At 39.7% G+C, this 137,004-nt stretch overlaps 2 protein-coding genes, 1 long non-coding RNA gene, 1 other non-coding gene and 1 pseudogene across 9 annotated transcripts in view; 4 read left to right on the forward strand and 1 right to left on the reverse strand.

The window, feature by feature from the left end:
- The window catches only part of ZNF286A (zinc finger protein 286A), an 18,471-nt gene extending 16,244 nt beyond the window's left edge, over positions 1 to 2,227 (forward strand). For both annotated transcript variants that reach the window (XM_070563518.1, XM_070563519.1), the window contains one exon: positions 1 to 2,227. This exon is cut by the window's left edge. The gene's annotated coding sequence lies outside the window, so the exon portion shown is untranslated.
- A 10,854-nt stretch (positions 2,228 to 13,081) lies between these two features.
- On the forward strand, positions 13,082 to 36,116 carry LOC103565477 (zinc finger protein 624-like; annotated as a pseudogene).
- Positions 36,117 to 38,621: 2,505 nt separating this feature from the next.
- On the reverse strand, positions 38,622 to 47,064 carry LOC139074165 (uncharacterized). Its single transcript, XR_011523687.1, has 3 exons — positions 46,956 to 47,064; positions 40,162 to 40,258; positions 38,622 to 38,800 (listed from the first exon to the last, which is right to left on the reverse strand). It is a non-coding gene; the product is annotated as an uncharacterized lncRNA (long non-coding RNA).
- Positions 47,011 to 83,505, forward strand: ZNF624 (zinc finger protein 624). Of its 5 annotated transcripts, XM_070563506.1 has the most exons (8): positions 47,011 to 47,113; positions 47,643 to 47,757; positions 61,171 to 61,259; positions 61,740 to 61,827; positions 63,216 to 63,281; positions 72,697 to 72,823; positions 73,569 to 73,664; positions 80,428 to 83,505. In XM_070563506.1, the coding sequence occupies exons 6-8, from the start codon at positions 72,754 to 72,756 to the stop codon at positions 82,641 to 82,643; spliced, it is 2,382 nt and encodes a 793-aa protein (XP_070419607.1). In that variant the 5' UTR covers positions 47,011 to 47,113; positions 47,643 to 47,757; positions 61,171 to 61,259; positions 61,740 to 61,827; positions 63,216 to 63,281; positions 72,697 to 72,753; the 3' UTR covers positions 82,644 to 83,505. The 5 variants fall into 5 exon arrangements, with proteins under 5 accessions (XP_070419607.1, XP_070419608.1, XP_008539743.1 ...); XM_070563507.1 differs by lacking the exon at positions 47,643 to 47,757; XM_070563505.1 differs by lacking the exon at positions 61,740 to 61,827 and having other exon boundaries at positions 47,029 to 47,113.
- A 10,130-nt stretch (positions 83,506 to 93,635) lies between these two features.
- TRNAW-CCA (transfer RNA tryptophan (anticodon CCA)) lies at positions 93,636 to 93,707 on the forward strand. The gene has a single exon. It is a non-coding gene; the product is annotated as a tRNA-Trp (tRNA).
- Positions 93,708 to 137,004: the final 43,297 nt, after the last annotated feature.

The following is a 137,004-nucleotide window of genomic DNA, read 5'->3' on the forward strand; positions in this document are numbered from 1 at the left end:
TCAGAGCCCTAAGAAGGTAGAAAAGGCACAAAACCACAGTGATATATTGACATAAGTTACATGGGTGACCAAAGACCAGTAGTGGGATAGGAAACACAAAAGCAAAAGTTCAAATAAATATTTAGCAAAACACTACACAAATGTCAGTTATTATTGTTATTCTATTATATTATGTGAAAAGAAGATTATAGAAAAGATAGAGGAAAAAAAGTAGTTACAGATTTCTTCTTTCTCCTCTCCTAGACCCTGTCCTTTAGGAACATTCAGCAACCAGTCCATGCTCTTTCCCCCTCCACATTATCCCTGTTGCTTCTTGTAATTCCCTCTCTGTAGACCTTAGTTCTATTACTGCAGAAAAGTAGAGGAATAGAGTTTGAAGAAGTGGTGGTAGTGGAAAGCAAGGTCATTAAGGATGAATCAAGTATAAATTCAGCAGTGGCAGAAATCAACATGAGATGGAAAAGATTGGGAAGAAACTTTGGAAAGAACAAAAAAAACACATTGAAGGGGATCAGGGTGGGTGGGAAGGCTCAAGGTCTGAGGTCAGGGTAGGAGAATGGCTGACACAGGAACAAGATAAAGGAAAAGGAGCTCAACCCTTTTTGCCACCTTAATATTCAATACTCATGGTCTAAAGCAGAAATCGGCAAACTATTGCCTGGACTTGCAGACCAAGTCCATCCTGCTGCCTATTTTTGTAAATAGTGTTTAATTGGAACTTGACCATATTCATTCATTTACATGTTGTATTTGGCTGTTTTTGTGCTACAGTGGCAGAGTCAAGTAGTTGCAGGAGAGGTTACGTGTCCCGAGAAGCCTAAAATACTTGCTGTTTCTCAATACGTCATGTGTTGCTTAATGATGGGGATACATTCTGAGAAATGTGTCACTAGGTGATTTTGTCACTGTGCAAAAATCGTAGAGTGAACTTACACAAACCTAGATGGTATAGCTTACTACACACCTAGGCTATATGGTACTAATCTTATAAGACCACTGTCGTATACGTGGTTTGTTGCTGACTGAAATGTTGTTATGCAGCACGTGACTGTATGCCAAATGCTCATGTGAAAAGAAATTCATCATTTGGGGGCCAATATTTGACTAACAAAATAAGATAAACAAGGGTTTTCCAAAGCTGGGTTTGAATTCTGCCATCTCCACTTAGCAGTTATGTGGCCTTGAAAAGCTACTTACTCTTTCTGGCCTCAGTTTCTTTATCTGTAAAGTGGGAATAAATCACCCCTCTCTGATAAGGTTGTTGTGAGGATTAACTAAGACAAAGCATGTAAAAGACCTAGCACACAATAAATTATATAGAGAGCCTCTCTCTCTCTCTATATATACACGTATATGTGTGTATATATATGTGTTAATGAACTGGTGTCTTAGTCCATTTGGCTGCTATAACAAAATACCATAGACTAAGTGGCTTATTTATAAAGCAGCAGTCTCAATTCTGGAGACTGGGAAGTCCAAGATTAACACCCTGGCAGATTCCGTGTCTTTTGAGAGCCTGTTTCCTGGTTCATAGACAGCCATCTTTTCACAGTGTCCTCACATGGTGTATGGACAAGGGAGCACCTTCTGGGTCCTCTTTTATAAGGGCACTAATCCCCTTCATGAGGGTTCTGCCCTCATGACATAATCACCTCCCAAAGGCCCTACCTCCTCATACCACCACATTGGAGGTTAAGTTTCAGCATGAATTTTGGGGGGACACAAACATTCAGTCTATAGCAAGTGGCTAGACATCAATTAGAAATTACTTAAGAATGAGTGTATCTGCCACACTTTTTGTTTACTGATTTAGAACTGTGACCATCCTGCTCTGGCTCAAAGAAGGGGCCTCACTTCTTTCTGCTCTTTCTTCCATCTGGTGCTGCTCCCTACACAGCCTCCTGGAGACCTCATGGAATCTGCTTTTTTTTCCTTCTGAGTATCACTTAACCAGGAGCCATCTGATGGTTCCAGAGACTCAAGTTTGTAATCCGACTGCAGTTTAAATAGTGTTAAGGGACTTGCTCTAAGCTAGTTTTACTGAGAACTCTGGCCCTTTGCATTTCAGTATTTGTTCTTTTTATGCTTGGTGTTCAATCTGACTACGTATTTGTACTTGACATGACTCTTGGAAGTTTTAGTGTTCTTTTCAAATGTTTTTGGTTACCTATAAACCAAATTTGAGTGTTCTTACTGGCCCACTCTCAATAAAGATGTTGTTTATCTATTTTTTGTCAAAAACTTTAAATTGCTTTTTAAATTCTCATTGAAGCATATTTTAAGAGGTAAGGAAAGACCAATCATAAAGTATCTCCATATCATCCAGGAAATGGACATTTCTAATTTTCATCTGGCTTCACAGTTTCTGGAGACATGAGCTGGGGACTGCCCTCAGCAGCCCATGCATCTGCGAGAAGGTCAAAAAGTAGAAGAAGGTCATTTCTACCAAATGGTGCCAAGAGGCCTCAGGCCAAGTACAGGCACCACCCAGCAGGGGTAATGGGGAAAAAAGGGAAGGAAGAACTTCATGTAAAAAGTACAGTTAAAACTGGGCAAAATATAGGAAAAACTGATTTAGTGTAAATTTTTAATTACATTTAGCTTCTGGGAGGACAATGTGACATCACCCAAAAGTATAAAAATGATAGTGTAAGAATACCAAACGTTATTCAAATTAGTTGGCAATTAATTAGTTCAATTATCTATTAAAAGTCTTATAATTTTTTATTTTATTAGAATTCTTACTTTTTTTTTTACTATTACAACAGGACTCAAGTTGGAAGCTCTTTATCCCTGCTTTCTCCCTTTCATTACCTAATTCTTTTCTAGGTCCCAAGTGGGCAGTCTTGGGATCCACAGCCACATGAGCTGTCCCTCACTATAGGTTTTATTGGCAAGGAGGATGGGTATTCCCCAGTGGTAATACATAAAATGTGGCGTCTATGGATTACCTTGTAGTTCCAATTAATGCCCTCAATAAATTAGATGTTTTCCCCTGAATTGTTGTTCTTTACATTTTTCACAGTGTAACCTCTTAATTTTTAATCTTTGTCCATAAACCAGATAATCTGCCCTTAGATTGAGTTGACTATATATAAAATGTGTATACCTCATCCTCCTCTCCACTCCCACCAATTCACATATAAACACATTGTCATGATGTCAGAAAAGTTCACATATCTGGGTGGAACCAGAGACTCATGCATTGCTAGATCAAGAACTGTTGACCTCCATCTCTGCTGTGCTTTCCTCTCTGTTGGATATATTTTCATCAGTCTCCTCCAGTGATGACAAATACATCTGCTGGCAATTCCAAGGTAGTATGGTTCTTAGCATTTACAATCCCAAGGAGAATACCTCTTTCTAAATATTAGCTCCAGCAAAACCCCCAAGGCTACTTCTCAGCTTTGCTTGAGTTATGCTGATCACTGAGCCATTTACCGCCTCAGAATTGGAGTCCTCTCATTGACCAGGCCTGAGTCCATGTAAAACCCTGGAGCAGGGGAGGGTGAAGTCTGCCCACTTCAAACAGCTTACACTGGTGTGAGGAAGGACTGCTTCCCTAAAAGAAATCCAAGGATGCTGGACAGATAAAACAAACATGTCTGCTGCAGTTGAATAGTAAACTTCAGCATAAATAAGTTTATCTCCTCCTCCCCATCTATCCTCCCAAAAGGAGCTATTTTCCAAAAGTCAGCGACACACCGATAGAAGGCCAAAACCTAAGAAAATATTCACAACATTGACTTCAGAGAGTTTCTGTGGGGATTACATGAGATTACATATGTGAGAATGCTTTGTAAGCTCAAGCATGTTGCAGAGTTGTATTATTATGACTGTGATTAGTTTTCCATTCTCTGATGCCAGGCTCTAGTATACAAAAAGCATATACCCCTCACCAAAGTGCCAATTCTTAAGGTTAACTTGTGCTACCTGTTCATTGTGGGTTGGAAGGGAGTCTTTGCTGATCGATAGTTATGTTCCCAAGGTGACGCAGAGCAGCTACCGTCTTAAATGTTACTTTTGCCTTACCAAACATTTGATTATTTTATGTATAGTTGACTCAATTCCCAGTCTTAGGACCCATGCATCTCATGTTGTGGTGACTTAAAATTACTGGGTTATTCAGGACTCTGTGAAAACCCATTTCAGGCAAGTTTAAGCAAAAGGGCTGCCATGATTAGAGTTTAAGGGTTAGATCTGGCTTGACGCATGACTGCATTCAGGTGTTGTGAAGATGTCATCAGATCATTCTCTTGCTACCTTAGGTCTTTTCCTCTGGACTAGTTTCATTCCTAGGCAGGCAGAATGGCAGAGATGGTCATTGGCAGCTCTTGACTTGAGTTATTCTGACAGCCATGTATTCCAGAGAAAAGAGAGTATTTCATTGTCTGTAGTGCTATCAAGAGTTGCAGGGTGGATTCTGACTGAATGGCTTGGATCACACACCCATCCTTGAACCAATCACTATGGCCAAAGGAATTGGGTGCTCTGACATGGCGCAGGGCGGGGTGGAATTTATCTTTACCCACACTATGTAAAATGGGTTTCCTACAAGGATTCTGTTACCAGAAGCAGGAAAAAATTGACTATCCCAGGATCTATGCCTACCCAGTCAAGACAGAGACTTCGCTTACTAAGAGGGTACGGATTGAAGGCATTCTGCCTTCTGTTGACCTGGAAGGCAGCAGAATGAGAAAGCAAGTGGTGTGAACCTGAATTACTCTGCTTGTTTGTCCCTCTTCAGTAGTTGTAGTTTCCCTCAGAATTATGGCAACCCAAAAGGGTTGAAGAACTTGGCGTTTTATTTCCAGGTGTCTTATTTCAGAGGACTTCATGAGCACATGAACATAAACACTGGAACAAAGATGTTTCATGCCCTCCACAGAAAAGGACAGACTCGAGTGGGTTCTAGCCCATCTTAGGTTCTAAGTCCTTAGTTCCATCTCCTTTTACATTTAGAGCCATGTATGTGTAGCAACTCAGTGTGAGTCCCTTTCTGTCATCTTTGAAAGACAAGTGAAAGTGGGAGAGGGAAGTCTTCTGAGGTTTGCCTGATGGTGGGGGAGTTTGGCCATGTCTACTCCCAGGTATCCTAAAGTTGTAGGAGTCCTAAGAAGGGATAAATATGTGAGAGAAATGAGGTGGTTTGTGATATTTTTCCCCTACAATGAGATCAGATAAAGATCTCAGATTTTCCCCATCCCGTAACTAGATTGTGAAGTCAGCAAACCACTGCAATGTAATTGTCTTGTCTTGGCCTTCTCACTAGAATGCCAATTCTTGAAGCTTGTTTGTGTGACCTGTTCATTGTGGGCTGGCAGCAAAGGTCTCCTCATCATAGTCACTCAGGGACCTATGCTGATGAAGCAGCCACCATCTCAGATACTGCTTTTGCCATGCTAGAAGGGAAGGAGGGATCTAGAGGGTCTGGCACTGCCATACTTCACTTCTACTCATGATTGTATTCCCCTAAACAAGTCACATGCCCCAATCCGACCTCAAGTGAGGACCAGGAAATACCATCTCTTTTGCAGCTCTGCAGGAGAGGAAGCTCACTCTCCCACTTTCCACATATTGTAGGATTAGTAGAACATGGCATAGCATCCTTGCCTTTTTTAAACCTTCCTTGTCAATCGTCATATCCAAACACCTTCCCTGAGGCTGATGCCTCTGACTCTCCCACTTCTCTTCCTTCTTACCATCACCTACTGACTGCTGCTCACTTCTCCATATTCACAAAGCTTTTTTTGCCTCCTATTTTTTGGCATTCCTCTTAACAGCATCCTGACTAAAGTCAGAGGCTATGTAGATAATGCCTCTAATATCCTTACAATTATTCGAATTCCTCAGTCTTAATGACCACTTCTTTTCATTCTAGCAACTTGCTCCTATGGTTATTCCTTATCTACATTCAGAATTGTTCACCAAGTACTTCTGAGCAACTATACTACACAGCAGGCACTATGTGCTGGATGCCAGGGATAAAATGATGACTCAGACAGAGACTCTGCTCTCAGTAAGAGATATAGCTAAGTAAACAGACAATTGAAATAAGGTACGATAAGTACTGTTACATAGGAATGCATAAGAGACTGCAGAAACACAAGGACACCCAACCCAGCCTTTCATGGTAAGAGAAGTTGGCATCTTAAAAAGCTGAGAAGATGCCATCACACCTGAATCCCCAGGAGAAGGAATTATACAGTGGAGACATTAGGTGAGAGGACATGATATTCTAGGCTGAGGGAACAATGTGTGAGTACAAGATAGTGTATTACAGGAACTATGTGTGGTTTAGCTCTTGATGCCTAGAACTTAGACAACAAGAGTAGCAGTGTTGAGAACTGAGGATATAGTGAGCATTAATGAGCAAATCTTGTAGGGCCTTGTAAGTTAATTTGGAGTTGATCTTGAAGAATATGGATATGGAAGAGAGGGGAGAAGCTTTGAATTGTTATTTTTACTAAGTGAGAGTAGCACGATCAAATTTTCATTTTTGAAAGATCACCATGACTGCAGTGTGAGAAGAGAAGGGGCTTCCTCATATACCTATCAGATAACATATCTTTTTGAATACCAGCAGTGTTCCAAATTGTGGAACAGTTGTTTGCCTCAGATGTGATGCCATGAGAAGGATACAACATAACTTATGTGATAGTAGGGAATGCATCACTGGAATCTAATCACAAAACATTCAACAAACCTCAAAGTAAGACTATTAAAAACAAGAGGGCTGCATTTTTCTAAATGTTAAGATCATAAAAGACAAAGAAAGGCTAAATAACCTATTCCAGATTGAAAGAGACTAAAGAGACGTGAGAACTAAATATAATATATGATCCTTGCCTGGATCCTATATGAGATGGAAAATTCTATAAAGGACATTATTGGTTCAATTTTTTAAAACTGGAATATAAGCAGTAGAGTGGATAAAAGTATTGCATCAATGTTAAAGTTACTGAAGTGGATAACCATACCATGGTTATGTAAAATAATATCTTTATTATTGGGAAATGCACATTGAAGTCTTTAGATGTAAAGAAGTATAATGTATACAATTTATTCTCAAATGATTCAGAAAAAATATGTGTATAGAGAGAGCGCAAATGATAAACAGGATAAAAATGTTAACAATCAGTGAATCTGACTAAAGGAACATGGATATCCTTTGTACTTCTAAGATGTCTTTTCTCTAATTGTCAGATTATTTCCAAATAAAGAAATTTTAAGCAAACAGATATATTAACATAACCCAAAGTTTGGCCTGTTGTATAATATAGAAAAATGAGACAAAAATATACATAATACAACTATGTTAAATGACCTTTTTTCTATCTTACTTAAAACCTATCTAAGTAGCCAAAGATTATCTAAAAATAAACTCTTTTTTTTAATGGGAGAAGAAATTTTCACATTTAACTGAAAAAAATCTCAATTTATGTCAATAATTTATTTTTTTAATTCCTCAAAATCATTTAGATTGATAGCACAGTAGAAAAAATTGTATATACCTGAGAAAAATAGTATATATACATTTTTAATAAACATGAAAATGTGCTCAAGCCTCTTAATAATTAAAAGATATAAATGAATAAAAATGAAATACTGGGGCTGGCCTGGTGGCACAGGGGTTAAGTGCACACGTTCCACTTCGGTGGCCTGGGGTTCACCAGTTCAGATCCCAGGTGCGGACCTATGCCCTGCTTGTTAAGCCATGCCATGGTGGGCATCTCACATAAAACAGAGGAAGATGGGCACAGATGTTAGCTCAGGGCCAGTCTTCCTCAGCAAAAAGAGGAGGATTGGCAGCAGATGTTAGCTCAGGGCTAATCTTCCTCAAATAAATAAATAAATAAAAATTTTAAAAACAAAGAAAAAAAATGAAGTACCACCACCCACTAACCAGAATAGTTACAGTGAGAAAGACTGACAAAATCAAATAATAGCCAGTATTGCATAAAGGGAATAGTTATGACTATTGGGGTTACCACTGTGGCTATCAAGACAACAGGAGAGAATATGTCATAGAACAGTGTTAAACTGGTGGTTGAATTGCATATTAGTCAAACATCTTTGGAAAACTTTTTAGTGACATGTATTAAATTTGAACATTTGCAATCACTATGACCAAGCTATTTTATTTGTAGGTCTATACTTAACTAAAATATCTATGCGTGTGTACCAAAAGAAACTAACAAGATTGTTCATAGTTGCCTTATTGCTAGTAGCCCCAAGCTGGAAACAAACCACATGTCCATCAACAGCAGAACTGACAAATGTGATATATTCATACAAAGAATACCACAGAGCAGTGAAAATGAATGAATTGCTCCATGAAACCACATGGATGAATGTCAAAAATATAATGCTGAGCAAAAGAAGCCAGACACAGAGTAATTCCTACTGTTTGATTCTAAATACACAAATTTATAACACAGGCAATACTAATCTGTAGTGTTAAAAACTAGATGATTGTTAGCTTTGGCAAGATAGAATGGGTAGTGGTTGAGGAGATCCAGAAGAGGGGTTTCTGAGTTGCTAGTTTTATTCCATTTTATTTTCTTGAACTGTGTTACAGTTACAAGGGTGTGTTCACTTTGTGATAAATCATTGAGTAGTAGAGTTATGATTTCTGAGCTTTTTAGTGTGTATGTTATACATTGAGTACATTTGAATACATTTTTGCTATTAGGGAAAATAATATAAATTATAATAAGACTTTGCAATCTTAGTGTTATTTCCATTTCAAGAAAAATGGTCAAAGTTTGGTGCTCTTTGCTTCGGCAGCCTGGGTTCATTTACCAGTTGCGGAACCACACCATCCATCTGTCAGTTGCCATGCTGTGGTGGCAGCTCACATAGAAGAACTAGAAGGACTTACAACTAGGATTTATAATCATGTACTGGGGCTTTGGGGAGGGGGGAAAAAAAAAAGAGGAAGATTGGCAACAGATGTCAGCTCAGGACAAAACTTTCCCTGAAAAAGAAAAAAAAGGTCACTGGAAAGACTTCAAGCTCGTCTTTCAACTATAAAGCTTATGTTTATAAATATATGTATTTTTCAAGACCCACAACTGTCTGATTTAATGTCATTTGAGTGTAGAAAGCACAATTATATTTACAGATGGCTGAATCCATAATCTTTTAGTTGAAAGTTGAGCTAGTTATCCACACCTCTCAATGAAACTGCTTTCACAGAAGAGGCCAATCCATGCCAATGGATAGGAATTCAGAAAAGTCATTTCTTCTTGATTATTTATGTAAAAAATCAGATTTCTTAGAAGAATAGGCCATCAAACTCTCATTTCAGGTTTTTCTTTCATTACTTTCTGTGATTTGTTATCGGAAAAGCTTTTTAAAATCTAGTATTACATAGAGGGCATAACTGTGCCTATCATGGCTACCACTGTGGCCATCGAGACAAGGCACATGGTTCCCAGGATCCCAGCAATGGTCTCTCCTGGAGGTAACAGGAACACTCTTCTGTCAGCCAAAAAGCCATGCATCCTCTCCTGGGGAGGCCTGTTTGCTGTCTGAAAAGAGACCTGCTCTGGGAATTGTGGGGGCTGAGTAAGCAGGCTCTGCAAAGCCATCTCTGTGTCTGATGCTTGAAATCCACAGGCAGTAAACAAGGGAAGATCACAAACAGGTTGGGATTCCATGGGCAGGAGCTGGAACCTCATAAGAACTGAATGAAACCTGTGTCTGTTCTTGTTCCCTCTGACCTCGGTGATGAGGGTGTCGTGCAGAAGTCAGGACCCTTCATCATGGAGCTAAACACACACCTGTAACCCAGGAGTCAGAAACTAAAGGAAAAATCCAGAGGAAGGCAGAGCAACTGAAGGTCCAGCTGCTGCTTTATGCCAGTGAGGTTAGTCAGCAGATCAGCAACTCTGTGTGTGTGTGTGTGCGCGCGCGCGCACACACACACACGCACGTGCTACAAAATCCACTTAATTTTATTATCACTTCTAGGTCTTCAAGTTAACTAAAGTCCTTTGGAAACTGTGTATAAGCTAACTACAGAGCAACCTAATTACTGTTTACATCAAAAAGTTTGTTATAAGTATAATCCAATGGAACTGAACACATAATTTAAAATTTTTCATAATCCTAAACATGTGGAAGTAATATAACTTAGTTGATAAGTAAAATCAGTATAAGAAGTTTAGATTAACTAAACCTTCTATGAGAAAATAAACCCAAGACTTACGAAGAGTAGAATGCATGCTTACAGTATATTCCATACTGATGAAACTCAGGAAGAAATGTATGGCTCTTTTCAAACAAAAATTATCAAACCAGTCTGACTTGTTCACAGATCCACTTTGATTATGGGCACTCGGATTCTTATATAAAAATCCCTCTAGGGGCCGGCCCAGTGGCACAGCAGTTAAGTGCGCACGTTCTGCTTTGGCAGCCCAGGGTTTGCCGGTTTGGATCCCGGGTGTGGACATGGCACCGCTTGTCAAGCCATGCTGTGGTAGGCGTCCCACATAGAAAGTAGAGGAAGATAGGCACAGATGTGAGCTCAGGGCCAATCTTCCTCAGCACAAAGAGGAGGATTGGTGGCACATGTTAGCTCAGGGCTAATCTTCCTCAAAAAAAAAAAAAATCCCTCTAAACTAGTGTTTCTATGAGAAGTTTTATTTTTGTTTTCCTTAAAAGACTAGCACATTCAGATTAGAAGTTTAGTCTCTTCTCTGGGAATTCTAGAGTTTCTTTATATTAGATTTATGAAAACCCTTATTCTCTATATTAATCAGAATTCCTTTACCTTAATAGTGTTTATAACCTAATTTATTAATCCCCTACAACTGTAGGAAAATATTTGAAACACACACAACGAGGTAAAGATAAATGTGTCTCTTTTACAGACACAGATAGCTTGCAGCTTAATTTCACCAACCTTAACCACATGTCAAAAGTATACAATTCAAAAGCTCACATGTACAGGTCTCATAGGACTACTCTCCCTTTTTGGTGGACATGAGACATTTTCTGGAGTTGTATTAAGTCAGATACAAACAAACCAGAGTGTCTGTCTTCTCCCACCCATCAGAGAGTAGGGTGATCCCCCATCATCTACCCATCAGAGAACAGACTATATTCCCCATCATCTACCCAACAGAGATCTAATCTAAGGAACTTTCTAAAGCAGGAAAAAAACCCAAGGGCCAAGACTGGGAAGACTTATAAACAATGTTATCAGTAATCCATTGAGAAAAATCCTGGAACTAGGAAGACTTTTAAAAAGGTAGCAAGACAATAAGGGGTATCATCTGTGTAGAACTGTATTTCTTACAAGAAACCTCAAACTGGAAAAGAGGCTTCAGATGTAAGTTTTTCTTTATTTTACTACAGAGCCTACAGGAAAGAATCCACCTATGGAATAAAGATCAAAAAGAATTCTGATCTAATCATTCACCTGAAAAATTGCCCTTGGGCTCTCCTAGTTCTCAGGCCTTCAGACTCAGGCTGGGTCTCTAGCTCGCCGACTGCAGATCTTGGGAGCGCTCAGCCTCCATAATTGTGTAAGCCAATTCCTTAAAATCAATGTGTGTGTGCGTGTGTATTCCTACTGGAACTGTTTTACCTCCTGTTGGTTCTGTTTCTCTGGAGAATCCTAATACAGAACCCTTATAGATGACATATAAGTCTTTCTATATATAATGTAAGAAAATACTTTATTTATAAGGAAGATAGAGAAAAAAATCTTTCCAAAGGTAATAAATATGAAAAACTTTTCTGTGACTCCAGAACCCTACCTACAAGCAATAATGTTTTAAGGTTATCATCTCAGCAGGCGGCATATTGTTCACAATCATCTAGTAGGTACATCCATGTAAAAACAAGTTTCCTCTGCCCCCATTTAACAATATCATTGACTGGAATAAATAAAATGGAGAAACATGTCTAGCAGACACTGAGTTCACTTTGGAACAGGTTCACTTTGAGGAGTTTGGAGAGGTCTTGAGCAGGTAAGTAACCTCTCTGTACCACCTAATCTGAAAAATGGAAGAATAATGCATACATACTTCATAGGTTGTGAGAATTCCATGAATTAATGTATGTAAAGTGCTTAGAACTGTGCCTGGCTCATAATAAGTTCTATACACGTTAATCATTATGTATCTAGAGCTCACGAGTTTAGTTTGAGTTCAAATAGCAGTTTGGGAGTCATCAGCATAAGGCTGTTGATGACACGGGAGTGGGTCATCGTGCAAGGAACAGACAGAGCAAAAGAGAGCACCAAAGAAATCTCCTTTAAGACATGAGATGGGGACCTAAACGAAGAGTCAGACACGAACTATCACCAAGGTGGGAGAACCTGTGGACCTCGGGCTGGCGTGGGATTAGATGAGAGGGAACATTCTCATGCTTAAGGGGAGCCAGCTTTAAAGTACTCAAAGGTTCTCAACTTGACCAACAAGACGGAAAATACTGTCTGGGCATTGAGAACAGAATTGGGGGAGCACACGGGATAATATTGGGCCGAACAGCCAAGGAAGGAAGTCCTGCTGCAGAGACACAGCATGAACGCAGGGTTGGACTTTCATTCTAGGATCTGAAGGAAACACGAGCAAAGGCATGGCCCCCCCGTCCCAACACGGCCCCCGGAACAGAGGGCTTTAGGTAAATTCCTGGAGGCCCACCTGTCCTCCCCGCAGACCACCCCCTCTACCTGTGCTTCTAAGTCACCTGCCCATATTTTCAGGCTTTCCTAGTCGCTCTTCACTAAGTCTGTGCCAGTTTCCTCTGCGTTCGCCACGCCCACGGAGCATCCAACACAACAGACGTCTGCGGAGCTCATAAAACCAGTCAGCGCCCTAAACGAAAAGTAAAGCGAAGCTGGCCGCCCAGGCGGGAGTGGGGCGCTCGGGCTGCGCACGCGCACTGGGCGTTCCCGCGGCCGGAGGCGCTCCCTCTGCGGACGCCCTCGGGGAAACGGGGCGGGCCGCCCGGTACTCGTGGCCGCGGCCACCGGCGTGGCTCGGGGCGGGGCCTCCCGCCCTCGGCAGACCCGCCCTTGAAACGAGAGCGGGGCTGAGGCGCTGGTCCGGCGGTGTGGCAGACCATGCTCCGGGGATCCGCGAGCCCGGCTGCTGCGTGTGTCCCGCGCCGAGCCAGCGGGCTGCAGCCGCTCCCCGGAGAGCCCGCCCCTGACTGTACGGACCCCCGCAGGTCGCCTCCAGACCCGAAGAAGAGGAGGAGGCCGAGGGGAGACTCTCGCCCCGGCTTCTGAGAAGTGCTGGGGGCGGTGGGTGCCTTGCGCAGTGGGTTTCTCGTCTGCAGACCTGAGCTGCCTACCAGGCCGGCGTGCTCCTCTCTGTAGCCTTAATCAAGTCACTGTTTTGTACGCTCTTTTTATGCAGAGGCCATTCAGATACTCATTTTAAATCTCTACTCTGTCCCCTGACATAATAGTAGGACTGCAGCGGTTGGGAATTGCTAGACCGGACTGTGGCCGTGAAGACCACAGCAAGGGCATGATCTCTTGTATTTTACAAAGCATTTCAGGTTTAGGAATCACAAGCGAAGTTTCTGCCTGATAAGATCCCCAAGCTGCTTATACTTCAGCGAATCTTGGTCATCTTGCTTGAAGAAACCAAAATTTGTAAAGTTACAACTCCCCTGAAATAATCCTGGGAAAGTATTTGACACGTGTCAGAAAGTAGCTCGGCGTTTACGGGATGGCAATGGAGTCTTCCTGTGTTCGAAGAGAAAAAAGAAACAAATTGAATGGTTTGCCTTATTTAAAATAAAGTTAGCCAAAGCCCCGAAACTTAGCCCAAATCACTTCCAGGCATTGGCAGAATCAAGACACGGAATAACCGAGTCAAACAGCATACGATTTTAAGTTTGTATTATATATAATACTGTCAAATTATCCCCACAGTGTTTATACCAATTTATGGGTTTTTTGTCTTTAACAGTTATACTCACCAGCAGTGTATGAGAATGCTTGTTTTTACCACATTCCTGCCACATTTGGTATTGTCAGACTTTTTATTAATTATTAATGAAATTCAGAGTTCATTTTCATTTCACTGATGATTGCTGGTACTGTCTTTTTATGTTTATTGGACATTGCTTTTCCCGTTGTCTATTTTTTGCCGTTTTCTTTCATTAATTATTAAATTTTATACAAGATACAAATAATGTATAAATCAGTTTTCAATTAAATAAAAACAAAACTCCCAAGCATTACGGATAAAGCTAAAGACTCCTTTGATCACTGCCCCTAATATCAATTCCTCATCCTTCCTCCGTGGTAACCACTGTTGTCACTGGAGTATGTAAGCAGAAATGAGCTTTGTGATCTGCAATAGGAAGCACATAGCAGCACCTATGAAGTATTCTCGTCTAAAAAATTGAACCTGAATCTAATCAAGCCTCTAGACCCAGTTACCAGTTTACAAGAAATGTTAGAGGACAAAGGAACAAATTAAACAATAGGAAAAAACAATATTACCCAGATCCCAAAGTGGGACATTCTACAGTACAGATGACATTTTCTCTCCAAGAAGTCAATGTCAAGGGAGAAAAAAGGAAGAAGGGATGATGACAGAATAAATGAGGTTTGAGAGACTAAAAAAACAAACTCAGTGTGTGAACCTTGTTTGGATTTGAGTAACCAACTGTAAAAAGATAGCTTTGAGACAATCAGGAAGAGATATTACGGTGTTACTAAGATGATTAAGAGAATGGTATTAGGAATTATTGGTTTTGTTAGATGTAGAGAATGGCATAGTGATTATATTTTAAAAATTTTAAATCCTTATAGTTAAAAGATTCATTCTCAGGTATTAAGTGAAATGACATAATGTCTTACAAAAATAATGGGGAAGGCATAGATAAAACAAAATTGGCAAAATGTTATTGTTGAAGCTGAATGCTGGGTACATGGAGGTTTATTAGATTATTCATTCAACTCTTAAATGTATACTTAAAATTTTCTATAATAAAAAGTTTTAAAAATACTTGTCCATATACTCACTGACTCTGAAAAACATGTAATGGTACATAAGGATATTTTTACAAAACTGTATTATACTGTGTCTAATTTGCAGCTTGTTTTTGTTTTCAGGGTACTTTTGTGATCTATCCATGTTGAGACATATAATTTTAGTTTATTTCTTTCAGGTACACTGTGGTATTTCACTGTGTGACTATATCACACTTTTATTTAGTCATTCTCCTATTGATATTTAGGCTGTTTCCATTTTCCCTCTAGTACAAACAAAGCTGCAGTGAACATAGGATAATGTTTCTCTACAGATAGCATGTCTCCAGAGGTAAGATTTCTCTGGAGGTAGAACTGCAAGTTCATGTTTGGTTTTAATAAATATTGCCAAATTTCCCTGAAAGTGACTCTAACCGGTTTACAGAATGTGTAGCTACCTACTGCCTTGCCAAATCTGATGTTACCAAACTTTATAATTTTTCCAGTTGATGATATCTTGTTTTGATTTGCATGTATTTGACTATTAATGATATTGAACATCTTTTCAGACATTTATTTGTTATTTTTATTTCCTGTTATGAATTAAATTGTTAAAGATAGGTCCTTTCCTTACTTCCCCTAAAACATAAAATGATAGCTACAGATATTCACTATCAGCCAAACAGGAAAAAAAAATTAGGAGTGGCAGTGGTAATATCAGATATTATAGAATTTAAAACAATATACTATATTAAAAGACCCCTACTAATAGAATATGTAATCAATAATTAAGATACTATACTCTTAGATGCACTGAATAGCTTCAAAATATATAAAGCAGAAGTTATCTGACATACAAAGAAAATAGCCATAGCTCCTGTGGGAGATAGTCTCTTCTATTAGTCTATGACATAAATTTGGTTTAAAAAATAAGGATGTAGAGAGCTTAAATACTATATTTAATAAGGCCAAAAATGTAAATATAAATAGGTATCTTGAATTTTTTGATACATGCAGAGAATACACCTTCTTTTTGAGCATTCATGAAACATACACAAAATTTATTACATATTTAGCGCAAAGAAAACCTTAGTAAATTACAAACACTAGAACTTGAAAGGATTACACATGGTTTTACAAGCCAGTTCAAACATTTAATTCAAGTTACAGATAAATATTATGTTATATTGTGTTATATATTCAAGAGAACAGAATAAGATGGAGCAGGTTTCCTACATGTGAAGCTAAAATTTTCTAAATATTTAATAAACCTTTTTTTCTGCTTTCTTTCCCCAAACACCCCGTACATAGTTGTATATCCTAGTTGCAGGTCCTTCTAGTTGTGGGACGTGCGACGCCGCCTCAGCGTGGCCTGACGAGCGGTGCCATGTCCGCGCCCAGGTATCCGAACCCTGGGCCGCTGCAGCGGAGCCCGCGAACTTAACCACTGGCCACGGAGCCGGCCCCAATATTTAATAAATTGATTCTTCATATGTTTCTCAAAAGGGAGGGAACTTATTTCTCCATTAAATGACAGGGGGGGAATGTGGTAAATATGTGATCATCTTCGTGTGGTGAGTTGTAGACAGAGGTGAACGGTGTAGTGGTGAAAGCATGGGTATTAGGTCTCGTTTCATATCCTGTCACCACAATTCATCAGCTGCATTACTAATCCCAGAGATTGGGGACATAATCCCTGTCAGCCTCAGTTTCCTTATCCTGAAAGAGTGCAAAATTATATCTTCTGTATGAGGTTGAAGTAAAAATTAAATGTGATGATAGTTGTAAATCTTAATATAGTTCCCTCAAACAAGGCTGGCACTCAGCACTTATTTCCTCTCTTTCTTGTGCCTGTGTTCTGATTTCCAGAGCATATCTCTGTTTTGTGGATGTCGCTGGCCTCTAGTAAAACAGTGAAAGTGTCGAGACTCCTGGCAGCAAGGACCAGGATGCCCCTCTCGGTGGTCTGTGAGGAAATGTGGCAGCTCTTGTGAGGTGGGGGGACCTGCTGATGTCACACTCATCCGAATTGATACGTCAGGATTTCCAGTGCAGAGTGTCTGGGATTTTCAAGGTAGACCTGATTTCGTGTTTGTTATCACCTTCAGGTAAATGTCTTCTCAGGACTCTGCCCTTCGAAGACGAGGTCCCAAAGGAAGACGTTATGGCTGCTCTGCATTTATCAATTTTTTCTGAGGTTGGTTGTGCCTTTTTCTGTTTCTAAACAGCGGTTTTGGTTTTCATTAAATAATGTAGACATTTATAAAGTAAAGAATGAAGTCTGCTCTCATTCCTTCAGTCAGGGCGGGACTGAAGAAACCATTGTCAGCAAGTTTGGCAATACGACCTTTGGTATTTTTATCCTGCTTGTGTGTGTGTGAATATGAATAGGTGCACCCTTGTTCTTTTAAACAGTTATGTACTGCATCATATGATTGTACCATAATTTACTCATCCATTCCTCTTTTAATGGATGACATACTTGCTTTTACACACGCTGCTACAGCAAGAATTCTTGCAAAAATATTTTACAAATTTGTGTTAATGTGGTACAGATCATAAGATTTTCATGTTAAAGATTTTGATAGATTCTTCAAAAATGCCCTTCAGGGGCCGGCCCCGTGGCCGAGCGGTTAAGTTCGTGCACTCAGCTTCGGTGGCCAGGGTTTCACTGGTTTGGATCCTGGGCGCGGACATGGCACCGCTCATCAGGCCATGCTGAGGCGGCGTCCCACATTGCCACAACTAGGCCCACAACTAAGAATGTACAACTATGTACCAGGGGTCTTTGAGGAGAAAAAGGAAAAATTTTAAAAAATCAAAAATCTTCAAAAATGCCCTTCAAAAGATAGTACAATTACATTCTCACCATTAGTGAATGGGAATGAGAGTACCCATTTCTACCACCTTAATGAGCATCTTTTTATATTTATTAGTTTTTATGCATAAAGAGGTCTCTGGGACAGTAAGGAAAAGATAAATGTGTGTATATCTTTGGGGAGATATCTATTTCCATATGTGTATCTGTATCTCCCAGTGGAAAAGTAATTTTCTGGATTTTGGGTCATTTTTAAAATTGAAATCATAGTAGTCTACAACATTGTGAAATTTCAGTTGTACATTATTATTTCTCAATCACCTTATAAGTGCACCCTGTCACCTCTTGTGCCCACCCCCAACCCTCTTCCCCTCTGGCAACCAACCACTAAACTGTTCTCTTTGTCCATGTGTTAGTTTATCTTCCATGTATGAGTGAAATCATATGGTGTTTGTTTTTCTCTATCTGGCTTGTTTCACTTAACATGATGCCCTCAAGGTCCATCCATGTTTTGCGAATGGGACAGTTTTGTCTTTTTTTATAGCTGAGTAGTATTCCATTGTGTGTATATACACCACATCTTCTTTATCCAATAATCAGTCGACGGGCACTTGGATTGTTTCCATGTCTTGGCTACTGTGAATAGTGCTGCAACAAACACAGGGGTGCATATGTTACTTTGAATTGTTGATTTCAAGTTCTTTGGATAAATACCCGGTAGTGGAATAGCTGGGTCATATGGCATTGCTATTTTTAATTTTTTGAGAAATCTCCATACAGTTTTCCATAGTGGCTGCACCAGTTTGCATTCCCACCAGCACTGTATGAGGGTTCCCTTTTCTTCACATCCTCTCCAACATTTGTTATTTTTTGTCTTGGTAATTACAGCCATTCTGACAGGTGTAAGGTGATATCTTAGTGTAGTTTTGATTTGCATTTCCCTGATGATTAGTGATGTCAGACATCTTCTCGTGTGCCTATTGGCCATCTGTGTATCTTCTTTGGAAAAATGTCTGTCCATATCCTCTGCCCATTTATTGATTGGGTTGTTTGTTTTTTTCTTGTTCAGTTGTGTGAGTTTGTTATGTATTTTGGAGATTAACCCCTTGTCGGATATATGATTTGCAAATAGTTTCTCCCAGTTGGTGGGTTGTTGTTTCATTTTGTTCCTGGTTTCCTTTGCCTTGCAGAAGCTCTGTAGTCTGATAAAGTCCCACTTGTTTATTTTTTCTTTTGTTTCCCTTGACCAAGTAGACAAAGTATTCGAAAAGATCCTTCTGACTCATGTCAAAGAGTGTACTGCCTATATTTTCTTCAAGGAGTTTTATGGTTTCAGGTCTTACATTCAGGTCTTTAGCCCATTTTGAGTTAATTTTTGTGTATGGCAAAAGATAATGGTCTACTTTCATTCTTTTGCGTGTGGCTTTCCAGTTTTCCCAGCACTATTTATTGAAGAGACTTTCCTTTCCCCATTGTATGTTCTTAGCTCCTTTGTCGAAGATTAGCTGTCCGTAGATGTGCAGTTTTATTTCTGGGCTTTCCATTCCATTCCATTGATCTGTGTGTCTGTTTTTGTTCCAGTACCATGCTGTTTTGATTACTATAGCTTTGTAGTGTATTTTGAAGTCAGGGATTGTGATGCCTTCAGGTTTGTTCCTTTTTCTCAGGATTGCTTTAGCTATTCAGGGTCTTTTGTTGCCCCATATGAATTGTAGGATTCTTTGTTTTATTTCCATGAAGAATGTTGTTGGGATTCTGATTGGGATTGCATTGAATCTGTAGATTGCTTTAGGTAGTGTGGACATTTTAACTATATTTATTCTTCCAATCCATGTGCATGGAATAGCTTTCCATTTCTTTATGTCATCATCAATTTCTTTCAATAATGTCTTATAGTTTTCATTGTATAGGTCTTTCATCTCCTTGGTTCAGTTCGTTCCTAGATATTTTATTCTTTTTGTTGTGATTGGGTCATTTTTACAAAGGACTTTCCTGCTCAAATTTATGAAGCAATTCCTCTGTTTTCATTTAGTATTTTTATGGATTCATTTGTACATTTGCCTGGAATATATTTTTAGGGATCATGAGGTAAAGATCTGTTTTTCCAATGAGTAGCCAAATGCCTCTGTAACATGTTTCAAATGATTCATGTTTTCCCCGGTTATTTGAAGTGCTGCCTTTATTATAAAACAAATTGATCAAAATAACTGGTACTATTTCTGTACTCTTTATTGTGCTTGACTGATTTATCTGTACATTTGTGCACCAGGATCACACTATTTTAATTAATAGAGATTTAAAGCACTTTGAGATATCTGGTACAGTATGTCGCCTGTATTTTCTTTTTCAGGAATTTCTTGACTGCTCTAACACATTGACTTCACCAGAAGAATTTTACAATCAACTTATCAGGTTCTACAAAGTATGCCATTATAATCGGAATTGGATTGGATTTATAGATCCATTTAGAGACAATTGATATACATTGTGTCTGCCCATCTAGGAGCATGGTATGGATTTCCATTGTTCAGGTTTTGAATGTCCTTTAAAAAAGTGTTATAGCCTATTTCGTATAAATGTCGTTGTTTATTGCTATGTGTTTTATAGTTTTTGTACCTATAGAAATTGGACCTTTCTAAAAGTTCATTTTATAAATGGTTATTGCTAGTATATATCACAAATTTTTATATATATCCTACTGCTTTCCTGGGTGCTAAGAGTATTCATTGCCACCGGGTTGCCATTGCATCTAGGCCTCTTCAGACAGAGATATGAAATGTATTTTTAAGAAGAAGAAAACCAGATCACTGAGTTCACACTGATAGTTCTAATTCAAATTTTAAATTATAGTTTTAACTTAATGTCTTCAGTTTTATACTTATGTCTTTTTTCTTATGCTGAAATTTTCATTCCCTGACAACATTAATGTACTTACTTACTTTGTCCTAAAATATACTTATAATAGTTTCAAAATATATATTAATTTAATAAGATTATTGAATAAGGTTAAGATTATTTTTCAGTTCTCTCTGTCCTTAGAGTTTATCCCTCTGAGGATTTATAATCAAAATACTTTGTAGTGAGGACGGATGGAGTCGTTCTTTTCTGAGTGGTATCCAGTTAGGTTCATTTCTCTCATGTTGTTTTCGGTATTTTAGGGATTACCTTTTTTTTTAAATTTGTTTTTGATTATATAAGACTTTTGGAAGAAGTAATGCAGCTTTAGTGACACCTTGATTTTAGGACTTCTGACCTCTAAAACTGGACGATAATAAACTTATGTTGTTTTAAGCTACTAAGTTTCAGATTTTTTACTTGGTTGGTGATTACATAAGTAATGACTAAATAATTATTCGTTACATTTTACATTTATGCTTTATGTACTTTTCTACAATAGCATTAGTTTGCACATGTGCATGAGTTAATCCCATTCTGGGATGGCCGAAAGTCTTTGATAAGAGTTTTACTCCGGAGCAAAAGATCAGGTCCTCAAATTCTCTCCGAAAACTTGGTGCTCAGTTCAGTACTCTTTATGCTTTATGAATAAATCATATTTGTTGGATATGTTGTTTCTCTTGACCTTGATGGAACAGATGACTGGAAGGAATAATCACTGTATGTTAGTGAGGAAAAAAAGGAAATCCTAAAAAATTGAATTGAGATCCTGGAATGACTAGATCTTTTATGAGTGTTTCACCAACAATCATGTTTTCAAAAGATATTGGGAGATACTTTAAAGTGAGTTTAAAGTCACTCACCTTCCGTCTGTGCTGTGCTTGTTTTGTGCCTTAAGGAGAGTTATATAGGGGCAGGATAACTTACTTTATACAGTTATAGCTCAGTGTGAGATCCAGAAGACAAATTAGCTCTTTTGATATCATCTGCTTGTGACACACTACCTTGGATCCATTTTGGAAGCAGATGTTTACTCCATGAGAATAGGACAATTTTCCTGTTTAGTTTGTTTCTTCACTATACTCAGCCCCTATTAAAGGGCCTAAAGTTAATAGGCACTCCATATTTATTGAATGAATTCTTGACACATTCTTATTCAGTATCCGACACATCAATCTATTTCAAATTTTGATTGATTTACCTCTAAAATATAATTCAGCTACTTTTCTCCATCCCCAATGTGATCATCCTAGTCCAAGCTGACATCACTTCCTGTCTGGAATCATGAAATAGCCTCTTGACTGGTTTTCTTGCTTCTACTCTTGCCCTTCACTACTGTTCTCATTAGAGTTTAAGCATACTCAGATCTCTTCCATCTTAAAACAAAAGCTCCATCGTGACAATACTGTCAGCTACTATTTTATCATTCTCCTTTCCTTCTCAGCTACCCTTCTTAGAAAAGATGACTACCCTTCCTTATTCTAGTTCATCCCTCTGTCATCTGCAGTTTTCCAGTCCTACCGTTCCACCAAAACTACCCACCAAAGTCAACAACCATCTCTCTGTTGTTAAAGCCAGTGGAGGCCTTTCATTTCTTATTTTACTCAATCTCTCAACCTCAGACACCATCAGTGACACTAAACTTGAAATGCTCTCTCTGTGCTCTTGCTTCTTGCCATCAGGTTTTACCCCTGGGCCATTCCTTGCCAGTTTCCCTTGGTCAGGGTTGTCTTCTGCCTGCTTCATTGTAAACTGTAAGTTCCTTAATGATGGATTATGTTGTTGTATGCCCGTGCTTAGCACAGTGTTGGGACATAGTAGAGCTCAATAAATATATGTGGAACTAAGGAATGAACTGTGTGTTTTTGCAATTAATTTTTATTTTCATTTCATAACATATACACATAATTGAAAAATCAAATAGTACTAAAAGGCTTATAAACCAAAACCCAGCATTTTTCTGTGCTTTCAACTCTTTTAACTATTTTTTTTAATGTATGTCCGTATTTCTAATTAATATGCTGATGCCATTCTTTTCTTGATATATCAGTTTTAGCTCTCTTATATTGCTTCACTCTACCTTCCTTCTCCTCTCTTCTCAACATGGTTTTGTTACCATTTGGGAAAAAAATCATTAATTGGAATTTTCTTATATTTGTGTAATAGATACTCTACTGTGATTGTGTGTTTCCTTTCTTGTCCAACATTTTATTCACCTGAAGTTATTTGCTGACTTTTTTTCATGTCTCAGTTATTACTCAGTTTTCCCCAGATTAGAGGCTTTTCTGTTTTTGTCTTCTTTCTTCTTTTTTTCAGTCCTTGTGGATTGATTCCCTTGTTTGTTTTTACTGTCATTTTGGTGGAGACACAGGAGATAGAGGAAATAAACACCTAGCATCAGTATACCATTTGTAATGAAAATACATCCAATTTATCCTGGAGATTAGAAATCCAAGAATTCTGGCAGTATGCATGAGCTACATTTTGTGACACAAAGAAAATTTGGGAGCTATTTTTTGGTGATCTTCAAATTAAGAACTCTCTTGGGAGGTAACATGACAAACAGGATATTTACAAAATCTCCTCCGAATACAGCTTAACTAAAAATGCTAGATGAAGTATATACAAAAGCAAGAAAATCTCAAAATAAAGATGAACCTGATAGAATAAGAAAGCACTGAAACTGGCATTTGCTCTAAGTTGTTTACACACCAGGACCTCATGGCCTGCAACCTGAGTTTTAACAGAGAACAGGAAACAGGACACGAGGCCTAGGGCCAAAAAGGCCCTGTAAAAATCCAAGACCCTCCTGAAGGGCAGCATACGCAGAGATAAAGCATGGGGGCAGGGAAATAAAAGCACTTCACAGGTGTAGACCATGCAGGTAGTTGTCTCTTTCTTTTTCAGTCCAATCTGGTGACGTTTCTACAAATATAATTATCGTAAAAACTCTGTGGTTCTCCTCTAAGTTGCATTGGATTCACTCCATTAGACAATATCCACACACGCAAATCTCTTAAAGATAAGCCCTTTTCTACTATGGGCTTCTACTGAAACTGCTAAGGGACAATAGCCTTAAAACTTATTAGAAGTCTTATTGTTTGACTGAAGGATTCTCAGAGGTACTACCTTTAGATCTTCCTGAGATTTTAACAAATGATCATACAGTCACACCTTAAGCTTTATCTTTAGGCTATGTCTTTGTGATAATGTCCTGGATTTGATCTTAATCCATTCCTTAATTGTGACATCGTTTGCTGCATGGAGAGGCTGGGAGTTTTCAAAATCTTCAGTTCTTGGCTCCTTCATGTCTAGCATTCCTTCCTTTAGTTTACCTCTTTCTTATTGCATTTTAGTATAAGCAGCAAGAAAAAAACTGGGAGGCATTTCAACATTCTTCCTGGAAATCTCTTTAGCTAGATCATCAAGTTCATTAAGTACAAATTCTACTTGCCACATCACTGCAAGTAGTGGTGTCGCTAAACCTTCTGCCACTGCGTAACAAGAATCCCTTTTCCACCAGTTCCCAAACCACTTTCTCACTTTCCTTTAAGCCTCATGGGCAGCCTCCTCAAAGACCATCATGCTTCTACTAATGGTCTCTTTAAGGTGACCTCAGGCTTTCACTGACATTCTCCTCAAAATCCTTACAGCTCCACCCGCAACCTGGTTCCAGCACCACTTCAACGAATCAGTAAGCAAAAGACAAGGAATCCAATAAGAAAAAAAAAGAGCAAAGCTCATGGGAATTTCACTGAAGAGGAAACAAAAATCTTCATAGCAGCACTGTTTATAATATCAGAAACCTGGAAACAAGTCAAATGTCATCAATAATAGAATGAATAAATATATTGTGATATATTCATAAAATATAATACAACTTAGGAGTGAAAATTAATAACTACAGTTCCATGCATCAACATGGATGAATCTAAATAACATATTATTTACCAAAGCAAGCAAGAATATATACAACACAATTTATTTATATAATATTCAAATAGAAGCAAAACTAAACAGTGTATCACTTAGAAACACATATATGTTTGGTTAAACTATAAAGAAAAGCGAGGAAATGTTTAACAATATTTAGGATAGCTTATTACTCCTGCAAGGATGAGATCCAGGAAGACACACAGGAGACTACAAAGATATTGGTAATGTTTTATTTCTTAAGATGGGTAGGAGTACACTATTGTTCAATTTATAGTGATTTTTATAGACATTCTTGTGTACATTATATGTTTAATAAGTTCTAAAACCCTTTAAGAACTCTCCAGTGAGGGAAGAAACTTATGCTTTTTGGTTTCAAATAATAAACCAATAGTCAAATGTTACTTGAAGGCAGATTTTTCTTCATATTGTAAAAATTTATGCTAACTGTGAAAGGCTTCTGAAAATGGAATACGCTGCCTCGGGAAATAATGAGTTTTAATTCCTGGAGCAGTTCAGGCAGAGATTAGATGAATGCTTGCTGAGGATGTTGAAATATCCTCTTAGAAGTTGGACTGAATGACCTGTAAGCTCCCATCCGAAGTAAGGATTTTCTGTTACATGAATCTCCCTTTCAGTACTACAGTTTTCTTCCCAGTGGGCTATGTAATAGATAATTTGGTGTTATCCCAATGTATTTATTTTTTTTATTTTTTTTTAACTTTTTTTTTTTTTTAAAGATTTTATTTTTTCCTTTTTCTCCCCAAAGCCCCCCGGTACATAGTTGTATATTCTTCGTTGTGGGTTCCTCTAGTTGTGGCATGTGGGACGCTGCCTCAGCGTGGTCTGACGAGCAGTGCCATGTCCGCGCCCAGGATTCGAACCGACGAAACACTGGACCGCCGGCAGCGGAGTGCGCGGACTTAACCACTCGGCCACGGGGCCAGCCCCATATCCCAATGTATTTAATGTTTAGGAATCAGTGACGTTCAAGGATGTGGCAGTAGACTTCACTTGGGAAGAATGGAAGTTAATGGACCCTGCACAAAGGAATCTTCACAAGGATGTAATGCTAGATACCTACAGAAACTGGCCTCTCTGGGCAAGAAATTTCTCTTCTGTGACTCTCCATCTTTCTATTGAACCAAATGGATCTTTATGGTTCAGGGATTTATGATTTCTTGTGGACCCTCTGTGGACTAACTTTATCCCCATTTCCAGGTAAAAACTCTGCTCTTTGTAGAGTGAAAAATTTGTATTTTCATTGGGCTATCTTGAAACCTACACCTGAGGATAGTCTCGTCTCCCAGACTTAGAACTGTCTCTTCTAAAATCTCTTTTAAGATCCTTCTATTCTGCCCTTTTCTTGGTGGGGGCTGGGCGGGGGCGCGTGGTTCAACCCAGATTTATTCTGTGATGCAGTATATGTCACTATTCTTGGGAGCATAGATGTAAGCCTTCCCCAAGTACTTTTGTAATCATATGGAACTCCCTTTATTGGCCTCGCCTTCCAAAAGATTGATGATCTCAATGAATTCTGGAATGGGTTTTTGTCACCAACGTGGTGAAGTCACGTTTCCTTTTTCCTGAACAGGACTTGCAGTTTCCAAACCAGACATGATCTCCCAACTGGAGGAAGGAAAAGAACCTGGGATGGTGGTGAGATGGATTTAAGGAAACTGGTAAGTAAATGAGAACCAGGATGTTAAGATTCATTGAAAGCAACACCCTCAATTGGTCTTTAAAAATTATTTTTTGAAGGGGCCAGCCCGGTGGTATAACAGTTAAGTTTGTGTGCTTTGCTTCAGCGGCCCTGGGTTCACAGGCCCAGATCCCGGGCACGGACCTACCACCACTTACCAAGCCATGCTGTGGCAGGTATCCCATGTATAAAGTATAGGAAGATGGGCACAGATGTTAGCTCAGGGCCAATCTTCCTCAGCAAAAAGAGGAGGATTGGCAACAGATGTTACCTCAGGGCTAATGTTCCTCAAAAAAAAAAATCTTTTGAAATTTTGTTTTAGTTCATTTTTGTCAAAGCTATTTCACAGGAAAGAGATCTTTTTATATTTGACATGCTTTACTTGACTGTATCTCATCCTGTGCTGCCTTCCCTGGGGCTCGACTCTCGTCAGAATCCTCAGTCTGATCCTATTCCAGGAGTACTGTCCCTTCTGCATTCAGACATGCAAAGAAATTTTGTGACTTTTTTAAAAAACTTTTTTCTAATTGATCTTACTTTTCTAACTTTTTAAAAAAATATCTTTTAGTGTCAGACTTCTTAAGCTTGTCATTTGTATTCACATTTCTGGTTTGTTTGTTTTTTTCTTGATGATTGGCCCCGAGCTAACATCTGTTGCCAGTCTTTTTTTTCTTCTTCTTCTCGCCAAAGCCCCCCAGTACGTAGTTGTATATTCTAGTTGCAGGTCCTTCTAGTTGTGCTATGTGGGGCACGGCCTCAGCGTGGCTTGATGAGCAGTGCTAGGTCCATGCCCAGGATCTGAACTGGTGACACTCTGGGCTGCCGAAGCAGAGTGAGCAAACTTAACCACTTGACTACGGGGCCAGACCCACATTTCTGGTTTTTGAACTCCTATTCATTTTCTTGCTCTGTATTTAATTTTTCCTTGCAACTATGCTAAAACTGATCTGTCTTAAAGGTCATCACTTTTCAACCAAAAGCCTTTGACCTTTTCTTCAACTTTTTACATCCTGTGTCACTGTTTTACTGCTCTTCTCTTTCCAGCTACTTTTATCTGATTACACAAATGCAAATAATAAGTTTTTAAATCACTTATAATTCCTCAGCTCAACAATAACTGCTTCAGTAGTATGATGTGTATATTTCCATACTTTTTTCTATGCATGAATAACAGATATCACTAATGATACATACTTTATAGATATAGATATGTTTGTATTTAATAAAAAAATAGTATAAAGTATGGGAGCATACTTTTCATTTCAAAGTATGGGAGCAGACTTTTCAGTCAAATCTGCTTTTCTCACTTTATATAATACATATAATTTCCTGTGTAAACATTTTTCTAGTCATTTTTAAAAATTCTAAAAATTCCTTTTTTGGGGGGCGGGGGAAGATTAGCCCTGAGCTAACTGCTGCCAATCCTCCTCTTTTTGCTGAGGAAGACTGGCCCTGAGCTAACATCCATGCCCATCTTCCTCTGCTTTCTACGTGGGACGCCTACCACAGCATGGCTTGCCAAGTGGTGCCATGTCCGCACCCGGGATCCAAACCGACGAACCCCGGGCCGCCGAAACAGAACGTGTGCACTTAACTGCTGCGCCATCGGGCAGCCCCTCCATTGTTTTTATGTACTATGATTTAATCATTCTCCAGTTGTGAACATTTAGATTATTTATGCCTTCTTGAAACACTTTACTATTCCTACTCATTTCCTTCTTCTAAGTGTTTTTTCTTTGTATTTTTTTCTTCGCCCAGCCCTTTGTTACCCCTTTCCTAAGCCCACTGGCCTGGCCTCTCACTCTTCTCTGTCCTAATAGTAATAATAATATTAGTAAATACAAATACCATTTTACATTTGAATTCGCATAACAACTCTCTGATTGTATTTCATTTTATAGATAAGAAAATGGTGGCACAGAAAAATTAACTTGCCTAATTAGAGGCAGAGATGGAATTTCACCCCAAGCAATTCGGACCTAGAGTTCACATCACACTGCCTTTCTAGAGACACCCATCTATCTATCCAGGAAGTTTTAATTACACTTTCTTTATCAGTGCCACCAAAGTCCAGGTCTAGACTTTGTCCAAATTATATTCTCTATTGAGTACCCCCAGTTTCATTTCTCACTTCTTCAAACTCAAAATATTTAAATATGATCGTATTAAGTATAACCTCTTCCTTTAATTTGTTCTGTCTTCCACTTTGGGTGAAAGAAAAAAAAACAAAGAAAGCAAGCAAGCAACACTTGGCTCCAATCTTAATTTCCCCTTTTGTCAGTGGTACCACTGTTGTTTTACTCTTCAAAACTAGAATCCGGGGCCGGCCCGGTGGCGCAGCAGTTAAGTTCGCACGTTCAGCTTCAGCAGCCTGGGGTTCGCTGGTGGGATCCCGGGGTGCAGACATGGCACCACTTGGCAAGCCATGCTGTGGGTAGGTGTCCCACGTATAAAGTAGAGGAAGATGGGCAAGGATGTTAGCTCAGGGCCAGTCTTCCTCAGCAAAAAGAAGAGGATTAGCAGCAGATGTTAGCTCAGAGCTACTCTTCCTCAAAAAAACAACAAAAAACTCTAGAATCCATGGTGCCCTTTTTAATCTTATTTCATTCCTCACTTGAATTCACTTTGTTAATCAACCTCTTTGTATTTTCTTTAAAAATGTTTCTTGGATTCTTCCTTGCTCGTATTTCCACTTCCATCACTCCAGGCCTTATTTCTTTCATGCCTGCTTTATTGCAACAGCTTTTTAAGGGGTCTCACTAGTTCTGATTTGCCTTACTCCAGTCTTGCACACATCATGCCACACTGTTTCATTGCCCGAGAATTTTCCTTTGCCTAATTTTCAAGGTCCTTCTACTCTAATCCATTTTAATTTTCTTCAGTTCCTCATGTGTCTATTGCTTATTTCAAGTGTATCAATCTCCATATTTTCTCATACTTGCCTTGAAATTTCTGCAACCTAGGCCACTGGTCAGTTCCTCCATCTCCCACTAGAAATGGGGCATTTGTAGCATCTAGACCTAACTATGTCTAATTGTGGAGTGAAAGGTATTCTAGCAGCTCTGCCTCCCCAAATACTCATTTGGAAAGTTTTGGCTGGTTAATATCCCTATCTCCTTTTCTTTTAACCATTTCTTTCCTGTCACAAGTCGTTGGCATATGCTTTTAGCTTACTTCTTATCCCTCTGCTCTCTTCATCTTCGCTATCTTCATCTCCTACCTTTGCACAAGCCTTCCCTCAGGCTGCCTTCTCAGAACACTAATTTTTCTTCAAATCTTTTCTAACTCTGGCTCTTCTTATATTAAATGCTGAGTAGACACCTATCTCCAGGCCTTTCCATTTGCTCTCTCTGCCTGGGACACAGATATGTGCATTGTTGCCTCCCTCACTTCCTACAGATCTCTGCTTAAACGTCACCTTGTCAGGCCTTCCTTGACCATTCTATTTAAAACAGCAATGCCTTGCCCCTCCAGACCACTCCATATTTTCTTAGCCTCCTTTATTTTTCTGCACAGCCCTTATCACCTTCTGCCATACTAGATGTATTCCTTCTCGCGCATTTATTTTTGGACTCTGTCCCCTGGGCTGTAAGCTCATGAGGGCAGGATCTTTGTTCGTTTTGTTCATTACTCTATTCCTACCGCTTAGATACTGTCTGTCACATTGTAGGCATTCAGTTAATATTTGCTGAATGAGTGAATCCTTCTAATGTCCTCTCCTGTTTGGGAATGAGGAGGATGGTTGTTTTTTCCATCTTTTTTTTTCCCTACCCCTCCATCATTTTCTTTTTCACTCGTGTGTAGCTCTTCAAGGTGACAAGTTTCTCCTAAAGCCATCTTCACTGACTTTCCCTTCCCTCTTTGAGAAAAGAAGGCAGCTCAGCCTCAGCCTACTTCTTGCTCCAGTATGCCTCTTTAGCCCATTGTTCTCTCATAGTCGTGAATTTCTCCTCATCTGGTTGTAATCCTGTTCCCCCGTCATTAATGCAGAAAAATCTCCATGACGCACTTAGGATTTTCTTAGTGATTTTAGTTCTTTGACATTCTTAGTCAAAGAGCCATCAGTTAGTATCAACTAATCTGTACTGCCCTTCACTTGAACACATTTTGGATCAGGTAATTACTAAAAACAGCTCATTCTGCATGATATCAAACGTATTACTCCACCGTTCTTACTACCTCCTTACTGTTGCTATGCTGGTTAATCTGCTCTTTGCTCTGGCCATAGTCGCTGGCCCTCCTATGACTCCCCAGCCTGTTCTGTCTCCCCGTGCCTTCCCAGCCATCCTGTCTGGTCTGTGTTACCACATGACTAGCTCTTTCTTCAAAATTGTCCCAGCCCCTTATATGTCTTTATTCCTCTGTTCTTTCTCTATATGACTCACAAAACCTGAGTGACTTTTTCCTGTATTTTATTTCATCTTGGACGTCCAAACATTGCTAGAGGAAGTCATCTAAATGGGCAGACTTTTACGGTCTCTAAACTACACCTTTCCTGCTTCAGCTGAGCCATTTTTTTAATCTGTTATTTTGAATTCTCTATCTTCTTCATAATGGAAAACTGTATTTAGACCCTGGCCTTTCTTGATTAAAAAATAATAAAATATATTACCCCTAAGTTGCTGAAGAAGATACCAGATAATTCCATTAGAAATCTAAAAGACAGCAAATCTAAACAAATTTTAAAACAAACATACAGTTTCCTCATGTGGTACTTAATGTGTAATTGTGTATATGACTCGTCTGTGATATTTAACCTTTCTTATTTTATTTCTAAAAGATCTATATGATTCTTTTTTAAACTTTCCCGGTGGGTTTTCATGTTTTGTTGTTTCTTGCTAATATTTTTCATTTAACCTTTGATGCCTTTAAACATTTTCAACATAGTTATTTTAAGTTCGGTATCAGATAAGCTCTATATCTGAAGTTTTGGGGGATACATTTTCTGCTGTTTCATGTTTCTGCTTATTTTCACTCACAGGGGCTTGTTTTCTTGTTTGGTAATTTTTAAATTGTGGGCTTGCATTTGGCTGATTTTCATCAGTGGGAAATATAAGAGAACTGGGACTGCCACAGAAGATTTGCATTTGCTCATTTTCTAATCTCAGAATGTATTAAATGACTATTTAAAAAAAATTTTTTTTTAAAGATTGGCACCTGAGCTAACATCTGTTGCCAATCTTTTCTTTTTTTTCCTTCTTCTTATCCCCAAAGCCCCCCAGTACATAGTTATATATTCTAGTTGCAGGTCCTTCTAGTTGTGCTATGTGGGACGCTGCCTCAGCATGGCCTGATGAGCAGTGCTGGGTTCACGCCCAGCATCCGAACTAGCGAAACCCTGGGCCGCCGAAGCAGAGGGCACAAACTTAACCACTTGACCACAGGGCTGGCCCCTTAAATAATATTTTTCACTACAAATCCCTTTTTATTCCACTCCCCTGTGAAAACTCTATTGATTACCCTTTGACACCACTCTCCTTTGAGGACGTGCCTCATTCCCTGTGCATTTCTGCATGCGGAAGTGTGTTGGGAGGAGGGGTTCAAATCATTCATTCTTTCTTTCATTGATTTGTTATCCATCACTCTACTAAGTAGTCAGTGTGGATAATAAACTGCATAACACATAGTTTCTGTTCTCAAAATATCAGCTTTGGTAAGGAAAACAAAAAGTAAATAAATCTGACTACAGTCCTTGGATGAACAGCCCTTGGATAAATGGTCAAATAAATTTGTTGTAAATGAATATTTTCAATCATTATTTTTAAGAGTTGTCATTTGTATGCATTATGGAGAACTTCTACAGCCTTTTATTCATCTTTAAAAAGGTATTTCTTTTGCATTTTGAAGAATTTTTGCTTTTTTAAATTTCTAATTTATTTTTATGCGTCCACATCTGCTCTGCTTATCTGGCACTATAATCATGAATTTTTTCTCTTCCAACTCTGAGGGAATTGTCTTAAAGCAAATTGTTCATAAAAAATGTTTCTAGTCATTAGTTCATATGCTGATAACTTTTATGGACTCTAGGTAATTTTATAAACTTTCATGCATTAAAATTTTTTCTTTTCTAAGTTAGCTAATTAAATCAATCATTTTCTTTCCTTTGGATCCTAAATCTACATTACAGTTATAAATGTTTTGCACTATAGCTGTAATTCTGAGTATATAAGTTGTATAAAATGTGAATAAAACAGAGGATTTTATGCATAAAGTAAAAGCTGCTAAAATGTAAAATAAATATACTGTCAAAATATGTTTTAAAATGGCAATATTGGTAAAATAAGTTTCATTAGCTAAAAATGAATTTAATCTTTTAAACCCTTATTTACATAAATACACTTAATTTTAAATAAACTCACCAATCATTTACTATTTGTCTCTAGTAGAGTCTTTAGTTTTCTTTTCCTCTTGTGATAGGCTCTCCCTTTATTATTCCCCCTCTCCTCACCTCAGGCAACCTGTGTTAACAAACATATATATTCTCACTTATTTTTCTCTGTAGTCATATACACATATGTAAATATTCACATATGAGGAAGTTGGTTCATTGTTTTACAGAAATGGAATCATATATTACACACCTTCATATCTTGCTTTTATCTTATAAAAATCCCCCTAAAATATCTAGTATAATACTTGAGACTTTTAAAAATACTTTATGGATATACAATATTCCATAGTGTAGATGGATGTGGAAACAAAAGCTAATAAAATAAAAATTTATTGTGGGGGCCGGTTCAGTGGTATAGTGGTTAAGTTCACGCACTCCACTTTGGCAGCCTGGGATTCATGGGTTTGGATCCCAGGCACAGACCTACACACTGCTCAGTAAGCCATGCTGTGGTGGCGTCCCACATACAAAATAGAGGAAGATTGGCACAGATGTTAGCTCACAGACAGTCTTCCTCAAGCAAAAAGAGGAAGATTGGCAATGAATGTTAGCTCAGGGCCAATTTTCCTCAACAACAACAACAAAATTATTGTGATGTTTGTGTGCTTTAAACAAATGGTCAGAAATCATTTTATTAATAATTCTGCAGTAGAAAGTTGATCTTTTTCATTTAACCATCAGGTTTATACTACAGCAGTTATCTTTCCCCCTTACATTGGAAATAATCTTTTTTCTTTTTCCATCTCTTTCAGACTGGAAGACCAAACCTGAAACCAAGCATCCTGTTCCAACAGCAGATATTTCTGAAGAAGGAACATGCAAGGGACCATAATGGAAAGACTAATAAAAAATGATCCTCAGGATCCTAGTTTAGGAGAATCCAGGACAAGATATTACAGGTTATTGAGACAAAATTTTTGTGATAATTTGAATAAAAGAATAATTACCCAAGGGGAAACTCTCACTGAAGAAAGTGACTTCTGGTTGAAGTCTACTCTCTTTAAAGAACAGAGAAGTCTTACAGAAGACAGTCATCACAAAAGTAATCTAGATGGACAAAGTTGGAAAGAAAACTCAGAGCTGATTATTCAGTCAGGAACCTACTTGGGCAAGAAAATTTGCAAGACTGCTAACAGCAACAAGGATGTGAGGTAGGCCTCATGACTTAAAGTAGATAAGAAAATTAATGGTAAAGGGAAACCTTATAAGTGTAATATATGGGGAAGAGCTTTTAGTTTTAGTTTGTCACTTATTCAACATCAGAGAATTCATAATAAAGAGGAACCATATGAATGTGATGAATATGGGAAAGTTTTCAGTCAACCTGCATATCTTAATCAACATAAAAAAAATTCATAGTGGGGAAAAACCATATAAAACTTGTGAATGTGGGAAAGCCGTCATTGTCTCCTCAACTTTAATTGTACATCAGCAAATTCATACTGAAGAGAAACCTTATGAGTGCACTGTTTGTGGAAAAGCCTTCAGCCAATATGCACACTTTACTCAACATCTGAGAATTCATACTGGAGAGAAACCTGGTATATGTCATGAAGGTGGCAAAGCGGTGAGTCAGACATCAGAACTTACAAAACATCAAGGAATTCACACTGGAGAGAAGCCCTACAAATGTAGCAATTGTGGGAAAGCTTTTAGTAATAACACATACCTTACTGTACATATGAGGACCCATTCTGAAGAAAAACCATATAAATGCACTGAATGTGGGAAGGCATGCAGATGTAGCCCAGATTTTACAGTACATCAGAGAATTCACACTGGAGAGAAGCCCTGTAGATATAGTGAATGTGGAGGAGCCTTCAGAAGTAACTCAACCTTACTCTGCATGTTGGAGTGCATACTGGAGAGAAACCCTATGAATGTAGTGAATGTGGCAAATCATTTAGTCATACAGTAAACCTCATAGAACATCAGAGAATTCATACAGGAGAAAAACCATATCGATGTAATGAATGTGGGGAAGCCATTAAAAATAAAGCAAGCCTTACTGTACATCAGAGAATTCATCCTGGAGACAAACCATATAAATGCAATGAATGTGGAAAGAGCTTCTTGCATTCCTCATCTCTTATTATACATCAGTGAATTCATATGGAAGAAAAATATTACCAGTGTAGTGAAGGTGAGAAATCATTCAGGCTAAAATCATACCTAACTGTTCATCAGAGAATTCATAATGGAGAGAAAGCATACAGATGTACTGAATGTGAGAAAGCATTCATTCAAATGATAAATCTCACAACATCAGAAAATTCACACTGGATTGAAACCATGTAAATTACCAATTGTGGGAAATCTTTCAGGAGTAACTCATACCTTATGGTATGTCACAGGACCCATACTGGAGAAAAACCACATAAATGTAATGAACGTAGGAAAGCTTTCACTAACATGTCACAGCTTATTCTGCATAAGCAAACTCATACTGGTGAGAAGCCTTATAAATGCAGTGAATGTGGTAAAGTTTTCACAAGCAATTCAGGCCTTCATGCCCATCAAAGAATACATACTGGGGAGGACCCATTTAAATGTAATGACAGTGGGATGATAGATGTTATAGAACATCAGAAAATTCATACTGGGGAGAAATCTCATAGATGTGATGAATGTGGAAAAGTCTTCAGAAGAGGTTATCGCCTTATGGTCCATGTGAGAACACATACTGGAGAGAAACCTTATATGTGTAAGAAATGTGGGAAAAGTCTTGTCAGTGTATCACAGCTTATCCTTCACTGGAGAGTTCACACTGGTGAGAAGCCCTAATATGGAAGGAATGTGGAAAAGCTTTCAGGACTAATTCTGACTTTACTGTATGTCATAGAGTACATACTGGAGAAAAACTTGATAAATGTAATGAATGTGAAAAAGCTTTCAGGTGTAGCTTAAGCCTTACTATACATCAGAAAGCACATCAAGGAGTATGAATGTACAAAATGCAAGATGCCATATAATGTTCTGTTCTCAGAGAACACCGGAGAATACGCATACTTCATTTCTTACCCTTTGGACTTCTTAAGAAGAGGTCAGACATCAGTCTATGTAGCCTTCAGTTGCAGAGAATGCATGTCAAATACTCCAAGAGAGCCTCAAAAGTCTTTTTGTATTCTCCAACTCTCAACCAGTTTATACTCTTGCAGAGGAGGAAAATTTAGGAGTCATCTAATCAATTCTTGGCCGCCTATTTTTTAAATTTACATTTTATTGGATGCTTTTCTTTGTTATCTGACATCTATCATCTTGACGTTTTCACCAATATATCCATTTTAATATTCTATTCCAGATACTCTTCAGAAGATTTTTTCCAGAATCTATTATCTTTTGAAATTTTTTGAATCAGTAATAAGTGCATATATACAAAACTCAGGAAATCCAAAAGATATGCCTCATTAAAAGTGTTCTTCCTCAATTGATTCTTCAGATTTTTTATTCTCCTGTTCAGTGTTTAGTTCCAGTTTTTCAGTAATGGATATCATGAATTCAGAATAGCATTAGTATCTTTGTACATATATGTACATCTTACTATATTTTCATTGTTTTCTTAAGGTAGTCTCAGAAATTAAAATTAACTGTGCTATGATTTTTTAAACTTTCCTTCCAAAATAGTTTCAGCACTTTACAATGCCATTGTAAATATATGAAGATAATATTTTCACTAAACTCTCAACATACCAGAATGTCAACTTTTCTCTTTTTAGTTTTGTTACCAAAAGTTCAGTCTCTGATCCCAATGCCAATGCAAATAACAAAAACAGAGTCTTGGGTGAAAAAGGAAGGTGTTATTTTGCCTGGCAGAGGGAGCAAAGCAAGGGCTAGTGCCCCAAAAGTTGCTTGCTCCCCATTAAGAAATGGGTAGAGGCTTTTATCTGGGGTTTCAGGTAGAGGAGGGGGACCATGGACTTCTTGGTCAGCATTTTCCCATCAGCCTGTGTCTGGGGCTGCTTCCAACGGAGGAGACAAAGGATTTCTCAGATGAGTGTCCTTGGCTGTTTATCTCCACGGTGGAAGGTAGACTCTGATGTCAGGAAGCTGAGGGGTTGGGCCTGGGAAGCTTCAGTTTCTTGATATTCTCTGGACGTTAGTTTCTCTGTGAAAGGACTTCAAGTTCCTGGGATCAGCCACAACTTTAGTGGGAGCCCAGCCTGAGGCCATCTGGACTTAAACAATTTGTAACTTCTGTTTGGTTGTAAGGCTCAGGGGGTCAGAGGTTAAAGAAACAAACATTTACATGTGAGTGGAACTAAAGACCCAGGGAACTGGAATGTGTGCCTTTAGTTTTAACCCATGTATGGGGGCTTCACTGTAGGGGAACCAATATCAGGGCTGGTATTAACTAAGAGCCAGTAACAGTTTGACATGGGGAGTTGAATTGAACATCTCCAAGAGTGTGTTTGAAAGACAATTAGGTGCCCGCATTTATGTCCCAGGTTTTTGTTTTGTCAAAAGTTGTTCAACTTTAACCGTTTTGAAAGGTATGTGTAAGTAGATAATGTTGAAGAGGAGGTATTGAAGGAGAGCAGAGCCCTCCTTCCTGATGAGTCTTAGGGGAGGGAAGTTATTTGGGAGGATAGAAAAGCAAAAGCAGCTGCTGAGAGGGACAACTTTTGGAGAAAAAATATTAAAGACAATCTTTCAGATGTTTCACTGTCTGATATAACCCCTTCCCCAAGAGAACTTAAGTAAATATATAAAATGATTATCGACGTTTTTGGAGATAAATTCCGGGTTGTTTGTTTTTGTGGAAATGTGGAACTAGCCACTGTAGGAGAGGAACGCTGGCCTGAGGCGACCAAATTTCTCTTGGTTTGGACTAATTAGTAGGCAGGGAAAGAATTCATGCTTGCCTTTATTTTCATTTGTCCTCAGTGGTCATATCATTGCTCATTTATGTATTCAAATATTAGTACTTTTCTTATTTTGTTTAAATGTTTATAATAAAGATATTAACCATATAACATTTAATACAAATATTTTTTCATAGGCTGACGTTTGCCTTTTTATTGTCAGTAAGTTTTTTCTTCTCTTAAATCTATATTTAGCCTTTCTATATAGGAACATATTGTGTCTTTTCATTGGTTCTTATATCTTTTATATAACTTTCCACATATTAGATTTACACAATTTTCAATATTATTACGTCTATGCTCTGTTTTTCTGATTATAGCTAGTTTCATAGTTATATGAATAGTTAACTAGGTTATAAGGGTGTCACAGTCGCATAGAAACCTACATCACTTCCAGTGCTCCTTCAGGCCCTTTCTACTGTCCTCTACTGCTTTGATTACTTTGTAATAACAGCTCAGTCCCATCCAAACTAGTTGGTGGATATTTTTTTCTGTATTCTGTGATGTTCTCACTGTTATAATAATGGCAGCTGTGTGAGTGTCATGGGTAAGCAGGAGGAACTTAGGAAACAATAACTCAAAATGGGCCCTAGCTCTGGACTAGAGACAAAAAGCAAATGTTTTACGTAAATGTGAAGCTTGCATCTTGGTATACTCCAATTTTCTTATACTTTTAATGGAAAGTACTCACACAGAAAAGTATATGAAAGGTGTTGACTTTAACAAATAATTCGAAAACAAACACTTGTGAAAACTCCAGGACACAAAATAGAAGGTTACCAAAACTCTGGAAGACCTCTTTGTGACCCATTTCACTCATAACCTGTCCTACACTCTCTCAGGCAGTCCTGCCTTTCTGTCTGGGAAGAAGGGCTCCTGTGTGAGCCCTGAGCCTTGCAAGGGCCCCATTCTGGTCCTCCTCCACCTGTAACTGTCTCCACCGGCTGAGGAGTCTATGGGGCCAAGGGAATATGTCAACTGGAGCCTGTTCTACCCCTTTCTAGATAATGCTCTAGGTACCCCGGACCTCAGCTTCGGCATCAGAGTGAAACTTGCTACTATGTACAAACCTATAAGTCTGAGGCAAGGGGACAGCTTTCGGTCAGTAGGGGAGGACTCAGTTTGGAAGTGCAGGCCTTTGGAGGTGTGAGCCATAGCCAGGGTGACATAACTGAGTGGGCTGCAGTAGGTCTCCCGACACCACCATATTCTGACACAAAACTCTGAGGAGATACAAAAGTATATTTACCTATAAAGCAAGAGAACATATATTTTATTGAACAGTTTGTTACCTTGATTTTTTTAATTCACAACTTATTTTGTCTGTATAATACATTTTAGAATTTGATGAATTAGGTTAAAAAGCGTATTAAATGGTAAGTCTATGAAGTATCATAAGCAATGTCAAAAGAAAAGATTTTAAATTACAAAATGTTAAATATGTAGGTACATAACATTTCACTAAAACAAATTATAGATATTTTCTAAAGAAAAATAATTGTGCCACTTATTCTCTTGTTTCTATGAAATTTTCCTGTTCTGTACACAGACATTTTATACAAAATATGTTTACATTTTTATTACTACCATAAAACAAAAATACAATGTATGTGCAATATTAAAAAAGATATAAAGTCACATTAAAAAGACACTTGGAATAGCACTATTTCCAGTGTACAGATACTTTAGAAAAAGTGAAGATGTCAAATGCAGAATTTTCTGAAGAAAAAGTCACCAAATTACCAGTCTATTTTCAATGTACTACTTTTGAAATAAGTTTTGTATAAATATATATCTATATGATAACATGTAAATTGAACAATTAGCTCAGGGAATCAGAGTACTTAGTACAGAAACCTGAATAAGCCCGAATATTAAATAGTACTCTTATCAAAGAATGTTCTTCTCAGAGTGTTTTTTTCTTTTTGGCTAATGAATTTGTTTTCAATAAAGAGAAGAAATAAAACCTAGACAAAAATATTCATAACTTTACACAATGAACCAAACATTGATATTTTGATCATTCCCTAGGGAGAAACATCCTTTGAGAAAAATATCCTTTCCAAAAGTCTCTGAAGCATACCTAACATCCAAGATCAGGATACGTGAGATATCAAATATCAGCTGAAGATTGAAATTCAAACAATGGCATTTCAAAATACATAAGACACTGCTTTATACAATAAAAATCATCCTTTTTCTTCAAAAGGAGAAGGCATGTAAACTTTTTTAAATGATAGGTTTAATAATGGTGAAGCGGATAAGTACTTGTCAAGATTCGCAGGAATGTTTTTCACGGTGTGCTTTTCCGCTTTCAGCTTTTCCACTTAAAAGGGAAAGCTTTTAAATTAGTAGTTGCTCTTGCTCTCTAACACAATAAACTCTCTCCCCAAAATTACTTCCTCCAAAACACAGAGAAATAAATATTGGCAGTGGGTTTAAATAAAACCAATTGGCAGCAGGCAGTAGAGCTGCAGGAGGTACTACGTCTACTTTTTACAATATTTTAACGGATATGGGAGAGCTCGATTAAAAAGAGGATCTTAAAAGAAGCTGCATTTTATCTTTATGTATGCATCGAGACATTAACACTAAGTTATATAAACTTACGCCAGAAACAAAAAAAATTCGAACCACTTCTTTAGAATAGCAGTACACATCTCAAATGGCTTTCAAGCAGGATAAATAAGTCAAAATACTGGCCACCCTGAGGAAACAAAGAACACACAAAGCGCTAAGTTTAAAGATTTTCTCATGCTATTCCATCTAAAACAAAAGCTCAATACAAGCAAGTCTAGAAAATATTTGGACACATTTGAAGATGGATTAAAACTTAGATACTGTATTTCACTTACGATGTGTTTATAATGTGTGCTCTCTTAAAAAAGATTCACTTAAAATCATCCCCACTATTGCTTCCTCTAAGCTCTTAGAACCATATTGGGTCAATAACTGAAGGTCATGATAATGCCCAGCACATACAAGCTAGTTTTGTTAAATTATGCCTGAAGGCAGCAACAGTTTGCATTAGCCCAAGAACTGATTTAACTTAAAATGATCTCATTCTAACTTTACACAAAATAAGGAATTCTTAGAGACTATTTTTATAAAGTTCAAGAGTCTTGTTAAAGGGCCACAATGTCTGAGTAAAGAGAAAATTATGCAAATAAAAATATATAAACATTTTTTTAAATTCTAATTCCAGTCAAACTAGAGAAAGACTTTTTTGAAATAAATTTCTCCCATTATCTTACTCAAAAACCTTGGTACTATACAAAAGACTTGAAAATATGGCTTTGGATGTACATTTAAAAAAGTAGGACATGGTATACATGTCATTAACCAAAGTAGAGAAATACTCTAGAAAATAAAGTGGCTGAGGATTGCCATGTCACCTTTTTCAGTGAATTGTGTTAGAACGCAATTTCTATAAGATTTTTTTTAACACTAACAACAATCACGTGGAAACAATTTCAAGGTTGTAAAGTCTTAAGTATGTAATCCTTTTAAAAGTGTTTCTTTGACTTGAAAAATACTGGAACCACCAAGTTTTAAACGGTCACAAATTTCATGTTGGTAGGCCATGAAGATGATGACCAGGTTGGTTTTCTATAGCTCTGCTTATGTGAAATATTCCTCCTTAAGAATATACTTGGATTGTGATGACACCACCACTCAACAAATGTGGCAAAATAGTCCGAAAATGGAGTCTGATAATTCACTATTGTTTAAACTCCTAATCTTGAGCTAACGTGGAAGCTTGTTATTCCTACAGAAATGGGTCGAAGGAAGCTTTGAATTTTGACTGTAACTGATTTGTATGGCACAAAAAGTATGTATTTTCTACAAAATCCATAAAAGATTGATCCCCATTGTCTGACACAATACATCGTGAAAGGCTAGTACCCACTCTGGGAAACCAGCTTGTCCTCCCTGCAGTGAGCGAGCATCCAAGGTTTTCTTGGTTATAAATATTCTGAAGCAGCTCTGATTTCCAGGGTGCAAGAGGACAGTCCTTCTGATCCTTCTGTGCCTGAAGAATCGCTTCGTGCTCTGTCTTAGCATCTATATATCTTCAAATAAAGACTGTCTGTCCCCATTGCAACCAGGAGGCACTTGCCAGACTATGCATTGCATACTGGGGATATATTTTTTTTTTCCAGATCATCTATTTTAACCCATGCTGTTTCTCATTCTTTCATTTTTAGCTGCTGCTTCCAGTTTCTCTGCTTTAAATTATTCAGAGTTATCATCAAATACTTTTTGGTTCATCGCCAGGGAGAATTTAGAGAATTTATATCAAGCAATATATTTTTTTGTTCCAACACATCTTTATTTTTTATTGAAGTATAATTGACATACAATATTATATTAGTTTCAGATGTACAACATAGTGATTCAATATTTATATACATGATGAAATGCTCACCATGATGTCCAGTTACCTTCTGTCACCATACAAAGTTATTACACTATTATTGACTATATTCCCTACATCATACATTACATCCCTGTGACTTATTTTATAACTGGAAGTTTGTACCTCTTAATACCCTTCACCTATTTCACCCACAGCACTGCCCCCTGCATTGGTAACCACCAGTTTGTTCCCTGTGTCTATGAGTCTGTTCCTATTTTGTTTTTTGTTAGGCTTTTTTTTAAATTCCACATGTAAGTGAAGTCATATAGTATTTATTTTTCTCTGTCTGACTTATTTCACTTAGCATAATACCCTCTAGGTCCATCCATGTTGTCACAAATGGCAAGACTTCATTCTTTCTATGGCTGAGTAATATTCCATTGTGTGCGTGTGTATATATATGTGCATATATATATATATATATTCTTTTTTTTTTTTAAAGAATTTATTTTTTTCCTTTTTCTCCCCAAAGCCCCCGGGTACACAGTTGTATATTCTTCGTTGTGGGTCCTTCTAGTTGTGGCATGTGGGATGCTGCCTCAGCGTGGTTTGACGAGCAGTGCCATGTCCGCGCCCAGGATTCGAACCAACGAAACACTGGGCCGCCTGCAGCGGAGCGCGCGAACTTAACCACTCGGCCACGGGGCCAGCCCCTATATATATATATTCTTTATCCATTCTTCTATCACTGGACACTTAGGGTCCATATCTTGGCTATTGTAAATACTATAATACTGCAATGAACATAGGGGCACGCATGTCCTTTTGAATTAGCATTTTTGTTTTCTTTGGATAAATACCCAAAAGTGGAATTGCTGGACCATATGGTACTTCTATTTTTAATTTTTTGAATAACCTCCATACTGATTTCCCAGGTGGCTGCACTAATTTACAATCCCACCAACAGTGCACAAGCATTCCTTTTTCTCTACATCCTCGCCAACACTTGTTGTTTTTTGTTTATTTTTTGATAACAGCCATTCTGACAGTGTGAGGTGATAGCTCATTGTGGTTTTGGTTTGCATTTCCTTGATGATTAGTGATGTTTGTTGAGCATCTTTTCATATGCCTGTTGGCCATCTGTGTGTCTGCTTTGGGAAAACATCTATTCAGGTTCTCTGCTCATTTTTTAATTAGATTGTTTCTTTTTTTGATATTAAGTTGTATGAGTTTTTATATATTTTGGATATTAATCCTTATCAGATATATCATTTGCAGATACCTTCTCCCATGCAGTAGGTTGCCTTTTTGTTTTGATGATGGTTTCCTTCACTGTGCAAAACCTTTTTAGTTTGATGTAGTCCCATTTGTTTATTTTTGCCTTTCTTGCCCTTTCCTGAGGAGACATATCCAAAAAAATATTGCTAAGACTGATCTCAAAGAGCTTACTGCCTTTGTTGTCTTCTAGTTTTATCGTTTCAGGTCTTACATTTAAATCTTTAATCCATTTTGAGTTGATATTTGTGTATAGTGTAAAATAGAGGTCCAGTTTCATCCTTTTTCATATGCCTGTCCAGTTTTTCTAACATCACTTATTGAAGAGACTATCTTTTCCCCATTGTGTGTTCTTGGCTCCTTCTTCCTAAGTTAATTGACCCTATACTGTGGGTTTATATCTGGGCTCTCTATTCTGTTCCATTGATCTATGTGTCTGCTTTTGTGTCAGTACCATACATTTAGATTACTATGACTTTGTAGTATAGTTTGAAATCAGGGAACCAATGTATCTTTAAATTGCAGTACAAGGGCAGAAACATAATAGAAAGAGTTTTTCTGCATTGTCACTAATCAAACTTGGGTTCTGAGTTGTCAGTTACTTTCTTTCAGCACTTAAAAAAATGTTGCCCCATCTCCTTCTGGCCTCTATGGTTTCTGATGATAAATCTACTGTCATTCAATTTTTTTTCTGTTACTGGTATGGTGTCCTTTCTCACTTGCTGCTTGCAGGATTCTTCTTTGTCTTTAGTTCTCAGGAGTTTGATTATTATCTGTCTTAGGCTGGATTTCCTTGTATTTATCCTGCTTGGCATTTTCATAGCTTCTTGACTCTGCAGATTTATGTTTTTTGCCAAATTAGAGGACACTTTGAGTATTATGTTATGAGACTCTGAATTTTTATTTAAATCATGTTTTAGCAGGCCTCCCCTGACACCACTATGGTGGGAGAAAGAAGGTCACCACCACCTGGTTATTTGGTAGGAGTAGACATCTTAAGTTACTTAGCCTCTATTGATAGGTCTGGGAGGGGAATTTCTTGTTACCGCTGGGCAGGAGTAAAATTTCAGGCTCCCCACTAGGCCACCACCACTGACAACACTTTGTCAGGAAGGGAGAGGCATTCTATTACTGCTTCACATGGCTGCCACTGACACTGTGCGTGGGGAAGCTCAATATTACCAGGCGTGAATGAAAGTCCCAGCTCCTCACACTCCCTTCTCTGACATCACCCCTGCAGGGACAAGGGGAACCTCATTGCAGTCAGGGGAGGGTGGAAGTAAAGGTTCCCCACTCAGCCTTTGCTGATGGGGATGAGGTGGGATCCACAGTTTTTGCCTGGAGTTGAGTGGTTATTTTCTTAAAGGTTTTCTGTCATGCTAGGTTGCCCTTTTCTTGGTCCTTTGGCCGGAGACAACAGGCTTTATTTAGGGCTTTTTTTTTAACCTGCACCCATTGGCATTTTAGGTTGCCAGCTTCTCCAACACCCAGGCCAGGATATATGATGCAAAAAGAAAATCTGGGAAATTCACCACTGTGTCTTAGCACAGTCCCTAGCTGGCCTGCCTTCTGTCTAACTTTCTGAGTCTTATATTTGTTTTATAGATAATATCAAGGGTCTTTAGCTGTACTTAGTGGGAGGTTAGGAGAAGTGTGTCTACTCCATCTCATCCCACTACCAAATCACTGGTTCACCTTCATTTATGAAAAATCTTTTGATGGGTATAAATTTCTGGGCTGATTGGATTTTTCTTTCAGTACTTTAAATGTGTTGATTCACTACCTTCTGGCTTTTTTTTTCTGATGAGAAGTAATTATCTTTGTTCCCCAGTATATGCAGATCTTTGCTCCTCCAGCTGTTAAGATTTTCCTTTATTACTGGTTTGTAGCAATTTGATTATGATATGCCTTGGTGTGGTTTTCTTCATGTCTTTTCTTTGAATTTCCTTGAGCTTCTTGGATCTGTGGTTTTGTAATTTTCATCAAATTTTGAAAATAGCCATTATTTCTTTAAATATTTTTCTACTCCCCCACTCTCACTTCTCCTTCTAGGATTGTAATTACACACAGTTAGGCTACTTCATATTGTTCCATAACTCACTGGTGCTCTGTTCATTCTCCATCGTCTTTCTCCCTATGTTTCATTTTGGACAGTTTCTATTCCTATGTCTTTGAATTCACTAATCTTTTCTTTTTCAGTGTCCAATCTGCTTTTAATCCAATCCAGTATATTTTTCATTTCAGATATGTCTTTTTTAACTCCATAAGTTCAATCTCCCACTTGTATTTCTCCTGTGATAGTTCAGGGGTCACTGGGTTATGTCACACTTTCCCCAAAGATATCCATTGGCTCTTTGAGATCTCAAGAGCTCAGTTTTACACTGCGTTCAGTTTCACTGAGCTTAATATTTGCCTGCAGATCCCCATCTGGAGGCCACTGACCCTAAGTGGGCCTCATACACAATCAAAGCGGCAGAGAATCCAAGGCACACAGAGGAGGAATGGATTAGGGAGGAAACCCGCTCATTGAGGGAAGCTGCTCCGGAGTCTTGAGGACTCTGTTTGACTAACTGTGGAGAATATGGTCTTTGTGTTACCACCTACAAACATAGGTTCTTCATCCACCAGACAAGAGGGGCCAAATAAAAACTAGAATGCCAGGCTTATGGCAAGGAAAGGGATTTTATTTCGGATGATATCAGCCAGGAGACGAGAGTGAGCCCTCAAATTTGTCTCGTTTTATCTCATCTCCCCAAAAGAGGGGTTTTAAAGGTTTGTGAGGAATGTGGCTGCTTGTAGCGTCAGCAGCCTTGCTGGTCAGAGCTTTCCCTCCAGCCTGCATTCAGCCTTGGGAGGAGGAGAAGGAGATAACAAATCCAGGTGGCTGTCCTTGGCTGTGTCTGTCTCCATGGCAGACAGTGGATTCTGGAGCCAGGGAGTAAGCAGGGAAAGAGTGATTTGGTTTTCACCCCATATATGCTGGCTTTAATGTAGGGGAACTGATATCAGGGCCGGCATCATTCGGGCATTAAAACCATGGAATTGAGGCATAGGAAACTATGCTTTAAAATAATAATTATCCTTTAATAAATATTATTATTATTATTAGGATGAGCCAAGAAAGGAAGCTCTGGTTCAAAGACTCAGAAATTATAATGAAGGCATTATGAATATTTGGGTCAAGAACTTGAGTAAAAAACAAGCAAAAGCGTGGAAGCACACTTGCCGACTCTGCCTGCATCTGGGGTTTTAACTAAGTTACGGGAGGACTATCTGTTCTCTCACTCCCTTTATTTCTTTAGTCACACGGAAATGTTTCAAGGCAAGGGGTGTGTCATTTTTCTTTGTGTGGCTAGTGCTTGACACAAAGTTATGGTCTCTCAATTTGACTGGATTTTTTTTTATGTGGGGCGATGATGCTAAGTCCTTTTGTTTTTTTTAGATTGGCACTTGAGCCAACATCTGTTGACAATCTTTTTTGTTTTATTTCTTCTTCTTCTCCCCTGAGCCGCCAGTACATAGTTGTATACTCTGGTTGTGCTGTGTGGCAGGTTGCTTCAGCATGTCCTGATGAGCAGTGCCATGTCCCCTCCAAGGATCCTAACCGGTGAAACCCTGGGCCGGGGAAGCGGAGCGCCTGAACTTAACCACTCGTCCTCAGGGCGGCCCCTGGATTTCTCAGGTCACCCAAACTATCGATAAACACAGACAATTCCCTCATATGTTCAGACAAAGTGAAGGGGGGAAAAATCAAAGAAAAAACTCCCACCTCGGGCGCTGGGGATTCTGGGGGCTGTAGTTCCGACGCCCGGCTGCGCAGGCGCACTGGCGTGCCTGGCGGCCGGCCCAGCCGAACCAGCGCCATTGCTGGAAGCGTTCCCGCCCTGCTCTGCGAATGCCCTCAGTTGTCCTCAGTTCGGCCGCCAGGTATTCGTTGCCCCGGGCGCCAGGCCTCGGTTCCCCGCCGCCCCTCCCTCGGCGCTTGGCTCCCGGCGGCGTCCGGGGCGTGGCCGTTCCCTCCAGAGCCCCTGTCCCTGAGCGGGCCCGCCCACCCCGAGAGGCGATTGGGGCTGGGCCTCCCCCGCCCCCGGCCTCTCTCGAAAGCGGCGGATGCCCTCGGCGGCGGGCTCGCGGGGCTGGGGTTGGGAGCACCGGAGCCTGGGCTGGGGCGCCCCTGGGCCATCCTCCTCCTCCCAGTCCCGCGCCTCTGATGGAGGGAGGGCGGACCCCCGAGAGGCCGGAGAAGGGCAGTTAGGCAGAGAGGGCGAGGCCAGAGGAGGAGAACCTCCGTCCCGGCTGCGGAACCGGCAGGGATGGAACTGGGTTTCCTATCCGGTGACCTGACAGGGGGACGTTCTCCTGTCTTGGGTCACCGAGGCAGCTTTTCCTTGCCGGCTCATTTTCCGGCATTTCAGATCGTCACTTTTAAATCACTGCTCTCTCCCCGACGTGACAGGGGTCTCCTTGCGCTGGTTGGGAAACGCTGGCCTGGTCCACGGCGCTGACGTTCTCAGCAAGAACTGCTCCCTTCGCAGTTTAAACGCCACTACGTGGCTTAGGAGCCACAGCAGGTGAAGTTTCTCCTGAAGTCTCGATACTTCTGCAAAGCTTGGCAGGACAGGGCTTGAGTGAAGTCACAACATCCGGAAAAAATACCTAGGAAGTTATGACTGGGGGGAAACACCGGCCTAGATATTTTCTGCGTATTGTCAAAGGCGAAAGCAGTCACATAGAATGTGGTTAGCCTCATTTGCTAGCAACTTAGCTGATTGACTGTGCTCCAGTGACTTGCCTATAATCATGTTAACGCAGTAGCCAAACCAAGATTAGCACCTGGGGGTATGGACAGCTACTCTGGAATTTTATTCCTATACCAAACTCCTATGTATATGTGGGTACTTGTCTGCTTGGAAAGTATGGAAAAGTAGAAAGAAGGATAAATATCACAGGCCTAGGTCTCAGTAAAGTCTGGCTTACTCGCAGTCTTTTTCTCGATGCATTATTTTCACACAGTGGAGATCCAACTGAGTATATTGAATGTTAAATAGCGTTGTTTATTCTGATTATGAAAGGAAAAAGATGTTTATTGCACGGTTTGGTTGTTAAAGGTATTTGACTGGTATTATCTATATGGCATATTACCAAGGAGGAGTTTATTACTCTTTACAAATTTAAAAAGAAATGATGACTCGGCGTTCTTAATGAGTTTTAAAGATGCAGTTCCAGGAAATTGAAAATGTCCTCAGTTGCTCTTTGGTGGTCTCCTTTTGTGTTTGGGAAAAATGGTTTTTATTATTCCTCTTAGCCCATTTTTCCTTTCCAACCTTGTAAAGCTGGACTTCTTAACTTGGGGTCAGCACTTGAGACTTCAATATAGGAATCCTCTCAGATTATTCTTTCTTTAAGTCTTATCTCTACACTGTGATTTTCCTCCCTCAACTTCTTATTCTTTCTCTTCCACCAAAACCTTTTCATTGTGCCTAGTGAAACCCCAGTGTCATGGAACAAACTACTCTACGTGCTTAAGATGTTCACGTTTTCTCGATTTAACTAAACCCTGCTCTCCCCTGCTTACCTGATATCTTTAAATTTTTCTTTCATGACCGTTCACTCTCTTAGTTAGGAAATTAACTTTGCAGCTTTATCAGATTCCAAGTGGTTTGACCAAGAAAGACCATTTCTTTCTTTCTCATATAAAAGTCTGAATTGGTAGGTGGCTGGCAGTGATGAGGGTGGGTGGGGCTAGGCAGCTCTGGTCCATTAGGTCATCTGGAAACCCAGGTTCCATGCAGTTTTTTTTATCTACCACCCGCTAGGGGATGCTGTCCTCCCTCTGGTGGAAGCTGGCTCCTTCTCATACTGTACATTCTGAAAGGCCACTGGAAGGGGAAATGAAGAAGTGAAGGGCAAACCACTCCCTTTTAAAGATGTGACCTGAAAGTTGCATGCATCTCTTTTATTCAGATCCCGTTTGCTATAATTCAGTGACGTGGGCACACTTGCCTGCAAGGAGACTGGGAAATGTCTCTCGGTGGGTGGCTTTGTGGCCAGCCGAGACTTTAAGCCTCTGTCAAGCAGAAGGGGGAGACTAGCTGTTGGAAGGCAGTTAGCAGTCTCTGCTACATCGGCCTACTTAAGTTTTCTGCTGATTGAGTCAGTTTTAGAAAAGTTTTAAACAGAAATTCTTCTTTAGGAAATTTTATTTTTATTGACATACAATTTTAAGACATTTTATCCGTTGTAGGCCCTTTCTTGTCTATTTTTGGTTATTGGCAATTTTCTTTTTTGACTGCCAGTAGCTTATATATTTCATTATTTAGAAGGATCAGCTCTGCCTTCGTTAGCTATTTTTGTTTGATTCTCTTCTTAGTCATTAGTTTCTTTCTTTATTATTTCGTCCTTATGGCTTACTTGTTAATTATTTTTCTTCTTTAGTTGAATGTTTAATATTTTCATTCTTTTTGATAATTTTACTTGAGAGTATTTAGGGATATAAATTTAATCTCCTTAAAGCTTTGACAGCAACCCATGTGTTTTTAATCTATAATACTCTCATTTTTTAATTCACTAGCAGTTATAAAGTTCTCTGTTTGACAATAACTACTCAGGAGGGTCTATTTAAATTTCCAGGTGATAGGGTTTTTTCCCCTCCCTTCAGGCTTCCTTTTACATTTGTAATTCTGTTGCATCGTGTTTAGAGAATGTAGTGTATTCAATTTCTTCTTTTTGATTGAGATTTTCTTTGTGGTCAGTGGTCTTTATGGTATATGATTAATTTTAGCAAATGCTCCATAAATGATTAAAAATGATCTTTGAGTATAAATTTCAATATAGTCATATCTGTTTAATTTCTATCTCACCTTTTCTTTGAATTTATAACAGCCTTGCTTTATGTATTATCATTCTTGTTTTTCAGAGGATAGTGGTTAATTACTGCAAGTATCATTTCGGATGAGCTTCTGATTGGCACAAGCTTAGATTAAGTTCTGCTGTGTTTATTGAGCAAAAACTACTGAATCTTGTGGGAAGCAAGGTGCCCATTAAGGTCAGGAGCAGATGCAGCATGTTTAAGCATAACACAGTCCCTAATGAGGGGCCATGCAACTGCTGGTAACACTTTTTGCACAACGTAGGGTTTCTGAAAAACTCAAAACTTGCTATGTCACTGCCTTTTTATATCTGAAGCTAATATTACTGCTCTGGAAGAGTTTATATGAACAATCTGTACCATTTTGTATAAGGAAATATCATTCATCAGGTACCCCTGGTTCTCGAACCAAACTCGCCATCAGCAAGGCCACATCCTCATGTAAGAAGGAGAATGGGGAGGGGAAATGGTGCCTAGATGTCCCTGCTGGTTTAGTGGATGGTCATATATCTAGCATCATGGCTCATATATTTGTATTATTTGATTGGCTACCAACCAATTAACTCATATTTGTGCATAAATATTCTATTTTTTATTATTCATATCTTTTCTGTTTCATCATAAACTTATGGCCTTTCTCTGTTAGTAATATTCATTGTCTTTGTTTGTTTTTATTGTATTCTAATATGAGTGCTGTTTTTCTTCTTTCCACCAACTTCCATGGATCCTACTATATGTTGTCATACCAAACTATGCGTTTAAATTACAGTGTTGATCCCAAATTTAGGTGTCTCCATTTTCTCTTTATTATTATAAACTTTGGCTCAAATATCCTGGAATATAGCCTGCAATGATGATTTATTTTATTTTATTTGTAGTGAGAGCTTTATTTCTTTTTTCATGCACAAAAATATTTATTACATCATTTTTAAAAATTGAGATATAATTGACATATAACATTATATTAGTTTCAAGTGTACAACATAATGATTCAATATATGTATATATTGTGAAGTGATCACCACCGTAAGTCTAGTTAACATCCAACACCACACATAGTTACACATTTTTTTTCTCATGATGAGAACTTTTAAGATCTACTCTCTTAGCAACTTGTAAGTGTACAGTACAGTATTATTAATTATAGTCACCATGCTGTCCATGACATCCCCAGGACTTATGTATTTTGTGAGTGTAAGTTTGTGCCTTTTGACTTCCTACATCCATTTCATCCGCACCCCCCCCCCCCCCCCCCCAGTAACCACCAATCTGTTCTCTGTTCCTGTGAGTTTGGAGTTTGTTTTTTGATTCCACATGTAAGTGAAGTCATACCGTATTTGTCTTTCTCTGTCTGACTTATTTCACTTAGCCTAATGCTCTTAAGGCCCATCCATGTTGTTACAAATGCGAGGATTTCCTTCTTTGTATGGCTGAATAATATTCCATTGTATGTCTATATATACCACATTTTCTTTTGTGTGTGTGTGATTTTTTTCTTTTTCTTTTTAATTAAGGTAACATTGGTTTATAACATTATATAAATTTCAGGTGTACATCATTATGTTTCCTCTTCTGTGTGGACTACATTGTGTTCATCACCAAAAGTCTAGTTTCCATCTGTCACCATACAAATGTCTCACTTTACCCCTTTCACTCTCCCCTTACTCCGGATTCCTGTGTGGTAACCACCAATCTGTTCTATCTATGTGTTTCTTTGTTCTTGTTCTTGTTTATCTTTCACATATGAGTGAAATCATATGGTATTTGTCTATCTGCGTCTGACTTATTTTGCTTAGCATAATACCCTTAAGGTCCAACTATGTTGTCACAAATGGCAATAATTCATCTTTTTTATGGCTGAGTAGTAGTCCGTTGTATAAAGACACCATATCTTCCTTATCCATTCATCATCAATGGGCACTTAGGTTGTTTCCCAACCTTGGCTATTGTAAATAATGCTGCAGTGATCACAGAGGTGTATGTATCTTTTCATATTAGTGTTTTTGTGTTCTTCGGATAAATACCCATATGTGGAATAGCTGGATCATATGGTAGTTCTGTTTTTAACTTTTTGAGGAATCTCCATACTGTTTTCCATAGTGGTTGTACCAGTTTGCATTCCCACCAGCAGTGTAGGAGGGTTCCCTTTTCTCCACATCCTCTCCAACACTTGTTATTTTTTGTCTTGTTAATATAGCCATTCTGACAGGTGTGAGGTGATATATGATTGTAGTTTTGATTTGCATTTCCCTAATGATTAGTGATGTTGAACATCTTTTCATGTGCCCGTTCACTATCTGTATATCTTCTTTGGAAAAATGTCCGTTCATATCCTCTGCCCATTTTTTGATTAGGTTGTTCACTTTTTTTTGTTGAGTTTTATGAGTTCTTTATATGTTTTGGAAGTTAGCCTCATGTTGGATATATGATTTGCTAATTTTTTCTCCCAGTTGGTGAGTTATCTTTTCATTTTGTTCATGGTTTCCTTTACTGTGCAGAAGCTTTTTAGTCTGATGTTGTCCCATTTGTTTATTTTTTCTTTTGTTTTACTTGCCCAAGTAGACATTGCATTTGAAAAGATACTGCTAAGACCTGTGTCAAAGAGTGTACTGTCTATATTTTCTTCTAAGTGTTTTTGTGGTTTCAGGTCTTACATTCAGGTCTTTAACCCATTTTGAGTTAATTTTTGTGTATGGTGTAAGATAATGGTCTACTTTCATTCTTTTGCATGTAGCTGTCCAGTTTTCCCAACACCATTTATTGAACAGACTTTCCTTTGTCCATCGTTTTTTCTTGGCTCCCTTGTCAAAGATTAGCTGTCCATAGATGTATGGTTTTATTTCTGGGCTCTCAGTTCTGTTCCATTGATCTGAGTGTCTATTTTTCTGCCAGTACCATGGTGTTTTGATTGCTATAGCTTTGTAGTATAATTTGAATTCAGGGAGTGTGATACCTCCAACTTTGTTCTTTTTTTCTCAGGATTGTTTTGGCTATTCAGGGCCTTTGGTTATTCCAGATAGATTTTAGGATTCTTTGTTCTGTTTCCATGAAGAATGTCACTGGGATTCTGATTGGGATTGCACTGAATCTGTAGATTGCTTTAGGAAATATGGACAGTTTAACTATGTTTATTCTTCCAGTCCATGTGCATGGAATATATTTCCATTTCTTTATGTCTTCTTCAATTTCTTTCAATAACTTCTTACAGTTTTCAGTGTATAGGTCTTTTGCCTCATTGTTTAAATTTATTCTTCAGTATTTTATTGTTCTTGTTGCAATTGTAAATAGGATTGTATTCTTGACTTCTCTTTCTGCTAGTTCATTATTAGTGGATAGAAATGCAACTGATTTTTGTATGTTGATTTTATATCCTGTAACTTTATTGTATTTGTTGATTATTTCTAATAGTTTTTTGGTGAATTCTTTAGAATTTTCTATATATAGAATCATGTCACCTGAAATTGTGACAGTTTCACTTCTTCTTTTCCAACTGGGATCCCCTTTATTTCTTTTTCTTGCCTAATTGCTCTGGCTAAAACTTCCGGTACAATGTTGAATAAGGGTGGTGAGAGTGAGCATCCTTATCTCATTCCTATTCTCAGAGGAATGGCTTTCAGTTTTTCTACATTGAGTATGATGTTGGCTGTGGGTTTGTCAGATATAGCTTTTATTATGTTCAAGTATTTCCTTCTATACCCATTTTGTTTAGAGTTTTTATCATAAATGGATGTTGGATCTTGTCAAATGCTGTCTCTGCATCTAATGAGATGATCATGTGATTTTTATGCTTCATTTTGTTAGTGTGGTGTATCACATTGATTTGCTGATGTTGAACCATCCCTGCGTCCCTGGACTAATTTCCACCTGGTTGTGGTGTATGGCCCTTTTAATCTATTGTTATATTTGATTTGCTAATATTTTGTTGAGGAGTTTTGCGTCTGTGTTCATCAGTGATACTGGCCTGTAACTTTCCTTTTTTTGTTGTTGTTCTTGTCTGGTTTTGGTATTAGGGTAATATTGGCCTCGTAAAATGAGTTAGGAAGCATCCCACCCTCTTCAGTTTTTTGAACTAGTTTGAGAAGGATAGGAATTAAATTTTCTTTGAATGTTTGGTAGAATTCACCGGAGAAGCCATCTGGTCCTGGACTTTTGGGGTTGGGGGGAGGTTGATTAATGTTGCAGTCTCTTTGCTTCTGATTGGTCTCTTCAGGTTCTCTATTTTTTCTTGATTCAGTTTTGGGAGGTTGTGTGATTCTAAGAATTTATCCATTTCTTCTTGGTTATCCAGTTTGTTGGCATATAGCTTTTCATAGTATTCTCTTATAATCCTTTGGATTTTTGTGGTGTCTGTTGTAATTTCTCCTCTTTCTCCTCTCCTTTTTTATTTATTTGAGGCATCTGTCTTTTTTTGTTAGTCACTCTGGCCAAGGGTTTGTCAATTTTGTTTATCTTTTCAAAGAACCAACTCTTAGTTTCATTGATGCTGCCTATTTGTTTTTTTAGTCTCTATTTCATCTATTTCTGCTCTGGTTTTTATTATTTCCTTCCTTCTACTGACTTTGGGTTTTATTTGTTCTTCCTTTTCTGGTTCTTTTAGGTATAGGGCATGCTTGTTTATTTGAGATTTTTCTGGTTTGTTGAGGTAGGCCTGTTTTGCTATATGTTTTACTCTTAGTACCATGTTTGCTGCATCCCACAGGTTTTGGTATGTTGTGTTTTCATTTTCATTTGTCTCTAAGTATTTTTTGTTTTCTCCATTGATTTCTTTGTTGATCCAACAGTTGTTCAATAATATGTTGTTTACTCGCCACATATTTGTGACTTTTCCAGCTTTTTTCTTGTAGTTGATTTCTAGTTTCATAGCGTTGTGGTCAGAAAAGATGCTTGATATGATTTCAGTCTTCTTAAATTTATTGAGGCTTGCTTTGTTTCCCAACATATGGTCTGTCTTTGAGAATGTTCCATGTGCACTTGAGAAGAATGTGTATTTTGCTGTTTTGGGATGAAATGTTCAATATATGTCTATTAAATCCATCTGCTCTAATGTTTCATTTAAAGCCTCTATTTCCTTGTTGACTTTCTGTCTGGATGATCTCTCCAGTGATGTAAATAGGGTGTTGAGGTCCGCTACTATTGTTGTGTTGCTGTCAATTTCTCCCTGTAGGTCTGTTAATGTTTGTTTTGTGTACTTTAGTGCTTCTGTGTTAGGTGCATATATATATTAATAAGTGTTACGTCTTCTTGGTGAAATGTCCCTTTTATCGTTATATAATGGCCACCTTTGTCTCTCGTTTTCTTTTTTATCTTGAGTCTGCTTTGTCTGATATAAGTATGGCAACACCTGCTTTCTTTTGCTTGCCATTTGCCTGGAGTATCATCTTCCATCCCTTCACTCTTAGCCTCTGTGTGTTTTTAGAGGTGTGATGTGTTTCCTGGAGGCAGCATATTGTTGGGTCTTGTTTTGTAATTCATCCAGCCTCTCTTTGTCTTTTGGTGAATTCAGTCCGTTTACATTTAGAGTGATTATTGATATATGAGGGCTTAGTACTGCCATTTTGTCTTTTATTTTCTGGTTGTTCTATATTTCCATTGTTTCTTTTCCCTTGTAGTTCTGTCTGCCATTTCAGTTTGGTGGTTTTCTGTGACGGTTTTCCCAGTTTTCTGTTTGTTTATGATCTGTGATCCTGCTCTGATTTTTTTGTTTTGTGGTCACCATGAGGTTTATATAAAAGATCTCATAGATGAGATAGTCCATTTTCTGATACTCTGTTATCCCCATTAGGCTATGCAGGTTCCATCCCTTTCCTCTTCCTTTTTTATGTTTTTGTTGTCACAAATTATTCTTTTTTGTGTTGTGAGTTTGTTACCAAATTGAAGTGGTTATAGTTGTTTTGGACTCTTTCTTTACCTTTATCCTTTGTTTTATAATTGTTTGCAAACCTATTCGGATATAGAGCTGCAATTTTCTGATTTTGTGTATTTATCACCTTGCTCAAATATTTTTGACCCTTCCCCCCCCTTTTTTTTTCAGGTAGGAGGGCTCCCTTCATCATTTCTTGTAAGGCAGGTCTAGTGGCAATGAACTCCCTCAGCATTTGCTTTTCTGCGAAAGCTTTTATTTCTCTGTCATATCTGAAGGATAATTTCACCAGATAGAGTATTCTTGGTGGATAGTTTTTGTCTTTCAGTATTTTGACTATATCATTCAACTCTCTCCTAGCCTGTAAGGTTTCTGCTGAGAAATCTTCCGAAAGCCTGGTGGGGGGTTCCTTTGTAGGTTATTTTCTTCTCTTTTGCTGCCTTTAATATTTTTCCGTTGTCATTGACTTTGTCATATATGCTTTGGAGAGGGTCTTTTTGCATTGATGTAATTATGAGTTCTGTTAGCTTCATGTACTTGCATGTCCAGTTCTTCCCCCAGGTTTGGAAAGTTCTCAGCTATTATTTCTTTGAATAAGCTCTCTGTTCCTTTTGCCCACTCTTCTGGGATACCTATATGTTACTTTTCCTAATTGAGTCAGATGTTTCTCAAAGAATTTCTTCATTTTTAAAAAATCTTAGTCCTCTCTTCTCTATCTCAATCATCTCTAGATTTCTATCTTCAAGCTCACTGGTTCTCTCCTCCATTAGATCTGCTGTATTTTTTATGCTTTCTACATTATTTTTTATCTCATTAATTGTGTCCTTTATATCCAGAATTTCTGTTTGGTTTTTTTTAGAGCTTTAATCTCTGTGGTGAAGTACTCCTTCTGTTCATTAATTTTATTCCTCAGCTCATTGAACTGTCTCTCTGAGCTTTCTTGTAACCTGTTGAGTTTCTTTATGACAGCTATTTTGGATTCTCTGTCAGTCATATTGTAATCTTCTGTGACTTCAAGTTTGGTTTCTGGAGAACTGTGATTCTCCTTCTGGTCTGTTGTGTTACTGTAGTTTTTCATGCTGTTTGATGAGTTGATCCTCTGCTGGTGTATTTGTGGTAGTAACCACCTGTCTTATTTGGGTACAGCTTTGGTTACTTTGGTTCTGAGCTGCTTCTGGTTGTATCTGAGAGCCTGCACTTTCCACCCTCCACTCTGCTACAGTTGTCATCAGTGCCCTCCTTGTGCTGCTTCTGCCTCTGAGGTTGCTGGTGCCTTGCTGCTTTCAATGTTGCTGCAGTCTCAGGTGTTGCCCCCAGGGTCACCAGGCTTGAGCACTTCTGCTGCTTCTGGGGTTTCTTGGGTCTCGTGTTCTCTCACTTGGTCTCCACGGGCTCTCTGTGGGCCCAGGTGCTGCTTCCCTGTGCACCATGTGCACTTCTGCTCCTGGGTTATCTGGAGGTGCTGGTGGCACTGCTGCCAGGGGACACTGGGTTTGCAGGTGTTGCTGTTGGGGGCCCAGGTTCTTGTATACAGCCCCTGCTGCAGACAGAGTCAGTCTTGGGAGTTCCACCACTGGGTGCTGGGTCTCAGGTTCTACTGTGGTTCCTGAAGCCTCAGATCACAGGTGCCACCTGTCACTGCTAGGGGAGGAATAGGGCCTTAGCCACAAGTGTTGTTGCTGGCCCTGCATTCCCTGGTCACTGGCACCTGCCAGTATGCTTTTTGAGACCTCAGGTCAGGGCACCCTGCTCCTGCCGGGGAAATTTATGCCTTGGATATAGTCCCCACCACTGAAAAGACCAACACCACTGCCAGGGAAGGGGAAAAGGCCAGGTCGCTGGCTCCACTCTATGTCCTGAAGCCTCAGGATGTGTGTGCCATCCACCATCACTGGGAGGAGCAGGGTCCACAGCCTCTGGTTGCTGGCACTGGTGCATGAACCGGTGGCCTACTCTGAAACCTTCGATCAGGGGACCCCACTACTGCCAGGGAAATTCATGCCTTGGATGTAGTCCCCACTGCTGGAAAGACCAGTGCCATTGCTAGGGAAAGGGGAGAGGGCCAGGTCCCAGAGCCTCAGGACGTGTGCACCACCCACCACTGCTAGGGGTGGGGAACAGGGGCCAAGCCACAAGTGCTGTGTTTGCCCTTGTAGCCTGTGGTCGCTGGCATGCACACCAGTTTTACAATCCACATTTTGGATCGCTTCCAACCAGAAGAGAGGGAAAGGGCTGCTCCCCTAGTTCCTCTGCCTCCTGGAGGTCTAGTCCACCCACCTTCAGATGTATAGGTGCATGGATTGCTCAGACGTTCTGATGTGTTGAGCAGGGAGTCCTTTTTTGGTCACTGGATGTCTGACTGGTTGTAGCTTAGAGAGGAGAGACAAAGGGAACGACTTACTCAGCCATGATGCTCTATTTAATTCTTTTTCTTACCATTGTAAATGGGTTTGTTTTCTTGACTTCTTTTTCTGCTAGTTCATTATTAGTATATAGAAAGACAACTGATTTTTGTATATTGGTTTTGTAACCTATAACTTTACTGTATTCATTTATTACTTCTAATGGTTTTTTGGTGGATTCTTTATGGTTTTCTATATATAAAATATTATCTGCAAATATTGACAGTTTTACGTCTTCCTCTACAATTTGGATCCCTTTTATTTCATTTTCTTGCCTAATTACTCTGGCTAGGACTTCTGATACTTTGTTGAACAAGACTGGTGAAAGTGGGCATCCTTGTCTTGTTCCCTTTCTTAAAGGGGTAACTTTCAGTTTTTCAGTGTTGAGTATAATGTTAGCTGTGGGTTTGTCATATATGACCTTTATTATGTTGAGATACTTTCCTTCTATACCCATTTTGTTCAGAGTTTTTATCATAAATGGATGCTGAACCTCAGTGAATGCTTTTTCTGCATCTATTGAGATGATGAGGTGGTTTTTAGTCTTCATTTTGTTAATGTGGTGTATTCTGTTGATTGATTTGCAAATGTTGACCCTCCTTGTATCCCTGGAATAAATTCCACTTGATTTTGGAGTGCAATCTTTTTAATGTGTTGTTGTATTTGATTTGCTAATATTTCATTGAGGATTTTTGCATCTATGTTCCTCAGCAATATTGGCCTGTAATTTTCTTTTTTTGTATTGTTCTTGTCTGGTTTTGGTATCAGGGTGATGTTGGCCTCGTAAAATGAATTAGGAAGTGTCCCCTTCTCTTCAGTTTTTTGGAAGAGTTTGAGAAGAATTGGTATTCTTCTACAAGTATTGGTTGAATTCACCAGTGAAGCCATCTGGGTCCTGGACTTTTTTTTGTTTGGGGATTTTGTTTTGTTTTGTTTTGCTGAGGGAGATTCACCCTGACCTAACATCTATTCCAGTCTTCCTCTATTTTGTATATGGGTCCCTGCCGTGACACGGCTGCTGACGAGTGGTATAGGTCCACACCCAGGAACCAAACCCTGGCCACCGAAGTGGAGCATGCAGAACTTAACCACTAGGCCATGGGGCCAACCCCTGTTTGGAGGTTTTTGATTACGGATTCAATCTCCTTAGTAGTAATTGATCTGTTAGATTTTCTGTTTCTTCATGATTCAATCATGTTGGGTTATCTGTTTCTAGGAATTTATCCATTTCTTCCAGGTTGTCCAATTTGTTGACATGATCTATTTTAGATCAGTGTGTCTTAAACTTTAATGTGTGCATATGAATCAGCGAGGGATCTTGTTAAAAGGTTGATTCTCAGGGCTGGCCTCATGGCCGAGTGGTTAAGTTTGCACTCTCTGCTTTGGCAGCCCAGGGTTTTGCCAGTTTGGATCCTGGGCGCGGACATGGCATGGCTCATCAGGCCATACTGAGGCGGCATCCCGCATAGCACAGCCAGAGGTACTCACAACTAGAATATAGAACTATGTACTTGGAGGCTTAGGAAAGAAGAGGAAGAATATATTGGCAACAGATGTTAGCTCAGGTGCCAATCTGTAAAAAAAAAAAAAAAATGGTTGATTCTCATTCAGTAGGTTCTAGAGTTAGGCCTGAGATTTTGCATTTCTCACAAGCTCTCAGTGATGTTGGTGCTCCTGATCTTCAGACTACATTTTTGAATAAAAGCTCTTGGATGTGGATTCTTAATGGAAGCAAATTGTCCATATAATGCAGACACAGATTTGGCATAATTCAGCATAGATTCTTTGGGACCTCAAAGGTCCTACTAGGTGGTGAGAGTGTCAAACTGCCTGGGAAACTGTCATTAAATGGTAGGATTTCACAATATCTGGAAAGCTCAATTCTTACTGTGCCACAGCCCTTTTATATGTCTTGCAACATCATTCTGCAACTACGCACTTGTTAAGAGAATGTTTACAAACATGAGGCTGTTGTTGTTTTTGAACTAAACTCAACATCAGCAAGGCCATATCCTTCACGAAAGGTAGAAAAGCAGAATCAGTGCCTAGGGATACCTGAACAAGATCTCTGCCACCCTATTTCTCCACAGTGTAAAACCTTTATTAGGCATATAACTTTTCATTAGGCAAAGGACTATTGCCTAATGCTTTGTGCATTGAATTCCACTTTCTCTTATATTATTATTGTTATCCCTAGTTCCTTTTTGTTTGAGTTTGCCTGGTATAGAAAGGCTAGAAAAAGATCTGAGTATGAGATTGAGGGAAACACGTCAAGGTTTCTAATATCTTTGAAGTCTGGAAGTTTTTGTGTTCTCTTTATATGAAGCTGAGGTCTCTTAACATTTTAACAAATTGACTCCTCACAGGAAATACAGGAAAAAGATAGTTTGGGAATATTTCATTGGTAGATGAGTAATGATTATGGCAAAGAAAGATTGAATTATTTTCTCTCACCTCGCACAGCAAATTGATTTAGTAGAACAGGTGTGGGCATTGGAATTAGACTGATTTGGAGCCATGCATGGCCTTGGGTAAATAGTTTAATTTTTCTAAGCCTCCAATTCTTCAGCTATAAAATGGGGATGTAATTCCCATTAGGTTGATGTGAAGATCAAATGAGAAAGCATTTTAAAAGCTCCTTGTACAGTGTCTGACCTGATAGCTGTGACTGCATTTAATGGTATTAAAATCTCAAGATCTTCAGGAGTAAGAATCCTTTCCCCTCACTGATCTTGGAGGTTAATCTTGTGTTCTTTAGAGAGATCATGCTTAGTCATAGTGTCAGGGTTCCAACTTGGTGAGTCTGAAGTTTCCGAGGCAGGACTGGTTTTCATGGCTTATTTCTCTTTCTCAGATATGTCTTTGCAGGTCTCCACTTTTTCCAGAGAGGGGAACCCAGAGGAAGAGATTATGGCTGCTGTGGTTTTTTCAGTTGGACCTCTGGTAAGTTGGGGTTTCCTCTAATTCTCACCTCTTGTCTTGGCTTAAGAGCATGTCTACTTTTCCTGAAGTCTTGTGACTTCTCTATCTCACCTACACTCCTTCTGGTAACTGAATCCAATTGTTTGACCCATAAATATTGGGTTTATCTTCATAAAGCTTGTAACCTATAGGAAGATTCACTATACATATTGAACCAGATATCAAGATACATGATCTTTCGAAAAGTATCTGGGCTATCTTTAGACATGATAAGCAGTCTGGGAAATTTACTTATCATGTTAAATTTGTATTGTTCTCAGGAAATCAGTTATTTATGGGATAGTAGAATGGAATATTTTCCAATTGGAAATTTTGTTTAGGAAATTTTGGGACCAAATACATGTACACACACACACACACACGCATACACACACCCTTAATTCATAGGGACCATTCCCCTTGTACCCACTCTCAGTGATCTCCTCTTTTCTACCCATTAAGAAGTGATCAAGCTTAATAGATGACATGGAGAGAAAGAAGATGTGTAAGACACAGTGCTTGGCTGTAGGGAGCTTACAGTCTCATTGAGGTAAGGCATACAAAAGAAATAGTTACATGATTTATTTAGGTGAATGACAGTTGCTGAGCGGTATGATAAGGATGATGAGTGCTATGTAAGGAAAGAACTGGGACATTAGTATGGGCTAAATTGGTCACAGAAAGTTCATGAGGATAGTTAGATTTAAGCTGGTACCCAATTAGCAAGTCGGATTTAAATTGTCATTAAGTATTGTGAGAGTTCTTCAGGTGAGAAGAGAATTTGAGGGCAAGGCCCTGAGGCAGAGAACAGTGGGTGAGCTAGTGATTTAAGATGGAAAAAAGATAGGACTGGAAATTAGATATTCAAGCTGAATCTTTTAGTGTTTCTCTGAAGACATTTAAGTGTAAATATGTATGTGTGTGTGTTTGGGTGTGTTTGAGAAGGGTGTTAATTTGATAAAAGCTATGTTTTAGCAGTGACTTTTTGAAATAGGAGATTCAGAAGAAAGGTAATACCAACAAATGTAATTTGTTATAGTAATGATCTATAAAAACCTGTAGTAGTGATCTTTTATTCTTTGTAGCCAGAATAAAGAACATATAAATAGTTCTTAAAACATACCCTTGAAATGATAAATAAAAACCAAAATGTTGTACTTCCAGTAGATCCAAAGTATTTGTCTAGTATTGGCCTGATCAAACCCATCCTTCACATCATCATTAATTTTCTGGAAGCTGAATATTTGTATTTTTTTAAAGAAGAATTTGGGAGAAGAGAAATAAGATAACATTTTCTCAATGTTTTAGAGAACAATTGTTTAGAGATAACAATTTCTCAACATTTTAGATTTTATTCTAAAATTGATAAGGTATAGTAAAATTTCATTTCACTTATAAAATCGGGCCCTCATAGAGATATAGTTTCTAAAGTTTGGAAGAAAACAATGTTATGAGAGGTCCCTGAAATAGCTCCTGCATGGCTACTGAGACATGTCCTCCCACCCCCAAACACTGTAATGAATTTTCAACTGTAGAAAACAGATGGTGTTAGCAGGTTTTAAATATTATTCTTGAGCAAGATAGATAATCTCTGAGAAATAGATTTCATCCCCATATGAAAAAGGAGAATTATATAGCATCTGAAGGCTCCTTATTGTAAGTTTATTTTTGTTTTGCTAGGTTCTTTGTTAAAAGCCTTCTTTAAAAATTGTGCAGTTATATCTTTCTCAGTCGTGTGTGTGTGTTATTGTCTCAAAGAAGTGAAAGAAGATTATGGTTGGATGTTACTGTGGGACCTTAATTTCATCCGTAAATAAAACAGTAAAAGAGGTCATCCCATGTACACCGCATGCACAGTGGACTCGTGGTGTTTGTTGAGGCTCTGCTGTAGGTCCTAGGCAGCCTGTCACTGAGTGATCTTATCCTGTATCCCCTCAGGGTCCTGAAGTGTCCCAGCCAGAGGAAGATCTTCACCTTCAGGCAGAAGAACCAGAATTGGTAAAGGTAATACTTAGCTTTGTATGTAAGGGGAATAAAGCAAAAGCACCTCTTTTACTGTCCCTATTCTTAATGTTCCCAGTTCATTTCAACTTCTCAGTGAATACCATTTTGCTTAATAGGTGTCGTAACCCCAGGTATGGTGACATTAATTTGACAGATTTCATTTCTCTCAGTGGTGGCAGCCCTAATTTGACAGTCACATCATAATTGCTAATGATAATGTATCCTATATCACACAGTCTGAGTCTTGCTTCACGATGTAAGACCCAATACCATTAAAAATATCAAGAATACATGGACATTGGTGGCAATATTCTTAAGATGAGTTTAAATTGGTTTAAGTTTTTTCATTGCATTACATTTATTAAGCTTACTTATTTGTGAGTACAGAATCCTCCTTATCTTTCCAGAAAAAATCAAAGTCAAAAATGTCTGAATTGTGTTAAGAAAAATTGTCCAAAACTTAGAAATAAGGCAAACGGTAAATTTATGCCCTTTCAGTGTCATGTTATGCCGTTGTCTAACCAGCCTGTCGAAGGGTCGTCTAATGTAGCAGGGAAGGTTACATGATTTGACTTACTATTTGTTATTGATTAATATCCAAACCCAAGTTAGATGTTAACTTATAGAAGATTGAAAAGTTGCAAATTATTTCTACCTAGGAGAAAAGAGAATCCCAAAAGTTATGGTTTTATTGTCCTGTAGGTCATTTACCAGATTCCTATCTAATTTTCAATCTTACGCATACATTCTTTTTTCCACTATCTATTCATCTGTTTCTTGTATCTCCTTTGAACCAGCTTTGTCCAGATGCTAATCTCTCATTAATGACTTAAGTAAATCTTTGACATGTATTGACTATACCTTAGGAGAATTATAATTTAAAAAAAAATTTTTTTATATAGGAGAAATTCAACCCCTTTATCTTCCTTTTTTTAGAATTATCTTTTTACATTTTTGAAAATTATACTTTGAAGGGACTGGCCCAGTAGTATAGTGGTTAAGTTCAGCACACTTCACTTTGGCAAACCAGTTTCATGGGTTGGGATCCCAGGCTCAGACCTACACCACTCATCAATCCATGCTGTGGTGGCCACCCGCATACAAAATAGAGGAAGATTGGCACAGATGTCAGCTCAGGGCCAATCCTTCCTCACCAAAAAGAAAAAAAATTATGCTTTGAAGATTGGTTTTATTCCAAAAATGTTTTATGTAAAACTGAGGTGTTTTTTTCTTTGTTTTTATGAGAAAATACATTCTGAGATTCAGTCTTATGCCTACTGTTTTTGAAATTTAGTACTGGACCAATGATTCTTAAAATTGTCCTTTAATATATGACAATTTAGGCTTTAAAAATTTAAAGTAAATATATTCAAATTTCAGACTTTGAATCCTGAACCTTAGGAAAATGCCATAATTTTTGACATGATGAATAATTCATGTGGTTTATTTTTATTCTTCTGACAGAGGGGTTCCTTGGCAAAAGATTAATCTTCAGTCTGGCTCTTCCTTAAATTCTGCATCCTGTTCATAAGTACTGAATTTAGCTTTGTTTAATTTTTAAACTGAGTAAAACCAATATTTTAATAATATTTTTTAACATTTCTATTCCTACCCAGAAAAGGCAGATGGAATTTTCACAGGGCTTGTGTTGAATCTCTTGGTCAATATGAGGAGTATTGCTATCTTAACGGTATGAAGTTTTCCAATAGAAAGAATATGGGATGTCTTCCTGTTTATTTAGGTATTCTTCATTTTCTTTCAGTGATGTTTTATAGTTTTCAGTGTACAGGTCTCATACATCTTTGGGTAATTCCTTCCTAAGTGTTTTATGTTTTTTGCTATTTTAAATGGATTTTTTTCTTTTTTTTTTTTAAAGATTGGCACCTGAGGTAACAACTGTTGCCATTCTTCTTTTTTTATTCTTCTTCTCCCCAAAGCCCCCCAGTACATAGTCGTATATTCTAGTTGTGAGTGCCTGTGGTTGTGCTATGTGGGACGCCGCCTCAGTATGTCCTGATGAGTGGTGCCATGTCCGTGCCCAGGATCTGAACCAGTGAAACCCCCGGCCGCTGAAGCAGAGCATGCGAACTTAACCACTTGGCCATGGGGCTGGCCCCTTTTTCTTAGTTTATTTTTGGAATGTTTGTTGCTAGTGTATAGAAATAATTGAGTTACGTATATTGATCTTGTACCCTGAATCTTGCTGAACTAGTTTATTTAGTTCTAATAGGTTTTTTTGCATGTGTTTGTGTCTAGATTCTTTAGGGTTTTCTATATGCAAGATAATGTGGTCTGTAAACAGAAATTATGTTTTTTGCAAACAGATATTTATTTCTTCATTTCTGATCTGGATACCTTATAGATTTCTTTCTTATATAATTTCCCTTGCTAAAATTCACAGTACAGTATTGAACAGAAGTGAGGAGAGAGGACATCTTTGTCTTGTTTGTAATCTCAGGGGGAATACATATAGCCATTCACCATTAAGTATGATTTGGGTTTTCATAGATGGTCTTTTTCATCTTGATAAAGTTTGCTTCTATTTCTAGTTTCTTGAATTTTGTTGGATACTTTTTATGAGTCTATTAAGATGATTGAGTGGGTTTTGTTCTTTATCCTATTAATATGGTAGTGATTGATTTTGATGTATTAAATCAACTTTGTATTCCTGGGATAAATCTCATTTCGCTGTAGTGTATATTATGTTTTATTTGTTGCTAGACTCAGTTTGCTGGTATTTTGTAGAGGATTTTATGTCCATATTTATAAGAGATAGGGATCTATAGGGTTCTTGTGACACTTTGTCTAGTTTTGGTAATACTGGCCTCATAGAAGGAGTTGGGAATTCCCTTCTATTTTTTGGAAGGGTTAGTGAAAGATCGGCATTAATTCTTCTTAAAATGTTTGGTAGAATTCACCAGTGAAGCTATTTGAGGCTGGGCTTTTATTTGTGGGAAGTTTACTTATTATAGATCTATTCAGATTTTCTGTCTTCTTGAGTCAGTTTTGGTAGTTGTGTCTTCTTAGAAATCTGTCCATTTCCTCTAGGTTATCTAATTTCTTAGCATATAGTTGTTCATAGTATTCCCTTATAATCCATTTATTTCTTAAGATCAGTAGTAATGTCTTCTTTTTCATTACTCATTTTAGTAGTTTGAGTCTTCTCTGTTTTTTCTTAGTCAGTCTAACTAAGGGTTTGTCATTTTTGTAATCTTTCCAAAGAACCAACTTTTGCTTTTGTTGATTTTCTCTGTTATTTTTCTCTTCTCTCTTTTGTTTATTTCCGTTCTAATATTTATTATTTTATTCTGCTTTTTAAAAACAATGTAGTTCATTCTTCCTTAAGAAGAATAGTTCCTTGGGGTATAAATTTAGGTTATTGATTTGATATCTTTTTTTGATATCTTATTTTGATATAGGCATTTACAAGTATACATTTCCCTCTGAGCACTGTTTTCACTGTATCCCACAAGTTTTAATCTATAGTGGTTCATTTTCATTTGTCTCAAAGTATTTTTTAAATTCCCTTGTGATTTCTTCTTTGATCCATTGGCTGTTTGAGTCGGTGGTTTAATTTCTACGTATTTGTGAGTTTTCTAGTTTTCTTTCTTATTGATTTGTAGTTTCATTCCATTGTGATCCGAAATCATACAAAGTATGATTTCAGTCTTTTAAAATTTATTAGTACTTGTTTTGTGGCCTAACATATAGTCAGTCCTAGAGAATACTCCATGTACACTTGGGAAGAATGTGTGTTCTGCTGTTATTGGCTGTCTCAGTGTTCTATGGATGTCTGTTAGATCTAGTTTATTGTATTCTTCAAGTCCTCTGTTTCCTTCTTGATTTTCTGCCTTGTTCTACCCATTATTGAAAATGGGATATTGAAGTCTCCAACTGTTATTGTTGAATTGTCTTTTTGTGTTTTCAATGCTGTAAAAGCTTGCTTCCTGTATTTTGAGGTTCTTTTGTTAGATGAATATATGTTTAGATTTGTTATGTCTTGCTGATACATTAACCATTTTGTCATTATAAAATATCTTTCTTTGTTTCTAGTAACAATTTTTGTCTATTATTAATATTACTGCTCTCTCTTTTGTGTACTGTTCACATAGTACATTTTTCCATCCTTTTACATTCAACCTATTTGTGTCTTTGAATTTAAAGTGTCTTCTGTACACAGCATATATTTGTATCATTTTAAGAAAACTTCTTTCTGCCAATATCTTCATTTTGATTATAGTGTTCAGTCTATTTACTTTTAGCTTAATGACTGATAAGGTAGAATTTATATCTGCCATTTTGCTATTTGTTTTCTCTATGCCTTACATCTTTTTTCATTTGTTTCTTCCTCCTTTACTGATTTTTATGTATGTTAGATATTTTCTAATATCCCATTTGATTAACCCTTCTTATTTCTTTCACAATATTTTTTGAGTTATTACTTTAGTTGTTTCCCTAGGGATTACAATTAACATCTTGACATAAAACAATGTATTTCAGATTAATGCCAACTTAATTTTAATAGTATATAAATCTTTGCTCAAATATAGCTCCATTCCCTTCCCCCTCCTCTATACTATTATTTTATCCTTTCTTTGCTTCTGTTCCTCAGTCTGGATAATCTCAATTGATCTGTCTTCAATTTTCTGCCTGCTTATCTTAGTCCATTTGAGCTTCTTTAGCAAAATACAGTAGGCTGGGTAGCTTTTAAACAACAGAAATTTATTTCTCACAGTTCTGGAGACTGGAAGTCCAAGACAGTGTGCTAGCATGGTCAGGTGAGAACTCTCTTCTGGGTCACAGACTTCTCATTGTATCCTCACGTGACGGAAGGGGCTAGGGATCTCTCTGGAGCCTCTTTTATAAGGCACTAACTCCATTCATGAGGGTTCTCCCTCATAACTTAATCACCTCCCAAAGGCCCCACTTCCTAATACCATCACATGGGGCATTAGGATGTCAACATGCCGGTTTTGGGGAAACACAAACTTTCATACCATACCTCTGTTCAATTTGCTATCTCCTTTCACTGAACCCCTCTGGTGTATTTTTCTTTTTCTTTTCTTTTTTTTATTGTGGTCATAATAGTTTATAGCATAGTGAGATTTCAGTTGTACATTATTGTCTGTTATATACCATATAAGTATGCCCCTTCACCCTTTGTGCCCACCCTTCACCCCCCACTCCAGTAACCACTAATTTATTCTCTTTGTCTGTAAGTTTGTTTATATTCCACATATGAGTGAAATCATATGGTGTTTGTCTTTCTCTGTCTGGCTTATTTCACTTAACATGATGCCCTCAAGGTTCATCCGTTGGTTGTGAATGGGATGATTTTCTTTTTTTGCAGCTGAGTAGTAGTCCATTGTATATATATACCACATCTTCTTTATCCAATCGTCAGTTGATGGGCACTTGGATTGCTTCCACTTCTTGGTTATAGTGAGTAATGCTGCAATGAACATAGGGGTGCATAAGTCTCTTTGAATTGTTGACTTCAAGTTCTTTGGGTAGATACCCAGTAGTGAGATAGCTGGGTCATCCCTCTAGTGTATTTTTCATTTTGGTTGTTGTATTTTTCAACTCCAGAATTTCTATTTAATGAGCTGTCATTCTCCTAATTTTCTTTAATTCTTTATACCTGGTTTTCTTTAGATCATTGAACATATTTATAATAGCTGATTTAATATCTTATTTAGTAAGTACAATCCCTTGGCTTCCTTGGGGACAACATCCATTGACTGCTTTTTTTTTACTGTTTATGGTCCGTGCTTTCCTGTTTCTTTGCATGTCTGGTAATTTTTTGTTGAAAACCTGATATTTTAAATAGTACAATGTGGAAACTCTGGAAATCAGATTCTTCCCACTCTAGGGTTGGTTATTGCAGTTTGTTATTGTTGCTGCTGCTGCTACTTTGTGTATTTAGTGACTTTACTGGACTAATTCAGCAAAGTTTGTATTCTTTGTTGTATACAGCCACTGAAGTCTGTGGTTAACATAGTGGTTAATGATTGGACATAGTTTTCCTTAAATGTCTTAACCCAAGAAGTCTTCCAGCATTTGCCAAAAGGCTTTTGTATGTGTTGGGCATTCTTTGTGCTCTTAGGCAGGAAGTTTACAACTCTGCTTTAACCTTCACTTCTTGCTTGCACAGAACCTCAAGGTAAGCCACAAGTGAAAGCTGAGGGCCTTCTTAGATGTTTCCTGGGCCTTAGCTCTTGGTGGAAAAAGAAAACAAACCCAGTAAGTTCATTATAATTTGAGTTATGTGTGAAGTGTTTAACAGTAAAGTTTATGAATTGTCATTATCTCTCACATTAGCCGTGTTTTATTATTAACAGAATTATATAAAACATGTTTCACAAACTTTGAGGTCCAAATAAAGAGGTTTAAACTATTTGACAAGCACACATACCTATACGGCCGAAAAACGCTCCAGAGGAAATCTGTTTCTTCTGATATAGAGCAGATCTTAGCTAAATTTGATCTAACTTGAGACCTTTGCCTGGTTAGTCAGCTAATCAGGGCTCTGAGTTTACTAAATCATAGAGTATGGTGATTATGAGCTTGACTTCTGGATCCAAACTACCTGGATTTGAATGTAGATTTTGCCTCTTCTGTGAACTTAGGCAAAGCACCTGACCTCTCCATGCCTCGCTTTCCTTATCTGTAAATAGGACCTTCCTTAGTGTAAGGCTTCAGTCATTACTGCATATAAAAAGCCTTTACACGAGTACCTGACAAATAATATGCACTATGCTTATACAAAGTAGACAGAGTAGTTTGATGAATCCTGTTGAATCTATTGCCCATCTTCAACAATTATCGACCCACGAACAATCATATTTCATCTGTAATACTACCCTCCTTCACTAATTATTTTGAAGAAAATATAAGACATTATATAATTTCATCTATAAATGTTTCAGAAATTATGTGTCTATAACAGATTTTTTAATAGTAAGTATATTACCATTATTACAGCTAAAAAATTAATAAGCCTTAATATTATCAAGTATTGAGTTGGTATTTGTTTTCCCAGTTGATTCCTACGTTATAATTAGTTAATATTGTCTCTTAGGTCACTTTTAATCTAGAGGTTTCTCGTCCCTCGTTTTTTCCCCTTGTAATCATTTATTGAAGAAACCAAGGAATTTGTACTTCAGAGGGGTGTTGTCCAGTACAGTAGGCACTAGCCACATGTGGCTATTGAGCATCTGAAATATGACTAGGCCAAATTGAGATCTACTGTAAATTTAAAATACCTGTCCTATTTCAAAGACTTAGTACAAAAATTAATGTAAAGTATTTCTTAACAATTTTTATATTGACTGCTTATTGAAATTATAATATTTTGTATATATTATGCTAAATAAAAGATATAATTAAAACTAGTTTCACTTGTTTCTTGTTATTTTTAATGTGGCTACTACAAAATTTTAAATTATGTATGTGACTTACATTATATTTCTATTGGACAACATTGATTTGGAATTTCACACAATATAGATTTTACTGATTGCAAATATTGCCATGGGGTTATTTAACATGCTCCTTTGTCCACTATATTTCCTTTATATTGTTAGTTAGATCTAGAGGCTTGATCAGATTCAGACTTTGATTTTTTTTAAATGTTTTTAGCAGTAGTATTTCATATTTCTGGTATATACCACCAGAAGGTACATAATGCCTAAGTGAGGCTTCTATGGTGAATTAGCAGCCACCAATGATCCTTTAATTCACTAGAGGTTGCAAAATGGTGATGTTCTAATTCTTTTGTTCCTTCTTCATGTATTAGCTGGAGTACCTGCATAAAGAGAAACCTCCCCTCATCGACGTTCTGATCACATTTGACTACTATACAAACTATATATATCGTTTGCATAGGAAAAGGACAAAAGATTGCTTCTTTCTCTTTATTTACCAGTTTCCAGGCATCCTGCAAAAATAGTAGTTATTGTGAAATCACAATTTTAAGTGTATTAGATGTTTTTGAAATCCGTTGTGATTGTTATCCTTATTGATGCTCAAATTGTCCCATAATTGGCCAGTGGGAGGCTCTTCAAGTTGTCTCCTATGTCTTAGACATAATCCTAGTAGTCTTTGATAGCTTCCTTGCTTTTGGGTATGACAGAAAGTTCTCAGCCCTGGTTCATTTTAGTGGGAAGTAATATTTAGAGGCCACAGTCTGGCTTGCATAATGCTGCCTCCTCGGTTATTGTTTCTAGGCCTTTTCAGTAGACAAAGCTAGGAAATATGGGATTTTTCCTGAAAAATAAAATACTGCATGAGTTTATACTGATACTTCCAGTTCAAATTTGGATGTGTGGAGTTTTTATATAATCTCATCAATATTACATTTATATCTTCTTTCTCCCATGTCAAATTTATTAGCTGTCATTGACATCCATATACTAATTTGCTTTATCCAAAACTACACACACAACAGTTACAAAATAGCATTTCCATCACTACCACCAACAATATGATTTTTTACTGAAAATGTGTTCTTTTTGTTTTTTGCAGTCCTATTTCTCCTCAGGGTATGTGTCACAAAGAATATACAGAAAAATTACTGTATTTTAAAGTCACTCAAAATAGTTCCTCTCTGATGAATGTATGTGATACCAGCTGGTTTCATTTTACTTTTAATTTTTACAGATTGTTTTTTTTAAGTTTAATTTTTCTTTTATAATATTATAAAGTATTTACATGGTTCAAAAGTTAAATCCGCAAAACAAAAAATATTCAAGGGAGTCCAGCTTCCGTTCCCATCCTCTGCACTCTTATTTCCTCCTTCCTCCACCACGTAACCATTGAAAAAAATTCTATGGTTCATTCTTCCATTTTTTATACAAGCACATGTATATTTCATATCCTGACCAAAGAAGTTCCCCAGAGTCCTATGATTTCTTATTTTTCTTTCTCAGAGAGCTTATAATTTTCCGTATCTACAATCTGAATGATAAACTGTATCTTCTGTTAAGCTATATTTTACAGATTGAAACTGTAAAGGAGTTGATATTATAGATAAGGCAGGGTTTTGAGGGAGAAAAGATGATTTGGGTGGAAACTACTAGCTGTTGTCAAGTAATTTTAAAGACTTTCCAAGGAAGGAAGAAACCATGCTGTTTGATGCCAGGTAATATAGTAGGACTAATATTGAGAAGTTACAGAAAGCCATTTGAATTAGTCTGAAAAAAGTCCTAGCATCAGTTAAAACTTTGAAAACCTCCTGTGGTTTTAAGTTCTTGTCCCTGGAGAGATTCATATGTCCTTGAAGGGTTGAACTGGTTGACTCCATAGTCATTTGGTGATTCTGATTTCTGGTGTTCTTCCCCCATTTTGTATGTATCACTCTGCCTAATAGGTCTAATTGTATAGTCCCTGGGTGATCACAATGCATTTATTTTAGGAATCAGTGACATTTAAAGATGTGGCTATAGACTTCACATTGGAAGAGTGGAGGTTGATGGACCCTACACAGAGGAACCTGCACAAGGATGTGATGCTAGAGAATTATAGAAATCTTGTCTCCCTGGGTAAGGATAACTTCTGTGTGCGTGTATCTGCCCATTTGACCAGGTTTTCTGAAGATGTAGAGCCTATAAAGTACTTAACTAAATTTTGGGTCAGAGTGTAGGCATTAAAGTCTCATAATCTTAGGGGCATATTGTTGGGAGTTGTGCTATTCCTTGCTCTTAACTAAATGGTCTGTCATTTTAGAGTAAAAAATACATATTCCATTGGAATCTTCGAGATTGTTGACAATCCCCCAGATTTAGAACTAAAGTTTTTTCTAGTTACTTCCATAAATGAAAGTTATCCATGCCTCTAGAAAGAAAGGAACAAATACGTTCATTTTCTTTCTAAACTCACTTTTTCCTGTGATCTAATACCACAGCAAACCTGAGATCATAGTGTTGAGTTTCTTTGAGATAGCTTTGTAATTCTCTGTAACACCACTGTACAGTAGAATGTTCTGCTGTGATGGGAATGTTCTGTATCTGTATCTAATATGGCAGGCACCAGCCACTTGTGGCTGTTGAGCACTTGAAATCTGGCTAGCCCAACTGAAGAACTGAATTTTAAATTTTATGTAATTCTAACTAGTTTAAATTCAAATTTAAATAGACACATGTGGCTATTGGCGACTGTGTTGGAAAGCACATCTCTAAAACTTCCTGTAATAGCCACTCTGCACAGAATATTAAGAACTGAGCCTGAGTTTGGCAATAGTTTCTGCTCATAGGCACAGTCAAATCCTATTCATTTTTCTCCAAACAGGGCTTGCAGTTTCCAAACCAGACATGATATCTCATTTGGAGGACGGAAAAGGACCATGGGTGGTAGTGAGAGAAATTTCAAGAACGCCCTATCCAGGTGGGTTAATAAGAACCAGAAGGATGGGATTTATTTCAAATTAATAGGTCATGGATGGAGCAGAACATCTGAAATATTTTGGGGGATAGCTTTGCTCAAATCTATCTCAGAGGAAAAGATTCTCCCCCTCTCTTCTTCTCTCCCTGCATCTCCTTGCCTTCTTTCCTCCCACCTTCTCTCCCTCCCTCCTTCCTTCCTTCCCTCCATGCCTTCCTCCTCCCTTTCCCTCTCCCTCGGGCTTCCTCTGGCTCCCTCTCCCCCTCTCTCCATCCTCTGCTTTTGGTTCCCATCCCGTCCTACTTTGCTTTCTTCAGGACATGATTTTCATAATTACTCCTTCCTTCCTTCTTCATTCCAATATGCATAAAATATCCCTTTCAGTTCTATCTTCTCCAGTTACTTTAAATTTTTCTCATTTGTTTAACCATTTTCTGATATCTCTTCCTTCATTAATTGTCCTGAAAATGCTTTCTTAAGCGTCACCACTGAATTCTTCTAAGCTAAACCTATTGACTCATTATTTAACTTTCTTCACCTGCGAGCCTGCTGAAACTTTAGGGGAACCCTCCTCCTTTCCTCCATGTTCTTAACTAATCGAGAAGACAAACAAGAAATCAGTTGAGAATCAAAACACTATTTATTTATTTAATCAATATTTAGTGAACATCTGTAGACTGAACTGGATTAGGTACGAGGTCTACGGCAGTGAGTAAGATGTACCAGGTCCCTGCTCTCATGAAGATTAAATTTTGAGAAATAGATAATTAACAAGTAAATAAACAAACACAAGCTAAAGTAGTGGTTGTAATAACTTAGCTGTGAGCTAAACAAGGGGATATGAAAGAGTGACTGGGATGAGGTTGAGGGTGCCTCCTTCAGATAGTGTGGTAAGGGAAGGCTTCTGAGACGGTGACAGTTGAGCTGAAACTTGAAGGATCCAGAGAAGCCCACCAAGGGAAGAGGAGAAGGGGAGCATTCCAGGCAAAGGAAACAGCAAGGCAAAGGACCTGATACAGAAAATAATGTAGTGTGTTCTGTAAATCAAAGGAAGTGGCTGTGACTGAGCGTAGGTGAGAGGGAGGCTAGTATAGAATAAGATTAGAGAGTTAGACAGGAGACTGCCTGTTCAAGGCTTTGTAGACAATAGTAAGGGGTTTGGATTTTAATCAGAGTGTGAAGGCACCAAAAGATTTTAATCAAGAATTTTTAGGAAATAACCCACTTTATGGAAATTGAATTTAAGGGCATAAAGCAGGTAATCAGTTGAGAGGTTGTTAAAATAGTCTAGGCAAGAGGTAATAGTAATTGATTAGGGGGATGATAGTGGAAATGGAAAGAAAGAAATAGATTCTAGTTCGTTTGAGTTTTCATTTTATGATGATGCCATTCCTAACTTGCATATGTGTTACATATATTCTTTTTATATATCAAATATTTTATATTTTTAAAAGAGTGAGTGAAAAGTAGACATTGGGGATAATTTTAGATGACTCTTTAAAGAAGAGTTTCCCCTCACCATGAAGAGGGAAAGAGAAATGGGGCAGTGGCTAGAGGAAAGTAAGGAATCAAGAAAAAAACTCTTATGTTTTATTTTTGAGATGGGAGATTTTATGGCTTTTTGAGTGCTGATAGGAATGATGCCCCAATGGAGAGGGAGAAATTGATGTTGCAGGACAAAGATGGGATCACTGGAGAACTAAAGCGTCTGAGGAGGTGAAAAGGGATAAAGTCTAGAATGGAAAAGGAGGGATTTACCTTTGATAGACAAGGAGGCCAGCTCCTCTGTGTAACACTAGGAAAGATGGAGAAGATGGATGCAGATATGGGTCAACTGGTGGCAAGAAGATTGAGGCATTCTGATAGCTTCTGTATTCTCAGTGAAATATGAATCAAAGCCATCAGCTTATAGTGAAGACAAGAAAGAGACGTGAGACAGGGAAAGTTACATATTTTAGGGTGTCTAGAATTCACCAGGAAAGCCATGTGGCCTGAAGCTTTTATTGTGGAAGGTGTTTAATTACAGCTTCTATTCCTTTTGTAGTTATAGGACTATTCATATTTCCTATTTCTTTTTGTTTGAGTTTAGTAAATTACATTTATCTAGGAATTGTTCCATTTAACCTAAAATTTAATTTTTTGGCACACTATCCTCTGTTTATCTTTTTTTTTTTCCTGAGGAAGATTCGCCCTGAGCTAACATCTGTTGCCAATCTTCCTCTTTTTGCTTGAAGAAGATTCACCCTGTGCTGTGTGTCTGTGCCAGTCTTCCTCTATTTTGTATGTGGGTTGCCGTCACAGCATGGCCACTGATGAGTGCTGTAGGTCTACACCCAGGAACCAAACCTGGGCCACCAAAGCGGAGCATGGAGAACTTAACCTCTAGGCCACTAGCTGGCCCCTGTTTATCTTTTAAATGTCTACATGGATCTGAAGTGATATCTCCCTTTTCATTTCTGATATTAATTTTTTGTGTCTTCTCTCTTTTATTTTAATCAGTCTTATTTGGTTTTTAAAGAATAACTTTTTATCTTTTCTATTGTGTATTTGGATTTCTTTCTTTACTTTCTTCTATTTCATTATTTTTTACCTTCTTAGGTTTAATTTGCTGATCTTTTCTAACTTCTTGAGTTGGATACTTATATCATTGGTTTTCAGCCATTCTTTTTTTTTTCTAATGTGTTTGAAGCTATCAAGACTGTACCACACATTTTTTTTAATGTAGCACCTTCATAATTATTGAGTTCAAAGTATTTGATAATTTCCATTGTGATGTCTTTGGCCCTCAGGTTACTTAGAAGTATTTCTCTTAATTTTGTTCCATATTGGGATTTTCTAGTAATCTTGTTAACATAAATTCTATGTGATCAGATAGCATACTGTGTATGATTTCAGTCTTTGCAAATTTCTTAAAATTTGCTTTACAACATGGCCGATTTTATAAGTATTTTGTGTGCACTTGGAAAAATATGTAGTCTGTAGGTATTGAGTGCTATTCTAGATATGTCAGGTTTGTTAATTGTGTTGCTAAAATCTGTGTACTTACTGATTGTCAGCTTATTCTGTCAGTTATTGGGAAAGATTTTGTAAAGTCTCCCACTATGACTGTAGATTTGTCTGTCATTTTAATTCTTTTCATTTTTGCTGTATGTATTTTGATTCTGTGTTCTTAGGTAGATACAAAGTTAAAACTGTTATATCTTTCTGGTAAATTGGACCTTTTATCATTAGGAAATGTCTTCTTTATTGTTCTTAATGGTTTTTGTTGTTTTGCCTGATATTAATATTACTGTGGCATCATTATTTTGGTTATTGTTTATATGGTATCCCTTTTTTCATCTGCTCACTGTCATCTTTTATATATCCTTATATTTTGTGTTTGCCTTATAAGTAGCATATTGTTTGATTTTTGTTTGTATTTAGTCCATTTGTACACAATACAATTACATAATGTTTGTCCACCATCTAACTGTGAAAGTATCTTGCCTATTCTGTATTCTTTTTTCCCCATTCTTGCCTTCTTTTAGATTTATCATCTTTTATTTTTCTGTTTTCCCCTCTAATCACTTGGTAATTATAAATTTTTAAATTTTTTGTTTAGTGATTAACTTTGGGACTAAAGCATGCATCCTTGATTCAGTAGTCGAATACAGATTTTCCTTCTTCCCAAACAATACGAGGATCTTAGAGCAACTTATTCCATTTAACCTCAAGTACATGTTATTGAAGTTATGTATTTTAATTCTATATATATGTCAAATCTCATAAGACGTCATTATTGATATTGTATGCAGTTGATATTCATTTGGATTACCTATATTTTTACCTTCTCTTTCTCTTCATTTTTTCCTTCATTTCTGAGCTTCGTCCTAGGATTATTTTTCTTCTACTTAAAGAATACCCTTTAATATTTTCTTTCATTCAGATCTGCTGGGATCATATTCTCTCCATTTTTCTTTTTTACCTAAAGTTGTCTTTATTTAATCTTCATTTTTGAAGAATATTTTTGGTATGTTTAGAATTCCAAGTTGACAGTTATATTCTTTAAGCATTTTGAAGGTATCATTCCATTCTTTTCTGCTTTCATAGAATCTGTTGAGAAGTCAACCGTCTGTCTAATTCAGGAGTCCGCAAACTTTTTCTGTAAAAAGCAAGACAGTGGATATTTAAGCCTTTGTGGAGCTGTAATGTCTCTGTTGCAACTGCTCCATTCTACTATTGTAGCACAAAAGCGTTCATAGACAATATGTTAACCAGAGAGTATGGTTGTGTTCCACTACAGCTTCATTTATGAACACTGAAATTTGAATGTAATATGATTTTAATGTGTTGCAATATATTATTCTTTTAATATATTTTTCAACCATTTAAAAATATAAAAAGCATTCTTATCTTGCTGGCCATACAAAAACATGTTGTGGACCAGATGTGGCTGTAGTTTGCAGCCTCTGATTTAATTGTCACTCTCTGAAGGGAATCTGTAATTTTTTCCTCTGGTGCTTTTAAGATTTTACTTTTCAACAGTTTTACTACTATGTGCCTTAGTATAGTTTCCTTATATTTCTTCTGCTCAGGATTCTTTTGGCTTCTAAAATTTGTGACTTGATCTTTTTCATCTATTTTGAAAAATTTGGGGACATTATTTCTTTGAATTTGTTTTTGTCCCATTCTCTCTCGCTTCTCTTTCTAGCTTTCTAGGGCTCTTTTTACACCTATGATAGACCTTTTCAGTCTATCCTGTATGTCTCTTATGCTTTTTAAAATAATGTTTTTGATTTTTCATCATTCTGTACTTCAATATGGATATTTTCTACTAACCTATTCCATTTTGTTACCACTCTCTGTCTTTTCTCTCTGTCTGTCTCTCTGTGCTTTTAGCCTATCCTTTGAGTTCTTATTTTCTAGTTCTGGAATTACCACTTGATTCTTATTTTATACTTTCCAATAATTTGGTGAAATTGTTAATCTTGCCTTATTCTCTTGAATATACTAATCATGATTATTTTAGAAGTTAATGTCTGAGACCTCAGTTATCTGAATACGTTGCAAATCTGTTTCTCTTATCTTTTTCTTTCCTCTTGATTTTTTTCTCATGTGACTTTTGTCTCCTTGTACGCCTATCATTTTTCATTGTCAGGCATTGATATGAAAACCTATAACAATAATTTGAGGTTCTGGATATGTATTCTTTTTCTGCAGAGGGTTAGTGTTTGATTTTGGTAGTCTGCTAGGATAGGAGCTCTAACAATTCTCAGTCACCTTAATTCAGTTAGACGTTTAAATGAGCTAAGTTTTAGTCCTTGAGTTCTAGGGTTGTCTTCTTTGGTGGCCCTGAATTCGAATCTTTGTCTAGCCCTGTGAATCCATTGAAAGTTCTACTTACCTTGAGTTTTAAAGTCATAAAACCATTTTACTATCCACAAAAGGTTTTTTCAGTTGTTTTTTTAAACATTTGGACATAATTACCTGAAAATAAATTAGAAATTTAGAAGAAGTATAAAAGTGTTTTGAAAAGTAAAATATTAGGGGCCCAGCCCTGTGGCCAAGTGGTTAAAGTTCCACGTACTCTACTTCAGTGGCCCGGGTTCACAGGTTTTGATCCGAGGTATGGACCTACTCCACTCATCAGCCATGCTGTGGAGGCATCCCACATACAGGGTAGAGGAAGATTGACACAGATGTTAGCTCAGGGCTAATCTTCCTCAAGCACCAAAAAAAAAAAAAAAGAGGAGGATTGGCAATGGATGTTAGCTCAGGGTGAATCTTCCTCAAAAAAAAAAAAGAGGGGGCTGGCCCCGTGGCCGAGCGGTTAAGTTCGCACGCTCTGCTGCAGGTAGCCCACTGTTTCGTTGGTTCGAATCCTGGGCGCGGACATGACACTGCTCATCAAACCATGCTGAGGCAGCATTCCACATGCCACAACTAGAAGGACCCACAACAAAAAATATACAACTATGTACCAGGGGGCTTTGGGGAGAAAAAGGAAAAAATAAAATCTTTAAAAAAACAAACAAACAAACAAAAAGAGTAAAATATTAAATTGCATGTGAAAACAAGTTGTAAGACCACCACACCACAGTATAACTTTTTTAAAGGGAATTTTTGACACATGGTCAGGAATGTTCTTAAGACCCATAAAAAGGTTGCAAAACTACCTTTGAAAATAATAAGTATCACTATTTGAAATATAAATAACTACAAATATTAATTTGGACTGGTTTGTTGTTCAGCCTCTTTCTGAAAAATCAGTGTCTTTGTCCATAGAAGTTCTACAAAAGGGTACATAAAAATACTTAAACAAGCTACTAAGACAGGGACATTTGAGAAAATCCTCACACATAAAAAAAGCTAGGGAACAAAGAAAGAACAAAGAGAGAGAAAGTATGATTGGGGACAAATGTCTGGTTTGTGGAGTAAATGGGAAGCACGGAAGTAGTCACAACTTATGAAGAATGCTCTCTAAAAAAGTTGACTCTAAAGGGAGTGAGAACAGGAAGAAATACTTGAGAAACTTAGATTCTAGGAGGGTTACTATGAGTGAACTTTTTTTAATAGAAGGAAAACTACTTGAATTTACTACTTTGGTTCTTTGTTCAACCAGTCTCCCTTAACCCTACCTCCTCCTTCCTAGAAAACAAGGCCAATTTGCAAGCAGTTAAAACCATATATTCATCATCAGCCCAAGTTTCCATTTTTTTATCCTATTTAGTGAGATCTCCCCAACTTAGAAAATAGGTTTTTGATTTTTCTCTTTTTTCCCCCCTAGAGTTGGAAACAAAACCTGCAACCAAGAATGCTGTAACAACAGAGGATGTTTCTGAAGATTTATCACAGAAAACCATAGTAGAGAAACTCACAGAAAATGATCTGTGGGACTCCAAAATGGCAGGATTATGGAAATGGAATAACAGAATACTGAGATTGCAAAATAGTCAGGAGAGTCATCTGAGTCAAAGAATAGTTCCACGCAAGAAAGCTCCCACTGGTCAGAGAGGCTTTATATCTATTCTTTTTTCAGAGCCAACAGTTATCACAGAAGAGCCTAACAGCAAATGCCAAACCCATGAGGAGAATTTCACAGAGAATTTAGATATGATTACAGATACCCATTTGGGGAAGAAAATTTGCAATGATACAGAAGGCAACAAAGCCACAAGGCCTACTTCAGAAGTTACTTTAGAGAAAAAAAACAATAATAAAGAAAAACCCTATAAATGTAGTACATGTGAAAAGGCCTTTCGTTATAGGTCATTACTCATTCAACATCAGAGAACTCACACTAAAGAAAAACCTTATGAATGTAGTGAATGTGGGAAAATGTTCAGCCAGCCTTCATATCTTAGTCAACATAAAAAAATTCACTCTGGAGAAAAACCCTATAAATGTAATGAATGTGGAAAGGCCTTCATTGCTTCTTCATCACTTATGGTACATCAGAGAATTCATACTAAGGAGAAACCTTATCAATGCAATGTCTGTGGAAAATCTTTTAGCCAGTGTGCTCGCCTTAATCAACACCAGAGAATTCAAACTGGAGAGAAGCCTTATAAATGTAGTGAATGTGGGAAAGCTTTTAGTGATAAATCAAAACTTGCAAGACATCAGGAAACTCACAATGGAGAGAAACCCTACAAATGTAATGATTGTGGAAAAGCCTTTCGGAATAAATCATATCTTAGTGTACATCAGAAGACCCATACTGAAGAGAAACCGTATAAATGCAACGAGTGTGGGAAATCTTTCAAGAATACCACAATTTTTAATGTTCATCAGAGAATTCATACTGGAGAGAAACCCTTTAGATGTAATGAATGTGGAAAAGCCTATAGAAGTAATTCAAGCCTTATTGTGCATATAAGAACTCATACTGGGGAAAAACCCTATGAATGTAATGAATGTGGGAAAGCATTCAATCGTATAGCAAATTTCACAGAACATCAGAGAATTCATACAGGAGAAAAACCCTATAAATGTAATGAATGTGGGAAAGCATTCATTAATTATTCATGCCTTACTGTACACCACAGAATGCATACAGGAGAGAAACCTTATAAATGTAATGAATGTGGAAAGGCCTTCATGCGTTCTTCATCTCTAATTATACATCAGCGAATTCATACTGAAGAAAAGCCTTATCTATGTAATGAATGTGGGGAATCTTTCAGAATAAAATCACACTTAACTGTACATCAGAGAATTCATACTGGAGAGAAACCATATAAATGTACTGACTGTGAAAGGGCATTTACCAAAATGGTAAATCTCAAGGAGCATCAGAAAATTCATACTGGAGTGAAACCCTATAAATGCTATGATTGTGGAAAATCCTTCAGGACTAAGTCATACCTTATTGTACATCAAAGGACCCATACTGGAGAAAAACCATATAAATGTAATGAATGTGAGAAAGCTTTCACTAATACATCACAGCTTACTGTGCATCAAAGAAGGCATACTGGAGAAAAACCCTATAAATGTAATGAATGTGGGAAAGTTTTCACAAGTAACTCAGGCTTTAATACCCATCAGAGAACACACACTGGAGAGAAACCATTTAAATGTAATGACTGTGGCAAAGCATTTAGCCAGATGGTACATGTCACAGAACATCAGAAAATCCATAGTGGAGAGAAACCCTATAAATGTGATGTCTGTGGAAAAGCCTTCAGGAGGGGTTCATACCTTACAGTGCATTGGAGAACGCATACTGGAGAAAAACCCTATACTTGTAAGGAGTGTGGAAAAGGTTGTATTACTCTATCGCAACTAACTCTACATCAGAGAATTCATACTGGGGAGAGGCCCTATAAATGTGAGGAATGTGGAAAAGCCTTCAGAACTAACTCAGACTTTACTGTACATCTGAGGATGCATACTGGAGAAAAACCCTATAAATGTAATAAATGTGGAAAAGCCTTTAGGAGTAGTTCAAGCCTTACTGTACATCAAAGAATACATCAGAGAGAAACTCAATTAGTATAGAGAATAAATCATTTATCCAGATGTCAGCTCCGCAAGAAGAATCTTATAAACTATATACTTTATCAATGTGCAAAAACTTTCAGGAGTCATTCACCAGAAAATACTCATTGAAGAGACACTTTATAAACATAAGAATGTGGAAAAGCAGTTAGTCATATTAAATCTTAGAAGTTACAAGAAAAGTGATTTAAGAGAAAATAATGGACAAATGAAAGGCTTCATCCACATTGCATATTTTATTCATTTAACAGATTATCTTCAATGCATTGCATGTATTTTTTTGCCTATTTTTCTGTTGGTTTGTATTTCTTAAAAATCTGGAGGTGCTCTTTATGTATTTGAGATATTAATCCTTTGTCATGTGTGTTGCAAATGTTTTTCTTAATGTAGCATTTGTCTTTATACTTTTTATATAAAGAAGTCACAACATATTTTAATTTTCTATAGTAAAATGTTTACATCTTTTCTTTTTAGATTCTTGATTTACCCTTTAGTTAAAAGGGTCTCCTTAATGCCTAGGTTGTACATAGTCTCCTAAACTTATATCTAAGATGCAGATAATTTTATTTTTTACATTGAAGTCTTTAATCCATCTGGACTGGATAGCTATTCATATAAGAGCAACTCCAAATGGCCATTAACCTATGGAAATATTATGAGCCTAAATAGTACTCAGGGAAAGACAAATTAAAATGACAAATAAGATGTTGCTTCTACTTCATGGAGTTGGAAATAATTGAGATCTTTTGCTAGTGGGGTTTGGGAAGCCATGTACTCTTACAAAAAGGTTATATCGACATATTTCCACCAGCAATCCAGCAATATATATTTAAAGTTTTTAAATAAAAGTTTAAAATAAAAATGCTTTGACCCAGCAGTCTCGCTTTTGGGAATCTGCCCCACTGAAATAACAGCATCAGTACATAAGAATACACATAAATAAGGATGTTTGTTGAAGTATTGTTTATAGAGGCAAAGAAGAAACTCAACTGGAGATAAAGTGAATGTCCATTAATAGGGGAATGGTTGAATAAATTATGATATATCCATACCATGGAACAGCATGAGAGTAATTTTTAAAATGAGTTATAGCCACACTAGTTGACTTCAAGGTATTTCCAGAATTTTTTAATAAGTAATTGCTTTATGACAGAGATGTATATGTACAAGATGTCATTTTTGTTAATGATCATACACATTTGTGTTTATATGTGTATATATGATTAGATGAGCATGGAAACAAGTATAGAAGAATATACACTAGGTTGTTGGTTGCCTTTAAGGGAGGGAGAAAAGGAAAGGTAGGGAGATAAGGGGGGGAAATAGACAAATGTGAGTGCAGCATGTATGGTGTAAAACTGTGTGAACCTCTGAGAGTCATGAATGCAGGGATGGTCTCCAAAACGTTAATGAGATGGTTTCAGAGTTGTTGAGTATCTGGTGTTTGGTTTTGTTTGACTCTTCTGTATTTTTAAGGTTTCCTTTCTAATGAGCGTGTAATATTTATATAAATAAGAAAAACTATTTTTCTTGTGGAGTACATTTATTAGATATTCATTATGTACCAGGAATTACCCTAGGGACTGGATATACATTGGCTGGGGAGGAGTGGTCATGGTGCTAAGAGTATGGGAATTGGTTCTGATGCTGCCCAGATTCCAAAGAAGTTACACAGCACCTTCCTCCCCTCACCCTCTCAGTTTCATTTGGAGAAGGCAATAGAAATTTCAGATAGATGAAAAACATATCCAAGAATATCTGGAACTTGTGTCTAGTCTATAAACCAGAAGACTGCAAGCCTCAGAGAGAAGTTCCACTTTCAACATGGCACCAAAGGAAGTCACAGTGGTGGAAAGGTCAGTGTACAGCCTCACAGGACACTGCATGATGGAGTATAGAGAGGGGAAACAGCCAAGGACTCCCGAGTCCATAAATGAAGTCTTGAAAGTTCGGGAATACTAAGAGTCTTGGAGTCAAAATGTGAGTCCAGAGGTTGTGACCCTAATACCAGAAGGCCCTAACAGACCAGTGGCCTGATATCCGAAAAGGATGAGACATGACATGATGAGCTACGCTTCAGGAGAGATTTAAGGAAAGAAAATCAAAGACCCCCTCCCACAATGCTAGGATAAGTGTTGAATATTAGGAGGGGGAATTTATTAACCATTACCAAGAGGCTTATCTTCTTTGGATATAATGTACCACTTTCTGATTGGAAAGTTTGAACATCAGACTTTGACATACTACCCTTCAGAAACCCTGCTGTCAAATAGTTGACATGACTTGACGCCAACTCTATTGTCAGCTCCTTTTACCTCCTAACCCTCACCACACCTAAACTCTGCCTCCTATCCCTGCCTTAGAGCCAAGCATTTCAAAAAGAGCATGGTCAGCCGGTTCAAATGACATAAGAATTTAAAAGTGTCCATTGGGTTAGGGGATGGAGATGACACAGGCCATCTTTACCAGAGCAGTTTCAATGGAGTGGTAAGGTGCCAAAATTTGGTTCCAGCGTGTAGTGGTATCTCATTATAGGTTTAATGTTTAATTTGCATTTCTGTAGTGGGTAATGATGTTGAGTCCCCGTTTAGGTGCTTGTTGGCTTTTTGAATATCCTTTTTTGGAGAAGTGCCCGTTCAAGACTTTTGCTCATTTTTTAATTGAGAACTCTGTTCATTTGTAGGATTCTTTATATATTCTGGATACAAGGTAGTTTTTAGATGCATGTATTACAAGTGTCATCTCTCCATCTGCAACTTGCCTTTTCACTCTCTACATGATTTCCTTTGATGAATATAAGTCTTTAACTTTAATGAATAATTCATCAATCTTTTCTTTTACGATTAGTGCTTTTGGTGCCCGGTTTAAGAAATCTTTCCCTAACGCAAAGTCATAAGGATATTTTCCTACATTTTCTTCTGCGTGTCTACTGTTTTACCTTTCACCTATAGATCTACAATCCACCTGAAATTAATTTTTATGTATGGTGTGGGGTAGAGGTCAAAACTAATATTTTCCATAAAAATATACAATTTATTTAACATCATTTACTGAAAAGACCATTTTCTCCCCTCCCCCTTGAGTTGCAGTGGTACCCTTATGATAAGTCATATGATCATATTATGTGAGGTCGTATTTCTAGATTATTCTCTCCCATTGTTCTTTTGAACAGCAAATGTTCTTAGTGAAAACAGATTTATAGTGAGTCTTGCTATGTGGTGGTATATGTGTTCTAATTTTGTTCTTTTTCAAAATTGTCACTACAATTCTAGGTCCTTATTTGGTATTTTCGTACATTTTTGAATGATTTTTTTTCAATTACTGCACACCAAAAGTAGAAATTTTAATGAGCATTACATCAAATAATATAGATTAATTTTGGAAGAATGGACACTAACAATATTGAGACATCCAATTTATGAGCATGCTACACCTTTTCATTTGTACACATCTTTTCATTTCAGCAATTTTTGTATTTTTTCAGTATGGAAGTTTTGAACAATTTGTTCGGTAATGTACTTGATGTTTTGATGTTATGTGCTATTATCTTAAATTTCATTTTCTGACTTTTGCTAATATATATAATATATATAGTAGTATATATAATATGATAGTATATTAAGTATATATAATATACTATTATAAATGTAGCCTATTTTTTAAAAATTGACCTTATATCCTATAAGACTTTGCTAAATTCAGTTGTTAATTATAATAATTTGTTCTTTCTTTTGGACTTTCTGTGTACACAATATGTCACCTGCAGTAAAGTAAAATCTTTTTTACTTCACCCTTTCCAATATTGATGCCATTTTTTTCTTGCTTTATTGCACTGGCTAGGACCTCCAAAAGTAGTGATTGTAGACATCCTTGCCTTTTTCCCAGAATCTAAAGGAAAATCCTAAACGTTTTACTATTAGGTATGATATGAGGTATACATTTGTTAGTAGATCATCTCTATCAGATTAAGGAAGTTCCTTTCAAATCCTGGTTTGCTGAAATTTGTTATTGTGGACAGGTGTTGAATTTCATCAAATACGTATTTTGCAACTATAGAGATGACCATTTGGTTTTTCTCATTGTGTTAATGTGGTAGAATTATATGGATTAATTTATTTTAAAAATTGTGGTAAAATACACATAACAAAATGTACCATTTTAACCATTCTTAAGTGTACAGTTCAGTGGTGTTAAGTACATTCAGATTGCTGGACACTCATCACCACTATCCATATCCAAAACTCTTCAAAGTCTTTCTAAGCTGAAACTCACTGCCCCCTCCTTTTAGCCTCTGGAAACTACCATCCTACATTGTGTCTCTGTGAATTTGACTAGTTTTAGGTACCTCATGGAAACATTTGTTCTTTTGTGACTGACATTTCACCTACTAAGATGTTCCCAAAGTTTATCTATATGGATTGATTTTCGAATGTTAAGGCAACCTTGCATTCCTGGAATAGATTCCACTTGGTCATTATATATTATATTTTTAATAGATTGTTGAATTAGATTTTTACATTTTTATACAGGATTTTATGTCTACCTCCAGATTGTCTTATGTATTACTTTTTTTTTTTCCTCCCTCTCGAAGAGTTTGTGTAAGATTGGTATTATTGGTATTGGTATTATTTTTTCCATAAATGTTTTCTGTAAAAATCAACAGTAAAGCCATCTGAGCCAGGAGTTTTCTTTGTAGGAAACTTTTAAATTACAGATTCAATTACTTTGATAGATACAGGCCTATTGAGATATTCTATCTCTGTGTCAGTTTCAGTAAGATTTTTTTAACTTGTCCACATCTTTTCATTGAAATATCTAAGCATTGGGTTTAAATAATTCATAATATCTGCTGCTTATATTTTTATTATCTGTAGGATCTAAGGTGGTGTTCCCTTTTCAGTTTTGGTATTGGTAATTTGTGTACTCTCTCTGTTTTCTTGATTAGGCTTTGTAGGAGTTTAACACTTTATTAATCTTTTGTAAAAACCCTCAATTATTATATAGCTAATTTTTTTCATTGATTCATGCTCTTCTATTTCCTTCTTTCTACTTTATTTAAATTTGACTTGCTGTTCTTTTTCTAGCTTCTTGAAATCTTAGATAATTGATTTTCACCGTTTCTTTTTTGCTAATATTTAACAATCTAAATTTCTCTATAAGTTCCTATTTAGCTGCATCCAATAGAGACTTTTCTATCACCTTTATGAGACATAATTTACATATAATATGTTTTGCCAAATTTAGCTTTACATTTTGCTGAGTTTTGGCAAGTTTACAGACCTGTGTAACCATCACCAAAATCTAGATACAGAAAATTTTCATATAAATGAAATTATATAGTATATACTGTTCGGTATCTACCTTCTTTCACTCAGCATAAGTTTTGAGATTCATTCATGTGTGTGTCAGGGCTTCATTCCCTTTATTGATGAGTGGCATTCCGTTGTTTTAATATATCACAGTTTATTCATTCAGCTATTGGTGGACATTTGGATTCTTCCCACTTTGGGGCTATTATGAATAAACCCACTGTGAACTTTCATGTACAAGTTTTTGTATAGACATTTTCACTTTTTTTCTTTTTTTTCTTTTCTTCCTCTTCTCCCCAAAGCCCCAATCTTTCAGCTTGGATGTATGTTAGAGATTTTTCACAATAAGATATTGGAAAAAATATAACTAGGGATTTCCGGTGCGGGCAACAATGGAGTAGCTGGCATCAACAATAACACCTGGACAAAATATTATTTAAAAACTGGAGGCAAGGGGGGCTGGCCCCGTGGCCGAGTGGTTAAGTTCGCGCACTCCGCTGCAGGCGGCCCAGTGTTTCGTTGGTTCGAATCCTGGGCGCGGACATGGCACTGCTCATCAGACCACGCTGAGGCAGCGTCCCACATGCCACAACTAGAAGGACCCACAACGAAGAATATACAACTATGTACGGGGGGCTTTGGGGAGAAAAAGGAAAAAATAAAAAAAAAATAAAAAAAACTGGAGGCAAGGGACAACAATTAATTCAGAGTTGTGATCCTTTGTTTTTCAGCTTTGTTGAGGTATAATTGACAAGTAAAACTATAAGATATTTAAAGGGTACAACATGATGAAATGGTATACATACACATGGGGGAAACAATCAACTCATCCATCACCTCACATATTTATTTAATTTTTTTTTTTTTTTTTTTGCTGAGAATATTTAAGTTCTACTCTCTTAGCAAATTTCAATTACACAATACAGTGTTATCAACTATAGTCACTGTATTATACATTAGATCCCCAGACCTTATTCATCTTAAAACTGAAGATTTGTACCCTTTTACCAGCCTCTCCCTACTCCCACACCCCCCAGTGTGGCAACCACTTTGATTTGTGATCTTTGGTAAAAGGAAAGCATATTAGTTGAGGCCCACATTTTCCTAGGCTTTCACCTGGTAACACTTTTTAAACCAGTGCAGGGAGTAGGAGCCCAAAAGGGAACAGCATCTCACTGGAGAGAGAAAGCAAAGATCAAAGCTCAAAGTTCAGCGGTTGTAATTTGGATTTAAGAGGCATGGTGACAGAGTAGGGGGAGCTACCGAGAGGGCACTTCAGAAATGCGTGTGAAAAATTGCCCGTGGGCCATGGCCAACTGCTGGGCTGCATCTGTAAGAGGTTAGACTCCAAGAGGCCTGGCAGAGAGCAGTTTTGGGGAGCCTGAAAAGTGGGTGAAGATTTTGGAGGGTACACTGTGATGAAACATGATGCAATTTGGGCCCAGCCAGAAGAATAGACTTTGATGAACACCCTGGGCATTGAGATCCCAAAAAGCCCACACCATAGGAGTAAGTCCATGCTATAAGAATGAGGGCTATGCCCAAGGGATAAAGACAAAACTAAAATAGACACACCTTAATAAAACCTAAAACCAGTCTTTGACCAGATTTAGATGATCCACTAATAACTGAATTGTCTGCCAGAATAAAACAACAGTCTTTAGAGGAAAATAACATTCAGAACCTCTACAATTTATGTTTATCATCCACATTGCCCAGAAAAACATAAAAATTTAATCAACATGCACAAAATGGAAAAATAGTTGAATGATAGTAAAGAGAGAGAACACTCAATAGAAACAAATCCAGAAATGACCCAGAAGTTGGAGTTAGCAGTCAAAATTGCTACGATTCATATGTTTAAAAGAATAGAAGAAAAGAGGGTGACAATTGATAAAAAGATGGGATAGAGTATTTCAAAACAAAATTAAAATGTACAAAAAATCAAGTGGAAATTCTAGAACTGCAAATATTGAGAAATTTCCAAATTTGTTGAAAGATGTCGACCCACAAATTCAGCAAGCTCAGCCATCCCCAAAAAGCTACAAAGATCAATATGTTTAGCAAATCATGGTCTGCTGAAAATAAAAAGTAGAAAGACATTATATTATCAACTAAAAGCTAAGCAAGATAGAAGACAAAGAAGTAATATCTTTAAAATATAAAAGAATAGAAGCCTTCCAAACTAGTGTTCTATAGGCAGAGAAAGTATTCTTTAAAGGCAGATGGGTGACATCAGCAAAACGGCCGAGTAGGAACCTGCAAGCTCTCGTCCCCACACAGAAACATCAGAAAACAAGCAGAAAGGGTCAGAACCAGATTTGTCAGAAACTCTGGAAAACAAAGGTTTGCAGCAACCAGGTGGATGCTGAATCCAGAAAGGGGTGACTTCAAAGCAGTAGCAAAACTTTGTGGCGTTTTTATTTGCCTTTGTCCCATCCCTTTCCTGGACCACCTGAGGCCCAGGAGCAAAATCTGGGGAGAGTTTCTTTGGGAAATGAGGGCATTTGAAAGTGCTGTATATACAGGGGCGTTCAGAAAGCTTCATGCATGCTGACAGCAAGAAACATACTCAGAAGAGATTTTGCCTTGGGCTATCCCCAGGCTTAGCACAAGCCTGGCTAACTGTTGAAGGAGGGCCCGGCACAGAGCAAATCTGAAAAGAACAGGAGAGTTGCATTGCTGCTGTTGTTGTTTCTTTAAATAAACCTGGAATTCAAGGAAATCTCTGTCACAACACTAGCTAAAAACAAGCTAAGGAACAGAGACACTTCAGGCACCACACACAATAAGAAATAGAGTCTTTGCAAAAATAATTTGGGAAAGTCACTGAGAAATGGACTGCTACAGCCTTCAACAATCAAAAAAGAGCAAACTCTGTGAAGGTGGAGTATCTGATTTCCACTTGATTTGAAAAAGTCTCCACTTGATTTTTTGGTAGATTTTAATTTTACCAAATGGATAAACAGAATACAGTATATCCATACAATGGAATATTATTCAGCAATGAAAGGGAATGAAGCATTTATACATGCTGCAACATGGATGAACCTTGAAAACATTATGCCAAAACGACAAGAAAGTAGTGAGTAAGCTATGCTTACATCCACATCATGAAATACTACGTATTTGTAAAAAAAGGAAGTTGAGGAAAATCTCAATGAGCTGACACGGAGTGATTTCCAGGATAAACTGGTGAAGAGAAAGATGAAAAGCAAAATGCAAAAGAGTAATTATAGTATGCTATCCTTTATGGAAGAAAGAAGGAGATGTAAGAAAATAACTATGTATTTGCTCATTTGTGCAAAAGAGTGCAGGAAGGATCAACCAGAAAATGAAATATTAGTTACCTACAGGGGTGGTTGGTGAAGGGTGGGAGGAAGGACGAGATGGGTTTAGGTAACAGAGATGACGAGGGAGTGGCATGGTTTCTAGCATACCCTTTTATATAGCTCTGAATTATGGTACTATTTTACATACGCGAAAATTTAAAGAAAATAATGAAAACCAATCAGGCTGTGTGTGCAGGTGTGAACCTGAAATGGAATACAAAAGTAACAGCCTAACTGTATTACGAATGAATAACGTAACCAAGAGTGAAGAGCTCAGACAAGAGAAGAACTAATGTAAATAACTTTGCAAAACAATATTTTGACTGTAAAGCTAAAGACAAAAGCTAAAAACAAAAAGAACTGGTCACATAATGTCATCCTCTTCGTAAGTCTTTTCTTACAGATATATGGGTTAGTAATTCTGATACACACGTATACATATATGTGCACACATATATATACACATTCATATATACACATACATATTCATATATTTATAATAAATAGACACATTACAGCTAATGAGACCTGGGTTTCTCAGTGTCAGAGAGAGAAGTAACAAATGAGGAAAAGAGGAATAACACCACATTGGAACGAGCACACTTAACATCCAGATCTTGATTTCTAAACACCATTCTCCGATAACAGCAACTAGGGCTCCTTAAAGAAATGGTTGACTCCAGGGCTGGTGCAGGGAAAATACAAGATAAGCCTGGACCATCTTGTACCAGAAAGTAAGCAAATGCTAACAAGAGGATAGGGGCATGTCAAAAGGACACATAAACCAGTCTGAAGGAGCTTATAATGGCCAAACCCAGAACAATTTCAGAAACAATATAAAAAATTATATTCTACGGATTAAACCTATAGAATTAAAAATTATCCATGAGTTTGTATTGATGCAAATAATTGAATATACAATATATAAGTAAATAAGAGAGAACAACCAGCTCTTCCTTACAGAATTAGATGAGAAATGTATAAGGAACGAGGGAAATAGAAAATCACCATGAGACAAACACCGCAGTAATAACTGTTGCAGGCAAGACGGATGCTAAAATTAGTGGGTGCAAGTTTGAGGAGAAACAGGACGTTTGCAAAGTCACAAGCATTTACCCCAAAATATTAATTACAAAGGGGAAATAGTAGCTTTACAGTGGAGGAACTCGGCAGACTCCATATTTACTAAACCATCCAAGTTAATACCACCGGTAATAAAACCGGCTGACAACACGAACCTCCTGATCCGCTGTGCTGAGCCAGGCACAGCATCATTTCGCTAGGGCGACGGGAGGATGTGAGGGAAAGAGGGATGGAGGAGGAACCACCAGATTAAAACTGACTACACATCAGACAAAATGAAACTACAGTGTTTACGGATGCACATTTGGGTAACAAAACTATAAAGAAAGGCGAAGAAGCTCTTTCCATAAGGTCGGGAGTGGCTGCTGCTGGGGGAGGACGCCGGGTGCGGACAGCCGGAGGCTTTGGGGGCGAATGAGAGGTTCAGCGCTGCCCAGCTGGGCTGGTGGCGGCAACGGTGTTCGCCTTGTGCTACTTCATTAAGCTGTATCTATGTTTTGTGCAGTTTCCTGTAACTGTGCTATACGGTAAAAAAAAAAAAAAAAGGTTTAACAAACATAGTTGGACACTTGTGTATACCTGGGAGGAAGGAAATCTGGAAAGAAATACATCAAAATGCTTACAGTGGGTGGTGGGGTTATTGATTTTAATTTTTATTACACTTTTCTATAATGTCCAAGTTTTCAAAAATGAGTTTTAGTTTTATAACGGGGGGGGGGGGGGGGCTCGTGGACATTCTCTTCCTATGCTGTTCCAAAGTCACTACCTAAGCGTGACCGCAGTCTTGTCCCCCGCCCCGCCCCCCTTCAATCATGTCCGTGGGGACAAGAACTCCATCCTCCCAACCCTGGCTTCCCAGCGCGGAGCCGGGGTGCGGTGTTCCAGCCGACTCCTCCGCAGCCGTCTGGCCTCACGGCCGGGATGAGCCCCGCCCGGTCCCCGCCCGCGAAGTCGGTTGGAGCCCGCAGCTCGGCGGCTCCGGGACGGCGGAGACCCGGCCCGCCCCGCCCCCCGGGCCGCCGCGCCCGCTGCAGCTCGCCTCCCTCCGGCCGGGCCGAGCGCCGCTCCCGCTGCGGGCGGGGGCCCCTGGGCGCCGGGCTGCGCGGCGCGGGTCCCCTCGGGCTCGCTCAACCGAGCCCCCCCCCCCCCCCGCCCGTTCACTTTCTTTCTCTTTAACCAGAAGTTCACACGAAAAACAAAGGCAGGGAAGCGACTGGAACGCGCAGGACGAAAGAACCTTAAAAGATGAAAAGTCGTCCCGCATCCGCGACCTCGTGGCGCAATGGTAGCGCGTCTGACTCCAGATCAGAAGGTTGCGTGTTCAAGTCACGTCGGGGTCAAGGCTCTCCGTTTTCCCACCTACCGAACTAGGTTCGGGCTACTTGTAATTTCCACCTGCAAGAACACCTGGCCATCCTCCTGCTTCTTCCTTGCTCCTTTGCAGCAGAGGTCGGAGGAGCTTGAGGACAAATGGGCAGTGTCATTTTCGGATCTGAAGATGATCTAGGAAACGCCACGAGGCGCTGCTTTCCAGCCTGGGCAATTCCGAGGGAACGCGCCTGATGCTGCTGCCCTGTCTCCTTCCCCGTGCGCTTCAGCCCCTTCCTCCTGTCGCAAAACGTCTCACGAGAAAAGCTATTTAAAAAATAATAATAAAAGACTAACAACATCATTGGAAACAAGTATAGAACAAAACACTTATTGGAAGATGAAATGTAGTATTTTTAAACGTGAAAAGAAATCTTTCATAATAAGAGAAATGCAAATTAAAATGAAAACTCAGTGAGTTATTTTTAACCTATGAGATTGGTTAGCCTTTGATCAAAAAGCCTCTATTACATTGCATTGCTCACATCCTAAAAGCTATATAGGAGAACAGAGGAAATTAAGATAATTATAAAAGATTATTTTTCATTCAGCCAGTTTAGAGAAGTTCTCCAGTATATTTTTCAATATTGCTTCTGTTCCTTTTGTTCTAGACTTTTTCCAGGAATGTCATTTACCCTTCTACATGATGAATAAGTACCATCAAATGGATGGATAATTATGCGTCTCTATACTCTGCATCTCTCATCTCCTCTGAAAATGTTTCCTCTGTCTTCACGTTTTCCCTGCCTTTTGGGGTATCTTCTCAGGTTTCTCCACCATCTGGGATTCCATTTTCTGCAACTTCAGCTCTGCTCGCCCCTCGACAGAGTGCACCGTGATTTTACCATTGCAATTTTAGTTTCTTTAAGGTGTTGCCATGTTTTATTCTCCTCTCTTTTAAACTCAGCCAGTTGTTCTATGCGGCTTTTCACGCCTCATTTCAGAGGCCATGTTTTGAAGGATGCCTCATATCTTTTTTCTGAACCCTTCCATCATTTGCAATGGTGTTTTCTTCTACCGGGAACTATTCCGTTTTCCTAGTTCTGCAGGATTAGAAACACGAACAACTTGCTTTTATCTCTTACTCATCCTCCAAAATTTGTTTAGACTCAGCGTGAGGCAACAGATGGGGAATGTGGCTAACGCTCGGTCCCGTTCTCTGCTCGTTGCTGGGGGTCAAATCCCTTCCCAGATCCGTTAGCTGGAGGGCAGGTCGAGGGTGCATCTCCCATCCCCATTTCCAGTGCTCAGGAGCTGTCTCCTAGGGCTTTATTGCAGTGTCATTTTTCCCTCCTCTCTTGTATGGTTCCCTTGCTGCTGCGTGAACCAGTGAAACACAATGAACAACCACCATGAAATCAGCGGTAAACTAGAGATCCCACGTTTCAGTGTGAGTTTTAATTTGAATGTCTTAAATGGATCTTGCCTCCTTGGCTAGGGCAGAAACAACACCTTTCTATTTCACTTAAATCTTATATAATTAATATTTTAATTTAATGCCAAACAAATACTCTGAAATCCCTTAGATTCTCCCACCTTTCAAGAATTTTACATTTCAGGGCCGGCCCCATGGCCGAGTGGTTAGGTTCACGTGTTCTACTTGGGCGGCCCAGGGTTTCGCTGGTTCGGATCCTGGGCACAGACATCAGGCCATGCTGAGGCGGCGTCCCATATAGCAGAAGCAGAAGGACCTACAGCTAGAATATACAGCTATGCACTGGGGGGCTTTGGGGAGAAAAAGCAAAAAAGAAGAAGAAGAAGATTGGCAACAGACGTTAGCTCAGGTACCAATCTTTAAAAGAAAAAAGAATTTTACATTTAAAGAATCTCTTTTGTGGATCTTATAGCCTAAAAATTGGTTCTATTTGAACTTTTTTAATTTTAAAATTTTAATGATGTCTTTCAAGTTTCTTATGTGAATTGATAAAATTCTCTTCCTATATATTCATAAAGCAAATTTTAAAAAGTCTACTTGCCAGACAATATTTTACCATTACAATCTCCTTTTTATTATTAAAGCAGATTTTCAGTCATCACTTTTAACCCTCAGCTCATTTATTTCAGATGAATAAGCACTTGTTCTCCCAACCATTGAGAAAACAAAATTAGCATGCATTTTTAGAAAAACTGGGGCAAGGGTATTTTTTGTGGGCAAAGTATCACTTCTTAGAAAGGAAAGGTAGACATGAGGAGAAAGAAAAAGATAGAAAAATTACCTTACACTTAATTTCAGAGGTTAATCCCACCTGCATCAATACATCAGATATTTTTCAAAATTTTAAAAGTTCCTATAGATTATTCTGTTCTATTAATCTACTAGTACATTCCTGCTCCATACCAAACTGACTATGTTGCTGTATTTAAAAAAAAAAAAAAGGTAAAATTTGAAGATGGCAGAGCCTTGCTGCAGACACAGAATTTGATATATTTTGTTGACCCATTGTCCCCCCAACTGAGGGTGCTTCCTTAGCTCCCGCCAGCCTGGGACACGTGACCTGTTCCTCCAGCCAGAGGGATGCTCTCCTGACAGATGCCAAGCCAACTGCCTTTCATCTCCAAGGAGTTTGAATTGGAAGCAAATGGAACCCAGTGTTTCAGAGGACATTCTAAACAAGTACAAATGTGAGATGGCACCATAAAGTAACTTTGTTTTATATCATCCCTTAAAAATATGCTCAGTTTGCTAGTCCTCCTTCTCGTGGGTGAGGGAGCTAAGCAAGCGTGAAGAGAGTGAGGGACAATTCCCATGAGTTTTCTGGTCACTTTGTGATAAGAAACACTCCCCAGGCTGTGATTACAACATCCATCCTATGTAATAGTCAAGTGTCTGAACAGGAGTTAAGGTTATGGCCCCTTCCCTCCTGGTCTTGCGCCTCCACCTCTCCTCCCACAGATCGCTAACCACGTCTCTGGCCCCTTCAGAGTCAGAGCAGGGGAGGGAGGGTAAACAGCAGAGTCTACATGGTCATGGGTGTCATCCGCAGGGCTGCTTCTCTCTGGCACTTCGGTGGAATTCTGAGACTCCCTCAGTGCTGCTTTTCACTTAGCCCTGATGAATATATTTTTATTTCAGCTGGTTGCTCTTTACTGGGTCAACACCTAGCATTATCTTCTAGGAGATCGGATCAGCCCTCCAGGCAGCTCTGTGGACAGCACCTAAGAGGACCCCATGCACAAGGGTCGTGTCTAGACCATGAGAGGAACTCATGCATCTTTTGCCCCTAGACTTGCCTCCCAAAGGTGTGCAGACACCTTCTTTCAAGTTGATCATCTCTTGCCCCTTACGTTTCTTAGGCAAAGGTATACATCAGGCCACTGAGACCTCGAACTCCTGGGGACACATATCAAGCTGTCCAGGTGGTGTGTGAAAGCCTCTCTCACTGAGTTTGAACTACAGGGCAAGCAACTTCCCCACCCCCTTTCCTTTGTGAAACTCTCTCCAAAAGTTTAGAAGCTCTCTTCAATCTCTTCGCAGGACCCTTTGGTACTCTCTATATGGGTGAGGACCTCAATCATGTAACAGTTTCTCAGCCACTACATTTTTTTGCCAATTCTATATGGTGATCTATCTGCCTCCTGACTCACTTTGGCTACCTGATATCTATGTCTTAAAGTGGTACCTGTAGTGTATGTGCTCGTAAATCTCTACAAATCTAAACAAATGCAGAGTTTACATGTACATGTGTACATCTATACAAATTCATGTATGCTTATGTGCATGAATATTTGCATATATGTGTATGTATTTCCTAGCTCTATCCACTATAAGGGAAGACAGGCAAGGACACCCCACTGGCAATGAGCACACCTAGTGACCAGATCATGGTCTCTAATATTCCCCACTAATAAGTCAAGGCTCTTAGATCGAGGTGCCAGCAGTGTTGGTTTCTGGTGAGGCCTCTTTTCCTGCCTTGCAGATGGCTTCCTTCTTGCTGTGTCCTCAGATGGCTTTCCTGTGTGTGTGCACAGAGATCTCTGGTGTCTCTTCCTCTTCTTATAAGGACACCAATCCTATGGGAGTAGCACTTCCCCCTTATGACCTCATTTAACCTTAATTTCTTCCTTAAATATAGTCACATTGTGGGTTAGGGTTCGACATATGAATTTAGGGGGGTACACAATTCAGTCCATAACACAAAGTGTGGCTGATTTCAGGGCTGGATCACAGTAGGGACTAGACAACCCTGGAACATTCTCTTCAGAGACACAGCAAAAAACTATTAAGAAAAACAAACAAACAAACAAAAACTATTTGGTATGTCACAAAGAAGCAAATCAGCTTAAAGGGGTGCCTAGTAGCCCCAGCCAGGACAATCCGAGCAGAGAAATAATTAAATAGCGATGATTACTAGATAATAAATAGGTATATAGATGATAAGTGTGAATGACTCCTGCTTAAAGGACAATACCAAGGGCCAACGTGTAAAGATGGGGAGATGGCTGGTGTTGGAAATTTGTCATTTTGCCATCATTATAGTGAAAATTGATCAAGCAAGAATCATCCATGAATGTTAAACATTAGGAAACTAGGAGGAAATTATACTGAGGAGCAGGATGTTTGCATTGTCTGGAAGTATCTCTCCGCACGCTTCTGACTGGTTGCAGGGGCAAAAACACCAATCGTATATTATAGATATGGGATAAAACCTTCACTAGGTAATCAAAATTATTACCAAGGATTTTTTTTCTTTTTATCAATGACCCTGATGGACAGATGGACACTGTGCACCTCTGTAGGGGAGACAAAACTTCACCTCTGCCCTCTTAGAGTCTTTGGCTGGACTTGAGAATTAAATTGACATGAGAGAGATTAACAGAGGAAAAGCATACAAATTCATTCAATTTAAGTTTTACATGACACTGATGCTCTCAGAAAAAATGAAGATCCAAAGAAGTGACAAATCCTAAATGCTGTTTTTCTAGGTTGAACAAACAGAGGCAATCGTGGAAAAGTAAATATAAGGCAAGGCTACCAGAGGATAAAAATTACTTTCACAAGGTCTGTTTGTGCAGAATTCTCTGAGCCTTGACTCCCAGTCTGTGGTGATGACAATGTCCCTTTCCTCCTGGTACAGGGAGGCCATCGGTCACATGGGACTTTTATCTCCTGCTTTCAGGAGGTAAAGGGCATCAGAGTGCCGTTTTTCAAGTGCCTTTAGCTCAAAATATGTCATAGTGGCATATTTTGGATGGGCTATTCCGCCACCTTTCACTTCCAGTTGTCAAACCCTGAAAAAGACACAGGATCACCCATGTCGTCTTTCAACTGAGAACGAATAAATTGAACCTAATTATGAGTGACATAAGATAAATCCAAACTGTGCAAACTTCTTTTAAAAAATGAGAAGAGGGGTGTGCATTACTAAAATATGCCATGTCATAACTGACACAGAAAAGTTGTGGAAATACCCTAGTCTAAAGGAGTAAAAGACACTGGGTAATGAAAAGTAGACTAGATCCTGTACCGTACAGAGAAAAAAAAAGACATTTTAAGTCATTTGACAAAACTACAATATGGACAGTAGGATATATAAAACTATTGTATCAAAGTCAAATATATAGTTAACACACTCATCACCTCACATATTTACTGTTTATTTTTCTTGGTGAAGACACTTTTCTACTCTCAGCAAATTTCAATTACATAATACAGTCTTATAAACTATAGTCACCATATTATACGTTAGATCCCCAGACCTTATTCATCCTATAACTGAAAATTTGTACCCTTTTACCAGCCTCTCCCTATTTCCCACACTCCCTAGCCTCAGGCAACCACCATTCTATTCTCTGTCTCTACGAGTTCATTTGTTATTTTTTAAGGATCCTACACATAAATGATACCAGGCAGTATTTGTCTTTGTCTGGCTTATTTCACTTAGAATAATGCCACCCCCAAGGTCCATCCATGTTGTTGCAAATGGCAGAATTTCCTTCTTTTTTAAGGCTGAATAATATTCCATATATATACCACGTTTTCTTTATCCATTCATTCATCGACAGACACTTAGGCTGGTTCCATACGTTGGCTATTGTGAATAACACTGCAATGAAAATGGGCGTACAGATAACTCTTCAAGATAATGATTTTGTTTCCTTTGGATAAATACTCAAAAGTGGTGTTCCTGGATCATATGAGAGTTCTATTTTTAATTTTTTTAGAAACCTCCATACTGTTTTCCACAGTGGCTGAACCAGTTTACATTCCTACCAACAGTGGACTAGGGTTCTCTTTTCTCTACATCCTTGCCAACACTTGTTACCTCTTGTCTTTTTTATAATGGCCTTTCTAACAGGAGTGAGGTGATATCTCATTGTGGTTTTGATTTGCATTTCCCTGATAATTAGTGATGTTGAGCACCTTTTCATGTACCTGTTAATGTTTTAATATCTTCTTTGGAAAAATGACTATTCAGATCCTTTTCCCATTTTTTAATTGGGTTATTTGTTTTTCTGCTATTGAGTCCCTTGCATACTTTGGATATTAATTCATTATCACATATGTGGTTTGCAAATATCTTCTCCCATTCTATAAGTTGCTTTTTCATTTGTTGATGGTTTTCTTTGCTGTGCAGAAGCTTTTTAGTTTGATGTAGTCCCACTGGTTTATTTTTACTTTTCTTACCTTTGCTTTTGGTGTCAAATCCAAAAAAGTCATTGCCAAGACCTACGTCAAGGAGCTTATTGCCTACATTTTCTTATGGGAGTTTTATGGTTTCAGGTCTTACATTCAAGTCTTTAATCCATTTTGAGCTGATTTTTGTTTCTGGTGTAAGATAGGGGTCCACTTTCATTCTTCGGCATGGGGATATCCAGTTCTCCCAACACCTTTTACTGAAGAGACAGACAATTATCTGATCATGGCACTGCCAATTCTGACTGTCAATGAATGACTCCCATAGGACACAGAACGAATTCCGGAGTCTGCCCAGTGGCTCCTGTCTGTCTCTCAGGCCTTCCTCAGAGGCCTTCCCTGACCATCCCCCTTAATAGAGCCCTGGGACCTCCCATCACTGTCACGCCACCTGCTTTGGTTTCTTCTACTGTCAAAGCCGGAAGCAGGCTCGTGTGTAGGCTTGTCGGTCTGCACCCGGGGCTCCCCACCCCCACGGAGCAGGGACTCTGCCCACTGCTGAGCCCCAGAGGGCGATGCCCACAGGGGCACCTGGCTGGTGGAAAAAGCAGCTGGACAGGAGGAATGTGGACTGGGACCTGAAGGGCATGGATCCAGGCCTTTCAGAGCCTTGTGGGGTACCTAGGAAGAGGCTGCCATTCAACCCAGAACTGCCAGTAGCTCCATTTCCTCAACTGTGGAATGGGGGAAATGTGGCTTGTTCTGAGGACCCGATGAGTTACTATTTCCAGAGCACTTGGCAGCAAGCACTGGGTATGGAAAAATAAAACAGCACATCACGGGGGCATCCAGAGACCCCAAACTACGTAATTTTCCTGTTAGACGTTTTTAGATTAGACGTTCCTGGTGCTAGGCTCGTCAGATAAAATACAAGGCGCCCAGTTAAATTCCAATCGCACATTAGCAACCAGTCCCTTTTTAGTATTAGCATGTCCCGTGCAATCGTTGGTCTATTTTTTGGTGAATCTGGCGGTCCTATCCTGGCGGTAATCGCGCACTGATTTCCGCTGCAGCCCAGCTGGAAGGCAGGGACCAGGGTGGCAGCGGGGCCCGCAGCGCCCGCAGCGCCCGGACGGACGCTCAGCAGCTGTTCCGGCCTCGGCCGCCAGAGGGCGCGCGTGCGCGGGAGGAGCGTCGTGCTGCGGGGGCGCTGAGAGGTGGGCGCGGCCCCCGTCTGCCGCCGGGTCGTTAACGGGCAGCCAGGTCGCCTGCCACACTACGGCCCCTCCCGCGCACGCGCGCCCTCTGGCGGCCGAGGCCGGAACAGCCCCTGAGCGTCCGTGCGGGCGGTGCGGGCGATGCCGGCCGCGCGGCCACCCTGGTCCCTGCCTTCCAGCCGGGCTGCAGCGGAAATCAGTGACAAGTGGGACGAGCAGCCAGATGGCACGCAGTCAGCTCCCGGGTGCACAGAGAAAGCGACGCGAGCTGCCGAGGACGACGGAATCACCAGTGAGTTCAGCCGCCACGCATCAGAGGTCATGAAACACCTGTCGGCTTTGTTTGTTTTACCATTGATGCATTGACCAGACGCAAATAGCATAAATTGTCAAAAGACCTGAATACAGAGAATTTACACAAGGAAAAAACTTTCCATCATATGAAAATAATGCTAAGTTACCAAAATGTCCTGGCCTCCATTTCTGGCCAGACTGTGAAGGAACTTGGTTCACGACAACGTTCCAGGACCGGGTGAAACTCGTGATTCCATCAGAGGACAGTTTGGTGCAGGACGAACCACAAGCCGTAAAAATGATCCTGCCCTATGATGGACCCCATCAGCAGTCCCGGACCTGGGAAACAGGCGAAAGATATAATTAAAGGAAGAAAAACGCTTTTGGATGGGAGATAAATATAGGAGGATTCGTTAGAGTCATACTGAGAATGGACAGGCGGGCCGAGGGTTACTCCTTTTGAAGGGGACTGAGTAAGCGCGCTTCCCAACTTCCACTAAACTGTTTGAAGGGTTTATTTTCCTTTATTTGAAAAACCTAACACAGACGTTTTCCAATGTGGGCTGTATATCCAGAATAATGAAGAAAGTAGCTTAATTTGTCTTTGGAGATAAATAGCCACTTGAAGATGTGCCTTAAGACAGCAAGCATTGAATTACCCTTACATTTGTGGATACTTATTCTTTTTAACTTTTAAAACGTGAAGTATAGTCTTTTATTAATAAATCAAATTTCTATGTAATTTTATTCCTGTAATGTTAAGTGTAGCCCTAAAACTTTGCTGTTAATTCCCCAAAGATCATTCCTTTTCTCTTTACCACAATATTCATGTCTGTAAGTCCATTTCTGAGTATAAATGTTTAGATATTATCGGGTCAGACATGGAAGGCTGAAAGCTTTAAAAAGTCCTCCTGGGCCGGAAGGGTCCGGCCAGTGTGCCCTCAGTGCCCTGCGCTGCGTTCTTCCTCCCCACGGCAGCTCTTATTCTAATTCTTCCTCTGCGAGTGAACCTCGAGCCATCTCCCCTGGTGCGTCTTGGGTCTTTAGCGCTGAGTCCTCAGAGAGTCGAGCCGTGACCTGTCCACAGTTGGTAGATTTGTTGTGAAAACACCAGGACCTGCAGCCAGAGCTCTGTGGTGTCCTCCTGAAGGGTGGGGAGAGGGCCTCCCCTTGTCCTTTGGGTCACCTGGAGACCCTCTGCCTCGGAGCAGCGGCCTGGGTGTGAGAAAGTCTCAGCTGGTGAGGAAGGAGGTGGAGGTTTGCGATTCTCCCACACGGAATATGAAGCCCGAAGAACTCTCCCCCAGGCCTCGGCCTCCGCAGACTCGGGGCTGGTGCAGCTCCGGGAGCAGCCGCTGCTCAGGAAGCTCCGGGCCCGAGCTGGGGGAGGGCCACGGTCAGGGCCGGGCTGGTTTACGATTGTAACCAAGCATCTCAGGAAACCTTCCTCTTTCCCTCGGCTTCTACCCTCTGCGCTGGCCTCACCTCTCGGTGGAGGGTTCTATGATACTTCTACTGTCTTATCCATTTTCGAGAAACAAACCCTTCCCCAAGTGGGTTAGCTGTGACTAACAAACTTCTCTACCTAACCTTTTTTCCGTTAGAAAATACGTTCCAAGCTCCCCCGCAGGACTCTGGGAACAAGAGAGATCTCTGCGCCCGGGCAGCCCCTCCAGAGAGGAGACTCCTTCGGGAGGGAGGAAGCAGGGGCGGGAGCAGGCGTTGCAGGGCCTCCCAGCAGCCGTGCGCCCCGGGCAGTTATCCGCTGCCTGTCTGGGCCTCTGTTTCCCTACATTTAGAGCCAGATAGTCGTACATGCAGAGCTCTGAGAGTCAGAGACAAGATAGGAGAGTGTCCAAAAACAGGCTCTGCACACTGAATAAAACAAAGCAGAAGCACAAGTTTATTGCAAGGCTTTGGACCGGCAAGCCAGGAAACTCAAGGCTATGGGAGCAGTGAGTTCCAAGTTGCTCACGGACCACGGGATTTTCCTGGGATAAATGCACAAGATATTCGGCTTCTGCAGCTGATCGGTGGCCCAGCAGTCTTCTTTCTTACTTGGATCCGGGTAGCTGAGTCAGGGGAAGTCCAGAGATGGCGTGAACGGACTTGGCATTTGGGGATTGGCTGGTGAACTCTGCTGATTTCCGAGATCTGTCAATTCCTGTAAGGTTAGGTTCAGTTTCCTTTATGTGCCTGCGTCGACCGTCTCCATTTTGTCCTTGACATGAGTGACTCCATTTTAGTTTGGTTCTACACAAGGCCTGTGGAAGGTCTCTGAAGAGTTGCTATTTTAATGTGTGAAGGAAGGACTTTTCATTTTCTCTCCTTCTTTGCATTAATATGGGGAAGTGGGGGAACAGGGCGTGGGCCCTGCAAATAGATGCCTGTCTTTCTGAATACGTGTCCTTTGTGATTTGGGGATTACTTCTGTTAATCAAGACAGTCCCCTTGTCTTTCCCCCAATTTGCAGACAGAGGCAGTGACACGTGTGGTGACAGCAGTAGTTCACCCCTTGGCGTCCGTTAACCCCGGAAGCTGTGGGTGCGACTGTAGGGGAGGGGTAGAGTGCCCGGCCCTGGTGCTCCTCCTGTGACACCTGGCAGAAGGTGCCAGGCGCTGACACCTGCTTCCTTGGATTTCAGCTGCTGTTTTGGGGCTTTCATCTGTCCTATTGGGGTACTTCAAAACTTGAACTTCTTCTCCTTGCAGGTTAATAAGGCTCCAGGAGGGTGCCTTCCTTTCCCAGGATCACCCTTCAAGTGTCACCTCATGGGAGGTCACCAACCCTGGGCCATGAGCCTCCTCCCCCACCTCGAAGACCTGAGCAGCATCGGTGGACTCGTACAGCACACCCATCCTTTCCCTCTTTCTTTCCATTCCTTGCAGAAAATAGCACAGTTGCTACTGCAGGGCTTTGAATCGCAAGCCTGCTGGCTGAAGACACAGTGACTTTTCTCAATTTTCTTATAACACACGCCACGTGGAATCATCTCATCCAACTGAGTTGGGCAGCAGGTGTCTCTTGTGCACAAAGAAAAAGGTTGTTTATAGAAACCAGAAATATCACTTATGCAGTTGTACCCTGACCGTCAGCCCTGTACGGCACTCAGTGTTGGTAAGACACACCTCTAAATTCCAAGAGCTTAAAATATCCTCTAAGAGAGACGCACGTTCAAGAGCACGCAGCACGTGGTCACTACAGAGGAAGTGCCAGTGCAGGCCCCCTAGTACAAGGAGGGAGCTGTGAATCCCCCTGGAATAAACGGGAGGTGCTGAAGAGAGGAAAAATTGAGAAGTCGAATGGATGTTGGTTGAACTTAACTAGCTGGAGCCGGACGGGCATTCCGCTCATGGCAAGTCGCCTGGGAGTGGGTTTGCCAGCAAGCACAAGGTCCGCGCAGGACCGCTGCATGAGTGCTCACATAACACAATTAGTGCACAATGGAACTACCGTCATGAAAACTTCTTGGTTGCCCTAAAGCTCTTGGCTCATGGTCTGAAATAAGGTTGACTTTGTTTCTGTTGGAATTCTGAAGGTTCTGGATCTGGGTGAAAGGATACCTTGGAGATTTAGGGAGTTTATTTTGGTTCTCAGATGACATACTGCCTGAGTTTATGATGCACCAATGAAACTGAAAGTGAAGATGGAATCTAGTGGGGGGCCCAGTGGCGCAGTGGTTAAGTTCGTGTGCTCCACTTTGGTGGCCCAGGGTTCGCAGGTTAGGATCCCGGGTGCAGACCTACACATCACTCATCAAGCCATGCTGTGGCAGCATCCCATTTACAAAATAGAGGAAGATTGGCACAGATATTAGCTCAAGGCTAAACTTCCTCAGCAAAAAGAGGAAGATTGGCAACAGATGTTAGCTCAGCGACAATCTTCATCACACACACACAAAAAGATAGAATCTAGCTCAGCAGACGAGCAGCAGCCTGGGCCTGAGGATGAAACTCAGTGTGGAATTTCAGGCCACTCATGAGCTGCCCAGCCAGCTCTGTCTTCCTGCGGCCCCAGCATCCTGGGGAACTCTCAGCTGTGCATCCCCAAGCATACTGCACAATATCTGGAATCTTCTTTGCCTGAGTTCCTGTCATCTCAGACCCTAATTCCAACTTTCTGTGGGACCTGCTCAGCATCTCCGCTTTGTTGTGAATGGAATGGGAGTAATACTGGCTTTATGAGGTCATTACGAGGAAGAAGCGATAAAGTACATGAGGAGAGTATTTGCCAAAATGCCTGGTACATGCTCACTCTTCTCACGGTTCAAATGAAGCTGCACACGGAAGATCCTCTAGAGGTCTTCACTTGTTTACATGTCACACTAAGGTTCATCCAGCTTCGGCCCAGATTGCAAATGATAAGGCAAAGTCCACTCATTCTATTAAAATCCATCTCCTGCCATATGAAGAAAGAAAAGATAATTATGAGAATGCGTTTACAGTTAAATTCAGATATCTATACATGAGATGTGAAGAAAAGTTTGTATTCACCACATAGTGACACGCAGATGCAGACACACATTAAAATATAGTCATCAGGGGCCACAGATATATTATAAAAGAGGAAATGTGTGCAGGGAAAAATAAGATTCCGCTGAAAGAAACAAAACCCTTTTGCCTCCAGAACTCTCATTTTGAGGTGTGGAAGAGGACCCTCCGTGGTGGTCAGCAAGTTGCGGCTGTTATAAACTTAGAGCAAATGGACGTTCGGACACTTTTGTTACATGTTTACATCAAAAGGAAATCAGAGCAAACAATATGGAGTGACTGGGCATTGCAGCAGCTGAATCCATCTCATAAAGCAAAACTACTGCCATTTATGTAACCAAATGACTATTGGGGAGAGAGATTACTTCCAATTAAAAAAAAAAGTCAGGCCTGATGGCCTAGTGGTTAAAGTTTGGCGCGCTTCACTTCAGTGGCCCGGGTTCAGTTCCCAGGCGCAGGGCCACTCTGCTCCTCTGTCAGTAGCCATGCTGTGGCCATGGCTCACACAAAAGAACCAGGAGAACTTACAAATACACAACTATCTAGTAGGGCTTTGGGGGGTGAGGTGGAAGGAAGAAAAACGGAAGAAGATTGGCAACAGATGCTAGCTTAGGGTGCATCTTCCCCTGTGAGAAAACAAACAAAAGAAAAAACACCTACGACTTAAAAAAAACACTTAAATGAGATATGTTTCTCAAGAAGGCCAAACGTTAAAAATGAACCTCAATAAAATAGGAAAAAAAGAAAAAAGCTGTGCTGGCTCTGTGAGCAGAAAATGAAGGAAAAATTAGTGTTCTGGTCTCAGTGTCTGCCAGCATCAGGCAGCAGCTATGACAAAGCATTAAACTATAATTGCTCAGAAACTGCCACATACATCAAAGAACAAAGTATGGGAGCAGACAACAGCAATGGCCACAGAAAGCCCATTTTCAGAGAAATGATTTGGTATTTCTGTGGAGCAACAACTCAAAATGCACTATAAAATTATAATATTTTGAAATTTACTGAAGTCCAAGTACAAGATTTATATTTCTGAAGAGTAATGAATTACCTAAGTACACCCTGCAAAGAGGTCTCTGCATGTTCAAAACTTCACTCCCCCCACCTCCGTGACATTATGTGACGCTTGCTCTGAATATTTACCTTCTACTGAGTCTAAAGCTTATGACACCGTTGGTGGCTAAGCAGTCCTTCGGGCATTTTGAAGATGCTATTCTATCGTAAGCATCTTGCACCGATCCTTCGAGATTCTTGAAAGCCAATACAACAAATGGAAGAGAAATCCCAATCAGGCAGCTTGGTCACAGAGAAAGCAAAGTGAAATATTTGATGGAGCAGCAAAAACCAACGGATCATCAAAAAAGATTTACCAGCTGAGCAGCAGCAACTGGTGGTACCAGAACACCCTTCCCCCAAAGCAATTACAAGCTGCGCTCTGCCAGCCAGTTAGGATGGAAAGGAAAATGCCCATCATGAAAATCAAGGCTGAAAGGAAGAAAGACAACCCTTTACAGAATAAATATAATAGAATATAATAAATATAATAGAAGAAATAAATATAATAGAAATAATAAATAATAGAAATAAATATAATACAAGGCAAACAAATTGCATTAAGCGATCTTTTATTCCCCACGTTCATGCACACAGCACTCTATTCTTGCCTGGGCGTCTTTCTCGCTCACAGATTTCCTGGAGAATCTCTGTCTCCAGGGTCAGAGTTTTGCTTTCTGTTTCTGAAGCACCTTTCAGACACGGCAATGGGCAGCAGCCGTCTTCCGATTCCTTTCTACATTCAGTAAAGGACACATTTGTCCCGAGTGTGTGTGTATGTGAGAGAGAGAAATATACAGATTCCAGGTCTCAGGCAGCAGGCAAGACAACAGGAGGTGAAATCAACGTGGGGGCACTCAGAAAAAAAGAAGCGCCAAGTTGTGAAAATGGTTTCCCGTGAGAGAAGGAAATGGACTGAGGGGGATGGAGGCGCTGTTTCCTTAACAGAGAATTCGACAACTACTTAGCCCTTTCACTACGTGGATGTATAAACTGAAAGTCTGTGGCCGGCACCCCCCTGCAATGCGTGGGTCCCGGGACCCTGCTCTTCGCAGCACTCCGTCCACAGCTCACACCCCCAGCCTGGCAGAGCCCCTCCTATGCAGGCGGCCTGCGGCCCAGGGAACGGCTACAAGGTCCTGCTTGAGGAATGAGCCCCTGTCACTCCTGGCGTCCTCCTTCCCCAACGTCTGCTGCCTGGGCCCACGTTAACACCGGGGTCCTGCTGCTCATCGTCTTCCTTAGATCTCAAGCCCAGGTTCGCCAGTTGCCACTGCCTGTTCTTGAGGGCTGCACGCCGGGTCCCCAGAGTTCACGTTTCCTTGTCCTGGCCCCCAGGCAGCCCCTCCCTGGCCTGGCCCTACTCGGGCGGTTTCTCGGTGTTCCAGGTCACTCCATGTGGGCATCTGTGCCGTCAGTCTTGATCACCTTATTGGCGGGACTAAGGGGTGGCGGTGCTGGGTTCTTGAAGCCACAGGAGGCCTGAGGCTTGTTTGCCGTCACCATAGAAACCGCGTGCCCGCACTTGGGCGGGGCCTCCGGAGGGGCGTGGTCAGAGGGGGAGCCCCGCCCCCCACCGTGCAAGGGGACGCCGGGCAGCTCCTGGACTCGGGCTCAAGCCCGCGCCCTGGGCCTCGGGAGGCAGGAGGCCCGTGGGAGGCCGCTTGGCGCTGCTAAACTGGCTGGAGGAGCTACCCCTCTGCCAGCGGTGGCGCAGTGACGGGCAGGCCACTGACGTCTGATTCCAGAAGGGATAAAGGACAGGCGTGGCGGGGTGAACCGAGGGCCGGCTGGAATGGGAAGGGCCGTCTAGGGAAGAGTCGCTCTGGGCAAAGAGCCCGGCGGAGGAATTTTGTGCAAAACTCTCGGGGATGGGGTCACGTGGGGAGGGGAACGCACGACGTCACAAACGACCCATTGTGGCGCAAGCGGAGCCTAGGCTGGGACTGGCCGCCAGGTGGGCACGGGCAGGGGTTAAAAGCCCACCCTGGGCGGTCCTGATGGCCTAGTGGTTGAGGTTCCACAGTCTCCGCTTTGGTGGTCAGCGATCATTGCCGGTCGCAGAACCACACCACCTGTCTGTCAGTTGCCATGCTGTGGCAGAGGCCAACGTGGAAGAACTAGAAGACTGGCAACTAGGGTATACTGCCATGCACTGGAGCTTTGGGGAGAGAGATAAAAGAGGAAGCTTGGCAACAGATGTTAGTTCATGGGGAATCTTTAAAAAAAGAAAGGGCCAGCCCTGGTGGCCTGGTGGTTAATTTCCACGAGCTCTGCAATTAACAGCAGTTGGGTCCCTGGCACAGAGCTACAGCTGTCCATTTACCAGTAGCCATGCTGTGAGGGCGACCCACATACAAAATAAAGGAAGACTGGCAACGGATGTTAGCTCAAGGCAAATCTTCCTCAGCAAAAAAAATTTTAATAAAAAGCGTGTCCTTGGGACAGGCTCTGGCTAGAGAGTTAGGGGGAAGGTGAGCTGTGCAGGTGGCTCATCCCGCTGCCCCTGCCTCACACGCCCTCAGCGTGCACTCCGCTTAGCAGGCCCTCTCCCCTGCCCCGTCTGCGCTTCTGAGGTGTAGACTCAGGTCTGGGGTTTCTCGTGCACCCCTGCCTGATCCATCCATGTGAGCCCTGGCTGGGGTGCTGCCACCCTGCTCTAACTCACCTGCGGCCATGCTCTGTCCGGGTCCACCTGGGGCCGCCTGACGGATGTAAGGTCCAGGGTGCCTGGGTGCTGATGGCTGCCCTGGGCTGAAAGGCTGCAGGGATCAAGGATTCAGTGCAACGTGCCACCAGTCAGGAACAGAAATCTTCCTGGAGTAAAAATCTTCCACTCCTCAACTTCTGGAAGAAATTTCCTAAGACCCATCAAACAGCAGGAAACAAAGACCAGAGGAATTCAGCTGAAAAAGGGGGAATGAAATAAACTTGGCTCAGTGCTCTGCAGAGGAAAAAGTGAACACCAGAGAATGAAGTTGTCCCAATCTGCAAACCTTCCTCCTTTCTGGTGGAAAGATCTGGGCCTTCTTCTAAGGATGGGCCTCCACTCGGTCTCCTGGAATCATCCAAGGTGTCCAGTGAAATATCCTCGGAACTGGTCCTGAAGAAGTTATACCTGCGCTGGAGGAAGCCCCTTCTCTCCGAGAATGAGATGCGATCTTGTTGGTGCTGCTACCACACACCCCAGAATCTCCCACGCACCCAGCGTGGTCTCACCAACCAGAGGATGTCGGCTCCTGCCTGGCCCATTCGGACCACCTTCCCTGTCCCGGACCTTATCGCTCTGCACTGCTTCTTAATTTGGTGTTTCTTACTGGGCTGTATTCCTAAAAGTCTCTGCCCCACAGTTTCACATCGGATGACGGACATTTTTCCCACCCTAGATTGTACTTCAAAATAATCTCAGAGATACATTTCTGAAAACCGTGGTCAAAAACAGTAATTGAACTCACCATAAATGGAAGTTACCACAAGTTCTGCTCTACAAATTGATCTACATTTTTAGTTATTCATATATATAATTATATGTAAAATATTTTGATAAATTCGAAACGTTTCAACAAATTTTTTTTGTATTAAGTTAATCAAAGAGTTCCAAAGTTGAACTGCTTCCACATAGGATATAGAAAGCAGCAAGAGATTTACACTTTTGTTACAAAATCAACACTTTAACATCCATCAGAGAGCTGAGGGCATAAATGTAAATTAACTGAATTCTAGAGAGGGGCCCTTCCTGGGAGAGAGGAATCTCACAGCTGCTTCCCTCTCCAGGGACATGACGGAAGAAGAAAATGATGGGGTGCCATTTAATCCTGAGACATCTCTGAGATATGAAAATAAACAACACAATTTTACAGAACTAAGGCTCAGATTGCTGTAGGACACACCTGAGGCCACACAGTTCAGCCAGTCTCTGGTATCCAATAAACTAGAACAGCCCAAAAAGAGATCACTGCTTCAAGGGGGCCAGGGCTGGCTCAGGATGGTAGAGGGTAAGGCTGAAGGACGCAGCTCAGCCTCTGATCCGGGGAAGCTCTCTGGCTGGGGGTGGGATGGAGAAAATAGACCCGGAGACTCACAAACAGCAATGAGAGAGAGGGGCCCAGAGGGTCCATCAGACCCTGCCTTGAGAGTCAAAAGAACATTCCCGGCAGATGTATAACCACAGAGGCACAGCCTGGAATTGATGATAGGAGCAGCAGTGAGTGGATAGAATTGAAGAGCCCTCATCTTGGACGCCTTGAGATTGTAGATGAATATTTTAGGGGTTTAAACATGATCAGGGGTGCATTAGAGCAATGTGAAGCATTGGAAGACGAAGGTGGGGCATTTGAGTTGACTTTTGAAGGATTGTTGGAGGCATCATGCTCCCTGATTTCAAACGATATTACAAAGTCATAGTAACAAAAGCTATGGTCCTGGCACAAAAACAGACACATGGATCAATGGAAGAGGAGAGAGAGCCCGAAAATAAACCAATACACATATGGTCAGAAAAAGGAGCCAAGAATATACAAAGGAGAAAGGACAGTCTCTTCAACAAATGGTATTGGGAAAACTGGACTGCTCCCTTACAACATACACAAAAATCAACTGGAAATGGATTAAAGACTTGAATGTATGACCTGAAGCCACAAAGCACCCAGAAGAAAACACAGACAATAAGCTCCTTGACATTGGTCATGGCAACCATTTTTTATATTTAACACCAAAAGCAGGCAACAAAGGCAAAAATAAATAAGTGGGACTACATCAAACTAAAAAGCTCCGCACAGCAGAGGAAACCACCAACAAAATAAAAAGGCAAACTACAGAATGGGAGAAAATATTGCAAATCATTTATCTGGTAAGAGGTTAATATCCAAAATAGAGAAAGAAATCATACAACTCAATAGCAAAAAAACTCAAAAACAATCCGATCAAAAACTGGGCAGAGGAACCAAACAGATATTTTCCCAAAGAAGACACACAAACACCCAGTAAGTACAAGAAAAGGTGCTCAACGTCACCAATTGCCAGGGAAATGCAAATCAAAACCACAGTGAGATATCACCGCACACCTGTTGGAAATACTGTCATCAAGAAGATAAGACATTAACAAGTGCTGACAAGGATGTGGAGAAAAGGGAACCCTTGGGCACTGTTAGTAGGAATGTAAATTGGTGCAGCCACTATGGAAAACAGCATGGAGGTTCCTCAAAACATTAAAAATAGAGGGGCCAGCCCTGTGGCCTAGTGGTCAAGTTTGGTGCGCTTCACTTCAGTGGCCCAGGTTTGGTTCCCAGGCACAGACCTACACCACTTGTGAGCGGCCATGGTGTGGTGGCATCCCATAGACAAAATAGAGGAAGATTGGCACAGATGTTAGCTCAGGGTGACTCTGCCTCAGCAAATTAATTAATTAAAAAATAAAAAGGTAAAAATAGAAGTCTCGTATGACCCAGCAATTCCACGTCTGGGTGTACATCCAAAGGAATTGAAATCACTCTCTTGAAGAGGTATCTGCAATGGTATTGGGATTATTAGCTGCAGCATTATTCACAACAGACAAGACATGGAAAAAGTGTCCATTGACACATGAATGGATAAAAAGAATGTGATTGAAATATATATGCATACACACACAATGGAATATTATTCAGCCATGAGAAAGGAAATTTTTGCCATTTATAACAACGTGGATGGATCTTAAGGGCATTATGCTTAAATGAAATAAGTCAGACAGAGAAAGACAAATACTGTGTTATCTCACTTATATGTGAAATTTAAAAAGGAAAAAAACCAAACTCACAGAAACAGAGAATAAATAGGTGGTTGCCAGAGGCAGCGAGTATGGGGTGGGGAAAATGGGTGAAAATGGTCAAAGGGTACAGATTTTCAGCGGTAAGATAAATAACTTCTGGGGATGTGATGCACAGCATCCTGTATTGTATATTTGAAAGTTGCTAAGAGGGTAGATCTTAAAAGTTCTCATCACAAGAAAAAAATTGTAACTGTGTGATGTGATAGATGTTAATTGAGCTTATGGTGATCATTTCTCAATCTATTCCTATATCAAATCATTATGTTGTACCCTAAATTAATAAAATGCTATATGTCAGTTGCATATCAATAAAATTGGGGAAAAAATTTAAATTAAGTGATCTACACACCACTAGTACAGTATTACAGCCACCCCTGGTGGTCTAGTGATTAGGTTTGGCACTCTCCCCACTGTGGCCTGGGTTCATTTCCTGGTCAGGGAACCACACCACCTGTCTGTTGGTTGTCGTTCTGTGGTGGCTGTGTGTTGCTGTGATGCTGGAAGCTCTGCCACCAATATTTCAAATACCAACAGGGTCACCCATGGTGGACGGGTTTCAGCAGAGCTTCCAGACCAAGACAGACTAGGAAGAAGAACCTGGACACTCAGTCCCGAAAAATTGGTCATGAAAACCCTATCAATAGCAGCAGAGCACTGTCTGATATAGAGCCAGAAGGTGAGAGGATGGCGCAAAAAGACCAGGCAGGGTTCCACTCTGCCGTACACAGGGTCACTAGGAGTCAGAATCAATTGACAGCACCAACAACAGACTACAGTATTAAAGCATTCTGTATTTGTCTTTGTATTTACCAGTGAGTTTTTTGCTTTCATACGGTTGTGTTACTTAGTGTCCTGTTTTTACAATTTGAAGAGCTCCCTTTAGCATTTCTTGTGAGGCAGGTAGAGTGATGATGAATTCCTCCAGCTCTGTTTATCTGGAGAAGTCTTTACGCCTCCTCATTTCTGAAGGATACTTTTCCCAGTTACAGTATTCTTGGTTGGCAGTTATTTTCTTTCAAAACTGTGAATATATCATCCCACCCCCTTCTGGTCTGCAAAGTTTCTGCTGAAAAATCCACTGACAGTCTTCTGGGAGCTCCCTTGTACAGGACAAAGTGCGTCTTTCTTGCTGATTTCAAAATTCTCTGTTTTTGAATTTTGGCTATTTGATTATAATGTTTCTTGGGAAACATCATAGGCTTTGGGATCATCCTATTTGGGCTCCTTTGGGCTTAATGAACTGGATGTCCATTTCCCTTCCCAGATTTGGGAAAGTTTTGGCCATTATTTCTTTAAATAAGCTTTCTTCCCCTCTCTCTCTTCTCCTTCTGGGACTCCCACGTGCATATGTTCTCTTATTGACGTCCCATAAGTCCTTCAGGCTTTCTTCCCTTTTTCATTTTTTTCATATTGCTCCTCTGACTGTATAATTTCAAATGACCTCTCTTCAAGGTCTTTGATTCTTTCTTCTGCTTTAGCAAGTCTGCTGTTGAAGCTCTCTAGTGAAATTTTCAGTTCAGTTATTGTAATCTTCAACTCCAGAATTTCTGTTTTTATGGTTTCTATCTGTTGATAGTCTCATTTTGTTCATATATCAGTTTCCTGGTTTCATTTAGTTTTATATCTGTGTTCTCTTGTAACTCACTGCGCTTTTTAACATGATTATTTTGAATCCTTCATCAGGCAATTTGTAGATCTCCAGTCTTTAGGATTTGTTACAGGTGATTTATTTTGTTCCCTGATTCTTCTTGTTCCTTGTAGCTTTGTGTTGGTGTCTGAACATGTGAAGAGACAGCCACCTCTCCCAGGCTTTGTGGACTGGCTTCACCAGCAACAGACCTTCACCAATCTGCCTGGCTAGAGATTCTGGGAGCCTCTCAAACACTTTCTATGGACGTGCACACTCTACTCCTCTCCCACCTGTGGGAGAAATCTCATGGTTGTGCACCTTCTTCCAATCTCACAGAGCTGTGCTGGCCACAGTAAACCACCTCCCCTTTTCTTTCTTCTTAGCTTCCCCCAGGCATCCACACTCTGCCAATGCCCTCAGGGCTCTGGGTGGGGCAAGACAGAAGCACATCCTTCAGGCAGAACCCCCAAAAGCCAAAGATGTTGGATGCATGCTCCACACTCTCTTTCCCCTGAGACAGAGGCAATCTCTCTTGGCCCTGAGCGGTGCAGACTTGGGGGAGGGGCTGATGTAGGGGAAGTGAAATTGCTCTTATCCATTTCATGCAGCTGTTCTCAGTTTTGTGCTTTTCTGGGCTACTGCAACTTCTTAACTGGGTTCTGGACTTCTCCACAAGGTATTTTGGTCCATATATTGTTAAATCTTTGTTTCTTTGGCAGCATGAGGGCAGGGACTTCCTATTCCACCATCTTGCCCATGTCTCACCACATAGTTATTTTAATATGTTGCTAGACTCTGTTTGCTAATATTTTGCTGAAAATTTTTTCACCTATATTTGTATTAGATGTTGGTCTGTGTTTTCTTTTTTTGTGATGTCTGTCTTATTTAGGCAGCACGGTAATACTGGCTTCACAGAAGGAGTTGGGGAGTGTTCCCTTCTCTTCTATCTCTTGGAAGAGTTGGTATTAATTCTTTAAATGTTTGGTAGCGTTTACCTGTAAAGCTATATTGGACTAGGCTTTTCTTTGTGAGTAGTTTTATGATTATTAATTCAATCTCTTTACTGGTTATAAGTCTTGAGATTTTCTATTTCTTATTGAGGCAGTTTCAGTAGTTTGTGTGTTTCTAGAAATTTTTTCGTTTCATCTCAGTTAGCTAATTAATTAGCATACAATTGTTCATAGCATTTCTTTATACTCATTTTTATGTCTGTAAGGTCAGTAGTAATGTCTCCTGTTTCACTTCTGATTTTAGAAATTCAAGTCTTCTTTTTCTTTCTTGGTCAATCTGGATAAAAGTTTGTCAATTTTGTTGGCATTTTCAGAGAACCAACTTTTGGTTTCATTGATTTACATGTGCACTTGAGAAGAATATGCATTTGCAGTTGTTAGGTAGAGCATTCTGTATATTTCTGTCAGGTCTAGTTTGTTCATAATGTCTCAAGTCCTCTATTTTCTTATTGCTCTTCTGTCTAGTTGTTCTAACTAACTATTAAAAGTTGGGCATTGAAGTCTCCAACTATCATTTAAGATTTTCTATTTATCCCTTCAAGTCTGTCAGTTTTTATTTCATGTATTTTCATGGCTCTGTTATTAGGGGTATATATGTTTACAATTGGTTTATAATTGTTTTTTTTTTCTTGAAAAATTGACCCCTTTCTCAATATATACATAATCGCACTTGTATCTTAACAGTTTTTTACTTAAAGTCTGTTTTGTCTGATATTAGTATAACCACTCCAGCTGCCTATGGTTACTATTTGCATGGAATATCTTTTTCTGTATCTTCACTTTCAACCTATTTATCTTCAGATCTGAAGTGATTCTTGTACACAAGACATAGGCGGATCATTTTTTAAATTCATTCTACCAATCTCTGCCTTTTAATTGGAGGGTTAATCCATTTATATTTAAAGTAATTACTAATCAGGAGGGACTTATTCTGTCATTTTGCTATTTCCTTTTCATATGCCCTATTTTTGTTGTTGTTACTCAATGAGTTCATTACTGCCTTTGCTTGTGTTTGATTTTTTCTAGTGTACCATTTTGTTTCCCCTCTCAAAGTAATACACTATCTTCAACTATTACAAACATGAATAGGGCTTTTGTGAAGGATAAATTAGATAAATTAAGGGGGATACAGCAAATTAAGCACCGAATACTGTACCTGATATGTGATAAGAATTCAGTAAACAAATATAAACTCACATCACACAAATGTTCATATTTCACAAGGTCAGCAGAATCCTCCCACCCACAGAATTCATTGTTGGAAAACCAGAATTGTATCAGAATCAGTGGCAGGAAATATGGACTAGAATAGGGGAAGGTAGAAGTTTTTATTCCTTAGTCCACCCACCCACAGTGAAAAAAAGACAACTAGGGTAGAATTCTTATTTGTCAGTGAACATCACACTCAAAAAAATAAATTAATGCCAATGAATTGTATAACCTAGAAGAAATGGATAAATTCCTAGAATCATACACCTTCTAAAACTGAATCAAAGAGAAGTAGAGAATCTGAATCATTTATTAGGAGATTGAAACAGTAATCAAAAACCTCCCAAAAAATAAAAGTCCAGGACCAGATGGCTTCTCTGGTGAATTCTACCAAATATTCAAAGAAGATCTAACACCTATCCTTTTCAAAGTCTCAAAAAAAATTGAAGAGGAGGTGATGCTTACTAATTCATTTTACAAGGCCAACATTGCCCTGACCAAAACCAGACAAGGACGACACACACAAAAAAAGTTAGAGGCCAATATCACTTATGAACATAGATGTAAAAATCCTCAACAAAATATTAGCTAATCAAATATAACAATACATTAAAAGGATCATACATGACAATCAAGTGAGATTTATTGCAGGATGTAAGAATGGTTCAACATATGCAGATCAATCAATGCAATATACCACATTAACAAAATGAAGAATAAATATCACATGACAACCTCATGGAAGCAGAAAAAGCATTCAACAAGATTCAGCATTCGTTTATGATAGAAACTCTCAATAAAATGGGTATGGAAGGAAAATACCTCAACATTTTATAAAGGCCATATATGACACACCCACAGCTGACATCATACTCAATGGTGAAAAACTGAAAGCTATCCCCACAAGAACAGGAGCAAGACAAGGATGCCCACCCTCACTGCTCTTATTCAACATAGTATTGGAAGTGCTAGCCAGAGCAATCAGGCAAGAAAAAGAAATAAAAGGCAACCAAATTGGAAAGGAAGAAGTAAAACTGTCATTATTTGTGGATGACATGATTTTATATATAGAAAACCCTAAAGAATCCACCAAAAAATTATTAGAAGTAATAAAGAATAAAGTTGCAGGGTACAAAATCAAAACACAAATGTCAGTTGCATTTTTTATACACTAACAACAAACTAGCCAAAAAGAAATCAAGAATACAATCCCACTTACAACTGCAACAGCAAGAATGAAATACCTACAAATAAACTTCACCAAGGAGGTAAAAGTTTACCCTGTACATTGTACACTGAAAACTGTAAGACATTGTTGAAAAAAGTCAAAGACACAAAGAAATAGAAAGATATTCTGTGCTCGTGGATTGGAAGAATTAACATAGTCAAAATGTCCATATTACCTAAAGCAATTCACAGATTCAATGTAATCCCAGCCAGAATTCTGACAACATATCTCACAGAAATAGAACAAAGAATCCTGAAGTTTATCTGGAACAACAAAAGACCCCAAATAGCCAAAGAATCCAGAGAAAAAGGAACAAAGCTGTAGATATAACACTCCCTGATTTCAAAATATACTACAAAGCTATCGCAATCAAAATAGCATACCACTGGCAGAAAAACAGACACACAGATCCATGGAATAGAATTAAGAGCCCAGAAATAAACCAACACGTTTTGGACAGCTAATTTTTGACAAAGGAGCCAAGAACATACAATGGAGAAAGGAAAGTCTCTTCAATAAATGGTGTTGGGAAAACTGGACAGCCATGTGCAAAAGAATGAAAGTAGACCACTACCTTATACCATACACGAAAATTAACTCAAAGTGGATTAAAGACTTGAATGTATGACCTGAAACCTTAAAATTGCTAGAAGAAAACATAGGCAGTACACTCTTTGACATTGGTCTTAGCAGTATCTTTTGGAATATGTCTCTTCAGGCAAGGGAGACAAAAGAAAAAATAAATAAATGGAACCACGTCAAACTAAAAAGCTTCTGCACAGCAAAGGAAACCATCAACAAAACAAAAAGACAACCTACCAACTGGGAGAAGACATGTACAAATCATATATCCAATAAGGGATAAATATCCAAAATATATAAAGAACCCATACAACTCAACAACAACAAAAAAGCAAACAACACAATTTAAAAGTGGGCAGAAAATTTGAACAACATTTTTCCAAAGAAGATATACAGATGGCCAACAGGCACATGAAAAGATGTTCAACATCACCAATAATCAGGGAAATGCTAATCAAAACCACAATAAGATATCACCTCACACCTGTCAGAATGGCTATTATTAAACAGACTAGAATTAACAGGTGTTGGAGAGGATGTGGAGAAAAGGGAACTCTCATACACTGCTGGTGGGAATGCCTATTGGTATACACGTTATGGAAAACACCATGGAGATTCCTCAAACAATTAAAAACAGAACTACCATATGATCCAGCAATTCCACTTCTAGGTATTTATTGAAAGAACACAAAAACACTAATTTGAAAAGATACATGCACCCCTGTGTTCACTGCAGCATTATTCACAATAATCAAGATTTGGAAGCAACCTAGGTGCCCATGAACAGATGAATGGATAAAGAAGATAAGGTACATACACACAATAGAATACTACTCAGCCATAAAAAAAAAGATGAAATCCTGCCATTTGCAACAAGGTGGATGAACCTTGAGGGTACTATGCTAAGTGAAATCAGATGGAGAAAGACAAATATCATATGATTTCACTCATGTGTTGAAGATAAATGTACAAACACATAGATACAGAGAACAGATTGGTGGTTATCAAAGGAGAAGGGTGTGAGGGGAGGGCGAAAGTGGTAAAGAGCACATGTGTACAATGACGGGTGGCAACTAGACTATTCGTGGGGAACACAATGTAGTCTATACAGACGGCGAAATACAATGATGTACACATGAAATTTATACAATGCTATAAATTAATGTTACCTCAATAAAAAAGAAAGTATATTAAGCCTATAAAAGGATAGTTTAAAATATTAGCACAATTTGAGTAGCTGAAAATAAATTCTAAATCAGAGTTCGAATACAGAATGAGAAATAAAACCTCTAAGGAATTATAAGATCCCTTTCAACTTCTGTTATTGCAAATGAGAGAAATATTGTTAAAAGTGAAGCATAGTAAGAAATCCCAGGCAGTAGTTAGAGTACTCTGTAAAAAGTATTAGGTTATTAAGATTTCCATGTGTGTCATTCCACTTTTCATCTTCTCCTTCTGATAATCTAAAAAGCACAGGAGTTCAGTTACTTTATACTCCTTTGTTTCTTAACTTTATATTTTCTTAATTCTAAAGCTTTCCAAGAAATCAAACATTTATTTCATCATCTTCAAACAAAGTAAAAAATGTTACAGAGGCGTCGGCCGGTGGCACAGCGGTTAAGTGAGCACATTCCGCTTCGGCGGCCAGGGGTGCGTTGGTTCAGATCCCAGGTGCGGACATGGCACCGCTTGGCACACCATGCTGTGGTAGGTGTCCCACATACAAAGTATAGGAAGATGGGCACAGAGGTTAGCTCAGGGCCTGTCTTCCTCAGCAAAAAGAGAAGGATTGGCAGCAGATGTTAGCTCAGGGCTAATCTTCCTCAAAAAAACAAAAGTTACAGAGCAAGCAAAAAGTAATTGTCTTTTTAAAAAGTAAACAATTCAGTGGCATTTGATACATTCACAAGTCGTGCAGCCAACACCTCTCTCTAGTTCCATCACCCCTAAGTAAACCCCTACCCATGAGCAGTTACTTTCACTCCTCCCTCCCCCAGGACCTGACAACCACCAATCTGCACTGTCTCTATGGACTGACCTCTTCTGCACATTGCATATAAGTGGAATTAACACAATAAGTGACCTCTGTGTCTGGCTTCTTTCACGTAGCATAATGTTATCAAGCTTCGTCTGTGTTGGAGCATGAGCCAGTGGTTCATTCTTTATGGCTGAATTGCATGTTTAGACCACAATGCCTTTATCTGTTTATCTGTTGAGGGGCATCTGGGTAGTTTCCACCTTTTGATATTGTCAATAGTGCAATTGACTTTTTTTTTTAAAGATTGGCATCTGAGCTAACAACTGTTGCCAATCTTTCATTTTTCTTTTCTGCTTTTTCTCCCCAAATCCCCTGAGTACATAGTTGTATATTCTAGTTGTGGGTCCTTCCAGTTGTGGCATGTGGGATGCCACCTCAGCCTGGCCTGATGAGCGGTGCCATGTCCGCACCCAGGATTTGAACCAGCGAAACCCTGGGCCGAGGAAGCGGAGGGCATGAACTTAACCACTCTGCCACGGGGCCGGCCTCCAGTGCAATTGACTTTTAAAGGAATTACAAACCTAAATATGAAGGAAGAAGACACAGCATGTAGAAGAAAATGGTTATCCCTGCCCTCTTCAGCTGAAGGAATGAAATGCTCTTGCTTCTCTCTCAGATCCACCTCCACCTGGGTGTAAACCTGGTTTGGGCAGATTTCCTCCTCCGTTCTCCCCTGAAGCTGCTACCTAGAATGGATGACCCCACCAGCTGTGCACCACAAGTGACATCTAACTTGGGACACAGCTCTAGCAACACTTCCACCATGGGCAGAGAAGGCCACTGCTGCCCCTCAGCCTGCAGCCTAAGGCCACCAATCCTGGGAGATGGCTCCACCACCTCTGGGTTCAAATGCTGACAAGGGGCCTTGAAGCCACAAATGATGAACGACACCACAAACGTTCTCACCGTGAGGTTAAGAAGACAGTCCCTCCCGGACGGAACCGACAAGACAGTATCCAGTACTTTAAAGGGAAGACTTGACAACTGCTGCTCCAGCTGCCCTCACGGCTGTTACTCCCAAAAGGATGAGAACCGGAAGTCGGGGTTCTAGGCTTGTCCAGCCCTCTGCCACACCCAGCTCGCACCTGGGCCTGATGCACTGGGACACAAACAATTCCAGGAGAAGCCTGCAACACCAACACTTCAGAATTTGCTCATTCATCTTACCTGCCAGTTCTCCATTTGCTAATTCATTTCCTCCTGCATTATTGCCCTGAGACTCAGATTCCCAATATAGTGGATTCATCTGTCGATGCATTAGTGACAGTCCAGGACAGCAACAGGATAGTACTAGAAAGAGCCTTCTAAGTTGAATTAAGCAGATTTTCCAAGTGTGCTCATGCGGATGAGCTTACATCGATATTATCATCCTGGTGAGTCACAGCTCCTTCCAGACCCTTCTGAGACTTCTCCAACCACGTGATTTCTCCACTTAGCTCCACATACTCAGTTTGCACCTTGCTGCAGTTTTCAATTTCCTGCGGGAACTGAAAAGCCAAAAGCTGCGTTCTTTTTGTCTCAGTCTTGCTCCTGAGACACTGAGCCTCCTCTGCCCCGTCTCCCTGAACGCTCAAGAAGGGGCAGAGCAGTGGGCTGAGCCCGAGGGAAGACGAGGGTTCATAGGATGAAGTGGTGAGGAGTCAGCGCAGGACACAGAGCCGCCGGAGCCTCACCAGAACTGGAGTAGGTGTGCGTTGTGGAAATGGGAGGACCAGCAGGGAAACGGGAAATGCTTTTCCCATCTCCCCCTTCATTGCCCTTTCTACTCTGCTTTTCCGAGTCCAAGTCCCCACAGGCAGCAAGGGGGAAAATATCCCACAGAAATCCAGGGAGAAAGACCTTTGCTTTCCAAGGACTTGTCTAGTCAACATGCAAGAGAAAAACTCACAATGACAGGTCCACTATAATGAGGAAATCAGGAAAGGTGTTCTCAGTTATATAGAAAGATTTGCACCAAAGCTCTGGCCACTTTGGTTAGGTTCAGTCTTCTGCAAAACTAATTTCTAGAGAATGGCTTGTTCCCAATTATGTGAGGTAACTGAGGGATTGGGGCTATCACCGCGTATGCCCTTCTCTCTCCTCAATTAGCATATTAAATAGCACCTCGGGTAGAAATCAAGTCCAGTACTTTGATTAAGCACTACTGAATGTGCTTAAGAGATGGGAGGGTATGGAAGAATCTGTGAGTGGAAGACATGATTTCTTTTTGGCAGGGGCTGGAGTCAGAAATCTGGCCACCATGTGAGAATGAGCTGTGAGTACCAATGACGTGTGTCCGAGCGTTGGTCTCAGTGCACCCAGTACTTTGGGTTTCACGTTGTCTTGTGTAAAATAAATGCTACCAAAGTTTGGTGTGCAAAATTACACACTTCTTTACATCAGAAAGGGGATCCCTTCATTGACTAGAAGGATAGACATGTTGAAAATATCTCAGACTTTGTAAGAACTCAGAAACACTGCAAACAAAACAAAGCAGACCATTGGATAGAAATGGTCCATTGAATAGAAAAACACTAAAAATAAAAATTCTGTAGTGTTGGACATTACATAATCTACATTTCCAAATGAAAAACTTTTTGAGCACAATGATACCTAATCAAATTAGTAAATTTGGAAACATAGGAATTAGGAAAAATAATAAAAAATTACACTTTGTCCCCAGTGAATGAGTATTTTGTGATATTTCCCTCCAATGCGTGCCTCTCTCTTTCAAGAATAAACAGCTATAGGGGCTGCCCCGTGGCCGAGTGGTTAAGTTCGCGCGCTCCGCTGCAGGCGGCCCAGTGTTTCGTTGGTTCGAATCCTGGGCGCGGACATGGCACTGCTCGTCAGACCACGCTGAGGCAGCATCCCACATGCCACAACCAGAAGGACCCACAACAAAGAATAGACAACTATGTACTGGGGGGCTTTGGGGAGAAAAAGGAAAAAAAAAAATCTTTAAAAAAAAAAAAAAGAATAAAGAGCTATAATGACCACATAGAGAAAGTCCTGGTTTCTGTTTTATTTCCACTTAACATTAAATCACTAGCATTTTCGATGTCCATAAATGTTGTTATAACGTTGACATTTTTAAAGCTGTCTAATATTTCACTGTAAGGACATAGAATCATTTAACAATTCCCCTAACTATGGATCATTCAGATTGTTACAGTTTCACTCTAATAAATACTAATCCATCAATTATCCTTGTGCAGGGTCTTTGAGTGACAGATTACATCTTCAGGGTACATTTCTAGAAAGGGAATCATACTGAATAAAAGGTCTTAAATATTTCCAAGGCTGTGGATACATATTATGAGGTTTCTTTTCGGGATGCTTGTAGGAATTCACAGTGCACTAACAGTGTGTGAAGTGCCCATGATGCTCAGTGTTCGCCTTTCCCATAGAACTTATTTGTAAGTTGAACTTTCCTCGTTGAGGTTATGCAGTTGTCTTGTTCACTGAGTTCTTTACCTAAAAAGATTAGGCTATTTTATAAGAATAGATTCAACTCAAGCAGTAATCTGTATTCATATTAGTAATCTAAAAGGAAACAAGAGTCTAGCTTCTATATGACTCACGACATCCCACAAGTTAATTTAACATACTTACATCTACAGTAATTATCCGTAAGAAAACAGCAACTTAAGTAACTTCCCAGAAGGAATCAATATTGACAGGCTTCCACGGAAGTTCTTAAAAATTAGGCTCAGTCTGAAAATTGTCAGGCAAACTATCAATTAGCTAAAATAGCAATAATTGAAATAATTAGAAGTCTCAAAAAAAATACAACATAGCAGTTGCAAAGAACATCTGAAAATAAATAAATTAGCCTCCAGAATTGTAACCACGCCCCTCAAACATCTCCAAAGATGGAGCTGCTTGAAGACTGAAGTTGGTTGCATCACGTTTCTTGTATGGCTGGCAGTGTTGTTGACACTCTGACTGCAGGCTCATTATCAGGGCACAGTTTCCAGTTTTCTGAGGGCCCCACCCCTCCTGTGTTCCCATGCTGGCTGGAAGCTCGCTGAATCACACTCTTCTCCAGATAAGACTTTTCTTTTTTCTTTTCTTTTTTATCGCTACCTGAGCTAATATCTGTTGCCAATCTTCCTTTTTTTTCTCCTTCTTCTTCTCCCCAAAGCCCCTATATACATATATACAACTATGTTGTATATTCTAGTTGTGAGTGCCTCTGGTTGTGCTATGTGGGATGCTGCTTCAGCGTGGCTTGATGAGTGGTGCGACGTCCTGCGCCCGGGATCCAGATCCGGGAAACCCTGGGCCACGGAAGCCCAGAGCGCAAACTTAACCAACGCGCCACGGGGCTGGTCCCAGATTTTTCTTTTTTAATCACTTAAAGATCAGCATAAGACAATTTAAAAAGTACACTAGAGAGATGACTTATTCAGGAATACTCTGCTTTTAAGTCTGTAAATAAAAACAATGTTGATAATGAAGGTGACACCAATATTGACTTTGAGCCACTGGGTCCCCCAGGTTCACACCTGCAGGAAGGACCGAGGATCCTAATAAAAGCTCTTACAAAACCACAGTTCGAAGCAGTGCAATGAAAAGGAAGAAACTACTGCGTGTGCCATGTGTACTCCCACACGTGTTTGGGAGATCGTGCATCTGCCAGGGCGACAAGAGCAGGAAAGGCCGGACGGGCAATGCCGGCACCCGGCCATACCTGGCCCCAAGACCTCTAGGGAGGAGGCGGGGCGGAAAAGGCACCGATGGGGGCGGAGCCGGCACGGAGGCGGGGCGTCTGGCTGGGGACAGGTGGGGCAGGAGCGGTCCCGCCAGCAGGTTTCAGAGAGCTGGTGAGGGGATCTTGAGTGACGACAAGAGCTCAGTCTGTCTCCCTGCCTTCTGTTTGGCCTCTGCCCTGGAATCCCTCTCGGTCACCCAACCCCCTACCTGTTGCTGTAAATTATCAAAGTGGGTCCCCACCCGCTGCGACCCCATTCTTTCAACGACCACTCCCAACCGATTTCTCATCCCAACGACAGCTTCTCTCCGGAGCCTTCCAGATATTCTGATTTCTTGTCCATCCCAACCCAGCTCCCCAGCCCTCACCTACACTTTCTTGGATTGCCGCCCACCCACCCAATTCTCAGTTCCTACCTGGAGAGATTATTTATTTACATCTGTTTTCCAGACATCGTTTAAAATAAACGAATACACTTCATTCACTTCTTTATCGTTTCCTGGTATTAGTAACAACTGCTGGAAGAAAGCTTAAAAGTCATTGGAAGGGACAGAATAGAGGGTCTACTCCCTAGGGTGTAAGTGTGAAGTCCTTCCCCCTGAGCTGTGAGGTCAGGCTTTGCTACCAGATTTGTTGTGTGTGCTTGGTCCTGCTAGGCATCCACACCTCCTCCCGACCTCCCAGCCCACTCCACCCCTCTCATCTCTCTGTGGACACAAGACGTCTCTCAGGGCCCTGGTCACACCAGACAGAAGTTTCTAAAGACGTCTGTCTCTATATTCAAATTTTACTGTTTTCTCTTTTAGATATGCGATCCGAACTTAGCATATTTTGCATTTCCTGCTATTCTCCTACACTCTCCTCCCTCTTTAAGACAGCTGTGCAGGATTACTATCTTATCACCTTATGGCCACCCTGTAGTGTTAAGTAATCAAATGTCTTTTCTCTCCTCAATAGCAGACAGTATCTCTCACCTATTCAGTTGATAAGGACACCATTACCATTCCATGTACTTTCTCCATGTGTCAACTATACTTTCACATTCTCAAGGCTGATAACATTTACGTTTTACTCTGTAACATGAAATAAGAATTCCTTGAAAGATGAAAGCCATAAGTGATATTTACATGATTATGATTATTTAAAGGACTTTTATTGATTTTTTTTTTTTTGAGGAAGATTAGCCCTAAGCTAACATCTGCTGCCAATCCTCCTCTTTTTGCTGAGGAAGACTGGCCTGAGCTAACATCCGTGCCCATCTTCCTCTACTTTATATGTGGGACGCCTACCACAGCATGGCTTGCCAAGCAGTGCCATGTCCACACCCAGGATCCCAACCAGCGAACCCCGGGCCATGTAAACTTCACTTCTGCGCCAGCGGGCTGGCCCCTGATCGTGATTGTTCAAATGTTGTTCACTGAATAAGCAAGCTTTGTGCTATGATTGCATCTCCTTCTCTTTGGCTCTGAGATCTTGATCCACACACAACTCACAGGGACTCGATAGAGCGTCCGCTTTCTTACACTCCCATCTGTTCAAAATCCCAAGCATTGCACCTTGTTGGGCATTTGGAGGATGCCTTTCCTGAACACTTCTGTTTTTCACCCAGAGTTTCTGATTGTCATTGTTTGCTCTTGTGGAATTCAGAAATATATGCCTTTCTCATCATATTGTCCACATTTTCGGCCACTTATTCATTCAATGCATTGCTTACAATCCAATCCAAACTTCCTGAGGTTAACTATTTAAATTTGTACCATGAGCGTGTTATACGTTAATTTTTTTTCTGAAATTTTTAGTAGCCTTCCTTTACTATGACACATTCTGTGCCCTTTGTCACATCCTGAAGTTAGTCCTGTTGTAGTTGTAAGGATGCATGGCTCCTTAAATACTCTCATGGGTCTTCAGTTTTCTTCTCTTCCCCATAGGGAATATTCCCTTTCTCATCACTGCAGGCTGTCCACAACCATCCTGGGAACCAGGCTGCCTGGGCAGCCCTCTCCAGCCTGCAGGCTCTTGCTGGCAGCTCTGCTTCCAGTCCTCGCCCCCTGGCAGTGCTTCCTCACCTCACCCGAATGCCACGCCCACAGCTTGATGTTGCAACTGGATGTGGTGGATCCCTGAGCCCGTGATGTGGGAGGAGGGGATGTCATTCACCAATACGAGGCCAGGTTGAAGGAGGCCATCAGTATACAGGACAACACTTTGCAGAAGAGCCCAAAGGAGCCAGGGATCACAGCCAGGCCAAGGACCTGACGGTGGAGTCCGCCACTGAGGAGGGACCCAGCTGACCTGCCCAAATGTGTCTGGAACCCAGAGTCACTGCAGGGCCCACGGACCCAGACGGGACAGGCTGGGTACTAAGTGGGCCTTGGGATGTGACCCACCATTAGCTTATTAAAATTGAACTATTTACATTACTTTTGACATAGATGGGGCATAAATAAGACATTCATAGCACACAAAAGGTTTTTTTAAACGTTATTTTTTATATACCTTCAATACAGGATATCTTGTTTGATTTCACAGATGAGACCGAAATAGTGATCCCTTAAAATGATATTGTTGGAACGAGAGGGAAGATGGTGGAGTAGGAAGCACAAGGTGTTTCTCTACCTAGACAACAACTGCACTGGCAGAAGCTGTCTAATGTAACTAGTATGGAACTCCGGAGTCTACTGAAGGCTTGTAACATCCAGGGAAAGGCTTAGACAGTAGAGTGAGCAAGGTACCAGCCAGCCATCACCCACCCGCAGCCCCCACAGCAGGCTGGGATGCAGCCTCACTCCTTGTTCCTTGAGCAGCAAGCTCACAGCTTGCAGGAGCCAGAGTGGGCATACAAGCCCTGTCCTCCAAATCTCAGGGATCTGTGTTCTGATTGCTGATTCCTGCTTCTGATCATGGAGGTGCAGACAGAGGAGAGCAGCCATGTTGCAATTCTAACCACCATCATTGCAAACCCCACCCCCTCCAGGTAAAGAGACTTCTAGGAGATTTCAAGGGCCAGTGCCTGTTTATCATTTTCTTCATTTTTCCCTATTTTCCCCTTTTGGATCACAGATATTTAAGGACTAGGACATTGGAAAGCAATCATACACACAGGAGAATTTAAAAAGTTACCATGAGTGACCAGGAAAAGGTGCAAGATCAGAAGAGACCTCAGAAGACTTTAAATTTACACCTCAGGCTGATTCCTGACAGAGAGAAACCCTACAACAAGGAGAATTAAACCTCAGCAAACCCTGAGAAAGGGAAGAATCTGAGTCTTGGAGTTACCACCTTATAATATTCAAATGTCAAGTTTTCAATAAAATAATCACAAGGCGTACAAAGAAAGGAAAGTATTTATATTGAACCTGCAGTGAGTTTGCTCAACGGTTGTGCAGCAAGCCAATCTCAGACACTGGGTGTAGTGGAAGAAAGCAGGAATTTTATTATTGCACAGCACTGAGCAAGGAGAGAGGGCAGCTAATGCTGAAATCCCAAACTCCCCAAAAACCTAAAAGGAAGGGTTTTTATTTGGGGTTTTAGGTAGGGGAGGGGGAGCACATGGCCTTGCTGATTGGAGCTTTCCCAGCAGCCTGTCTTTGGCCTTGAGACACTTGCAGAGAGGAGGGAGCCTGTGACCTTGCTGGTCAGCAGCTTTCCCACCAGCCTATATCTCTTTGTGGGGAGGAGGAGGAGGAGATAATGAATCCAGGTGGTTATCCTTGGTAATGTCTGTCTCCATGGAGGATAGTGAATTCTGGAGCCAGAAAGCCAGGGGGTAAGCAGGGAAAGAGTGTTTTGGTTTTAACTCCATATATGCTGGGTTTAATGTAGGGGAACTGATATTAGGGTCGGTATCAGTATGGCCAATTAATGGAAAATTAATTGAAAAATTAATGGAAATTAATTAATGGAAAAAAATAAATCAAGAGAAACCATCCCTGAGAAAGACCAGATGGTGAACTTACTAGCCAAAGCCTTTAAAACAGCTGTCTCAAAGATCCCAAAGTGCTAAAAGAAGATGCAAAGTCAAGGAAGCAATGTATGAACAAAATGGAAATATCAGTAAAGAGACAGAAAACATGAAAAGGAACCAAAAAGACATTCAGGAGATGAAAAGGACAATAACTGAAATGGAAAATTCTCTAGAAGATTTAAAAGCAGATTTGAGCAGGCAGAAGAAAGAATCATTGAATTTTAGGATAGGACAATTGAAATAATCAAGGCCAAGGAGCAGAAAGAAAAAAAGATTGAAGAAAAATAGTGAACAGAGCCCGGGTGACCCACGGACACCTTCAAGCGGACCAACAGACGCACTGTGGGAGTCCCAGAAGGAGAAGAGAGCAGGAAAGTGCAGAGAGGTTACTTGAAGAAAAAAATGGTTGAAAACCTTCCAAAATTGATGAAAGACATGAATACAAACATTAGAGAAGCTCAATAAACTTCAAGTAGGAAAACTGGAAGAGAACCAAGACACTTTACAACCAAACTATCGAAAGCCAGAGACAAAGACAGATTATTGTAAGTAGCATGAGAGAAATAACTTGTTCCATAACAGGGTCCTCAATAAGATTTCAAGCAGATTTCTCATCAGAAACCTTGCAGGCAGAAGGTAATGGATTGATATAGTCAAAGTGCTGAAGGGAAAAAACTGTCAACCAAGAATCCTATATCTGGCAAAGCTGTGCTTTATAGGTGGGAAATTAAGACATTCACAATTAAAATCTGAGGGATTTTGTTTCCTCTAGACCTGCCCTGAAAGAAATGATAAGGGAATCCTTCCAGTTGAAGTGAAAATACACTAGACAGTAACATGAAGATGTGAAGAAATAAAGATGTCTGGTAAAAGGTAAATTACATGGACAATTATAAAAGCTAGTATTATTGTAACTTTTGTCTGTAGCTCCATTTTTTGTTTTCTACAAGATTTAAGAGACTAATACATAAAAATTACTATTCTTTGTTTTTGGACACAAAAAGTATAAAGAAGTAATTTTCTGACATGAATAACTGAAATAAGGTGGGGAGAGAAATGTTTAGGAGCAGAAATGTTGTAGGCTATTGAAATTAAGCTGGCATAAAGTCAAATTACACCTTTAGGATGTTAAATGTAGTCCTAAATGTAACTACAAAGAAAAGAGCTACAGAATATAATCAAAAGGAAATGAGAAAGGAATTAAAATGTTTCACTATAAAAAGTCAACTAAACACAAAATGAGACAGTAACATAGGAAATAAGGGACAAAAAAGGTATAGAGCACAAAGAAAACAAACAGCCAAATGACAGAAATAGTCCCTCATTATTAGTAATGATTTTAAATGTACATGGGTTATAATAGCTAATGAAAAGACAGAGATTGGCGTAACAGGTTAAAAAAAATGTCCAACCTACATAGTCTCTACAAGAGACTTACTTTAGATCCAAAGACACAAATAGGTTGAAAGTGACAGGATGGATAAAGCTATTCAGTTATAAAGTTATAAAGTAACTTTCAGTTAAAGTTATAAAGTAACTAGAATAGAGCAGGGGTATGGAAGAGATCTAGTTGCCCACATCATTGCCGACACTTGGTATGATAAGTGTTTTTAATTTTAGCAATTCTAGGGGATGCATAGTGGTATTCCATTAATTTTTTGTGTTTTTTTAAAGAAAAATATTGTAAGAAGTTTTCCGCGAGTTTATTGGCCATTTTAAAAAATCTTCATTTATCAACTATCTATTCCATCTTTTGCCCATGTTTTATTGGACTGTTATTCCTTTTACTAATGAGTTGTAGGAGTTCTTCATATATACTGCATACAATTGATTTGTCGGTTATATATGTGCATATTTGCTACTAGTCTGTGTCTCACCTACTCAACTTATTAATGGTACTTTTTAATAGAGAGAGAGTTTAAATTTGATATTGTCTAATTTATCACTCTTTTTAACCATATTCTGACCAAAGAATTCTTTGCTACCCATAAGTCAAAAAGATATCCTGCAACTTTTCTTTCCAGAAACCTCATAAATTTGACTGCCATTTTTAGGTCTATGAGCCACCTCAAATTAATATTTATGTGGTGTGAGGCAGAGACCATGCATTTTCTTTCATAGGGATATCTAGGGATTTCAGTATCATTTGTTAATAAGACTTTTCTTCCCTATTGAATTATTTTGGCATCATTGTGAAAAATCAATTATAACAGGTTCCCTTCATCTTCTCTCCTCTTATTTTTTCCTTTTCCCTCCATCCCTCTCCTTCTGAACAATTTTCTAAAGCCATTAGGTGGAGCTGACCCCAGTTAATTCTTTAATATCGTCAAATCACAGACTCCACAGACCCTCAATCTCCAATCCTATAAGATACCCCGCCCCCAGCGTCCTGTACTTGGCCCCCAGCACCCAAATTAATCTCTTGCCCAGATCCCTTCGTCCCTCTACTTCATGGAGCCATAGTCCCGGATGCCAACAGGTCCTCTAATATCTCAACCTGCAGTAAGAAAGACATAAAATCACCGTCTGGAAGACCGCATTCTAATGGGTGGCAAACTAGATATAAGGAAATAAAAAATGACATTGAGACAGTTCTAAGTGCTATGAAAGAATATGAATGGAGAGAGAGAAGTGGGATACAGTGAAGCTACTTGGGATATTTGTTGAATCAATAAGTGAATGTTAACGGACTCACCCACATCACTCACCTGATGTCCTCCAACATCACATCTCCGTACAGCTTCCTTTGTCAGGCAAGGCCCACTCTTCCTGGGTGAAGTCCACAGTTTCGTCCTTGAAGGTCACAGACATTCTGGTACAGCTGGGGCCATCCCTACCAGCATCCAAGGAAATTTTATCCACATGATAGTGCTGGGGAAGGAGGACTTTATGTACGCAGATGGCATCTGTGTTTGGGCTTCCAGCCAAATCCTTCTCTCTTGACCTGGTGTCTGCCTCTTACACATATTCACAGAGTTAGATATACTCTGAACACAATGACTCATTACAAAGGAGAGTCACATGAGGTGTGGTGTGAAATTACCTACTTATTATCCAATAAAATGCTGTTTTTTACTTCCTGGGTGGTGATTTTAAACTTTTTACTTGAAATTTCATAACTAAATTCTTCCTTCCTTCTTTTACAGACTCATCACAAGGCAAACAATATGCCTGACCCGCCACTCACCAAGTGCGACTATGGGTAAAACATTCACCTGCTTGAACCTCAGGCTCCTCATCTGTAAAACGATTTTATAACTGTTTGTAATGTCGACTGATCCAATAAGGACAAGTGAGAAATCTGTTCCTTATTAAAATGTCAGGTAACCTTGAAGCAACATCCCACACTCTGTGCGGCTGAATGGGATCCACACAGAACTTGGGGCATCAGGGGAGGCCACACGTCTCTACACAACTGAGGTGTTCATTACCAGACGTGAGGCCAGCCAGCCTCCTGCACCGCTGTAGTGAAGGAAGATCCCAGCCTGGCTCTTCTGGAGTTATCGGGCGGCTTTCCCCTCTCATTTTCTCTGGGACCTCACAACACTGATTATTATTGTCACCCCCGGATCCTCCTCCTGTCTCTCTGCTCACACAGTAATAGAAGGCTCTCGATAGGTTCAGGTCTCTCCAGTCCTTCAAAAATGACCACAGGACCCTGCAATTCACCTACTGTTCTCCCTCTCAATGCACAACAAACTCTGTCTGTTTCCAAACTGGAATAAGTGTTTATGTGTAAAGGTGGAACTGGGTGGCCTGAGACATGGTGATACGGAGAATTTTTGTGCACGTTTTATGTGTACAATTTGGTGAGTTTGGACATATGCATATGCCCATGATACTATCACCACAAACAAGGTAATAAAAATATCTGTCACCTCCAAAAGTTTCCTTGCGTCCTTTTCTTTTTTTTTTTTTTTTTTGGTGAGAACACTTGCCATGAGATGTACCCTCTTACTAAATTTTTTTTTTTTAAGATTTTTTATTTTTTCCTTTTTCTCCCCAAAGCCCCCCGGTACATAGTTGTGCGTTCTTCGTTGTGGGTTCCTCTAGTTGTGGCATGTGGGACGCTGCCTCAGCGTGGTCTGACGAGCAGTGCCATGTCCGCGCCCAGGATTCGAACCGACGAAACACTAGGCCGCCTGCAGCGGAGCGCGCGAACTTAACCACTCGGCCACGGGGCCAGCCCCCCTCTTACTAAATTTTTAAGTGCACAATACCACGTTGTTAACAGGCATCATTGTACAGCAGATTTCTAGAACTTATTCATCTCACGTAACTGAAATTGTATGCCCAACGAACAACAACCCCCCATTGCCCTTCCTTACAGCCCCTGGCAGCCACCATTCTATTCTCCGCTTCTGAGAGTTTGACTATTTAAGATACCTCATATAAAGGGACTCGTATGATATTTCTCTTTCTGAGACTGGCTTATTTCACTTCACATAATGTCTTCTAGGTGCATCCATGTTGTCACAAACGGTAGGATTTCCTTCTTTTCAAAGGCTGAATAATAGTCCATCTAGGTATATACCTTTTTTCCTTTATCCATTCATCTGTCAATGGACATTTGGGTTGTTTCCATATCTTGGCTCTTGTGAATAGACAACTATCCTCTTTCTCATTAATGCACAAGCAAAATTGCTTCTGTTTTCAAATTGGAATAAATGTTCACACACAAAGGGGGAACAGGGTGTTTGAGACATGGTGCTGAGGGGAATTTTACTTATCTTTTTTCTTTTGGAGATTTCAAAAGGTTCGAGTACATTCTATCAAAACCTTAACAAATTTAAAATGGAAAAAGAAATAATTCCTCATTGCCCTCGCTGGCCCCACCCTGCACACCTGCTGCTACCCGCCCTCGAGCTCCCCTTGACTCTACAGAGGACCCACCTCGGCCCCTGACACTGGTCTGACCCACTCACCTGCTGAAGGTCGCCTCCTCAACTAGACTTCTCACTCACCCCAATATCCTGTGTGCACCACACTCCTAAGCCCATTCCAGCCACTAACTCGGTTACTGAGGGAAGTTTTCTCCACCAAACCTAGTCTGGGGGAAAAGACAACACTCGAACATTCCCTCTGTTCGAGGCAACCTCAACAGAGCCTGGAACAAGTCAGAGTGAGCGCTGAGGAGGAGGCCAGTTTTTGGTCAATCTGCAACCCGCTGTGTGTCAGAGAGCCTTTTGAAACTTACTGAAGCTCCACTCCTTGAACACCACTAGGGTCCACTTTGAAGGCCAAGAGGAGAACGTGCCCATTTCAGTGACAGAAGTGTCATTTTAGGAGAAAGAACAGGTGTCTGCTCACCTGTCAGCTCTCAGCCGCCATCTGTCATCCTCTGTGCTCTTGCTCAGAGACCGACCGTCTGAGCACTAAGCAGGCAAAGCTGGGCAAGGAGAAAGGAGCCAAGGGGATTCCAGTCTCGGCCACGACTCCCAGACACACCAGTCAGGAATGCCCAAACCTTCACCTAAAGTTGACCGCCCCCTGTCCAAACCACATGCACACTCAGAGTGCTCTAAGAAACCCAGGGAAGTGCCCCTCTTCCAGAGTCGGAGCGCAGAAGCTTTGACCACTGCTGCTCCTGAGGAATATATTAATATCCCCTTTTTACAGATAAGAAAACAAAAGCCCCAGGTGCATGCTTTAATTTGCCCTGTTGTTTAGAGGTATTAGTGAATTCCCTCTCCAGCCTTAAATTCTAGGAGACTCTGATGGATGTCACCTAGACACTGGCTTCCAGATTACAGAAACCGTCCTCTGATTTCTCAGAGTTAACTGTTCCTGGTGTGGTGCACTAGTGCAGGCTCTCTAACACCCATCCTGGTACTCGGGAGCCTCACACCTCCTCCCTCTCTGCTGCTCCAACCCTCTGAGCATGACCCACCCCAATCGTCTTGACTCCTCCACCTGAGGGAATCAGACAACATCAGTCCCTCAGGCCTGACTCCCAGCTCTGTGTCCCATGAGTTCAGATTTCTGCCCAAGAACATTGGAATCTCTTTCAGGATGAGAAGGGACAATTCAAGGACTGTCCCATGTTGCCCGATGCAGTGATTCCCATGGTGCAAGGCCCGCTCTAGAATCCCTCGCACAGGAAAGCAGCAGGTAAACCCAGGTCCTGGTGCTGCTGCTGTGTCCCACAATCTCCAAAGGGCAGCCAGCTCATAAAATACAGAGCGAAGGGGGCAGGGGAAATTTAGTTGGCTCCATCTGACATCCTCGTGATGCAGTAGATGAAATCCTCCCCTATATCAACAACCATTATCAGCAGCAACATCCTGCGCTTCACAGCTTCTGTACACGAGGTATTTGTGAACCAGAGTCCCTCCTAATACACTGTTGACAATTACACGCCCTGCATCCATGAATGATGATGACGTGCCGTAGTAAGTAGTAGGATTAACTCACCCCTTTGTACCTGAGGTACACCAAAGAGGAAAAAAACCTAAAAACTGTATTAATTGAGACTATGTGCATGGAGATTTTACATATATTTGATTATTTAATCTTCAGAGTAAACTTGTTATGAACGGATTAGCTACCCATTTACAAATGAGAGAACAATTCAGAGAGGTTTGGGAATACAACAGAATTACACCCTAAACTACGACACGGCTAGAATTTGAATCTCACTCTGCTTTTTTCTGAAGCTCAAATTCCTAAACACATTCATCTTCAGGGGTACACATCAGACCTAGGTTTTACCTGGATTGTCACTCTCGGATCAATTACCTGAGGTCCTTCCCTTACCGTACTCCCCTTCTGCCTCATTCTCACAATCACTCCCCATGCCCAGCTCTCTCAACACATAGGAACTTGGAAATGGAGAATAACTGGACCGTGATCTCCTTTCGAGACTGTTCTTTTTGCCAGGGTCTTCTGACATCTCAGGCTCCTAACTGTCTTCGAACTACTACAAACACTTCTTGCCGGTGCCCTTTGCAGGGTCCTCCTCCCAAGTTCTAGCAGAAACATCCCAAGACTCAGGCTAGCCCCTGTGCTCTCCTTTGACTCTACACTGTCTTGGAAATCTCACGCATTTCTTCAACTGCTTCAGTTTCTGCCATTGTTATCTCTATGGTGACAATGTGTAAAAACTCACGTCTAGATTTCATTCCTGCAGTATAATCTCTATTTGCATGTGTTACAGGAAGATAAAATGAAACATACATCAAACTGAAGCCCTTAACTTCCTCCTCAAACAAAAATCATGTTGCCTCTTGTCTCCAATCTCAAATAACGGAGCCACTAGTTTTCCAGTCACCAATCTTTGACTGATCTCTCGAACTACACAAATACAATCAAGCGTTGCTGTTATCTCTGCACGCGCCACCACCCACGCAACACCCGCACCCCATCCTCATAAGGCTTCAGTTTCACTTTAAATGTCAATTCCTCAGATAATGCAATCGCTGGTATCAAAATTTAAAAGATAATGTTTCAATCTCCAAAAAGTGATTAACAAAATCTG

This window comes from Equus przewalskii, chromosome 10, assembly GCF_037783145.1.
Source record: "Equus przewalskii isolate Varuska chromosome 10, EquPr2, whole genome shotgun sequence".
Classification (NCBI taxonomy): Eukaryota; Metazoa; Chordata; class Mammalia; order Perissodactyla; family Equidae; genus Equus; species Equus przewalskii.

Bases quoted from the DNA above. Each gene is read 5' to 3' on its own strand.
- ZNF624 (XM_008541521.2), top strand. From the start codon at position 61,173: ATGTCTTTGCAGGTCTCCACTTTTTCCAGAGAGGGGAACCCAGAGGAA. The intron at 63,282-72,696 runs GTAATACTTAGC...CATTTATTTTAG, and splicing joins AAGAACCAGAATTGGTAAAG to GAATCAGTGACATTTAAAGA. The intron at 73,665-80,427 runs GTGGGTTAATAA...TTTCCCCCCTAG, and splicing joins TTCAAGAACGCCCTATCCAG to AGTTGGAAACAAAACCTGCA.